This window comes from Argopecten irradians, chromosome 6, assembly GCF_041381155.1.
Source record: "Argopecten irradians isolate NY chromosome 6, Ai_NY, whole genome shotgun sequence".
In the NCBI taxonomy this organism is placed as follows: Eukaryota; Metazoa; Mollusca; class Bivalvia; order Pectinida; family Pectinidae; genus Argopecten; species Argopecten irradians.
In genome coordinates, this window is record NC_091139.1 from 30687240 (window position 1) to 30794864 (window position 107625).

Genomic DNA, 107625 nt, shown 5'->3' on the forward strand with positions numbered 1-107625 from the left:
GGATTATTTAACAGAAATGGACCATGAGAACGCAATCGAGTCTTCAATGAGTTGAAAATATATGTCACATTCGAGTATGGTCTAATCAACATTCAAGAATCACAAACCCAACGAAAATAAACACATCAACAAAACACTGACAAGACTCAAGATTGAATGTAATATTAAAATCTTTCCCATATTTATAAGTAGATAACGGCTTAACGTTACAATTCAATAACACAAGAAATGGATTCAAAGACAAAAAATGTATGTTAATCCATCTCAAATATAAATGGTTTCGAGTTGGAGAATGCATTATCAAATGTTTTACTTTCATCTTAAGTAACAACTGAATGACATAGGACAAAACCATTGATTTTCGGAAATTTTAGATGAAAAAGTCCAGATCAGCAAACAGTGAAATACAAGCTGTAAAATAGATGCGATATCAATGGCAGAGAGAATATCCCTCAGTTAATAATTATTTTTGAGCACTGTTAAAGCATTACTGTAAAACAACTTCCTTTCGCGACTATTAAATGCTTCGCCTCGCCCGATACAAGTTTATTTTAGACCCAATATTTTCCGTATTAGGTCACTAGCAATCTGTGTAACTAATAGTGTCAACTTTGACCTTTATGGAAACCCCCTCATACAGCAAAATACTCGACTCTCTATGCTGATTGTCATGGTAACTACGAAAATAATATATTGATTTTTGGAAAATGATTTGCGCTGACTAACAATGATGATAGGTGCTAATTAAATACTTGTACATCTATTGAAGGTGTGTAATTAATGTCGGCAGTAGTACACGTACGGATAAAACCTATATGATCACAGTCATTTATCTCCTGTTCCGGTTAGACACACGTATATCATGTTATCTTAAGGTTCCGCTATAGTCAAATATAGAGCAGAAGAAGATGAAAAGAAAATGTGTTTTTTTTATAATATACCCTGGTTTTCTAAATTATCCTCTGATATCACTAAAATATATTGCTCTAGTGTATTTAACCATCTATATCTAAACACTATCTGGTACTGAATTGCTTCATTCAAGTCAATTTTCAATGTACACTGTACCAAAATGTGTGGAATTTCGGCTAGAAATGCCGCACATTTAATAAAGCTTTAAATATGATACTTCAGACACCATATGACGTATATTGATCATATGCAGGCGCTCCAGATTTCCATTTTTTAAGTTTCATATAAAAAAGTTGTGTATTCCGATGTTTTTACTTTGGATCAACGTGTGGATGGGGGCGCCATATTTGATTTGGGCATTTTCAACAGGAGGCATATTTTGTGTTGTTCTGGGGAATGATCAAATATCATTATCTCACTAAGACTTACATTTTTCAACTACATAGTGCCAATATTAAACGTGTATTCCATGTTTCGTGAATGATTCGGTCTTGAAACACCTACAAACATCAATTTGGTACACTGTTATTTTGAAGAAAATCTCGATCGAGCTCCAGGGTGAAAACCGGAAGTGGTCGTAATTAATACGCAAATTCGATTTCTTTACTTATCAGCATTTGTTTATTCTATACTATATAATTTTGTATTGTGTGTAATTAAATATAAATATGTCGTGTCTAATTTTTTAATTTCGATCAGCAAAACAATTTATCTACATATATTCATCACGGGACTAATCACTGCGAGGACACTTCCGGTTGTGCGTTGTTTGAGCACCGATTCATGACGACGAATGTTATTTCTGGCCTAAACGAAAATCAAAAGCACATCTGTGGTAAGTTAATGTGTTACACGACATATGGTAAGGTATGTAATAATTTTGTGTACATCGATTTACTGTCGAAAGCAGCAGATCTGCACAATAGACGGTCTAATCCGGTATTTGACAGGAGGTAACAGAGGCCATGAAAATGTCCAGCCTCGCTTTTTTTCCTAATTTATTTTTCACATGCATGACCATTTTCCCTTGTAATATGGCCAATATGTTGTGTTTTTAAGTGGAATGAAATTTTATTTACAAAATATGTAATTATAGACCATATTTGAAGGACCCTGTTTGGTCCAATATCTATGGAACCCTAGGTGAAGCACATGGTATCGTTCCACGACAAATAGCTTTACAACATAATTACATACATCAAACATGGCTGTATCCAGAAAAAGAAGACAAAAAAGGTTTGGTCTGTCAACTGGTATCAATTTAAGGCAGCGTAAAGGTGTAAGACCCGGTCGTCCAAAATATGCTTTCTCTGTAAGTAAGCCTACAACAGTAAATCCCACTGAACATAAAGTGAAATTGAATAGAAAGAGAATACACCAAAGAATTGTTTATTCTGCCAAGAGACAGTTATTAGCAATCAATAATTATAGGAAAACATATACTGTGCGTGATATATCTGACAACAACAACATTAAACTCAAAGTTACCAAAGTAAATGACATATGTGGCAATGGATACAGGATTGTAAACCTCGACTGTCTCCAAAAACATGTAGCATCTATTACCCTTCATGCCTGCCAGTGTGAAAAGGCATTAGCATTGTCGTTAAAAGGTGAAGCTCCTATAAAACTAGTTTCCGAGGAAAGAACACTTGGGTTAGCTAGTGTTCTGTTAGCTGAATGCCAAGGATGTCAGAAACTATTCACATTTGAAACTAGCCCAAAACTTCCACATTCCAAGCGATATGATATAAACGTTCGGGCAGTTTGGGGAAGTGTTGTCACTGGGAATGGACCTGCCCATATGAATGAATTTTTGGGAACCCTTGACTCTCCAGGTTTATCGCAGGTATCATTCTCAGCGATAGAGGAAGAAATAGGGCAGTGGTGGAAAAATGTCCTGGAAACTGAATTGTTAAAGGCAGGTGCAGAGGAGCGAGAAATTGCGATTGACAATGGCAGTTACCATGGTGATGTTCCCAGCATTACAGTCATAACAGATGGTGGGTGGTCAAAGAGGACGCACAAACATTCGTACGATGCACTTGGTGGGGTTGCAATCATTATCGGACAAGAGACAAAAAAGCTTCTGCATATTGGTGTGCGCAATAAATATTGTTGTGTGTGTAATAGTGCCCAGCAAAAACAACAGCCAGCCAAACCCCACAACTGCTTCAAAAACTGGACTGAAAGTAGCCAGTCCATGGAAGCCGACATCATCGTCCAGGGCTTTTGTGAAGCGGAAACGAAGCATGGATTAAGGTATATGCGAGTGATAGGGGATGGGGACTCGTCAGTATTTGCCAGAATAAGAGAGGAAGTGCCACTGTGGGGAAGATATGTTGAAAAGATCGAATGTGCCAATCACGCATGTAAATGCGTCAGATCAAAATTGGAAAAACTTGTGGCAGAAAATCCAGCCTACAAAGGAAAGCACCATCTCAGCAAACCCCAAAGGATCCGTATAGTAAGTGCTTTAAGATGTGCTATCCGAATGAGGACTGCTCAAGCCAATTCAACAGGGGATCAACATCTAGCATCTCAACAGCTCAAACATGACATTATTCAGTCTGTTCACCATGTGTTTGGTCACCATGACAACTGTTCGGATTTTTGTCAGGCAAAGACAAGCACTGCACCTCTTGCTACACCATCGGAAAGCAATTCTCAAGATGTAACAGAAACGGTGGATGATGTCATCGACAATCAAGTACACATGTGGACATAAGGCTCCTCCATCGCTGCACAGAATGAGTCGCGCATGGGTACCACTGACTCTTACGACAAAGTAGAGAAGTTTATACTGCAAGATGTGTCACAAATACTTTCTACCCTGGCAGAAAAAAGTAGCAGACTGATCGGTAACACCACAACAAATTTAGCAGAAAGCTGGATGCATATCCGCTCCAAGTTTGATGGTGGGAAAGTTTTTAATCTCTGCAACAGGGGTTCGTGGCATGGCCGGTGTATTGGAGGAGCCCTTAGGATGAATCTTGGTCCTCAGTGGTCACCTACAGTGTGGAAAAAAGCAACTGCCACAGAACCAGGAAGGAATTTCATCCGTTTATACGAAACCAGAGAAAAACGACACATCAACACAACAGTGTATAAAGCTAAACCTGAAACGCGCACCAAACGCTGGAAGAGGAAAATGGCCAAAACCCAGCAGTCCACGACAAAGAAAGCCCGGTTGGCATATGGTCCAGAAGCCTTGGATGTGTCAGAGGATGTTTCCGCACCAGAACTGGACAAACTTAAAAAAGAATTTCTGCAGAGGAACATCGATATAACTTGCGGCAAAATGAAAGAGATCGAAACTGCAACATTGCGTCAATCACAGTCTGGCTTGTGGCATTCAGAAAGAAGAAAAAGGATAACAGCGTCAAATTTTGGACCCATTGTTCGGCGAAATCCATCATTAGCCGTCAAAACTTTGGTCAGGAAACACCTTTACAACACCTTCAAAGGTAATAGATACACCAAGCAAGGTTTACTGCTGGAACATAACACACTAGAAGCGTACAAGTTGAAAATGGCAGAAAGGAACATCAATGTAGAAGTAGAACCGGTTGGAATGGTCATAAGCAGGAAACACAAATACCTAGCAGGAAGGTCAGACGGAATTGTCCGTGTTCATGATGGAGAACTTGGCTTGGTAGAAGTGAAAAATGTGCTCTATAATAAACCCATGACATTGCAACAAGCTGCACAAACCAATAAAGGTTTCTGTTTGACAGTGAACGATGGAAAGTTAGCCTTGCGCAAGAATCATGACTATTTCTATCAGTGCCACGGCCTAATGAATGTCTGTGATTACCAATGGATAGACTTTGTGGTTCGGACAACCGACCCCTATCAGTTGCACATCCAAAGAATTAACCGGGATAGAGATTTATGGGAAAACAACATGCTTCCTAAGCTCAAAGCATTTTATGAAAAGGCTTTACTACCAGAACTCTCATTGCCAAGAGAGGGGAAAAGTCCTGGAATTAGAGAACCAGGTGTTTGGGTGAGTATTCAGTCACTGGTGACAGTAGCTTAGTCTGTAGAGCATGACATCCTAGTAAAGTAGCACTATAAAAGTTTTGAATACTTCTGAATACTGCTGCATATATGGTAAGTAAGGGTTACAAGCGATACCAGTGCTTCAGTCATAACAAGGGTTAATCGGTGCAATGTAACCTGATCTGTCCCACCAACATTTTAATATCAATAATATAACAAGGGTTAATCAATCATATATAGTAAATGGCCATAGACAAGGAAACTTGGTTATGCTAGGTTTACACTATGATCCCACGGTTGCTACATGTTTTATTCTGTCGTCAAAGTGTATACGCAATTTAGTATATTATACATATATCTGTATGTTGTGTTGATGTTTAAAAATTCCATCTTTATTCAAATGTCATGAATGTATTTGCAGTATGTAGATTCTACAAAGAGGAGCCGGCAGAACAAACAGAAGAAACCCACAACTTTAGGTACAGCCACATCAGCCATGACAACAAGCAGCCCGTCTTCAAGGTAATCACTGCTACTACCCATCAGTTTTACTAGATGCTCATCATTATATGTCAAAAGGGCAGTTGTAGGGCACCCAGTGTCAGGATAATGTGACTGAATGGGATGTCATGTTTGTCGACAGCATCATATTTCTTCAATTATATTTTTAGCCCACCATCAACAGATGGTGGGCTATTCAAATCGCTTTTTGTCCATGGTCCGTCGTCCGTCCTTCCGTCCGTCTGTCTGTCCTTGCGTCCGTTAACAATTCTTGTTACCGCTATTTCTCAGAAAGTAAATTCATCCCTAGAATTTAATATATTTATGAAATTAATTTATTTAGAATTTATTCTATATGTTGTATGTTATATATTTTCTATAATTATATTATATTCATATTCTCATTGTCCACAGGAAAGAGACCAAGAAAAAGAAGACAGCTACAAAAAGTACATTGCCTGCAGCTAAAGGGAGAAAAAGTGATTCTGGCCAAGTGGCAAGCACTTCATCGTTGAGGTATGATATAATATCAGTGTTAAGCCCAATGCAAAAACTAGATATGATGTATGTACCACATAAAAGTCATTAGTACATCAATCCATTTATCATATAAACATGGTGATTTCAAATATTAAAACTATTATTACTGATTGTTAATGCTCTGATTTCCTTGCCAAGAACTTGGTATTATATGGAAAGAGATAACAGGTGTGTTTATCAGTATAATGTGACTTAGTCGGATATAATGTCCCTGTTGTGGTGTTTCTGTGTTCACTTTGTCTACAGTGCACAGCTGACCAGTCAATAAATTATTTTTAATGTGTCGAGCAGACATTTAAACCCAATTCACTCATTCAAACATTTATCACATTTTGGCTTTTATACTGATAGACCACCCGGTTAGCTCAGTTGGTAGAGCATTCGCTAATCATGGTGGGAGGTTGGGGTTCGAATCCTGGTCGTGTCAGACCAAAGACATAATTTGGTAGTTGTAGCTTCCCCGCTTAACGCTCGGCATTAGGGGTTAGTGCAACGACTGGTCTGTCTGGAGTCAGGATAATGTGTCTGGGTGTTGTATGGTATTAGGCTGCGATATTGTACTTCATTGAATTGGCACTCAAAAGTCGCCACCAGACAATGCAGTCCATAAGCATACGTACACCCCACATGTATCATGCACCCATTATACTGTCTGCATATGACCTACGCTGTTGCGCAGACGTTAAACCCTTATCAACCAACCAACCATTTATACTGATAATATAAATTGTTCACAGGAAGAAGAAAGCTTCAAAGAAGACTTAGTTGCCTGTAGATAAAGGGAGCAACGGTAATGCTTGATGTGTGGCAAGCACTTCCACATTAAGGTACGGTATATATTATCAATGTTAACCCATATGCAAATACTAGATATGACAAATGTAATGTAAGATTTTGTTATGTGATTGAGCCTTTAATATCCGAACTGCCAGGTTAGCTCTGTTGTTTGAGTGTTGGCTTTCTGTGCAGAAGTAAAACATTAAAGGGACAAGGGAACAACTTGTGTGCTCAGTGTCAGTATGATGTTATCATTAGTAACTGAGTGAATACCAGGTGTTTCGGTGGGGCAGCACCTTAACTCTTTGCGTACCAGAAGCACTTGCAGGGTTAAACAACCCCAGGTGGAATTTTCAAAATATTGTTGCCTTGACAACAAACTCTATAGAAATACGTCAAATACTCAAAATATTGTGAAATGACAAAATATTGTGAAATGACAAATAGAAATTATCCATAGAAATTAGTTATATGTTTTAGAGATGGAATTAATTGGATAATTATTCTCACGTCTGCTTATAAACACTTATCAAAGGGGTAATTCCTTGTCAGATATATCCGACTTCAGGGATTTGAGGTATGTTTTTTTTGTCGGATATATCCGCCATTCTAGAGGGGGGGTTACGTTAAATAAAAGAAACTTAAAGTTTCATTACAAATTAAACTTAACTGTCTGTATATGACCTGTAATGTGTTGCACAGACGCTTACACCCATTTCAGTCACTCACTTTTCAGCTTATTATATTAGAGAATGATCATTTACCATAGGTGAATTGTTTACTCCATTTACCATAGGTGAATTGTTTACTCCGGGTGCTCTGGTTTCCAGCACCACTGAAATTGGAACTTTCCATAAATAATCATGTTTATGCATAATACCAGTAATTGAATTTCGTGACCTAAAATCCCAGCTGTGTACTGGCATTATCTATGACATTTCTTTTGTGGTTTCCACAGGTCCAGTTCTCGTGTCGCCAAAGTTTGTTTGGAGAAGTATCCGACACAAGTGGATAATTGATGCGGACACCGACCATTAGGAATATGGTAAGTATGATTACATAGTAAAATATTTGGAGGCTTTAGTATCCAGTCTAGGTATCAGCTAAACTAAAACACTGGTAGTTACTCTCCTTTCTAATTACTTGCTTCTTGCACTTGTTTCTCCGAAGACAAAAGTGTCCTTTGTAGACAGGTGTCCTTTATACAAAGATTACATTTTTAATGTTTGATTAAACACAATCAATCTATAATTATTCCTTTTAATGTATATAACCATCAATTTAACATTGAATGAATGAATGTACATACATGTATAATGAGTGTTTTAATCAATTTTCAAATGTATTTCCAATTAAATCAATAGATAACATAATATACATCATAATGGACAATATAAATCCTGTCATATTGGTAACTGCTGGATTGCAAGCAGAGCAGTTTGTGAATGGTAAATAACCTATAATGTGTGGAGCACACTCATTTCAATATTCATGTGTTGAAAAAGCCGAAGAGTTTGCAAAATTACTCATCCCATTATGTTATAAATGTTACAAAGATGTATTTTGTATTGTTTGTAGATAACGGTTGGATGAATGTGGAGGATACTTGTCACCAGTTCAGCTATTTTGTAAGGTGAATATTTGAAAACTGTTCAAAGGATCTCCCAGTGGACATCAATCTACTTTGTTAAAACATACTGTTACTATACTGTATGTATGGTGCAAATAACTATCAATTCGAAGCTTATACCTATGTACAAGCCATAAGAATACTTTTGAATGATGTGAAATGTGTTATCTGTAGATAAATCTACAAATTTTGACATTGTTGCACTTGTTTCATTTTTGAAATTTTTGGCTTGGACTGAGCCTCCATACTTTTGAGAAAGTAGTACCGTCGCAATGTAAGCCATCTTGAGTTTTTGTCATCTGACATGAATTATTTTTATGCTTTTACACAGTTGCTACTGCATTTTACCAAAAAAATGACCCCCCCGCCACCTTCATTTTTGTGTAATATTGAGTTTAGTGAGTGTTTTTGGTGAAAAAAGGACTTAGTGATTTTGATTGATTTCTTTCCCTACCTTGTCCTACCGAGGTTAATATTTGTTTTATATGTACATACACCCTAAAATAAATGTAGGAATCATTACCGTCATAAGATTATCTACAGTTTGATATACAACATGTCCAACCAATTGGATTATTTATCAAATAATCTTGTTTTGAACTTGGTGTTAATTTGACTATAGCGGAACCTTAAATAGATAAAGACTACATATATTTATAACTAATTACATAGCATATCGGCGAAATTCAAAATAAATGGGTAAAATAATATATCAAGAGGGGTTTGTATTTTGAGTTACATTTTGTATAACAAGCCAATATTACGTAACTGGTATACAAAAGAATAGCTATCAATATAAACAAAAAGTGTTCTCCAAGTGTTCTTGATACATATGTAGACCGGGTGTGAATTCTGGACTAGTCAGTAGTGTGGTGACACCTTATAACATTAACTATGTCGCCATTCTATTTTATAATAGCCATGGGCTAGAAGGGTCCAACATGCACCCCTAACCATCGAATCAATATTTTTCTGAACCCTTATGACCCACTGAGCACAAATAAAAATGTTAACATTGCATAAGTTGGGATAAACTTACGGTTATGACGTCATCAAGATGGCCGCCATCTCTAATTTCACTAAAAAGTGAAAAATAGTCATAACATTGACATTTTTTCCACCGAAGTAGACAAATGACAACAATAGAACAACAAGTACATATCTGGACCAAATAATCCAATAGATGTAGTGATTCGTACGCAGGAAATGAGGAAATACAATTTTAAGTTCAAAAATTGTAATTTTTTGGCAAATTTTTCATATATGGCTTGATACAGCGAAAATGTTTCGGAACGTAATTCAGTTAATTGACCTCTTATCAATCAGTGTAAACAACAACAACAAAATAAATAGAGATGCAAAAGAGAATTATTATTATACCATCATTTGGCTTAAAGAACATCACCGGGTGCGTATACTGGGAATATGATTGTTATATTTTCCAAACCTCTGTCTACAGTTTCTTGGTGTCTTAGGATATCATGAAAAACATGGCTATTGGAGATTTTCATCTTTACAAATTTGAATTTTGTGTTGGCTGACTATCTAAATGGGACTTCAAAATATCCTAATATAATCCATTTTCATGTTTGAAATTTTGTAGACTAGTATCGTCTCAAATGCATTATTAAAGCCCAACGCCAAATAATAGGGTATATAATTTAAACTTAGATAAGCCTGTGTATCAGTTAATACCATGACACTTTCCAAAACTTTTTGAGTCTTTTAGAATGAGCACATCTATTATTTATTTCCTTTGTTTAACGTAAGGAATTACCAGATGGTTACCACAGTTTCACATATTTCTTTCACTGGTTCTCAATGATAATCACTATCATTGTGCGTGCTTTCTCGCCAGAGTGTCGTATTCGATGTCAATAAACTCGTTAAACTGATGAGCTGATGTGACATTACATTACCGATTTACCACCTTGGTTTTAACTTGTCAACCTTCCATGGCCAGTGTAAACATAAGGAACATTGGGTTCCGGGATCTGGGAGCTCTTCCTGTTTTCAATCTAGTGATTCACATATCGTATATAATATTCCAGACTTACCCGGTATGATGGAAAAAACATCAGATCAACATTCTTCGAAGGATTGAGTTGGTTCTCCTTAATTCGTTTGAAACACAATTCCTCATTCTTATGAACCTTTAGCAACCATAAATGACACAGGTGAATTCTTTGAGGCCATAAATGAGGTCTGCAGTGAAGTTCCACTCTTCGCCAAGTCTGGAAAGCACTTTAGATAATTTTTTTCTTGAGAGTCTTCAATGGTGTCTCCACGCATACATCAGATATGACACAACCAGCACCTTCATGGGAATGGGAAAAGTCAGACCAACGAAGAATCTTCAGAAAACTCAATAGTTCGCTGCAAGTGCTTTCCAGGAGGCTTGGCGAAATATAAAACATTTAACATTCAAGACGTCATAAATGACTGACTTCGAGGATATCACCTGTGGCCATCTATGGTCGCACGAGGTCCCACAAGGTTGATTAATGGTGCTTCACAGGAATTGTGGAGCAATGAGCTATGGGATAATGATTATCATTAAAACCTGTGAAAGAAATATGTGATACTGTAGTAACCATCTGACATTTTGCTTATGCTGTATATAGGAAGTGCGCATTTTCAAAAACGCAAACATTTTAGAAACTGTTAATGATATTAACGGAAACACAGTCTTAGCTTAGATGCTGTGCTGTAGTAAGTATTTTTGGGACGCTGCTAGAAAACAAAATTTCAAACATGAAAATTGATTATGTTGAAGTCCCACCAAGATATATTCTGTCAACATTACTTTAATTTTTCTACATATAAATCGTCAATAGTCAATGTTCTATTTAAAGAGACAATTCAGTCTAATGGAAATTAGATTAGTTAGTTTTATAGTGATATACCAGAAAAGGCCACAAAAGTGAATGTATGTAAAATGTTCAAACTCGCTTGCTGTCCGCCATTACCAACGCTCTTTCTGTAGTGCGTTTACGCTTTAGGTGCATGTCCTTGTCTAAATATAATTTTACCAACTCCTCAGTAGTTATTTATTGCATTTGATTAACATACAGCGTACATGTTATATCTGCCTTATCGTATTTGATCAATGTATTTGGAATTCCAACGGTACCAATCAAAATACTTAATAACGATGTGTTATTTGTTTCATAAGGAATATAGAGCAATATATTTATATCATCTTTTGCTTCGTGGTTATGTAACAGAATTAGCATCATTGCATTGTCTCTTTAAGGAAAATATAATATACTAAGAAACTGTAGTGTCAGCGATTTAGAGTTCGAAAAATCCCAATCAGATGCCCAGTATACGCACCCGGCGATGTTTCGTTAGCCTAATGATGGTACATTGTATAACAATAATTCTCGTTTGCATCTCCATGTATTTGTGTTGTTATTGTTGTTTTTAGCTTTTGAAAATAGGTAAAAGAACTGAATACGAATAATAGCTTGATGATGGGAAACATTTTTTCCTGCGTCAAGCCAAATATGAAATATGAAAAATTTGCTTAGAAATTACCATTTTTGAGATTATAATCTTATTTTCTCATTTGTCTTGTTTCTCTGCGTACAAATAATCACATATATTGGATTATTTGGTCCTGATTTGTATTTGTATAACAGGCAGCTGTTACAGAATTAAATATTTATGCAAAAATTCAGGACTTAAAATAAATACAAGAAAGTACCAGGTTATTTGGATATGCAGTAAAATGTATAGTAGTGATACACGTATTCCGAGCTTGGACTTGCAGTGGGGAATTACTAAATTTACACTTCTCGGTATTGACATTCATGTTGATCTTCATAAAATACCACAATTGAACTTTGATAAAAAAAATCATGTAAACTCAAAAACCTAATTCAAACATGGAAAAGGGAAAATATCTCTTGTTGGTAGAGTGCGTATAATATCTCTCTTAATTTCTCAGTTAAATCATCTTTTTATTTCACTTTCAAATCCAGAGGAAAATTTTATAAAACAGCTTAACACAGTTCTTTTAAATTTTCTTTGGAATATTAACTATATACAGTTAAGCGAGATGTAGTTATCCAGAATTATATAGATGGAAATTTGAAAATGGTCCATCTTACAGCGTTAATAGATTCATTAAAAATAGGCTGGATAAGAAAAATATTTAAATCAAATGGTAAATGGCGTATGATTCTAAAAACTAATGTAAACTTCTTTCTTCGTTTGGCAAACTGTGGAAGTGAATATCTTGATAAAATTATATATGATGGTAAGAATGTTTTTTGGAAGGAGTTATTTACAGCATGGTTCAAATTACGATTAAAGGATAACCAATTAGAAGCGAAAAAACACTCTGTTCTTAAGACACCAATTGTACAATAAAAACATTACTGTTGGAAATAAAACGATTTTCTACCAATCATGGTTTAGAAAGGGAATTTCAATTATACAAGACCTGTTAAAAAGTGTTTCTCAATGTTCATTTCTTACATATGATGATTTTTGTAATTATCTCCAATATCATGGACTGATATCCAGCATCAAAAAGTATCTGAAGAATGTAAATTTACCAAATGGAAAACTATTTTATACAATTATTCCTTTAAGTCTTGAAATTATATTGAAAAAACATTTTTGGAGTCCAAGATTTTTATAGAGTGCTTGTCAAAAACAATTGTAATAACTGGTCAAGCTAAATGGGGAACCTCTTTTGACTATGATCAAGAAACACGGAAAGATATATACAATATACCCTTCATGTCTACCAATAAAACTAAACTTCAGTCGCTTCAGTTCTGAATTTCTCACTATATACTAACAACTAACACTTATCTTTGTAAAATTGGTCTCTCTAATAATCCTCACTGTTTGTTATGTGCTTTAGCAATGGAAACAATCACTCATCTATTTTTGGAATAGCTATGAAGTTCAGAATTTTTTAGCTAATTTTGAAAGTCTTAGATATTCTTTTTATTCCATTTGCAATTAATAAAGAAACTATGCTTTTTGGAAAATTTGATCATAACGGCATATATCAAAAAATAGTATCAAACATTATATTTACAAAACAAGATGTTTACATGGTTTGTTCAATGTGGCGGTTCTTTTAAATTATAAAGAATATTATTATGTTCAAAGATCTATAACTCATGGAAAAGGAAAAAAACCTTAATTTTTGTTTTTACTAAAGATTGGAAAAATGGTTAAAGCTGGTAGAACTTGCAAATAGGGCACTGTTGCATATATCCTGTATTAAAATAGTAAGATTATATATTTGTTTGTTGTCTTCCGTACAATGTACATGTGTCATGCTTGCATTTAATTGGGATGTTGAGTAGTAATTTTAATTCAATGTCACTATTAGAAATAAAATGTCTTTCTAACTTTCTTTCTTTCTTTCTTTTTCTCTCTCTTTCTTTAATGCTTTTATCATTGTTTTCATTGGTTAATGGACTATTTTTCATATAAGAGTATATCTGCATTTAATACTTATTCTCCGTAATCTCTCCTAATGTTAGTTCACCCCCATCATTCCTTCTTTCCTTCCCAATTCTTTGTTCATTGTTTTATTTTTTCTCTTCCACTCCCTCTCTTTAAAAAAACTCAAACAATGTTATTATACTGATGAATGAAAGAATGGCAGAGTGAAAGATATGCATGGAAGATAACGTTATATATATTCATATTTCACGATTATGTGATGAATTTAAACTTGATATATTGTTTGAAAAAAAATTAAAATTAAAAAAAAAATCATGAATTTTTATGAAGTTACATTATGCACAGAGATCTACTTGGATAGAAAAAGTTACAACGAATTAACATTATGTATATTTACAATTTGAGGGAAATGAAAGAAACAGTCATATGATCATTCCTATGAAATTAAATAATTCTTGAAATTATGCACAAAGACAAACACCTGGAGCGTTTTGAACGGTATTACTAAATCAATCATTTCAATGCAGAATAGTCTCGTTTTGAACGACATTACCAAATCAATCATTTCAATGAAAAAATAGTCTTTAGTTAATTAAATTATAAGGATTAGTTTAAGAAGATAATTTGTGTGATGGAGAAAGCACACAAAAATCTGAGTGTAACCTTAGCATAAACCGCTTCGTGGAGTACACTTAGAATGTTTTGATAGAACTCCATAACATAAAGAATGTATGCAAAATAATTTCAATAATTTGAAAGATTTGATAGAAACGACCACTTCAATAATTCCAGTGAAGTAATTATATTATGCACAAATACCAATAATTTGTTAGTTGTGAGAAACAGTCAGTTCAATATTTTTTGAATTTACAAAAGAAAGGACCACTTCAATAATTTCAAGAAAGTAATATTATGCAAAAAAAAGAAGACACATGATTTTAGAGTTGTAAAAGAAACAGCCAGTTAAATATTTTTTGAATTTACATTAAGCACCATTGCATAACTTCGATATGTACAAAATGATGTCAGACAACACACATTGAGTATTGATGATACAGACAGAACACAATGATATAGAGCAAATGGCTTTTATTTGTTTATTAATGTATTTATCTGGGTTTTTTGTGTTTGTTTTTGAGAATATAGCATTCAACATGATATAATGCTTCACCTCCGACGAATAGATATTTTCATCTATTAAAAACAGGAGCAGATGAATTATTATATTTCTTCAGTAACAAAAGTTACTTGCTTTACACTATTTCAGTACCATCATTGAAAAGTTTGAGCTTTTTATTTTACTTCAATATACAAATCTAAAATAATTAATTGCATACCGAAAATAAATCCATGACCCTATGCCTTATATTGAATAAGACAGTGATTGCGTAGACAACAAAAGCAAAGCAAATTATTTCATATGTGTTTTCTGTAAATTAGACATATATATATATGATTAAACATCAATGATTTTGCAAATAAATAATAAATATTATTTAGTCTCTGTCGGCTGTTGAGCATCTGTAACTATATTATATTTTGTAATTAAGGTGAATCCAAAACTACTGAACCCCTATAGATGAACTTTATACGTGGAGTGGGTTTTCTCAGGTACACAAATCAAAACACATCACCCCTCACAAGTGTTTAATTAAGTTACGAAGCAGCAATGTGTGGACTAGCAGTGATATCCGACGGAAGAAGGACAAAGAATGGAAGAAAAGAGATTTCCATCAATCGAATATTAAAGTATGTGGTGGAATACGCGGGGAGCTTGTCACGAGTCTATCGATCGCAGAGCGAACATAATCAGTTCTGTGTCATCCTAGATACACTGGGCATGAATAATGAATCGTTCGCCAGATTGACACAAACCCTTTCGACAGCATGCTAAATGTATTAAGTGTTGTCGCATCTGCGAACTATAAAATGTCTTAATTTTAAATATTCAATGGAAACTAATTCTTTTCATTCATGACTAGAATACCCTAGCGCCCTACTTCCTCAAAGCAGCATCCAAGCGCTGAGCAGACGACAAGCCTCGTTTTGATGTCGAGGATGATTTATGCATAAGTCTATGTGTTTAGATGTGGATGCTGAATTCAAGTGAATGGTGGTCGAGTCCGGGTCTATGTAGCTACATCTGTACCCTGTTTTTTGTGATATGGATTTAAAAATTAAGATTTCTCTGTCATTTTCCGTGATACCTCTGTGATGTATGCCTGGAATATAAAGCGAAGGGTGTAGTATGTTTGTAAATAACGTCACCATCCTAGCCGGTATTGCAAGCTCAATGGAACATTACTAATGTATAGGGAGAAACCGAATCTTATAGGATTTATTGGTAAGTAAATTTACACACATATGTATGCACTTCCAAATTTTTATAACGACGTTTATTCATACAGAATAAGGATATGATATTCATTTGTCTTGATGCATTTCTTCCTGTGTAAAGCGCCTTAAGGCTGCACGTATCTGTAGTGTGCATCACATTATTAGTTGGAAGGGTGATATATATTGGGAAAATGTTCATCTGTCATCGAGTATTCTTATCACGGCACCAACAGGAGCTATGAATGGCTAACATTTCACGTGTAAGAGTGGACATGTTATTGAATGCTGTACGTACGTGTGTGTGTGCGTGTGAGTGACGGACGAGATCATTATCGGTTATACATTACGGGGGAGTCGGGGGTATGGTGCAAGGAAAGTGTGTGTGCTCCAGAGTGTGTACTTCCTCTAATGTTACACAGGAAGTAAGATTTTCCATAAACATAAGGGGCCCTCTTGCCTGCAGGGTAAACTCAAATATAGAAATCTAATATGATAATAATCGCATATATACTGTATTGAGTCTCAAATATAACAAAGGTAATTAGACATTGATGAGCGAGCACATGAATACTGGTCGTGTACAGAAGCCGAAATAACGCGGCCAGTTCACGCATCCTCATCAAATGTAATCCTACAAATTATGTTAATCACAGCGATGCATTATCACCAGGCCATGCTTAACTACTGTTTCTGCTACTGTCTGGTGATAACCCCGGTATTCTCAGACATATTTACATTGGTGGGTATTTAGTGCGAGAGCTACGGCTACAAGGATGAAACTTCAACGATAACGCGTGTCACTGGCGTGTGTAACACCGATAATCACATAAACGGAGGTTTATTATAATTTTGCCTCGCTGTGTACTCGTGTAAGAGTGTGTGTATAGTCTGCACAGGTATAACATCCTTGGCTATCACAACCCCTCGGGCAAGGCGATTGTTTATAGGTCTGTGTAAATACTACGTCCAGATAATTCTCCAGATCTTACGGTCATGATCTCACGGAGGATAAGTACATTTATTGTATACTCCAGTAACACTCCAAGGCTTGCCCTCGTTAGATCGTTACAGACATATACCCTTGTAACATTCACAAGTATTGATTAGAACGTTCGAAGAGAAGGGTAATGAAACATCGCAAGTTGTGCTTTAGGCCCGATTATCTCATTACATGACACTGTTGATATGGGTCTGTGGACTAATTAAACGGCGGTCACAGCTCCCATTTTAGGTAGACGAACGAGGCACTGCGCGATTGATATCGATCTCGTGAATTGATTCTTACAATTGGTTTTAGGTGTCAATGAAAAAAAATCGCTGCGTGGTATTGTTGATAAAGGGATCAACGGAGTATTGCAGCAGATATAGAGGGTTTAGGGTTTATTGTGCTTAACATCCTATTCAAGGCCTACTGTAAACGTGATATAGACTATCGGAATACTACTCGGATCAAGTATCACAGTGGCTGAGTATGGCCTGTGGTATATTGATAAACCGATTAGCACCAGTAAAAGGATGTTTGCAATATTTGTCTGAGTGGGGGTGGGGGATGTAGTTTGGAAGCAAATTGTTTTATTATCTGAACAAACGTCTGCTGTGGCGTGACGGGAATGCCACAGGAACATTTAAATGTTTTGTCAACTGATTTTGGCGTCGACTTATTTTCGTATTTTCATTAAAAGCGATTCCGAGTTAAACATTTTATTTATTTATGTGTGATGCCACATACCTAACACATTTTTGTGAAAATTTATTTTCGCAAATTCAATCTGATCGCGAAATACATTTTAACTCATCCATGTGTGTAAGAGAAAGAACATCTTATAACGTCTTTATCAAACTCAAGCGAACTGTCAAATTTTCGGCCTTATTTTAATCTAGAACCCTAAGGCTTCTGAAAATGTCTGTAGACAATATGTCCAAGTACGTGTAGCTGTAACTAATATTCAGTTTCCTGTCGGGAATGTAACAGGAGAGGAGGTGAAATGATCAGAAGGGGAGAAAAGGATAAATGTTTCGATAGTGTTAATGTGCTATTGCACGTGTGCCAGTAGAATAGAAAAGCGATGAATAAATTTGCGAATACGAAATGTGATAGTTGTGTCAATAATGATCCTAGTTAAAGACTTTGATTAGTAAACAAATACAACGAAAAGTCAGTTTTTTCTACGTATGATGGGGTTATATTGATTAATTGACTGAACAGATTGACAAATCTAATCATTTAACGTATTATCACACTGGAGTTTTACCTAACATGGAAAGCGGATCCTTCCCTTGGTCGTAGGTGGGTGATTTTTTTCTCTTTGTACGTCGACTGTCCTCATCTTTAAACTGACACGACTTTAAATGACCCCTACAGTTAAGAGGATGTTAACTCTAGTTTAACACGTCAGAACTTGGAAGCTGTTCCAATTAACATGTTTTAAGTTATTTCTGTACAGTATGTGTATGGTAAAAATCTCCGTATCGGAAACAGATCAGTATTCTATATAGATATGGATCATTATATTTAGAAACGGCGTATTACCGTATATGGTCATTACTAACGTAGACTAGTATGTTGACATCAACTGTATTTTTGGTGTATGTTTGTTTCTCACAGTCTAAAAATAACTCGCGGAAAACATTCTATAGTTTGACCAGTGTCATATGCCGTTCAGCGTATGTGAAACAATCAAACATCGTTTTATAATAGCTGACACGACTAAGAAAAACTCGATTCTAAATTGAACCTCAAAACCACAATCTCAGATTAATTGTGTTGAATGAGAATGAACGTGAAATAAAACGTTCAAGAACGTTATGTTCAAACCTTTAATAATGAAAATTCAATACAGACGAACTAGACTAAAAATATCCATCAAAGGATTATACTATTTCAAAAAATGCTTCTTAAAAGATTGATTTGTTTATATAACTTCAATTCATTATTATTTTGAGTTACTTAACAATGTGCCTGTGGTGTGAATCCGGTATGTTCAGATCGAGCTGGGTTGCATAATGGTATGACGAAACTCACAATTATCATTTCTTAATGCAGGTAAATTTGAATCGAAAAATTACCGTGTTAAGAACGCTTAAAAACCATCAAAATACATTATAAAACTCATCTCAGCCATTCCAAATCGTAATATTTTTTCTCGGGGGATACCACCGAACTCCCATCCTCGATACTCCTGGGCTTCCGATCACTAGATCGTAAGTGATCGGAAGCCCTGGAGTATCGAGGATGCCGAACCCCCCCCCCCCCCCCCCCCCCAAAAAAAAAAAACCTGGTAGAACTGGAATATTGTATCAACTGCAGCCCGTCTGGCATTCTTGAACGTTTTCCATAAATTGAAGTTTGCAGTTGTCACCGTTGATCGCAGTAAACTTGCTGCCTTCCGCCATATATGTTGCCGACTATAATATTGACGTCACAATAGATTATCCCGACGTCATTGAATGAGAGAAACTCCTGTTGCGCTATATTTGGGTACGACTTGACGTCAAAAGTGATTATGACGTCACATTTCAAGGGAGTTTTCCTCGATCTATTTTTGACACAGGTTACTGGACTCGCGAGAGGTATCTGGACTGAGTCCAGTAACCTCGCGTGCTTTTTGCCGCCGATTTCGGGGTTGATATCGCAGTTGATGAATACTTCTGAGAAACGTATTGACCAATCAAAATACAGCAAAAGCACCAGTCATATAATAATAACCGATAAAAGCATGGACATGTGCACGTGGTGTTGTGAACCGAAACATTAAATTTATATTATAGAGGTAGGCACGAGGTGTTGTGTATCCAAACCATTTAGCGTTCTATAAACCGTTATAAGATACGTGGTATTGTGAACCAATACTGTCTAGCTGAATTCAATGTATATTAACCGGTAGAGAGATAGACATATGATATTGTGAACCCAAACATTACTATTTATATTAACCGAGGTTTTGGTGTTGTGAACCCACAAATTTTAGCTTTGTATTAACCGTTACATCGGTAGACGCGTGCTGCTTTTTGGCCATACATTTCATATAAGCAATAAACAAGTGTGTCTTTAGTTGTGATAATAGTGATCAAAACAAAACAAATCAAATTAAACATATTTTATAATAACTTATAAAATCCTTGCTAGCCTTAATACAAAATATGAACAATTTCTTAATCTTAGCTTACACTTTATCATAGGAAGTAAACCATCTTGAAACTGTTTCTATTTTAACGGAAACTGCATCTTCATACTTCCCGCTAGCCTAGGAAAAACCTTGCTTGAGACGTAAGGTGACTCTTCCAGACTGTAGATATCTACATACAGAAAATAGTGTATGGAACATTATCCATACTCAATGTTTTACGTTTTAATGTAAACAGAATAAATTGATTTCCATGGCATTTTCATGAATATTTGTGCTAATTAAATGATGCATACTTTGTTTGTTTTGTCTAGCTTTTGACGGATATCGTTTGAGATAATGCAGTGTGGTTTTGTAGAACGTATAACGAATTGGCGAGTTCATATTATCAATACCACTGCTTGCCATTTCTAACTGCGAATCTGTCCAACTAATCTTAAGAACTTCATATGGGTTTACAATATGCCTACAAATCAGGATTGAAGTATCTGACCATTCTAGATCTCTGGATCAGTTTGTGGTTTAGATTTTTCTCTTACGATATCATTTCTTTTTGTATTAAACATCACAGACGTGCATGTGACCTAATCGAATACGGCCGCATGGTACACGTGTCTTTGTGAAACAGTTTAAAATGCATCTGTCTTGTAGTATAAAGTTCGATGTGTCTTGGTAGGTCAGGAAAGAGAAACACTTTGATGCCCGTGACTTAATAGGTTAAAATACCTTGATACACGTGACCTTATAAGGTGATATAGAAATAGAAAAGTGTCTTATAGTTGTGAAATATAGCTTGGTTTAGTACTTGTCTTTGTAGACCGAACCAGCTTAATACACATACAAAGGGAGAAACATTCACGTGTCTTGGTCATGCATGTGTCTTAGTATGTCGAATTAGGTTAATGGCGTACGTATGTGTCATAATAGGACGACGATCCGGCGTCATGCATGTGTCTAAGAAGGGCGAAACAAACAGTTTAATACACGTGTCTTTGTAGGCAGAATCAGTTTGATCCACGTACACATTCCCTTTTAGGCCAAAAAAAGCCTTTATACAAGTATCTTAATTTGGCGAAACATTGTGGCACATGTGTCCTTGAAAGTCCTTGTTTATATGCATTATAATGGTGAAATGATGTAATGGTATTCCGAAACAGCTTGGTGCGTGCATTCGATGCATGTGGTTTAGTAGTGCCAATTCGCGTATCCTCGTGTCTTCAGAAGACTGGGACAGCTTGTGTTGCATGTATCTTCAGTAAAAACAGTTCGGTGGTGTACATGATAGTTGGTCGAAAAAGCTCGGTGGTGTACGTGATAGAAGGTCGAAACAGCTCGGTGTTGTATGTATCTGAGAATTCGAAACGAATCGGTGGTGCACGCTATAGTAGGTCGAAACAGCTCGGGGGTGGGGTCACAGCTCGGTGGTGTATGATAATCGGATGATAGTTATTCTCCTTTCACCTAGCTGGCCGGGGTTCGATTCCTGACTCGGACGTGAAAAGAATAGGGGTCACCTGCCCGACACGTAGCTTTTCTCCGGGCAATCCGATTTCCTCCCACACTAAGATCCTTAGCGCGCTTACATCCGGGCCATCGAGAGTGCTTTACATTAGTTGTATAACTTGTTTCGTAATCGATGTAAAATAAATAAAATTGACATATTTTTGATATATAGTCGGTCGAAACAGCTTGGTGTTGTATGTGTCTTAGGTCGAAACAGCTCGGTGGTGTACGTGATAATAGGTCGAAACAGCTCGGTGGTGTACGTGATAATAGGTCGAAACAGCTCGGTGTTGTAAGTGATAACAGGTCGAAACAGCTCGGTTTTGTATCTGTCGAGGTCGAAACAGTTCGGCGTTGTATGTGATAGTAGATCGAAACATCTCGGTAGTGTGTGTGATAGTAGGTCGAAACATCTCGGTAGTGTACGTGATAATGGGTCGAAACAGTTCGGTGTTGTATGTGTCTTAGGTCGAAACAATTCGGTGTTGTAAGAGATAGTAGGTGGAAACAGCTCAATAGTGTACCTGATAGTAGATCGAAACAGCTAGATGTTGTGTGTGTCTAGGTCGAAACAGCTCGGTTTTGTATCTGTCGAGGTCGAAACAGCTTGATAGTGTACTTGATACATCGAATCAGATCGATGGTGTACTTGTTAGTAGGTCGAAACAGCTCGATGGTGTATATGATGGTAGGTCGAACAGCTCGATTGTGTATGTGATAGTAGGTCGAAACAACTCAGTGTTGTATGTGACAGAACGTCGAAACAACTCAATGCACGTGTCTTACAAGGTATTGCAGTCTGATTTAGTGTCTTAGTAAGACGGAATAGTCTGGCAGAAGAGAACTTCAAAAGTTTTGTCATACATGTCTTTTAAATGATCTCGGAGATAATCAGACGATGAAATTAACACTGCTGGTGGAGTACTTTATAGATTCACTTTATTCACTCAACACGGGTAGTACTTAATGTTCTCGTCAAGGATTTGGTATATTTCGACCGGTGTGTGTGTGTGTGTGTGTGTTTGTGTGTGTGCGGCGAGAGAAAGAGAAGACGCTCGACGACAATCGACCGGACCAGTAATGGGTCAGCTACATTATTTGTTAGTTCTAATTAGCACCAGGTGGATACAAACGAGACCATCTCACGTTGTACGTACCTAAATGATCAATCCACGTACCATAAGATGGCCAATTAACGCCCCGGAACGTGACCGATACACAAAGGACAGACTCGCTCTAATTTACAGACATGGATTTACTGTACACTATAGGACCCTGGCCAGTTGCTGGCGGCCTCTAGGATACAAAATGTAGTAACAACTTCTATACATTTAGTTGTGATATTCACACTGGTTTTGATTTTGATTTTATAGTTGAAAATTTATACGACGTTTGACCCCAGAGAATCTGCAATAAACGAAGCCATTATTGAATCTAAAACTATGGATGAAGAGGTATATTACACGTAATACTTGTAAATACATTTTATCATAATTAATAAATGGTATATTTCTCTTATATAAATACAAGGCCAATTTCCCCTATGTAAAACGCATAGAATCAGCTAACAATTGGAACACGAAAGCAGATACACGTGACTTGTGGTTACGAAATATACTTTAAAACTCAAGACTTCATTTACCTTGAACAGGATTTTATAATGCTGCTTATCATGGCCAGATTCTCTCAAGTTATTGTGCTGAATGCGTGTCTTGTGTAATTGGAACAGTGCAGTGTTGCCATGGTGACCGAGTGGTTGAGGTCGTTTGTTCCATCACCGCCACTTTTACGTCGAGAGTCCAAGACCCAATTGGAATTATAATTATGATTAATATCATTTTTTTTTCTCGAAACTGTCGTTAAATTAATTTTTTTGTTATTCATCCGAGGTTCTTTTCTCCCTTAAAGTCACATTATGCGTAACTAGCAGCAAAATGTCAAGATAGAATCGACCCTGATATAATTAGTATTTGCAGATGTAGTTAATTAAAATTAAGCTATATCAAAGAATATTGATATTGAATTCTAAATAACTATTGTACAGCAGTTTTTGAAAGTCGATGCTTGTTAACATGCCTTCACTTTAAAATATTTACATTTTCACGGCAGTCCCACTATGTAACCTTACCAAGCGCAGTTGGCAGTCATATAAACTATAACTTAATGCGCTTATTATGACGTCGTTATCATTTTGACGTCTCAATATGTCGAACCAGCGATCACTGGAAACGGCTGTTCAAAGGGCTGTTCCTTATAGATGCAATATTCCTTGGGATTTCATAATAAAATTGTAACCAAATATAAATATAAGCGCGCTTCATGGAATTTGATGTGTAACTTCTATGGCCACCAGTTAAGCATTGAACGTCTTTCAGTTGGCATAGCCAAAATGAATGCTGGCTGGACAGAGGCAAATTCCATGAAGTTACTATCTACATATAATTTAGAGGAATTTCGAAAAAAAATCCTTTTGTAAATCATGCAGAGATAGGACTAAATGGGAGTCAAGATGGACAGTACTTAACGATTCGGATTTTTTTATAAAAATAAAAATAAATATTGAATATGAGCAAGTGGTACCACTTTTCGAACAAACCGAAGTTAGCCGATATCGTAACGTTGTTGCCTGTAACTACTCTTCCGAGTACGGGTCATGAAATTTCCGACTACCGTTCGGCAACGATCCATCGAAATTCTTCGAAATCAAGAAAAAGTCAGACAGATACGGATATTGTGCATTTAACCTCGAGCCTTTATTTCCTATAAAAAGTTTTATGTAAAGTACTCATTGAATCTTACGATTTATTGCCAACACCATAATCAGCCCAAACATATGGAGTTAATCTGTCATAATTACATGTACATTTGTATCTGCTATATTCCACTTTTGCTCCGAATAACATCATCATATATAGATAGTAACAATTGAATATAGCAGAGTTTCATCATATATAGATAGTAACAATTGAATATAGCAGAATTTCATCATATATAGATAGTAACAATTGAATATAGCAGAGTTTCATCATATATAGATAGTAACAATTGAATATAGCAGAATTTCATCATATATAGATAGTAACAATTGAATATAGCAGAATTTCATCATATATAGATAGTAACGGTGGAATATAGCGGAATAACATCATATGTAGATAGTATAAACGGTGGGATATAGCTGAATTACATCATATGTAGTCATAAACAATGGAATATAGCGGAATTACATCATATGTAGATAGTAACGGTGGAATATAGCCGAATTACATCATATGTAGTCAGTAATTATGGGATGTAGCAGAATTACACCATTTGTAGACAGTATTGGTGGAATACAGCAGAATTTACAGAATTTTCATCAACTCTGTTAAATACGATAAAGCAAATTTATCCCACCTATGTCTTTTTACCTTATATAACTGAAACCTAACATTGCTTTTTGCTAGCTCTTGCAAAAACGTTAGAGCTTTTTGTTCAACTCACAACTTGCTGTGATTTGGAGTAGCATTCTTGAAAATGACATATACTACTATATAACAGGCTCGCTTAGCTAATTGTTACTTCCACTATACAAGAAGACACAACATGAATATACCGCAGTCTCCCAAAACACGCACCTCACACAACATATACACGCACCACAATGCATACATGGGAGGCCGTCCTTACATGACCATAGCTGTTAATAGTAGGACGTTAATGAATCAAATAAACAATTTATATTTGCGAAACAAACCACCTGTCAGATATATTTGTATATACTATCGCCATCACGCACGTTGACGTTACGATCAACCATGACGTCATTTTAGAATCTCTGCGAGGAAGCCTAATGCAAAATGTATAATATGCAATACTACATGTATATGGATACAAAGTGGCTATTCATTACAACAACATGTCGCATTCTGTTCGAGCACACCCATGGGTTGCGAGTTCGAATCCCATGTAGGGCAGGTGCCAGGTACTGACCGCTGGTCGGTGGTTTTTCTTCGGGTACTCCGGCTTTCCTCCACCAATAAACCTGGCACGTCGTTACATAACCTTGGCTGTTAATAGGACGTTAAACTAATCAAAACCAATCTTTTCGTTCAATGTGTCGGAGGTGGGAGAGTTTTTTTTTATATAACTGTCTTTGATATTACTCTAAGTTAATCTTTATAAAGTCAAATGGATATTATGTATAATAAACTCGTTTTACCATTTAAAATGAAACGTTCATGTGCATTCTTCAGTAATATTTTAATTTTTCTGTTCATGCCCATTCTCAATCTATACCGTTTTATATGGTTTGGCTCCAAATTACAACCATAAATTAAGACATTCCTGTTAAGTTCAGCTGAAATCTTATTAGAACATTGTCTTATAATTTGTTATGTACAAACAATTTAAAACAAATATGTAAAATATTGTTTTACATACCAAGGTCCATCTATATGAAGTATTCTTCCTGAACTTGGTGAAATTGCATCTTTATTCTAAAAGAACTCTCTATTTATGTACTTAGTAATTATTATATGATTTAAGTCTAGGTCTTACTTTTATTTGTGATTATCTGTGATATTTGTTGTCAATATACTTAAGATACTGTATACAAGCTTGACCAAACGTGGCAAGAGTCTTCAAATAACTTCTAGAAGTGAAACCATGATTATCTCTATTTATAATCAAGTTAAAATAAAGATTTCAAACGAGTCTTTGACAAATACAATCGTTTAAAATACATTGTAATATAAGCTTTGAGACGAATATTTGACTTATCGTGTAATTAAGTTTAAATGAAAAAGACTTGAGTCTTTTATTCCTTTTGCAATTAAGTTTATATACATTATACATATTTTGAGGCAAGTCTTTGACTCATTTTGTAATCAAGTCCAGATAAAGGCTTCATCATTATCACGTATAGGGAGCCAGTTGGTACAAGTGCAGGGCTTTTCAAAAGGCTTTTGTAGGCTATACGCCACTAATGAACACTATACGACAAAAAAGATTGATTTTTCTCTCGGTTTTATTGGGCACAGTATAAATGTGTTTAGAGGACCCTTACTAATGATCTGGACGGGCGAGACTGATTCGTTCTATGTCTGTATGTCTTAGTGGTGATGATGGCTTCGTGGAACAGATCTACATCGACAAGGTATCAATGGAAGAGATTGCTGTCGAGTATTTTTAGAACCCCGCAAACCTTGTCATTGTGATGATGTCGATGACAATGGCGGGATGTTCTTGTTATACTTTAGAAGTAATTACAGTTATGTTAAAGTCATGTTAAGAAGAGTTAAGAAGAGTAAGTATGCAAACTAGTAGTGGCACCTACAGATTTTGAGTTGTTGCAGCTTGTAATAAACATAACATTAAGCGTTGCGTGTATTTATTGTAACAACACAGAAACCATTGATATTAAGCTTAAAAGTCACAACGCTTAATGTATTTTTGTATAATAAAGTAATAAGTTATTTCATGAGATAATCGCTCCCAGTTATAACAATATCTATAATACATAACTGTTCATTACATTGCTAGCTAATAGTATACCCCACTAGGAAAAGAATTGAAAAGAAATATATATGATTAGTTCACTAACTTCTTTTAAAGATGCTCTACCGCTGACAAGTGGTACTTTTTCACTATCAAAAACAGGAGCAGACGATTAAGTATTTATCTTCAGTTACAAAAGTTACTTACTTTACACCATTACCACCATTGAAAAGTTTGAGCTTCTTACTTTACTTCAAGTTGAAAATATAAAAAAAATATTTATTTGCATCCCGAAAAAAATTCGTGGCACGTATCAGAAGTACTGATTGCGCATGCACCAAAAGAAAAATAAATTATTTTATATTAATTTTCTGTTTTAATTAGAAATAAATATACACGATTAAACACCAACTTTTTTCAAGTAAATAGTACCTTTTATGCTCTGTCGGCGGTGGAGCATCTTTAACATTGATTTTAACACACAGATGACTTCTGTTGACACAATTGCTCCATGTAAAACAGACATACACACACCCCAGCCCTCTAGCAAGCTGTTTGCCCTAGATAACCGGGTTGCACGCTAGTTTAACAGTGAGTACAGTTATAGGATTTCGGTGGTTAGTTATCAGTTGCCTCAAGCTTATTTCGTGTTTATCAACGTGTTCGTGAGTCTAGCGATTAAGATGATCAGCTAAAGTAATGAAGCGTCGCATGTTGTAAACAAATCTAAGCCGCTCTGCTAGATCGATGTTCTTATAGTAACTTGTAAACTCTTACTTATATACATTTTAACTCGAAGATACATGTGCTTTCAGTTCGCAGAAGTCATTTTTCTTAGACAAAACTTCATCGATATTAGAATATTATGCTTGTTATCGTTTTTGTTTTTGTTCTACTTCTTTGTTAACATGCTATGGCTCAAGGACCATGAAACAGTCTTACTCTAAAGCAGTCTTAAGTTTGACTTAGCCAATCAATTATGACGTTACAAAAAGTTACGTCATTATATATTGAAGACTGTTTCATGATCCTTGGCATGATCTAATAAGGATGTGCAAGGTTAAGGAGGCGGAGGGAAACTAGAGTACCAGGAGGAAAAACCACCGATTTATGATCAGTACCTGGCAACTGCCACATGTAGAATTCGAAGTCGACACTAACATGGATAGCTAGTGGTAAGATACTTTAATCATCCAATAAACCCTCCACTTATGACTTATGAATCACATGGGGCAGATGACGGTTACTGACCGCTGGTCGATGGTTTTTCTCCGGGTACTACAGTTTTCCTCCAACAAACCTGGCACGTCTTTACGTGACCCTGACTGTTAAAAGGAAGTAAGTCAAAGTCAACAACACCACTGACCCCAATATAGTATTGGAATAGTTGGGTTAATTGAAGATGAACAAATATCTCGTCGACCAAGAGATAAGAAGCTATCGTCTGCTGTGTACGGCTACATTTAATATGAAGCCGAGAATTTATTGCAAACACTTAAGTGCTAATGATCGGTGTAGTATTGGAGTTGCACGTGATGGACATTCGGTGGTCAATTTAGTTCTGACCAGCTGGATATAATCAATCATGGAGCCTTCAGTAGGTCAGTGTATATATATATAACCCCGGGGACAAAGCGCTAAGTTATACTTCATTTAGTAGTATTGATATACGATGTGAAGCACTATCTGGTCCGACTGTTTGGTCAATATATCGCTGTATGAGATAGCTCTACTAGATGCCTTTTCAATACCACGTTCCCCGCCAAATGCAGTTAAATGCCAACATAGCTCGATTCATTATATAATTAGGTTTATAATATATTCATTAACATCTCATCACATACAAAATGCAATAATTAATCACGTTATTTCTAATATGCATTTATATTTGATATTTAAAAGGTTGTCCCGGGCTGATCACTCGTAATCATTTTTTTCTGCGAAAACAAAATTCGTTGGAAAAGCAGAAGAACTTTTGTCATACACTTAGCTTAAAACAAGACATTAAATTTTATACCTTTATTTATAAATATGATCATGGTGTTGACGGTTCAGAATAGAAAACAATGTTGTTACCATGTTACCTAATGATATTCAATATTGTTACCATGGTACCTAGTGATATACAATGTTGTTACTATGGTACCTAGCCATATACAATATTGTTACCATGGTACCTAATGATATACAATATTGTTACCATGCTACCTAGCCATATACAATATTGTTACCATATTACCTAACCATATACAATGTTGTTACCATGTTACCTAGCCATATACAATATTGTTACCATGGTACCTAATGATATACAATATTGTTACCATGGTACCTAGTGATATACAATATTGTTACCATGGTACCTAGTGATATACAATATTGTTACCACGGTACCTAGTCAAATACAATGTTGTTTCCATGGTACCTAAAGATATATAATGTTGTTACAGTGTTACCTAGTGATAAACAATGTTGTTACCATGTTACCTAATGATATTCAATATTGTTACCATGGTACCTAGTGATATACAATGTTGTTACTATGGTACCTAGCCATATACAATATTGTTACCATGGTACCTAATGATATACAATATTGTTACCATGCTACCTAGCCATATACAATATTGTTACCATATTACCTAACCATATACAATGTTGTTACCATGTTACCTAGCCATATACAATATTGTTACCATGGTACCTAATGATATACAATATTGTTACCATGGTACCTAGTGATATACAATATTGTTACCATGGTACCTAGTGATATACAATATTGTTACCACGGTACCTAGTCAAATACAATGTTGTTTCCATGGTACCTAAAGATATATAATGTTGTTACAGTGTTACCTAGTGATAAACAATGTTGTTACCATGGTACCTAGTGATATACAATGTTGTTACCATGGTACCTAGTCAAATACAATATTGTTACCATGGTACCTAGTCAAATACAATGTTGTTACCACAGTATATAATAACATACAATGTTTTTACCATGTTACCTAGTCATATACAATATCGAAACCATGGTACATAGTGATATACAATGTTGTTACCATGTAACTTAGTCATATACAATGTTGTTACCACTTTACCTAGTCACATACAATGTTGTTACCATGGTACCTAGTCACATACAATGTTTTTACCACGGTACCTATAGTCACATACAATAATGTTACCATGTTACCTAGTGATATATACTGTTGTTACCACGGTATGTAGTCGCATACAATGTTGGTACCATGCTATCTAGTCACATACAATGTTGTTTCCATTGTATCTAGTCACATACAAAGTTGTTACCATGGTATCTAGTCAGATTCAATGTTGTTACCAAGGTACATGATCACATACAATGTTGTTACATGTACTATGGAACCTTGTCACATACAATGTTGTAACCATGGTACCCAGTCAAATACAATGTTGTTACCATGGTATCTAGTCAAATACAATGTTTTTACCATGGTACCTAGTCACATACAATGTTGTTACCATGGTACCTAGTCACATACAATGTTGTTACCACGGTATATACCATAGTACTTAGTCACATACAATGTTGTTACCATGGTACCTAGTCACATACAATGTTGTTACCACGGTATATACCATAGTACTTAGTCACATACAATTTTGTTACCATGGTACCTAGTCACATACAATGTTGTTACCACGGTATATAGTCACATACAATGTTGTTATCACGGTATCTCGCTACATATAATGTTGTAACCATGTTACCTAGTCACATACAATGTTGTTACCATGGTATCTAGCCACATACAATGTTCTTACTATGTTACCTAGTTACATACAATGTGTGTATTACCTAGTCACATACAATGTTGTAATCATGGTACCTAATCACATACAATGATGTTACCATGATATCTAGGCACATACAATGTTGTTACCATGGTATCTAGTTACATACAATGTTGTTACCATGGTATCTAGCCACATACAATGTTGTTACCTTGTTACCTAGTCACATACAATGTGTGTATTACCTAGTCACATACAATGTTGTAATCACGGTACCTAATCACATACAATGATGTTACCATGGTACCTAGTCACATACAATGTTGTTACCATGGTACCTAGTCACATACAATGTTGTTACCACGGTATATGGTCACATACAATGTTGTTATCTCGGTATCTAGCCACATATAATGTTGTAACCATGTTACCTAGTCACATACAATGTTGTTACCATGGTATCTAGCTACATACAATGTTGTTACCATGTTACCTAGTCACATACAATGTAGTCACATACAATTTGTGTATTACCTAGTCACATACAATGGTGTAATCACGGTACCTAATCACATACAATGTTGTTACCATGATATCTAGTCAGATGCAATGTTGTCACCATGGGATCTAGTCTCATACAATGGTGTTACCATGGTATCTAGTTACATACAATGTTGTTACCATGGTGCCTAGTAACACTCAATGTTATTACCACGGTATCTAGTTACATACAATGTGTGTAGTACCTAGTCTCATCCAATGCTGTTATCACGGTACCTAGTCTCATACAATGTTGTTATCACGGTACCTAATCACATACAATGTTGTTATCACGGTACTTAATCACATACAATGTTGTAATCACGGTACCTAATCACATACCTTGATGTTATCACGGTACCTAATCACATACAATGTTGTTATCACGGTACCTAATCACATACAATGTTGTTATCACGGTACCTAATCACATACAATGTTGTTATCACGGTACCTAATCACATACAATGTTGTTATCACGGTACCTAATCACATACACTGTTGTTATCACGGTACCTAATCACATACAATGTTGTTATCACGGTACCTAATCACATAAAATGATGTTATCACGGTACCTAATCACATACAATGTTGTTATCACGGTACCTAATCACATACCTTGATGTTACAGTCATACTGTCAACAATTATGTTATACTGTACAAATGCAATATTGATTTGTATCAGGATACACAATGTACCTTGTCGTATACTGTAAACCAAGTTTCGATTTTACTTTCCCGAGTTTCGTGATCACAGTAATTTTGAGAGTTTTTATCTCCGGGGATGCCTATCAACCTTGTTGAATTTGTTTTGAAATAAAAATCGCGAAATTTAGTAGCCGTGAAAGAAAGATGCATTACAGTACTATAATATTCCCATGTTATCTAGTCCTGTTCAATGTTTTCACAGCGTACACAGTGGTATGCGACTCCTCTTTTGCATTCAGATATCTGTGTTAGACCCGTGTAAGGCGACAGACTCGATACGTCCTCAGAAGAATCAATAAGTTGGCTGAAAGCATGTTATCACATATGAGAATCGCGTTCTATCGATTAGCTGATTTAATTGGTGGGTACACACTAGCGGAAGTTTGAAGTTGGGGGCGGCATAGTATTAGTAGATACAATATCCAAGAATATTAATGAAACTTGAAAAATCTCGTCAGATTTATTGTTTCCGTCGGCCGATAGCGAGTTGTTAAGATACTCTCTATTTTATTGTTGATGTTCATGAAAGTTAAGTATTAGGTGACAAATAGTTATTAATGGTCTGCATGCAGGTCCAATAATGAGTGATATGGTGTCGTGGTAAGTATTCATCTGATGCGGGTTACCTTGTTTATTTATATAGGGATCTTCCAATGTTGTGGTTGTACACCATCTGCCGACCATAACCTTTGCGTCGTAGGTACCGTGGTAACAACATTGTATGGACGTTCTGTGTTTCACTATGGTGATTTACTATTGACCGGCAAGAAGAGGGCTAATATAGACATTGCCTGTTGCCCAATTCCTTTTGTATTAGATCATCTTACAATAGAATATTCTAAAAAAAAACCTAAAAAATAACAAACAAAAAACCGGCAATCATGTGCATCTTAGTGGTCTATTGGCGTGTTATGATAATATGATAACAGCGAAATGCTGATCTGTGTTTTCATGGGAATACCAAATTACTAACTTTATTCTCTTGTGTAATGACGATGTACTACCAAGTTTGAGTTTAAGCGAAAAGGGACGATTAGATGGCGGTGGCCAAGTGGTCAAGGTGTCCAAACATGAGTCAACGACATCATGGCTCTGGGTTTCGAACTGGAAACCCTACTATGATTGATTGATTGATTTATTGATTGGGGTTAACGGACATTCGTTTGCTTGGTAGTGATAGAAAAGATAACCCCAGCCTAAACCGACCTTGTGTATTTTGCTATCACCCAAATCGTTACCGATGTAGTGGTTACTTGCCGATCTGTTGCTGGGTTTTTTTTCTGCCTTCGATCACAAACAAGTCTATAACATTTGACGGCGTAATATTCGTGTTACAGTAACTGGTAAATCTAATATGCGGTGCTATACTGGTGTAATCTTATCGTTAACATGCTACGTTGTATCACAATGGCTAAGATCACCTTAGTCCTAATAAGCTTGCATTCTGTCCTCTCTTCTGTATAGGTCTTGAGCCGATCAGCCGTTCATTGGCTCAAGGTCTATGTAAAAAGACGGCGGAACGGTAGAAACAGGTGAAGACCACCTGTATAAAACCTACGTAGTGTTATCGGTAGAGCAGATCGTGTGTATGATCTTATTGTATTGATTATAATCTATACTGACGCGATCGAAATTAGAATTAGAATGTAATCAAGATTTTAAAACATCATCATCCTAATTTGTCACCTTTAGGTGTGATTTTGTGAGTCTATCTGGGTCAAGTTGTGATACTACATGTATATCAGAGCCCGGTTGTTCAAAACAATCGTTAAGTTAACGACATCGTTAGATTTTGACGACTCGCTAACAATTGTTTAACTGTGTCGTTAGCTTAACGATAGTTTTGAACAATCGGGCCCAGATTGGAAGTATAACATGATTTAGCTCTGTCGCTTAGTGTTTGTGATGGAATGGTAGTAATAACATAATTATATGTTACGTTACAATAACTAAATAAGTACATAGGTAGCTGTGAAATGCTTCCAAGACATCTTATGTGATACTACACACGAGTTTAAACAATTTTTTGCAGAGCACCGAACACTGTGGACATATATATCAATATTTTGGCGTTTATTCTGTATTATTAACAATCTTTTTCATTTACTGAGTGGTATATCAATATATGTACCCTCAATAAAAGTAACATTCTCCGAGGACAAGCATTTGTTTCTAATTTGTTTGTCGAATTTATGCATATAGAATGGTGTTGATAGTTGCCATATAGGTAGCATGGAAACTTTATAGATACTTAAATTGGAATATATTAACACCCCAACCCTCCCGAAAAATCTAGAAATCACATTACCTGACTGTATGTATAAGCAGTGTGTATTTATACTCCATGTTAAACATAGACACTATATTTTCAAGATTCAAAGTCATTTTCATGAATGCACATATTACAACGGCATTGTGCTTACTTGTTTTGATAAAATACCACGTACTCTACCCTTTTAATTTTGTGATAGTATCGTTCTTTTTTTGTTGGTATGATACATCATTGATTGTATGAACTATTTATATAGTACGTCGTATATATACCAGTTCTCAACCCTTTTGTTGTTATGGTACAGTTTTGTTTGTGTGAAAGTATTTCTATCTGTGTGAAATCTGTACGTTACTTACATTTGTATGAGTAAGGGCTCCTATAGTACTTTCAGTACTTTGATTCTGTTTTAGAGTAAATCTGGACTAGAGTATTTGAGTTGCATCTGACGAAGTTAATGAAGCAGGGAAAATGGACCAAAAACTGTAGTGAAAATGTCGGCTTATTAAACGTAAGTATATATCATGTACATTTTAACTGCAATCTGGCTGTGTTACTTTACCAAAGACAGCTGGCAGTCATCAGCGCATGAATGCCAACCTGTTATTTTAACGTCATTATCATTTTGAAGTCAAAGTACCACCCTTACGATCATGGGATATTCTGAATTAAAAGTATATTTATCAAATACATGTATAAGTAAGTGTGGTGTGTAAGTACGAAGGATAATGTGAAAAACCAATTTGATAACAAATTATATTGAATTTTCTTTTGTTCAATTAACATTCCCAATGTCATGTCTCGCAAACGAAGCGGCTCAATGTTTAAAACATATGTCAAATTGAACGCTCACATTGCGATATTATGCGTATTTAGTGGCACTTTCCTTTTGTGTTGATTGTCCCGAGCCTGCCAGTTTATTAAAGATGTATACTTTGGCACTCATCTGGTCTCTCTTGGGATATTTGTTTCAAGCTTTTGCCAGTTTTGTTGACTTGATAAGGTTGGCAGAATTCGTGCTAAAGTCAATGTCAGTTCTTGTAGTGTATTCTAGAAACATGACCAGGTCGTTGTTCAACAAAGGGTAAAGTAAGCTTTGATTAATATGGAATATCGTTTTATGAAGGAATTCATTAATCGAATAACATAAAATCATTTATTAGTGTTTATCGTTCTATGTTTAGCAGTCAAAAAGAAAACATTACTAAAGTCTACACAAAAATGGTGTTTTGTAATACATGTGTTGCTTTTTACTGGCATGCAATGAGTAAAAGACGAGTTTCTTAATATTCATTATTCTCTCTAAAGAATAATGTATATATTGTGTCAGAAAAGTGAATCATTTGAGATTTAATTACAACAGCTATAAAACACTGAAGAAAAGGTGACAGATAACACATTATTATTGAGAAAGGGAAAGGCCGTTACACATCTACGAGGGCTTTTAAAGTAATATGCAATTGTCTTTTTGACCCCCCCCCCAATTTACGCCGAGTGAAATGTTCTAAAAATACATATTTGAAAGAAAAAAGGGTCCTCCTGCACATTTTTGTTCTTCATTTCAAAAAAATGTTCTGGTGCGCGGCGCGTTTGCCAAAACGTTTTTTAACCTTTAATAATGAAAATTCAATACACACGAACTAGACAAAAAATGTCCATCAAGAGATTATACTATTTCAAAAAATGCTTCTTAAAAGATTAATTTGTTTAAATGTTTTAGCAAGAAAATCTATTTATTATCATTTTGAGTAACACAACAATATGCCAATGGTGTGAATCCGGGGTTGCATTATAGTATGACGAAACTTACAATTATCATTTCTAAATACAGGTAATTTTAAACGGAAAATTACCGTGTTAAGAACGCTGTAAAATCATCAAAATACATCGTAAAGCTCATCTCTGGCATTCTAAATCGTACATTTTTTTCTCGGGGAGACCCCGGCCTCCCAAACTCGCATTATTATTTGCGTATTCATTAATTTTCTGTTAGCGACGCCACTGTCTACAGATGTGTACAAGGATAATATTTATGTAAACATTATATGGAAAAAAGTACATCAAGTATCTCCTGTGGGTACGGGGCGCGTGAGGGTTGGGGGTGTTACGAAACATTTCGACCAGCAAGTGGAAAAAAAAACAAAAAAACAAAATAATCACGAAATATTCATATATAACGAAAGCTTTTGAGGCATGCAATTGGTACAGACTAAGCTTGCTTTTACTAAAAATGTGTTATTTCGTTGCAATTGATAAAAAATGGGGAAGAGTTCCGTTTTTATAAATTTCGTGACATCTTTGAGAGGTAGGGAGCGTAATTTTCCCTTTGACACTGGGCTTTAGTTTGCCAGTTTCTGAAAAACAGCTTGTGTTTATTATTGGATATAAATCTACCTGCATGCGGACGCAATATATGATAAACATAACTATGACCTATACCTCTAAATAAAGGATACCTGTCTGTAGATGATAAAGGACATTATTTGAGAAACTTGGCGGCAATAGTGAGGACCATCTATAGACGTGTATGTGGACTTTTCATTCGCCGAACGTTAGGTTGCCATGGTAACCAGGTCACTATAAACAGGTTTTGTAAAACAGCCAACAACTCAGTTATTGCAGCAAATGGATGTCTGTCAATTGACACATCAAGTGCTTCAATAATGATTATCATGGAAGCGGAATGGATGAAGATTTGATAGTTATGTTCTCATATAAGGTATAGCTGGTATTACTTAGTCATTGTCTTACAGGCCACATTGTAATTTAATCATCTCTCTCTGTGCGTGCTAGACGTGCAATGTCAAGAATACACTTTATTGATACTTCTATTTCTATTGTCGTTTTTAATTTGACGATGTGTGTATATATTAAGTTAAAAAATATATATGTGAACTCGGGGATAAATTTAGACTTCAATAATCGCCAAAAAACAAAAAGAAACTGCCATATGTAGCAAACCCCTATTTTCATTTCAGTAATACGTAACTATAACCGAAGTACGCTACATACACCCATGTTACATCATGGGAACTGGTTTAACGTTGAAAAACCTGATATTTAACATTGAACTTTATGTGATATATAACACTTCTAATACCAAGTTATATAACACTTCTAATACCAAGTTATATCTAACACTTCTAATACCAAGTTATATAAACACTTCTAATACCAAGTTATATAAAACACTTCCAATACGAATTATATAAATACCTATATATCAGAGATATATAACACTTCTAACACTTCAATACAAGTTATTAAAACACTTCTAATACCAAGTTATATAAAACTATTTATACCAAGTTATATAAAATTATACTATACATATAAAAACTACAAGTTATATAAAACACTTCTAATACAAGTTATATAAAACACTTCTATACCAAGTTATATAAAACACTTTAATCAATTAATAAAACCTAATACAATATATAAAACACTTCTAATACCAAGTTATATAAAACACTTCTAATACCAAGTATATAAAACACTTTAATACCAAGTTATATAAAACACTTTAATACCAAGTTATATAAAACACTTATATACCAAGTTATATAAAACATCTAATACCAAGTTATATAAACACTTCTATTACCAAGTTATATAAAACACTTATATTACCAAGTTATATAAAACACTTATATACCAAGTATATAAAACACTTCTAATACCAAGTTATATAATAACAATTCTTTAATACCAAGTTATATAAAAACTTTTATACAAGTATATAAAACACTTCTAATACCAAGTTATAAAAACACTTCTAATACTAAGTTATAAAACACTTCTAATACAAGTTATAAAATCTATACAAGTTATTAAAAATTCTATACAAGTTATATAAACACTTCTAATACCAAGTTATATAAAACACTTCTAATACCAAGTTATTATAAACACTTTAATACCAAGTTATATAAAACACTTCTAATACCAAGTTATATAAAACACTTCTAATACCAAGTTATATAAAACACTTCTAATACAAGTTATATAAAACACTTCTACTACCAAGTTATATAAAACACTTCTAATACCAAGTTATATAAAACACTTCTAATACCAAGTTATATAAAACACTTCTAATACCAAGTTATATAAAACACTTCTAATACCAAGTTATATAAAACACTTCTAATACCAAGTTATATAAAACACTTCTAATACCAAGTTATATAAAACACTTCTAATACCAAGTTATATAAACACTTCTAATACCAAGTTATATAAAACACTTCTAATACCAAGTTATAAAAACACTTCTAATACCAAGTTATATAAACACTTCTAATACCAAGTTATACAAAAACACTTCTACTACTAAGTTATATAAACACTTCTAATACCAAGTTATATAAAACACTTCTAATACCAAGTTATATAAAACACTTCTACTACCAAGTTATATAAACACTTCTAATACCAAGTTATACAAAAACACTTCTACTACTAAGTTATATAAACACTTCTAATACCAAGTTATATAAACACTTCTAATACCAAGTTATACAAAAACACTTCTACTACTAAGTTATATAAACACTTCTAATACCAAGTTATATAAACACTTCTATACCAAGTTATATAAACACACTTCTATACAAGTTATATAAACACTTCAAGTTTATAAAACACTATACTTCTATACCAAGTTATATAAAACACTTCTAATAACAAGTTATATAAAACACTTCTACTACTAAGTTATATAAAACACTTCTACTACCAAGTTATATAAAACACTTCTAATATCAAGTTATATAAAACACTTCTAATACCAAGTTATATAAAACACTTCTTATACCAAGTTATATAAAACACTTCTAATAACAAGTTATATAAAACACTTCTAATACCAAGTTATATAAAACACTTCTAATACCAAGTTATATAAACACTTCTAATACCAAGTTATATAAAACACTTCTAATACCAAGTTATATAAAACACTTCTAATACCAAGTTATATAAAACACTTCTAATACCAAGTTATATAAAACACTTCTAATACCAAGTTATATAAAACACTTCTAATACCAAGTTATATAAAACACTTCTACTACTAAGTTATATAAAACAGTTATATAAAACACTTCTACTACCAAGTTATATAAAACACTTCTAATACCAAGTTATATAAAACACTTCTAATACCAAGTTATATAAAACACTTCTAATACCAAGTTATATAAAACACTTCTACTACCAAGTTATATAAAACACTTCTAATACCAAAAGTACCAATGTTATATAAAACACTTCTAATAACAAGTTATATAAAACACTTCTAATACCAAGTTATATAAAACACTTCTTATACCAAGTTATATTAACACTTCTACTACTAAGTTATATAAAACACTTCTAATAGCAAGTTATATAAAACACTTCTAATATCAAGTTATATAAAACACTTCTAATACCAAGTTATATAAAACACTTCTAATACCAAGTTATATAAAACACTTCTAATACCAAGTTATATAAAACACTTCTAATACCAAGTTATATAAAACACTTCTACTACCAAGTTATATAAAACACTTCTAATAACAAGTTATATAAAACACTTCTAATACCAAGTTATATAAAACACTTCTAATACCAAGTTATATAAACACTTCTAATAACAAGTAAGGGCAACAGTACTATTAACGTAATGATGGCCATACATGGACCAGGTGCCAGACTTGGAACAATGTTTAATTATCACGGCAAGACAGTCATGTTTGTTGATTCCCTGAACTTCGACGGTATTGGATTCCTAAGTAAGTATTATATCATATATATATAATTTTAACCTGTAGTGCAGTACTCACACGCACCAAAGAAATTAATTTGACACCGCCATTAAGACTTGGTGTGGTGGCCACAGTACATTTATACAGCGTTCGTAGGGCTCTAATTGGATGTGCCCCCTCCTACTTTCAATACTAGTTCAATACGATTCTCTCGCTGAGGCTGGTAGCGTGGTAGGAGCTTCATCGATTTTTTAACGGCGCTCAAAGGTTTTCCATACATGTACTAAGAGTTGTTATATGTAGGCCATGAGAAATCGATCGATCAGCTGATCGATATTTGACCTCTCTCAGCCTAGCACAACTGCCAACTGACAGTCTTGCCTTTGTCTATATACAAATGGCGACACACACGTTTGAAGGAAAAGATTTTTGTTTGGATTGTCATGCGCAAGGTCACTCTTCTCAATTTGACCACGTGATGCGTCGGAAATCACATTATGGAGTTCGTCGGGTACATACATCTAGTTCAAACCATGCATTGCTAACCCATCTCCAGTTGAATGCTCGTCATCACAATGGTGTCTCTACGTATGGCGTAGATTTCGCTTATAACTCTGCTAGACTGGTTATATATGTTTGGTTATTAAGCAGCATTGATTATGTATGTAATTGATCAGAATTAATTATTGAGAGAGACTTGTAACAGATAACGTAGAACAGTAGTGGATTTCCAATATTGATATTAGTAATCGCAAGTTATGTAAGCTATGTAAGTGTATATCATTAGTGTTTTTGCTTTAAACTGACTGTTTTCACATTTGATTGAAACATATCATCATTAAGACATGGTAGGGCGCATTTGATGTATTGGTGATATATTTCCTCAAAAGCGACGTTCCCTTCATATCTGTTTCTTAGGTACTTCGGTATGGCGTTCTCTAATCTAATGTGACATTGGCATATCAAGTCAAAGCAAGGCTTGCCGAGTACTTACAACAACCATCCCATATATCCCTGTCCATGTTGCACACACATGTTTAACTAGTATTTATTTTCTATACTTGTACTTGGTGTAAATGTGTTTGAAGTATTTGTATCGCTCAATAATCAAAGAAACTTTGTTATTCGTCAAAACTGACGTTTCGTCCTGGGAATGTACTCACAAGTTACGTCATATGAATAGATGGCGTTACGAAAGTCTAACGTGTTTGAACTCTCCTCCATTGTCCCCCTGTGTTTTATATAGCAACCACGGACTCATTGTAAAGTGTGGTAGAAAGAGTTATCTACAGTTGGTATTCTCAGTCATTGTTTAAATGGCATGGTAACGTATTTTGTTGATGATGCTCTTGCTTTAGGACCTGGACACTTATCCATGTCTGATAACACGGCCCGTTTACGCCTTTTCCCCATATATATGACTTTTAATTTTACTTGCATTCTAGAAAATCAGTTAACACAAAAATGTTTCGAATCAGACAGTCACGATACACCAAGCCTAGCTATCAACACTACTTCATTGTGAAGCCTCTATCGTGCCTATAGCGCGTGTCAAACACATGAATACAGTCTCGCGCAGTAATACAACAGTTTATGACATGTTACGGTATCATATACAACGTCTTAACGTACCAACTTTTAATATTGAGTTTGCTGTTCGATGGGTTTTCGTTATTACTTACTCAAAGATTATTATTTTTCTGGTATCGTTTTATTTGGCTTCAAACTCTACAGGTTCATTTCAATGGCATAATATTGTCATTTGAAACAAACTTTTAATTGACTGTCAAAACACGATAATTGCATTGAAATGAATTTGGTTTATTCCCAAACATAGATGTCTTCATGATTTTACTTGCCATGTACCGTGTTGAGCAATACCTCTTTTTCAGAGCAGTTATGATATTTCATCCAATATAATGACACCTCTACAGGTACAAATCCATTCTATCCAAGGCACTAAATGATGTTTTTGCGATCCAAACATAACAACTTACTTTTTAGCCATGTCAAAGGAGGTTTAAATACACAAACAATTTTATCTCTATCTTATACTGAATTTCCTCGCATGACTAAACTCCACCATGCTCTGGATCGCAATCTTGTTGAGGATGATTCCGTCTTATTCTATATTTTTGTTTGTTAGAGTTATCTACCCTGTTGGCCAGGTATGCAGGTATTGATCTTAGTATTGATGTGTTTCCGAGCGTAAATCATACTTTAAGCGAAAAAGACTTGAGCTTATCTCACAAAATAATGACGTCACAATGGATACCAACCCACAAGGAAGGTCACTCTGTAATATGCGAAGACGGAAAAGTATCCACACACACGGATATGTACAATACGTATGGTCCACTAGGCTAATACAATTAGATCAATAGTCGTGTCAGCATTCAGATTAACACAGTCGAGGTTACAGCTATCCATATATATCTACAATATACAAAGCGCTGTGTAGACTGAGATTTCTCTAAAATCCTTTCCGTGGTTTGGGGGTCTTCGAATATTTTGTTGTAGAGGAGAGTATTAATTTACGTTAACTTTAAGGCACTGATATAGCATAAGTACATGTAAACAATATTATTAAAAAAAACGCTGTAATGTTATCTTATCAAGACCGTAATGACATTGATATTGTTATACCGCAGACCGTTATTATGGAATCAGTATGATTGTCTGTCCGTCTGTATGTCCATGGAACAGATACACGGACAACTACTGGATCATTATCAATGAAATGGTTACTAGTATTGAGACTGTTGTTTAGGACTTGGTAGTAGTATTCTTTAAGACAAGTAATCACTGTAAAGGTAGTAGTATTTTTGTCAATCGCCGTTTACCAGTTCTGTCACTCTCAATGGCTTTAGCTTTTGCTACTTGTTATTTTCAAACATTTTAGTAGTTGATGTGAACTTTACATATATTTCAGTTTGTTTAGACTTAGGTTCACGTTTTATAATACATTCGGGCTTTGTTCAAACGATAATATAATGAATTACTCTATATTGTTACAGGGTAAATGGGTGTCTCGCATATATGTAATGGAATGACTTCCTTCTAATACGTTTTAATGGTATGATATTTGTGAATCAGTATTCAGGTGAAGTGTATGGAAATGAAAAGAGTGATGCTGTGATTCTTTTGAAGGGGGCATGCTGTGATTGCTCTGAAAGGGAAATGCTTTCTGGATTCAACCAATAGATATGTATAGTTTACAATTGCTTTGCAATGGAAAAGCATCTATTCATCACTGTTCGTGTTGAGCAACGCTACCAAAGGGTAGCCAGAGGCACATACTGTCCATAACCTACCTGGTCAATGACACTCTTAACAGTCTTGTGACGAGGTAACAGTGAAACCTTTGTGTAGATAGTAGCACTGACCGATGTCCAGCTGGTGTGCTCAGATAAACGCCTGTATCAAGCCAATCTACTTATTACGTACAAATCACTAGGCCACTGCTAACGATGTCCATTGATTATTCAGCACACCTTATACAACAATAGTATTTATATAGGATTCATTATTCATATCAATATTTTCTTTTTAATATCTGACATAAGCATTAATAAAAGGACATACCATTTAGATATATCATGTCGTCTCGTTTGTTTACGTGGCATTTAGGTGTAGGTAAGAAAATGTCATTTTGGAATCTTTTAAATAAATGTACATATATCCATCTATTTTCAAGGGGATGATATTTTTTGCGATATCTCGCATATTGCTATGATCGCGAAGATTTGATCCGCAAATTTTTGAGAAAAAAAGGTTCACTTATATTTACCATGGAGGTCAGATTGCAAAATTAAAAAAATGCTGAAAGGAGAAATGTTAATTTGGGCCCTCTGGTGGCCATGATTGATAGACATTATTTTCTGTTTACAGTTATTATTCCAATCTGTTATATTTTCGACATATATCAACGCATGATAAAAATGAAAAAAGAGCCCAAATTGACACTTCTCTTTTTATGGTTTCTTTATTATTAAAATGCGTGTAAATTTGGACCTTTGCAAATAACCCACTGTATGGTATGTCACTAATGACGCGGTATGAAAGTCTCGATAACTTACAGCTGGCGATATTAAGAATGTGGGGAATTATTTTAGTCAGTTCTGTTTTAGTCCCAAAGGATCAGATAGTTAGCTCTTTCGATCTGTCGACGTGTATAAACAGCTATTGTAGTAGCCTTGTGTCAAAACGTCCTTGATGATTAATAGTATGATCCTTTTGGTTCGTAGTTATGCCTATTGCAATTTCAATCCAATCTGGGGTCAGCATTGATTTTAAAAATCAAAGAGTGTTATCGCAATTTTCCAGAAAGTATTAAAATTATATGACTGGAATTGTTTATGTATTTTTCTCTAGGGCTGTAAGTGGGTCAATTGCATTTTTTGATATTTTGACGTTTTGTCACGATGTGTCGTTTAACTTGAATAACAGATTCTGCAGTAAAAACGAACTTTCTCTTTTTTTAACTGGACAGAAATTATTCTATACAGTGGGTGCCAAGATCCCCTCGGATTTCCAATTTACGTATGTGATTAGACGATTACACTAAGTGATTTTTATTGAAGTATATTTGGAATTATCAGTTTTTCAAATCAATTGTTGTCGCGATGCTATTTACGGTATCTCCAGTTTTAAGCTATCCTAAATAAGTGGATATATCTTATTTACTTTGAGTTGCTGCATGATCGTCTTGTAAACCAGAGAAAATTGTAATATAAATAGAGACATGTTTATGAAGGTTTAACGTTTATGTGAAAGTCAATTAACCCCATTAAATATATATGTTGCCTAACTGGAACTGGTTATTTCTCTATGTGTCACAAAGGTGCGTCCCTATCATCGACTTGCAAGAAAAATATATCTTCTTAGCATATAAGTTTTTGTGTAGTTAACATCTTGACATGTTTTGTCTTTGATGAACAATCGTTCTTGTTAGAAACTATGTGTGTAGGTTTTGACCCTAATTAATCGATTGTCAGGCAGTATTTAGACACATCTCGTGTTTGCACACTCACATGTTTCCATTCAATGTCGGAGCAAACATCGTATTGTACACAATGTAAAATGCAAAGTCACGTGTGATGTGATTGGCAGCTTGCGATTCGTCAATTGATTTTAAAGTAAAACATGAAGATCAGTTAGACTGACCTAGTGATAATTTAAAACACATTATGTTGCTCATCAAACTGATGTTGTTATGAATACAAAAAATGAACTAAGTAGCAGATCAGAATTCATGATTTATTTACATCTTTGTCAAGTCGTCGGAACTTTAGAAGTTAACAATCAAAATTTTGATCTTTTTTAAAATATTCTTATCGCGGTAGAATTAAAACATGTGCCAATTTAAGATATGTATGTTTTCTTCATCCCATGGGGAATAAAGGCAAAATATCTCTGTTCTATGTGGCCAAATAAATAAAATTTACGTAAATATTGCTGTTGATTTCTGCTGCAACAATGTCGTAACATGGGTGTGTTTTAGAATGGAAAGGTTACACAGCTGTTGGTCTTATTACTAAGCATTAATAGTTCATTACTAGAAATGTTATTTTCACTTGTTATCATGTTAATGCTATTCACGCATTTACGGTTAAATTACTGTTAAATACATGACAGTGTTGGCAGATTTTTTGTATTTTGTAATTACATGCAAGACCTTAGGGTGCAATATATTTTATTATACAAATTATATCATTTATAACATTTCATGTTTCCACTATATTTTGTTGATTCGTTGATTGTGTAACTTGCTTGTCATTTAATGGCGGTTTCCCGTATATGTGTTGTGTTAGGTCAGTGAAGTGGGATTTTATGGAAAATATCGTCTAGAAAGGCAACATGTCATGATTTTACATATAATGGACACACAGGCGATCATAATACATCCATGTTAATGCTTAATTGACAAGGTTTATAATCGGCATGGTTGTGTTTGAATGGTTAATTTACAAGGTTTATAATTGACATTGATGTGCCATTGCCACTACAAATGTATCATGTTACGAAATACTCGCTGTATATAGACTTTTAAAGAACTGTGAGAAACATAAGTGTAAGTGAATTGCATTACCTAATTGTGTATAACAAAGTTTTTGAATTTGTCAGGTTCACATTAAAGATGCTCCACCGCTGACGAATGGTAATTGTTCTCTATCACAAACCAGCGCAGACGAATTGGTAATTTTTTTCAGTTACAAAAGTTACTTACTTAACACCATTACCACCATTGAAAAGTTTGATCTTCTCATTTTACTTCAATATAAAAATATGAGAAATTATTAATTGCATCCCAAAAAAAAATATGTGGCACTATGTCCTATATTGAATGAAGTTCTAATTGGGCAGTCATAAAAATAAATAATCGTATATTATTTTTTTGTATTAATTAGACATATATATATATATATATATATATATACACGATTAAACACCAATTGCTGTTAATCGGTGGTGGAGCATCTTAAGAAATATTGCTTTTCATGACTATACATTTTGGAAAGTCATTTTGGTTTTGCTTGGTTGAAATAAAGTCATGGAATCTTGTTGTCGTCTAGTAAGCGAGCGATACAGACCCGGATGTATAAATTAGGATCCGGTGCCCGGTGATCCGGATACGGACATTAATGTTATTACAATAAGATGTTTATTCACTTTAAATTATAACATATTTAGTGTATGTTAATGTGAAAACGTAAATTTCTTGTAAGAGAGTCATGCCGTTTGAGGTTTGTTTTGAATCACCAAGACTCATTTTCGGATCTTATTATTACGCCTAAACATTTATCTTGATCCATATTCATATTTTTTATAGCTTCATAGTAGAGAAGAGTTTTGCTTTAGTTAGTTTTTTCGAGTATGATCTACTAGGTTCACTGAAAAGAAATTATAGGTTAGGATAGGCTTATATTACCCAATTATGTACATTTGTATATGTGTAGATATAATTATATACAATGTATTTACTTCTAGCAAGATTCATCTTTAATATTCTCTATATATCTAGCTAGGGACATGCTAGCTAATTCTGTACTTGAATTAGCAAAGCTCGCTCAGAGAGATCTGTTTAGTTTTACCGAAAGTTTTGTTTATGTATCTAAAGGAGTTCATGCTTTATATTTTTTACGTTTAGCTAAACTAGAGTTAGAGAACTTTGCATTCTTTAGCTCGGGTCATATTTTGAGAACTGTTTAAATCAAGCTAAACACTAATTGGATAATTTACTAGATCTAGCTAATCGATGTAAGATCGATGTAAGATCTAGCTTGAATTAAATACTGGTGTCGTTAGAGTTAGCCAGTAGTGGGAACTTAAGGAGTAATTGATAATTGATATATATAACAACGAGAGCAAAATGATCAGTAACATATTAAGTTCATTGTCAATACCATTGAATATGTAAGCATGATGATTGCTTCGTGTAATTTCTAACAGTTAAGTATGTGAAGTTAGGAAAAAATAAATATTTTTGGTTGTTTGTGTTACGCGAGGGTATGGCGTAAACACATAGGTCATAGTGAAATTGCACACAGTATTGCTATACATACAGTATATTATCTAATGTTTCAATGTGAAGGTTGCATTAAAACTTTAAAAAATACATGACGAAGACGAACTCGTCATTTACATGAGGTATTAATAAAATGAGGGTTAAGACTTCGTTCCACCTCACAACTTACAAACGGATATTACGTACATAGCGATCTGATGACTTCAGAGAACGCCTAAACAATACACTTACGTCAGCGCGTGGGTTATCGAATTAAAACACAATACGCATACACGTTAAACATTGGACTCGAAGCGACACGCACTGCAATTCTGATCGATATTTTTCCTTAACATTCCAAAACGTACTCGAAAATTAACCATTGAAAAAAACATGTAGTGCCGAAAAGATCGTTTTTATTAATACAATGTACAACGCGACCAGCGTTTGTATTATTGCTATCCGTTTTACTATTGATGTGTAGGACTGAGTAGGACTTGTTCTACAATGATATCTAGTGGTGACCTTTTGAACCATTTCATTCATAACCATCCATTCATAAATTCCTTATTCACTGAATATATTACTTTGGACCAATCAGTAGTCATGGGAAGACTGCCTTCTGACTGGTAGAATACACAGAGTGTGTATAGAATACACAGAGTGTTATATAATACACTGCCCATCTAGGTCATCAACTGTACCTTATGCCAGTACTCCCCAACTATTGCCTTCTGGTGACTCCTCTGTCCAACTTACATAATCTTTGTTAATGATAATTCAAATTGGACTTACTATCTAAGGCTTATATGCCTAAGAGTTATGAAGTAAACTAATCAGATGTTCTTTCTGTGTACCTAAAAACAGATCTGAGGTAAAGGCAAAATAACGTATAAGGCTGCCCTCATGTGTGCGTGGTTTTACCAAAATATGTATAAGTGCAACATAAGAAAACGAGTATTGGATAAAAACTCATTTTAATGAAGACTTTTGTTTTCTTTGTAATTTTCATGTAGGAACTTTAATCAAGAAAAATGTCAAACAAAACATATGTAGATTTTGTTATAAGTTGAATGTTCTTGAAATAATTGATATTACAGTCTTTATAATATTGTTTATATATTTTGATAGTTCATTTGATATCATTCTATTTTTCTGTTTCTGTTGCGTTGGATTTGCAGTACTTTGAGTACTTTGATGTGCATGTTATTTTCTCCTACTTAAATGTATAGATGGGCGAAGTGTACGGTAATCCATTCAATGAATGTGTAATATTAACAATTTCCTATGGAAGAGTATGCGAGCTTGACAAAATTGTTAAGGTACTTGACATTCTGCTATACTAGACTCCAACATGTTAATCTATACGTAACAGTCACTGAGCTGTAGCCGTAAATCTACACTTTAAGCCTAGCAGAAACGGCCTTAAGTATGAATCGGCATGGCATGTATATTTATTGTTGAGAATTACTTTTAAATTGAAACATTCAAATTAGTTTCGTTTGATGTAATTAAATCAACAAAGCAGAATGGATTTGCAATTGTGTCATACTGTAATTTATTGTTAATTTAGACGCTTGCATTGAAGACAGTTACATTGTAGTCTCATACGAATGAAGTGAATTATTATATGAAACATAGACTCGTTAATATATAGAATTTTATGACTGAATATATGATTTGTTTAAAAATAGGATCTCTTTTATTGTTTACACCATGGTTTCTTAAAATGTAGGATGTCATTTCAAAGTGTTTTCTCAATGGCATTTGTCATATCTTAGTGTACTTGATAGATAGAATTGATGACACAATCTTTTGTATTTTTTTTATATAACTGCAATATAAGTGTCCTACTCGTAGATGGAAATCCCAAATATCAAACGATAGCTGAGTGAAGCTCTTGTATAACATTCGATGCATTTCCGTTAACATAGAAATTGTGTGAACAAATACATACCATTATACTATATACCGGAATAGACGAGGATCCGGATTAGACAATGGCTGATTTTGACACGTCATACTGTAATAACTCACATTTGATATTAATTGATACGTTATACATGGACATTTCATTTTCCTAGTTAAATATAACTGTGTAATAGTAATATGAACATATTCTATTTCCTTCTTTCAGATGACTTCGGTAATGCGAAGGCAGTCTTCTACGTCAAACGAAAACGACGTGAGGATGCGCAATAGCAGGGCCGGTGCGCATGCTCAGTCCGCTGATTCGCCACCATCTTCACCAGTGCCAGCCGGAGACCGAGGAAGCCGGGCGTGCTGCTTTTGTTGGTGCTGTTGTTGTACTTGCTCCTGGTGAATGCATGACACATTTAGCGTTCCTTCTATAATAGTACCTGTATTTAGTCTGGAGCTGAACTAACCTAACCACCCCTTCAGACATTTTTGAACTCTTCTAACTTCAAGGCTGGAAAAGTTCATTATGGAAACAAAGGGATTTTTGTGTAAAAATAAGTTTATTAAAAGAAAGTACTTTATTTTTGTTAAGATTAATTTTGAAATTTTGTAATAGGATCAAGCGTATCTATTCTTTTGCAATCAAAATTATTCGAATAGTTCCAGACTAAGTAATGTCCGTCCTATTCTTTTGTCAAATGAATATATAATAAGTTACTTATTGAAACAAATGGCATTATTGATATATACGTATCTGTAAAATATAGATATACAAAAGAAACATGTTGCGTCCGGTATACATTTTATAGCACGGTATTCCAGTTATAACCAATACTATTATATATTTCCGTTCTACACATCACTCAACCAATACGTCGATATAAGTCCCATATCAGATCGATCGATCAGAATCCCAGTTGGTACACCGGAGTATAGCCACAACATATACAAAACACAGAATACAACAAATACAGAATTCATTTTCACTTTACACTTAAACTCCTGGCGTGAGGCGAACAATAAAAATAGGTTAAAACAGGAAAACAGTTGACGGCAAATGGAAAAAAAATACGAAGACCAAGTTGCTTTTTGCGGTCATCTTTTAATGCTCATAAGATAACTATCTGAATCAAACAAAAAACAATTATTATAAATACAATTACTACAAGATAAAATACTCTTTAGTCAATTAATTTTGCGAAGATTATATTTTGCGATTTGTTTGCGAAAGCTTGACTTATGAAATAATACGAAATGCTCATTTTGAATGTATTTTGAATTCAAATATCGAAATTTTGATAAATTGAAATTTAATTCTCATCACAAACTGAACAAAAATCATCATAAAATGTTTAGGTCTACGAAAATAACTGAGAAACTAAGCAATATGGTAAACCACAAAAATGTAAATGCTGGCTATTTTGCTGTGAAAGAAGATTTAGATTGCAGAATTATACACTACTATACGTGATATCACTTCACACTATCTTTTCAATTATGTATTATCATTAGGCTTGCATTGCCTATACAGTAGCAACCATGATTCCATTCTTCTATAGCATATATCGATAAATAGCCCCGTCTTAGCAGGATTATAAAACAATCATGGCATGATAACGTTATACATGCAAACTCACGTACATATATTTTATACATCGTTTCCTTAGCAACGTCGGACAGTATCAGTATCATTTGCATTCCACATTACTATTAATATTCTACTTTGTATCTGTGATAATCAAACTGTTACTCACCTTTCTCAGCTAAATACTCCCCTTGAACATGTATAGGGTGCGGACCTAAATGTCAAAGCTATTTGACCTAATCCTGCCCCTGCTTGATACAAGGACGATGTTTTTTTTACCATAGGTCGTACGTCAATACAAGTAATTGTATTTTATTCCTGACATTTCCTATTGGCTTCCCATAGAACAAGTGAAGGTGACAGTATATTCCCCTGAGAAATGACTAGACCTGGACTGTATTACCATACGGAAGAAATGTCAACATTAAATACATGTCACACTTGTCATTTGGGATGCATGTTGACTGGTTGATAAGGTCTATTAGAAACGTTTTACAACCGTGTTTCATAAACATTTCCCTGTTCGAGGTGATTCTCATTTGCAGTTTCAGAATCTATTCTGAAAGCTTAAAAAATAAATTCGGGTTACGAGCACAGAGACATCCTGTGTACTGTTTACTGAAATGATTCAAGTCTATATTTTCTAATTTGTTCTGTAAGCACAAAAGTAAAACATATCTTGATAACTTTATTTGATTCCAACTATCTTGGTATTGTAATTTAAGTAGATTTCAACCCTCTTTGTACTTCAGTCGTATTAACACCAGTCGATTTCAACCATCTTGTTAGTGTAAGTCGACTAAATGTAAGTCGACTTTAGTCGACATCTTGGTAACTGCAGTCGATTTCAAACATATTTGTAACTTATGTCGATTTCAACCATCTTGGACACTTCAGTCCTTTTCAACCACCTTGGTCTCGGTAACTTCCATCCAATTCGACTTAGGTTTGGGTGGTCAATAGGGAACGATTTCTGAACACTTGGTCGAATGCTGAAAACGATCTGCATAGTATAAAGTTCACTTGTAAAGATTGATTTTGACCAATGATAATGTACATGCGTACACAAGTTTACACAAAAGTCCATTTGTAAAGAGTTGATTTAGACCATTGATAATGCACATGCGTACAAGGTAAATAGACCGTTGATCCTTACTTAATCTGTTCATCCAAATTCTCCACTTGGGGTCAAGGTTATGTCAACCTCTACCGGTGATATACAGAATAAACACCCGGTGCACTGTGAAATAAATACCTAGAATATTTTCCGTGATTATAGATTTCGTAGTTATCAAAATATTCTTTACACTAAAAACTTTCTCACCAATGTATATTATACTGTACTATATGTATTTCTATGCACTTTCAATTCAATTCATAGATTAGTATACCTTTTGTTTCTACCTCCTCAGTTTTCCTTTAGAGAAGAAACAGCTAAATACACAGTGGATTGCATTCATTTCTTATTTCTTCGTTCAAACAAACATATTACATTTCATTGTGTTTTGCGTTATCCATGAATAAGTTACTCTAGGACCTAGGTCAGGTTTATGTGAATTTTTTATTGCGTACTTTTGATCATCCAAAAGTAAAATTGATGGTTATAATATACATTATATCATTGTTTTAGTTACTTCCGATAGACCTAAATCGTAATGAAAATACGAGTGTGTTTTGTTATAACCTAGGCGGGTATTGTAAAGTGGCATAATAATTGTAATTTGCGATAACACTTGATCATTCTTAAATGGAAAAATGATGAACACGCCAAAAGTCTTCAATGGGATACAGCCATTATCATTTCTATTTAGAGTAGCGCCAAGTCAGACGTTAAAGACTTGTGAGAGTAATGCTAACCCTTTCGACTATTAAAAAGCGAAGTGTCTTCCACTGTTTGGGATGGCTCATAGATATCAAATTTTATTTATTAAACCCAATATGTAAAACAAATCCTGATAATGAGTTGTGAATAATCACAAAGATATATCGCAGAACTCATTTTATATCGCGCAAGCCTTCAACATGATGATCATCTGCAAACCACTCTCGCCAATATCGTCAATAGATGCTATTTATGGGATAAGAGAATAAACACTCAATAACTGATATCTACGGCTGATAACTCTACTTAGTAAAATATAATTCAATACCGGAGGCGCATTATTGTGATACAAACTTCATAATATTATTTGAAAGGTGTCACTGTAATATTAAAGCGTCACAATTGACGTTCTGGCTGTCCCACACAGCAAACGAAAATGATCAAAGTCATATTATACTACTGACTTACGGATTATCTATCAAATGGTTGAAAACTCTGAATAACAGGGGGATTATGCAATAAAAGGCGTTATGAAACAGATATTTCATCCAATATTACGATCAGACATCATATGCTTACTATAAAAAACAGCGTTGGATTTAGAATGTCAATTATATAGGTTCATTTGATATGCTGAATATGTTGTAAAGGGAGAGTAGTTTGTCTATAACCTTTATTGTGGCGTGAAATGACAAACGCGTGGTAGTAATAGCTAGAGGATCTAATGGTGTATAAGTATACCTAAATGGCGTGTTCGTCAGATTTCTATGCTTCAATGATCCATTCTACCTGATCGTAGAAACGAAACTCTCTTATGTATGAGCTGAACGGACTTCATATAGATATATGCAACAGAGTAATTCGATGTGCTTTATATATGTAAAGCTATCTTTTTTTTTCCTATAGGAATTGGTATAATTTCATTATCAATAACTGATATACTATAGTCACGCCATAACATAGATTACTGGTACCAAAGTGCTTTATCATAACGTATTAACACTGTATCCGAATATGCAATTGTGATTTCTAGCAAAACATTCACGTGGAACTGTTGTGATTACAACCGTCGACATTGTCGAACGAGGATATAAATGATTATCGCAGAGTCTTATTCATTTATGCTTCGAAATTTAGAGAGCTTTTCTTTATAACTAAAGAATTGAACAGAAATTTAGAGATTATTAAAAAACAACAACAAAAAAACAACAACATTATCTTTTACGCACTATACTAACTGAAGAAAGTAACTAATTCGAAGCTATGCATAAATTGTATGTTTATTTATGCATATATATTCAATGTTAATTGAGTGATTGTAAATACAAGCGTCAATAACTGAAGAAGGATGCAGTAATTTGGAGATTAAAAAATGGCATTTACGTAACTGGAGAAGGCAACTAATTTTAAGTTATGATTAAATTGTAAGTTTAATTATGTATATATGACAGTGTTAACTGAGTTTATATAAAGACTCCTTGGTACCTTGCAATGCTGTGGTATGGTGTGGCTTTATTTTGCGCCCCACTGACAATAATGTACTATCTCAGGCTTTACAATTACAGTTTAGCTGTTAAGGGCACAAACGGGTCACAGTCCGGAGCTGGGGACAAGAAACTAACGGGAGTAGCTGTCCAGGAAGAACCGTAAGTATAAAATTACGTATTAACCGGTAATTTTGGATTCACAAATACTTGGTCTGACAGTAAAATTCTAAATTTCGCTGATGAAAGCCGGTAATTTATGTGAGTACAAATAACCGCAAGTTTGACATATAACGAGAAAAATAAAAATTTTAGCTATTCAAAAATCACGAACACATTATATCATTTATTGCCGTTTCGCTGATAAAATTTCATGACTTGTTAATCACGACAATGTCACCGCAAAAAGTGCTAGTTACACAGTATGTAAATACTAATAGATTTTGTAAACTTTCAAACCATTACTTTGCGATAAAAAATGTTGTAAGAACAAAAGTTCAATAAAGTAAACGGAAATCACACATTTTACAATTTGAATAGTTGATTTTGTGATTTGGGACCCTCATGGACTCGTCATATTATGCTAACGTAACACTGGGATGTGAAAATGAGAGTACACAAAAAGAAATAGAATTTTAGTATATCAAAGGGAAAGCCATATTATCGCCTATTAGAAATACCAAGAGTCAGGCTACAGATGAGTTTGGTACATGTAAGATATTAGAACCCTCCCCCCCTCTCTCTTGGGAATACGCAACTATATGTCGGCAGATATTAATCGAATACAGGAATCTAACTATCCGCAAAACATGATAACTCCCGGAATGTTACGAGCCTCGTATCTGGTTGTGGATTACCTTAGCATTGTTTGGAGGGCATTAAACCCTCACCTTATCACTAACGCAAGTCTATGCAAAATCATACATTATAAGCTAACTTTGTTACGGCTACCAGGCTGATAATCCACTTCTATACCCGATGTAGCAAGTAATGGTCAACAAGACGTTGCGTAAATCCATATTGCGTATGGATATAGTCAAGAAGCTCTACGTTTGCCCATACATGGCTATTTAGGCCAAGATTGAATAACATCTGAATTATCAAACTTTAGGTGTTTTAAATTGGATAAAAATGAATAAAAATAAACTGTATGTAATACTAGTGTAGCTAATTACTAAAATATGTTATTTTACATTGATTTTAATCTCTTATCAATGTAGGTCTGAATGTTTCGTGGGGTATTGTTGCAAAATTTAATGTCACACTTTGTAATTATACTTTATTCTTGATTATAACATTAGTATAATTAACATTTAAACATTTAAATGAGTTTTCGCAAACTGTGAAATTAGCACTTATGAGTTAACTTTAAAGAGACAATTCACTTAGGCTAATTCTTTTACATAACCAAGAAGCAAAATATAGCATAAATGTGTTGTTCTACATTTCTTATGAAACATATAACGTAAAACATAGACAAATTCCACGACATTGTTAAGTATTTTAATTAATATCGTTGAAATATCAAATCGTTGATCAATACGATTAAGCAGGTACAATATGGACGCTGTACCCATACCCGAGCCAAAGTCACTCACGTTAAACAAATGAACTACATAACCACTGAGAAGGTGATTAAATGATTTATAGGTAAGACAATGCACCTAATAAGGTAAACACACTAATGTCAGAGCGATTTGAGCAGTTCTAGACAAAAGTTGCATTACTGTACGAGCACGGGACAGGGTTCGGCATACAAGAAGTTTGACCACAGTGTGTAATGGCGGACAGCGAGCGAGTTTGAACATTTCACACACATGTCGCCACCGTGGACTTTTCAGGCATATCACAGTAAAACCGACTGATATAATTTCCATTTGAACTGTTATTTTTCCGATATATGTAAAAATTTAATGTTCTCTTAGACTGAATTGTCCCTTTAACGTAATTATGTCCGACATTTAACTAGCATCATTTGGCTGTAATAACTTATAACTTATATAATAAATTTAATGTTATTTGAACCACATAACTAACATATGTTTTATACATCAATATCGTCAACTCATATATATCTATATATATATACGTAAAACCGTTCAGTAAATGTTAATAATACGAATTGTCATGTTACTGATTTTAGTGCAATCTCATTTAGGTTCAAAACAGATTTTGAACTATAAAGTGGAATGATGACTTCCCGCGTGCGCGCGGCGCAATAGGTGCTATATTTAAGGCAAATAAGAAAGCCATTTAGCATAATGATTATTTAAGGAATAGATGTTTATTGTGTTGAGGTTATGAGGGTATAATGATAATGGAGCACGTGTAAATAATGTAACCCCGGATAGGCCGGGTTACATAAAATTTACACGGGCTCAATTATCATAATACCCTCATAACCTCAACAAAATAAACATCCATTCCTTATATTTACAGTTTTTCAAGTAAATAATAATTATTTTTCCCGCGGCAGTTGTATAGTTTTTATTAAAATACCCATATTTTTTTTTCTCTTACGTCAACGTCAACGAATTCGATTGAACAGCTGATTGGAATTGCGTCGTTCATATGTTCCCGCCAAAAGTGGGGTCATGACCGCACGTTGCTACGCCAGCGACCATTCACGTACCAATAGAACCGCCGCGCGTGTTGTGCTAACATTATACACTGACAATGATAATACTAGAAAGCATGGTTATTGAGACCATGTCAGTGCAAACTGTAAATATATCAAGATAAGAGTATCTTTAAAATATGTAATTTACAGTATACGGTAAATTCCCATTTGAATACGTAAAGGATATCAATATTGCCAGATTCTATTTCAAAAGTTGAAAAACACAAAACACCTGCTCTTTTTATGATGCTTACCACCACCCAGTGTGGCTTTGCAACTGCGATCATATTAAATAAAACCGACCTTCGTTAGTGTTAGAAATTGGTGTCATGTGAAGTCACGTATAGGACTATTTTCATCATGTAAATGGTAAGTGTAAACCAGATGGATCACGCCTGACACTTTAGTTTGTCGGAGACCTTAAGAACATTTATATATTAAATATTTTTTACGGAAATGTCAAGGTAAAAGTGATGAACGATTAATCTTTATCATCCTCTGTATTCCAGTGGTTACTATCAATGTCGTTATATTTCCACTCCTGGAATATGTCATAGAAATACTTAATGTTTTGTGTGTAACTACAGATGAGACTGGTAGTGTGGTCCTGTGATGTACAACGACGGGATTGAATATCGGTACACTTGGTTGAATGTGTTGCTTTGAAGTTAGGCGACGCTGTTTCTGTAATCATTGCAGTTTTTGTAGATCAGTAATTTAGACCATTTTGTTTTTTCATGAATTGCCTTGGGTCATTATAAGGCATATTTCAGGGATGAATATTTCGACAGTGATAGTAAACACTGAAGTATTAAGAGTAAATCTGAATAGATTTTAAATACAATTGAAACATGAAATATAATATAGCGTTAAAGGTAGGTTTCGCCCAATGAAATATAAAGACTACGAAATTGAAATTTATCCTATACATAGATATAATCTTCAGATCATTTTCAATGCATACAGCGAACAATATGGGTGGTCTGTTTCCTAGCTTGACCAGGAAAATACTCCTCTAAAAATAGAGCGAAGTCAAGCTTTACATAGAACATGACGTATTTTTTCCAAAACGAGGCCGCAGCAACAAACGGTAGCGTGCAACAACATGTCAGATAGAAGTGACAGTCTTGCCACGGCATGTTTAGTTAAAAAAATAACAATAACAAATCGAAGTGCGAGGGACTGTTTATACATATCATATAATCTAAAACACTTCATGTTACTTACATACGCTCGCTAACTTTGTACACCAAATAATTTAACTCACCACGTGCAATGCCGTTACACGAGTCCCAACAGATCCCGGCAAGTTCCGTTTGAGATGTGGCTTCTGTTTCTTCTATTGCTACATGCCATCTCTGATTTTAATTCCCTATAGATATCCTAGGGTGCTAACGAATCCATTATTATTTCCTCCACTTTGTTGCCGATTCAGATTCAGATTTTTCATCGCACACACTTTCGTTCAGACATTTTGTTTACTTTTAGTGCGTGACAATGCGCATGCGCCAAACTTCGACAACACAATCCAGCGCAGCTTCATTTGCATATTATTTTGTCTGACGGACACCGTAATAAATCAAGGATTTCCTTCAATTTTGTATTCAAGACACATTTGTTCAATCTCAAACACATAAAGAAATTAAATTGAGATATTTTAATATGTTTTTTCATCTTTTCTTCCGCTTATCGCATTTCACAAAAAAATATTTATTTGGTTGGGCGAAACCTACCTTTAACTATACAAATAGCAAAGTGACATCAGAACAGGTCAATCCCCACTGCGTAGACTATCACTTGCAGTAAATGGCTAATGACCCCAAATACCACTAAATACCAATTTAATTGAAATCATACTATCCGTAGTTTTTTACCCATTTCGGAGTGAAGTACATTGTAATAGCAACAATCTTTGATTTCCTGGTGAAATAAAACCATTATTGCACAACTGTATGCTATCAACTATTACCATGTACGTTGTGCAGTTTCAAATGTTTATTTAGTTTTCGAGGAAATCTCCGGAAAGCTAATGTAGACGGATGGACGTACAGACGCGGTGTTTAATATAGGGCGCCTGCATCTCCGATGTGGGGTCTTAATAAGTTGCGAATTTTCTTGAGGGATTTAAAAAAAAAGCCATTACGCCATTTTTTCAACCAATGAGAGATGACGTTTCAAACAGCGGCATCCTGAGAATTGAATAAGATTGAATTATAATCGTTTCTATGTTTTCTATTCACCAGGCCATCTGTAGAAGAAATAGCGGCTTGGTCAGAATCGTTTGATCGTCTTATGCGTAGTAATAGTAAGTATATCTAGACCCATTAAACCTGTTCATTTCAGTCAGCCAAAACAAACCCGACATTAGTTCATCATAGTCCTTCTTAGTTTAGATTATATTTACCAAGTTCAAAGCTAAAAATAACACTCAAACAACTGCAACGAAAACAACAACAGAAATCGAAACATAAGGCAGATTACTAAAACAATGAACAAAACGAAACTGTACGGCGACAATATACTGTTTTACAAGTGTCTCATGATATCTGGGCTTTTTTTTAGTTTACAGAAAGTTTGGAGATAACTGATTTAGCCAGACAATAATATCAAATATCATTTAGTTTTCTAAGATATTGTGTTATATCGATAACGAGTTTCAGATAACCGTCACAATAACTAGAATTTCAGGAATGTCAGGAACGTTTTTATGCTGGATATTTAGTAAAATTGGCTTTATATTCTTTGGCTAGATATGCAGGATCTACGTTATTGATACGTTTGATGCATTTACCTACTTAATCATGAGATAGTAAATAAAACCAATGACAAATTTTAATATCTTTAAGTGCGTTTTCGATTATCTCATTTGAAATACAATGTCCTCGAATTCTTTGAATAGTCATGATTCTGCGAAATTAAGCAAAAAAATGATAATAAGTAAATATGAAATCTAATTTTTTAGTAGCTTTCATTAATGCAAACAAATAATTATGTATTATTTATAATTCTGCTTATCGAATGTGATTTGGCTGAAATAAATATAAGAAGCAAATTAGATTCATCAGAATGCAACTGCAGTTTTAAGAATTATTTTGCAGGCGGACGAACATTTTTTAGGGAATTTCTACGATCAGAATACAGCGAGGAAAACATGTTATTCTGGTTAGCGTGCGAGGAACTAAAGAAGGAGGATAATCCAGAGGTGGTGGAAGAGAAAGCAAGACTAATTAATGAAGATTATATATCAATTCTCTCTCCTAAGGAGGTACGTATATAGGCAGCCTGTTAAAGTGCTTAGATTTGGCGATGTCTAAATATTTATGGGGTCCACAATTTGCACTTCACTGAGTTTTCGAGTTTTAGTATACAGTATATACACTCATTACGTTGGGGTTTTGAATTCATGAAATACAATCACTTAACGATATGGACAGATAAGGAGATCAAATAAAATAATACATATACATTATCATAGATTTACCCACTTTGCTTCACGAATTAATTATATTCTACATGTTATTTGTTACTTTTTAAAAGGTTCAGAATATGTAAATGACGTTCTCTTTTAATTATTCGTTATTTGTAACTGATAAAACATGAATTCTTTATGCTTATAGGTCAGCTTAGATTCCAGAGTTCGGGAAGTTATAAACCGGAATATGGTGGACCCAACTCCACACACCTTTGACGAGGCACAGTTACAAATCTATACTTTAATGCATCGAGACTCCTATCCACGATTTTTAAACTCACAATTATATAAACGACTTTTACAACAAACATCTTGAACCTAAGCTTTTTCTAATTGTTCAATATGTAGGATTAATATATTGGTTTATTTAATATGCCCTGGCCTTATGTAATGGCAGGGCGTGATTTCCAGTGACGGACTTGACAACGCACGTGTGATATTTGAGATTGCGTAACCATGAGCTGGTCAGCAGCTTTCAAAATCAGCAGGGTGATGAAATTACGCTTCGGATATCATCTTTGAATTGTTTCCAGAATCGCCGCAGCTGATTTGCTCCGGTTAAGTGGGACCTATTGTGTCATTACGAAGAATTCCGAATACAACCAAATGCCGGCGCCGAGAATAGGTGTAGGCATGCCTAACAATGTTTCTTCAAACGGAAATAAGAATGACGGATCACCGGAAGAACGGTTTTTTTAAACAAAAACATTGTTTTAATTTAAATGAATGTGTGAGACTAAATGTTATTGTATGTTTTAAATCTAAAAAAAGTCTTTTTGAATGTGATTTTATTAGCTCAAATGTGATATCTGCGGAGAAAACGTTAGTTTAGATACTCAATCATTATGCAGATAATCACTTTAATAGAACATCATTTTTTTTTGTATTCTGCATAATCAATGGAATCATGCTTCTTGATGTCACATGTTGGGGACCAATAAAATGCAGCCCAAGAACTCGATCGACTAAGACTTAGCGTAGCGTGTATCGAACAGCGCATCATATAGCATCATACAGTTGTGTATTACGAACAAAAAAGGACATTGCCAGAACATAGTAAAGCCACCAGGAACACGATAGCTACCGGTGGTATAATGTGTCGCCCAATACCGACATCAATGAATTCTAACACGAACCATATATTGTTAACGAATAAGGATTCGGTTACGATCAACATATTTGATCGTGCACTTCGTATAGTTTCATTGTGCACTGACTGGTTTAGACATTTGCCGTTGATAGTGAAAAATATCATATAATTATGACCATATTTTGATGTGAATGATTCGTGTCAAAATTAGATAGATCTTTACTTGTGACATATGTTGTAAAATGCAGTCGCTAAACGAGAGAAAAACATATTTCCACGTTTCATTATTTTTCAGTGAAATGTATAGTATACAAAACCAATAGTTGTAGTTATGTTTCTTACACGATTCGTTGTGTATTCGTTTTGACATTGGTGTCGTTAGCGAACTGTCAGTAAAACTAGCCATGCTTCACATTTTGGGTCCAGCAAAACTTTTGCATTTTATTTATATATAAATCATCTTCGTATGGGACGAGTTGATAATTTCAGAGGGAAAATTAATTGCCAGTGATTCTGTAGTGACACTAGATGTAGGTTGTTATGATAGCAATAACCATTCAACCTGTAATGTTTTCCGTATTGTTAATACACTTACTGTCCGAGGCCTGTGTAATTTTTACACTAACTTTAGAACACCTACGAACTGTAAAGGTCATTAGAAGTAGTTAATTTTAGACTCAGATTGGAATCATGTTAGGTTTCTCTCATTTTAGAGTAACTTGATACTATATTGTACGATGTTTCAGTAGAAATCTAAACGATGGACTAGATACAGAATGTACAAGATGCAAGGGGAATAACTCTAATTTTAAAAAACGATACATAAGTACTACACATCAGGTACAACACTGTAATGATAATTTCAGTGAGTTTTCATTGCATTCAATAAACTTTTATAAACTTTTAAAGTTGAAGCAAATGAAATGAATATCATTATAATGTAAGCATTTATTTTGGCATTACATATACGACTCTAATAGTAATGATTTCAGAAATAATATTTAATGGTATTTTTTTAAATTGCATTTAATATTTCTGAAAGCATCACTAGAATACGAATTGATACCAATTAATGTTAACGATTTGTGTTCATTCTTACGCTTTTAACACAAAATTATGATTGAATAAAATCATATATAAAAAAACAAGATTATCAATTATTTGGAATATCTTTACGTCAATCGTCTGTACCTAACCTGATTAAATATTAATATTGATGTTATTGAATTCATTAAAATCATTTAGGACATTTGTGGAACGTAGTCAGCTTCTCAGATGACCTGTGAAATTACAAAAACTAGTTAAAGAAATACATACAATTAATTGTATATTGCTCTTCTAAACCATTTATACCTAAGGTACTAATTTATTAGAACTGAAGATAAACTATATTATCTTATCTTAATAAATATGTTGTGTCAGATTCTTTTTGTGAGCTGTAAAATTCTCCAATCGAAAACAAATTTCTTCCTTGAATAATGTGTAATAGTTCGTTCAGTTGTATCTTTATATTTCGATTGACGACTATGGACTAAAGAGTAAATATGAAAAAAAACCATTTCTAGACAGACACTGGTATTGAGATGTGAAATGTTTCACTGGGCCTCGTTTATTGTCTTATCAAATCGGATCAAGCAACAGAAGAATATAAGGTCAATGAATTTCCTTATCTCATTACATAATCAACCGAGTTGGTGACCAACGAATAATTAAACATGAAACGTCCCTTTATGTTATCAGAGGAAGTATGTAGTAACAGTTTCTACTGAAAGTTATCAAATTGGGTATAAGTGACCAATATTTTATACTTAGTGTGGAATGTATATTTATGTTTTGTTTAGTAAATAATGTTAAGTTTTTTATAAGATACATTTGTTGTCAGTCATGTCGTATTTATTTCTATTTTCTTTTTTGTTGATAACATTTTGGTGTTAACTTAAGCTTTTTGTCGATTTAAGGATAAAGGTGATTCCAGATATAGTCTTACACATGATATCGTATTGACTCTTCGTTTAGAAATACGTGAAAACTCCTAAAGTGTCCATATGTTAGTATTACTCATTGTCCATAATCTTCAAATAAATATTTATTGTTCTATACAGTCTAAAATATAAGGGGATATAAACTACGCATGTCAACCTGTCCATTCGGTTGGTATGATATTATTGTGAGAAGAAAAAAAAACTTAAAGCCATTTTGTCGATGTTATTAAATAGAACAAAAAACAGTCTTTTCAGCTTGATGTTTCAGTAGACAGTTTAGATTCTCCACAAACGTTATGTCATCACCTCATGAACGCTGTATGTTTCGATGTTATACCACATGAACGTTATCCATGTCTTTGTTTCACCATATGAAAAATTGTCCAGATATCAACGTATGTAACTTTTTTCACTTCATTATATTACACATGTTTCCATTTGTATGTGTCATAGTATTCCAGGTGTTTAAAGTTTAACTACAAAAACGGCACATTTAGTTGATGATATATGGAGGGAACGTTCCCAGCGTTTTAAAATGTACCGTATAGCTGGTAACTGTTTAAGGTAAACATGTACCGTATAGCCGGTTACTGTTTATGGTAAAATGTACCGTATAGCCGGTTACTGTTTATGGTTAAATGTACCGTATAGCCGGTTACTGTTTATGGTAAAATGTACCGTATAGCCGGTTACTGTTTATGGTTAAATGTACCGTATAGCCGGTTACTGTTTATGGTAAAATGTACCGTATAGCAGGTTACTGTTTATGGTAAACATGTACCGTATAACAGGTTACTGTTTATGGTAAAATGTACCGTATAACAGGTTACTGTTTATGGTAAAATGTACTGTATAACTGGTTATTGTTGATGGTAAACATATACCGTATAGCTGGTTACTGTTAATGGTAAAATGTACCGTATAGCCGGTTAATGTTTATGGTTAAATATACCGTATAGCCGGTTACTGTATATGGTTAAATGTACCGTATAACTGGTTACTGTTTATGGTAAAAATGTACCGTATAGCAGGTTACTGTTTATGGTAAAATGTACCGTATAGCAGGTTACTGTTTATGGTAAAATGTACCGTATAGCCGGTTACTGTTTATGGTAAAAATGTACCGTATAGCTGGTTACTGTTAATGGTAAAAATGTACCGTATAGTAGGTTACTGTTTATAGTAAACATGTACATGTACCGTATAGCCGGTTACTGTTTATGTTAAACATGTACCGTATAACAGGTTACTGTTTATGGTAAAATGTACCGTATAGCCGGTTACTGTTTATGGTAAAATGTACCGTATAGCCGGTTACTGTTTATGGTAAACGTACCGACCGTAGCCGGTTACTGTTTATGGTAAAACTACCGTTATAGCCTGTAACAGTTTATGGTAAAATGTACCGTATAGCCGGATACTGTTTATGGTAAAATGTACCGTATAGCAGATTACTGTTAAGGGAAAATTATTCGCGATTTTGACATTCGGTTTTAACATGTTGTTATTTTACTTTAAGGCTATAAAACAATTCATAAATTTCTAAATATTTCCCGACCTTAGCAATGTCCAGCGAAATCGCAATACAATATTGGATCTGCGACAATAACCGACTATACGGTATATAATAATGATTACGTCATTGTATCACCGTAAATGAAACAGAAGCAACACTCACAAATTATATAAGTTTTATCAGCTAACAACTACTGTTGGAACAATAAAAACTAGAGTTAGTAAATACCGATGATATGCAGAATGACTAATTCTGACGTCATCAAAGTCACCAAGGGAGGGGAGGCGGGTCATATGTACGGGTGACATCATCATAGCCTATTATGGCACTTGTATGCCTCGTTGACAAGGGAAATTATTTAGACAGTTTAAACATTTGTTTGCGATTTTAAGTCTTTATGAAAGAAGGTAATACTCAAATTACTGTTGTGTTCGTAGTAATGTGCAATACGTCATCCAATTATGCGTTCTGTATCTTTCATAAATGTTTATGAATATACTTTCAGAGATATATATAAAAGAGTACAATTATTAGAAAGTACCAATGTTTAAACAAAATCACAATGCAGATCAGTATTTTGTTTAATTTACAGTTCTGCTGAAAAAAATATTAAAACAAATATTAATATGATGCTACAAAATCATCATTTTCACGTACAATACTTTTTTCAGAAATGTGATTTTAAATGAGAACGATTTCTGAACAATAAAAATGTCACACTACCAACCAAATGTGAATCTTGAGAATTACGAGAAACGTTGGAATCACGTGAATTTAAATTCACGTATTTCGTAAAATTCATGTACAGTAGAATCATGTGCGATGGCATTTACATGAATCAAAGAAAGTACCTGGTAACATACATGTATTTTCTAGTGATTTGGTGGAATTAGACATACAATTACGCATTTTGAAACATAATTAGATAGAGATACACTAGTAATAACATTCGTGAAATAGTAAGAAAACCGCGAATTCAGTTTCCTCGTTTCCTTAATTATTTATTGTGGCGGCAGTTGTTTTGGTAGACTTGATATCTTGAGCTTGTGGTTGCTACCTCAGGGTTTGAGACACAATATGCTTTAACTAAAAATCCCCCATGTTGTATTTTTATATTTTATTTTGAATCAACATCAAATTATTTTCCCAAGTAGAGACAGGAGAGTTTGTATGTTTTATTACACACGTTTTTTAATAGGGCAACAATGTTATCCACTAAACTATAATTTGTGAACCAAGCCGTATTTTCTCAATAAAAGTATTACTCCCAGAATTTAAAACTCATACTTGCTAGCCCGAAAGGTCGAAGAAGGTCATGTTCTACTTCAAAGTATAAGGAATACGAACTTAATGGACATGTAGATTGGAGCCCACTCGGATATCTACACCATCGAAATATCTTCTCTTTATTAAACTAAAACGCACAAGCTTCAGATTCCCTATGAGAATCGTTTGTACTTATATATAATTGAAAATGCATTGTACTCTCTTAATATGAACCTATTTTGGAACAACTTACCATTCTGGTTCATTATTTCTAACCGGATTTCACTATTAAGCATAATAACTTGTTATTTTTTTAATGGTATTTTTTTCGAGAGCAATGAATCAACGCCTAGCATAAATTTAGCATAAGGCTTAATCGAATTACATATTTATGCTTAATGAAACGTTAAGCATTTATCTTGATTAATTTTAAGCATATAAATTTGTCTTACAAAGTGCGTTTCAAGTTTCCTTCTGTGTCATTTTAACCGTGTAAGTAAGGACATATCCTTTGGGATAGTGTTTTTTTCTTCTCTGCCACTAACGTCTTAACACTACAATATTGGCTAAAAATAACACGCACATATGAGATCATACACGACGATAGAGACAATCTAAAGGCGGTTATATTAGTGGTATGTTTATTGAGTTTTATTGAGATCTGCTTACTGCTACAAATTTATTTAAATATTGTTATTAGGGGAAAAGGGCGCACTTTCTAAAGTAAAACGTCACATTTACTAGGATCTGCTTCAAATCAAACGCTGCTACTGATTTCTTTAGCTGTAAATATTGAAGAAGAAACACATTTTCCTAAGCAATTTTACTGTTTTACAATTACTGTAGAATTTATTTTATTTTCATATCTCTCTTTTTTTCTTTTTCTTTTTCGCGCATTATCGGGAAACACATTGTCATCGACGCTTATAAAGAAAACTGCTACGATCAAATTTAGGGAGATTGGTTGAATCAAAGTGTAGCATGCTTTATTACTGTAAACTATTGTTGATATGAAAATTAACGTTTACTATTCCTTAATGTGACTTTCATCTTTTGAATGTTATTAATGTCTGCCATGCATAATTACGTGTCATTCAGAGGACGCGAATAATATGATAGATGTACGGTGTGATTTGAATTGCTGACATGCTGGTCAACAATTTTGGCGAATAATACTGTAAATGGAAACATAATATCCATTGCTGGATATTCCAATTACAATGTAGTCTTAAAGTTGACGAGTTTGCTAATAAATGTTAAATGTAGGCTATGTTTGTCTTTCATAGTAACTAGACTACATCAATGAGGCAAATATTTTGAACGGGCGTATTGTTGAAACTTTTACTATTGTTCTTTTTTCGATACCATTTGAAATGTTATGTGTTTAGCTAGGCAGAGTATGTGGGTGATTTTAAATGGTTTGGTACAGAAATCATTTAAGTACTTTTAATGACAGTTTGGAACTCCCCATCCTAAATGAGAAATTTTGTAATTAAGACTTTTGAGTTTTGACGGATAAGCGTGTGATGAAATATATCACGTTTTGATCTGTTGTAAATACTGGCAAAAGTATCGATATCATAAACAATCGGTATATTATATTAACCCTCACAAAAAAGTCAAAATAATCTATACAAAATTCAAAGTAAATTGGATAAAACTGACCTGCAATCCAAGGAATTTTATGTACTCAGCTTTCTTCGTTAAACGTCGTATGATTCCGTATATTTCCGGACAATTTCGGAGAGCATTAGGTCGGGGAGTTCCGGTAGTTTCGTTATTTCAATCTACTTTCTATGTGATACCTGTATACGTAGTGTATATCTCCATCTTCTGAAATTTCCCATGAATATGTGTGTAAGCTTGACTTGTAGTTTTGTGAAAATTACCCAATTCAGAACATTCTTTTATAATATGTTTGTTTGATAACTTTGAGAGTACCTTGGCACGATTCAGGAGAACTTCATGGCATTAAATATCTATTATATTGTTTTATTGTGTCTATTGTCTTGTTCAAACTTTTCTTTCATTTACATATACAACATATTCAAACTTTTCTTTCATTTACATATACAACATATTGAATTGTTTCTTTATTTTGATTTATTGCTTACACATAACCTCTGCCTATCCCCTTAAAGTCTTGCAATTTCTGCAAAAAGAGTTAATCAAACTATGTATAAGTGCATAAACCTAAATACTCATTTGGACCAGTGCGGGTATCTATCGTTGCGGGCAATGAGCAAAGGTTATCACGTTATCTGTTTATGAGAGTTTCTTACTAACGCTTTTCGAAAACGCGACTTTCTTGCGTACAGTAATGGAGTTATAGATAACCTAGCTATTCAAATGACAGATTCGTAATAAATATGAATAATATTGCTCATAGTACATGTAAATAATGACAATAAATTTGCGTGAGTCCTAAATACATTAAATAACTTAATCATCATAGACACCTACATTTACAAACACCTAGTCATAGTGAAATATACATTCTTACAAACACCTAGTCATAGTGAAACATACATTCACCAACAGTATACCTAGTCATACTGAAACATACATTCACCAACAGTATACCTAGTCATACTGAAACATACATTCACCAAATACCTAGTCATACTGAAACATACATTCACCAACAGTATACCTAGTCATACTGAAACATACATTCACCAACAGTATACCTAGTCATACTGAAACATACATTCACCAACAGTATACCTAGTCATACTGAAACATACATTCACCAACAGTATACCTAGTCATACTGAAAAATACATTCACCAACAGTATACCTAGTATACTGAAACATACATTCACCTAAACATACATTACTGAAACATACATTCACCAACAGTATACCTGTCATACTGAAACATACATTCAACAACAGTATACCTAGTCATACTGAAACATACATTCAACAACAGTATATACCTAATACATTACTGAAACATACATACATACATCACCAACAGTATACCTAAGTCATACTGAAAAATACATTCACCAACAGTATACCTAGTCATACTGAAACATACATTCACCAACAGTATACCTAGTCATACTGAAAATACATTCACCAACAGTATACCTAGTCATACTGAAAATACATTACCAACAGTATACTAGTCATACTGAAAACATACATTCACCAACAGTATACCTAGTCATAGTGAAAATACACATTCACCAACAGTATACTAGTCATAGTGTAAAATACATTGTCATATGAAACATACATTCACCAACAGTATACCTAGTCATAGTGTAAAATACATTCACCAACAGTATACCTAGTCATAGTGAAACATACATTCACCAACAGTATACTTAGTCATAGTGAAAAATACATTCACCAACAGTATACCTAGTCATAGTGAAAAAATACATTCACCAACAGTATACCTAGTCATAGTGTAAAATACATTCACCAACAGTATACCTAGTCATACTGAAAAATACATTCACCAACAGTATACCTAGTCATAGTGAAACATACATTCACCAACAGTATACCTAGTCATAGTGTAAAATACATTCACCAACAGTATACCTAGTCATACTGAAAAATACATTCACCAACAGTATACCTAGTCATACTGAAACATACATTCACCAACAGTATATACCTAGTCATACTGAAACATACATTCACCAACAGTATACCTAGTCATAGTGAAAAATACATTCACCAACAGTATACCTAGTCATAGTGAAAAATACATTCACCAACAGTATACCTAGTCATAGTGTAACATACATTCACCAACAGTATACCTAGTCATACTAAAACATACATTCACCAACAGTATACCTAGTCATACTGAAACATACATTCACCAACAGTATACCTAGTCATACTGAAACATACATTCACCAACAGTATACCTAGTCATAGTGAAAAATACATTCACCAACAGTATACCTAGTCATAGTGTAAAAAATACATTCACCAACAGTATACCTAGTCATACTGAAACATACATTCACCAACAGTATACCTAGTCATACTGAAACATACATGTACATTCACCAACAGTATACCTAGTCATAGTGAAAAATACATTCACCAACAGTATACCTAGTCATAGTGTAAAATACATTCACCAACAGTATACTAGTCATAGTGAAAAATACATTCACCAACAGTATACCTAGTCATAGTGAAAATACATTCACCAACAGTATACCTAGTCATAGTGAAAAATACATTCACCAACAGTATACCTAGTCATAGTGAAAAATACATTCACCAACAGTATACCTAGTCATAGTGAAAAATACATTCACCAACAGTATACCTAGTGTACATTAAGTACCTAGTCATAAAAATACATTCACCAACAGTATACCTAGTCATAGTGAAAAATACATTCACCAACAGTATACCTAGTCCTAGAAATACATTACCACACTGTCATAAAATACATTCACCAACAGTATACCTAGTCATATGAAAAATACATTCACCAACAGTATACCTAGTCATACTGAAACATACATTCACCAACAATATATACCTATTACCAACATACCATCAATGAAAAATACATTCACCAACAGTATACCTAGTCATACTGAAAAATACATTCACCAACAGTATACCTAGTCATACTGAAACATACATTCACCAACAGTATACCTAGTCATATGAATACATACAATTCACCAAAATATACATACCAACATATACTAGTCATGAAAAATACATTCACCAACAGTATACTAGTCATACTGAAACATACATTCACCAACAGATATACCTAGTCATAGTGAAACATACATTCACCAACAGTATACCTAGTCATACTGAAACATACATTCACCAACAGTATACCTAGTCATACTGAAACATACATTCACCAACAGTATACCTAGTCATAGTGAAAAATACATTCACCAACAGTATACCTAGTCATAACTGAAACATACATTCACCAACAGTATACCTAGTCATAGTGAAAAATACATTCACCAACAGTATACCTAGTCATACTGAAACATACATTCACCAACAGTATACCTAGTCATACTGAAACATACATTCACCAACAGTATACCTAGTCATAGTGTAAAATACATTCACCAACAGTATACCTAGTCATAGTGTAAAATACATTCACCAACAGTATACCTAGTCATAGTGTAAAATACATTCACCAACAGTATACCTAGTCATACTGAAACATACATTCACCAACAGTATACTTAGTCATAGTGAAAAATACATTCACCAACAGTATACCTAGTCATAGTGTAAAATACATTCACCAACAGTATACCTAGTCATAGTGAAAAATACATTCACCAACAGTATACCTAGTCATAGTGAAAAATACATTCACCAACATTATACCTAGTCATAGTGTAACATACATTCACCAAATTATACCTAGTCATATGAACATACATTCACCAACAGTATACCTAGTCATACTGAAACATACATTCACCAACATTATATAACTAGTCATAGTGAAACATACATTCACCAACAATATAACTAGTCATAGTGAAACATACATTCACCAACAGTATACCTAGTCATACTGAAACATACATTCACCAACAGTATACCTAGTCATACTGAAAAATACAATTCACCAAATATACCTAGTCATACTGAAACATACATTCACCAACAGTATACCTAGTCATAGTGAAAAATACATTCACCAACAGTATACCTAGTCATAGTGTAAAATACATTCACCAACAGTATACCTAGTCATAGTGTAAAATACATTCACCAACAGTATACCTAGTCATAGTGAAAAATACATTCACCAACAGTATACCTAGTCATACTTGAAAAATACATTCACCAACAGTATACCTAGTCATACTGAAACATACATTCACCAATAAGTATACCTAGTCATAGTGGAAACATACATTCACCAACAGTATACCTAGTCATACTGAAACATACATTCACCAACAGTATACCTAGTCATAGTGAAAAATACATTCACCAACAGTATACCTAGTCATAGTGAAAAATACATTCACCAACAGTATACCTAGTCATAGTGAAAAATACATTCACCAACAGTATACCTAGTCATACTGAAACATACATTCACCAACAGTATACCTAGTCATACTGAAACATACATTCACCAACAGTATACCTAGTCATACTGAAACATACATTCACCAACAGTATACCTAGTCATACTGAAACATACATTCACCAACAGTATACCTAGTCATACTGAAACATACATTCACCAACAGTATACCTAGTCATACTGAAACATACATTCACCAACAGTATACCTAGTCATAGTGAAAAATACATTCACCAACAGTATACCTAGTCATAGTGAAACATACATTCACCAACAGTATACCTAGTCATAGTGAAACATACATTCACCAACAGTATACCTAGTCATACTGAAAAATACATTCACCAACAGTATACCTAGTCATAGTGAAAAATACATTCACCAACAGTATACCTAGTCATAGTGAAAAATACATTCACCAACAGTATACCTAGTCATAGTGTAAAATACATTCACCAACAGTATACCTAGTCATAGTGAAACATACATTCACCAACAGTATACCTAGTCATAGTGAAAACATACATTCACCAACAAGTATACCTAGTCATAGTGAAAAATACATTCACCAACAGTATACCTAGTCATACTGAAAACATACATTCACCAACAGTATACTAGTCATACTGAAACATACATTCACCAACAGTATACCTAGTCATAGTGAAAAAATACATTCACCAACAGTATACCTAGTCATAGTGTAAAATACATTCACCAACAGTATACCTAGTCATACTGAAACATACATTCACCAACAGTATACTTAGTCATAGTGAAACATACATTCACCAACAGTATACCTAGTCATACTGAAAAATACATTCACCAACAGTATACCTAGTCATAGTGAAAAATACATTCACCAACAGTATACCTAGTCATACTGAAACATACATTCACCAACAGTATACCTAGTCATAGTGAAAAATACATTCACCAACAGTATACCTAGTCATACTGAAAAATACATTCACCAACAGTATACCTAGTCATACTGAAACATACATTCACCAACAGTATACCTAGTCATAGTGAAAAATACATTCACCAACAGTATACCTAGTCATAGTGAAAAATACATTCACCAACAGTATACCTAGTCATACTGAAAAATACATTCACCAACAGTATACATAGTGAAAAATACATTCACCAACAGTATACCTAGTCATACTGAAAAATACATTCACCAACAGTATACCTAGTCATACTGAAACATACATTCACCAACAGTATACCTAGTCATACTGAAACATACATTCACCAACAGTATACCTAGTCATACTGAAACATACATTCACCAACATAGTATACCTAGTCATAGTGAAAAATACATTCACCAACAGTATATACCTAGTCATAGTGAAAATACATTCACATTCACCAACAGTATACCTAGTCATAGTGAAAATACATTCACCAACAGTATACCTAGTCATACTGAAACATACATTCACCAACAGTATACCTTAGTCATACTGAAAACATACATTCACCAACAGTATAAACCTAGTCATACTGAAACATACATTCACCAACAGTATACCTAGTCATACTGAAACATACATTCACCAACAGTATACCTAGTCATACTAACATATACATTTGAAACATACATTCACCAACAGTATACCTAGTCATACTGAAACATACATTCACCAACAGTATACCTAGTCATACTGAAACATACATTCACCAACAGTATACCTAGTCATACTGAAACATACATTCACCAACAGTATACCTAGTCATACTGAAACATACATTCACCAACAGTATACCTAGTCATAATGAAACATACATTCACCAATATAACCTAGTCATACTGAAACATACATTCACCAACAGTAATACCTAGTCATACTGAAACATACATTCACCAAACAGTATACCTAGTCATACTGAAACATACATTCACCAACATCCAATATAACCTAGTCATACTGAAACATACATTCACCAACAGTATACTTAGTCATACTGAAACATACATTCACCCAATAATATAACTAGTCATACTGAAACATACATTCACCAACAATATACCTAGTCATAGTGAAAAAATACATTCACCAACAGTATACCTAGTCATTCTGAAAAATACATTCACCAACAGTATACCTAGTCATACTGAAACATACATTCACCAACAGTATACCTAGTCATACTGAAACATACATGTACATTCACCAACAGTATACCTAGTCATACTGAAACATACATTCACCAACAGTATACCTAGTCATACTGAAACATACATTCACCAACAGTATACCTAGTCATACTGAAACATACATTCACCAACAGTATACCTAGTCATAGTGAAAAATACATTCACCAACAGTATACCTAGTCATACTGAAACATACATTCACCAATAATATAACTAGTCATACTGAAACATTACATTCACATATACAGTCATTGAAAAACTTCCCAATATATACCTAGTCATACTGAAACATACATTCACCAAACAGTATACCTTAGTCATACTGAAACATACATTCACCAACAGTATAACTAGTCATACTGAAACATATACATTCACCAATAATATAACTAGTCATATGGAAACATACATTCACCAACAGTATACCTAATCTAGTCATACTGAAACTTACATTCACCAACAGTATACCTAGTCATACTGAAACATACATCTCACAAATAAACCTAGTCATACTGAAACATACATTCACCAAGATATACCTAGTCATACTGAAAACATACATTCACCAAAAATCTAGTCATACTGAAACATACATTCATCACCAATATATAACTAGTCATAGGAAACATACATTCACAACAGTATACCTAGTCATACTGAAACATACATTCACCAACAGTATACCTAGTCATACTGGAAACATACATTCACCAACAGTATACCTAGTCATAGGAAACATACATTCACAACAGTATACTAGTCATACTAAACATACATTCATACATATAACTAGTCATACTGAAACATACATTCACCACATATACCTAGTCATATTACACACATATACCTATCATATGGAAACATACATTCACCACAGTATACCTAGTCATACTGAAACATACATTCACCAACAGTATACATAGTCATACTGAAACATACATTCACCAAAAGTCATAGTCATACTCAAACATACATTCACCAACAGTATACCTAGTCATACTGAAACATACATTCACCAACAGTATACCTAGTCATACTGAAAAACATACATTCACCAACAGTATACCTAGTCATACTGAAACATACATTCACCAACAGTATACCTAGTCATACTGAAACATACATTCACCAACAGTATACCTAGTCATACTGAAACATACATTCACCAACAGTATACCTAGTCATACTGAAACATACATTCACCAACAGTATACCTAGTCATACTGAAACATACATTCACCAACAGTATACCTAGTCATACTGAAAAATACATTCACCAACAGTATACCTAGTCATACTGAAATATACATTCACCAATAATATATCTAGACATACTGAAACACAAATTCACCTATAATATAACTAGTCATACTGAAACATACTTTCACCAATAATATAACTAGTCATACGAAACATACATTCACAAACAGTATACCTAGTAATACTGAAACACACATTTACACAAAACTACAACTGTGTACATGATCAACAATATATTATTATTTGTTCTACTCTATTTCCCACAGGTGTTACGCTTGTCGATGCCCCAGATAACTAAAGTAAACGTCTTTAATACCGTCCACACTAAACTGACTAGATATATCGTATTACATATATACGGTACTGTATATTGCGGAAAGAAAATCGTTTTTTCTAAGCCAATTTCTAACATTACCTGATCTTGGTTTAAATACACATTAAATATATGTCACATTCGAGTATGGTCTAATCAACATTCAAGAATCACAAACCCAATGAAAATAAACACATCAACAAAACACTGACAAGACTCAAGATTGCATGTAATATTAAAATTGTTTCCATGTTTATAAGTAGATAACGGCTTAACGTTACAATACAATAACAAGACATGGATTAAAAAAAATGTATGTTAATCCATCTCAAATATAAATGGTTTCGAGTTTGAGAATGCATTATCAAATGTTTTGCTTTCATGTTAAGTAACAACTGAATGACATAGGACAAAACCATTGATTTTCGGAAATTTTAGATGAAAAAGTCCAGATCAGCAAACAATGAAATGCAAGCTGTAAAACAGATGCGATATCAATGGCAGAGAGAATATCCCCCAGTTAATAATTATGTTGAGCACTGTTAAAGCATTACTGTCAAACAACTTCCTTTCGCGGCTATTAAATTTCGCGATTTTCATTTCAAATAAGTCCGCGAAGATTAAAATTCGTGGATGAAAAATTAATACAGGAATTGCTATCATTAAATGAGTCGTGGATGGTAATATGCGGAGATAATCTTTACTTGGATAGTGAAATTCGCGAAAGTTTACAGTATCATCATTACGCTGTTGTTACAACCCATAACAAACATTTTTCGACCGAAATAGGAGACAGAGAACACATTATCGGAAAGTAGACTACTATATATCAATAATGTATGTCCAATAGTGTAATTAACTTGACAATGAGAGCATAGCAAGACTATTCACTAGGTTTGTGTGAAACAAATATCCTGTAGTGAGCAGCATTCCATTATCGGCCTTGGTTGCTGTATTTGACCTAGTATTCTATTTCTGTTTAGTAAGTAGGTCGAAATTACATGATGCCGTTAAGTGATGCTTTGATTTTACTATTTTATGACTGCTATTGGTTTCCTCAGAAAAAAAACATTCCATGATTTTTTTAACATTCATGCAGAGACTTTTTCTGTTTCTGTGAAAAATGGACGGCAAATCTTGCCACATCTAGAGACATGATTATGAATATAACCATATGATCATTGGATATTTTTGGAAAATTACTGGGGTTGCTCTTCTTTCCACCACCATGTCTCAAAATAAGGTTTAATCTTAATACCTGTCAGTATAGTTTCTTCTGTGTATGCTGTCTAATTGTTGAATTGTCAGATATAAGTGTAGTTTCTGACAATGATATTTCACTTTCAGTTTGTTAGATAAACGTTTTAGTAGTCTTCACTTTTTTGGCCCCTCTCACAGCCCCTGATGGTAGATACTGTAATTTTCACAATTGTGCTTACCCTCATGCTTCTCTGCAAAATCGTATTTTATATACCATAATTGAAGTATTTTGGAGAAGAAGTCGGGAAATGTTTATGGTCACATGACTGACAACGGACGATGCTTGACGACGGATATCCTCAATACTCGATCGAAGGAATCCGATCAATTACGATCGCTACACCCTTGGATTATCTCATGGTAACAATGGAGGCAACAGAACAAAACAGGTTATTAAGTTATTTTATGTACATCAAAAGAGACGTATAACGGTACACTATGTTTGACTGTATGACTTTGAAGTAGGGCGTCGCTCTCTCTCTCTTTGGCCTTCAAAGATATTTTTGCAGGCATGTGATTGGTTCTGATTTGCTCCCCTGAGCTTCCTTCAGTTTTACCATGAGATCGTGCAAAAGTGTAGAGATCGTATGTGATCGGAACCCCTGGAGTATCGAGGATGGACGACGGACAAAAGACGATTAGAAAAAAGGTCACTTAAGTTTTTGTCTCAGGTGATCTAAAATGACGCCATGAGAGGGATATTGAAGCTAACTCATGTTTAACGAAAAACGAAAAAAGAAACCCCCAAAAAATCCTATTTGGGTTTTTTTTTTAATTCAAGAAATATTACTATTTCTACTTTGTTTTTAGATAATGTTCACGTGAGGATTGAAATAACAAGGAGCATTTCAATTTGACATAACAAAGGGGAATAACTCCAGATGCCTTATTCAGACTTCTGTGAAGCATAGTTCAAGGAAAATACAAATTTAATTCATGTATAATTATTATACTTGCACTAAAATCCCATGTGAGGTCAAGAAGAATGACAGATTTATATACAGAAAATTATATAAAAAATCAAGCTTGGTTGGCTGCTTAGTTGGTTGAAAATCAAACGAATCAGAATTATTTTTATAGAAAGTACCATTTTGGAAAAGACATTATATTAAGAGTTGCCTCTCCTCGATCATGAAACGTTGGAACGATTTTTAAGTGTTACTTTTTGGGTAATACTTTTTAACATTTTGTCGTTGTCGTAAGATAAATTGCCTTGACAATTATATTTCTGCTTCCCAACCATGTTTGTCTTTATAAAACCGTTCCCCTTGAACAACGCGAAATAGTCCTAAATATACGGAAGCGTATTAGGTGATTAGGCTCAAACAAGAAAATATTTATTCAGGATAACGAAAATATTTTATCTGGCGGCGCCATATAATTATCTGGCAATCGCCAAATAAAATATTTTCGTTATCCTAAAAAAATATTTTCCTGTGTAAATATACCAGAAAAGGACTTCGCACAAATTTAAGTTTAGAGGCGTTTTTGTTAAGATAGAAGAAAACAATTATCTAAGGGATCAAAAATACATAAAAACCCTAATAACAACAAGTACAACTATAAAGATAGACTTTTTTCTAAATCATTTGTACTAGTAACCATTATAAGATAACTTATTGTAATTTGAACGCATTGTAAAACAAAACTAAGATTACAACAAGGACGTTAACGGCATATTAGAAAGATTTCATATTCTGAGTAATCTAATTATAAGGAGTGGAGTGACTCAAAACGTAGTGAGAACAAGGTTATATTACTCTAATATTTTCGGTAATTTATTTGCTTTAGCGAAAAGAATATCACTGAGGTATAATTGTTTTAATACTGAATCGCAAGTCGTATTTTATTTCAAATCAAAAATTTTTCGTCTCTTTTTGAATGAAATGAGATTTTTATAAGAGTTTTCACACATGTTTACTGGAATGGATTTACATTTTCGATCCACCAAATTCAATCCATTGAACGGCTTTGCAAATCACATGGAGCCTCAATATCGGTACGACAATAGTATTTCATAAAAGAAAATGACATAAAAAACATCACCATTAATATGAATCCAAACGCAATCCGATACCATCAGATCTAATGTTTTGTTTTCGAGATTGATGGCCCGCAAACATATAGATTTTGACATCCCGGAAGACTGCCTGCCTTTGTTCTATCGCCATCACACCCAGCAGTCGTAGTGTTTTCTTCGGGTGTGTTAATTAACTGAAATAAGACAACTCTTTGAATTTTATAATTGGTTAATGCAAAAAATAAGACAGGACGTCGAGAGTCAAGCTGAGTCAATCAATAGGGCATGGGGGACATTTCATATCAATTTGCATTAAAATATTATTCTCTATGTGTGATTCAAATAATACTGTATACACCAAAAATAATGTAATTCATATTAAATAAGTGCTCGGGTTAAGTAGGAAATAGTAATATGAAATATTAAATAGGTCGTAGCTTTTAGTATCGTATTTATAAAATGTCACAGCTGGCTTTTCCTCCCAACACTTTCATTACAAATGTCCATCAAAAACAAAATGTGCGCTTTTGTGACCGATCTTCATTAACAAAAACTCAACATCTTTTCTCGAACACTTTGTCTTCTACTATTTTCTATTTAATTCATGCAGTTTTAGTGACTATTCCTAATTCTATTGTAGTTAAGTTGCTTAGATTTAAAACGAATGACAGACACTGTACTGGAAGGAAGTCGATGGCTTTCTCATAGTACTACGGCTTTTTATGCAAGGAAACATCAAGCTGATGCAAAATAAAAATTAAAAAAATGATATGTCTCCGTTTATTATTCACAAAAACGGCGATTTTGATGTTTTGATTTTTCAACTAACATTATTGCCGTTTTACCAGAGTTTGTTTTATCACTTAAAGGGTAATGAACCTGAAAAAAACCTGTTTTAGATGTTTGTTGAATTTTTGTTCACAATGATTAATTATAAAAAACTACAAAAAAGCGAAGGGAATTCCTACCCCAAAAATGATAAAACTAAACCGTCATATTCTATTTTTAGAACACAAAACGAAAGCTGGTCGAAAAAGAAGTTATAATGAAAAGCAAACTTGCTGACACGACAAGGACTATTAGTTTTCAATATTTTAGATGATTTTTGAATTTACGATGGTTCACATATTCACATATGAATTAGAAGTCATGTTTGTAATACGTAATAGTGTTATTTGTGTTTAGCGTAAGTATAGTTTGAAGGTTAAAAAAAGTCAAACGAGACTTTTCATTCGACGGGGCACCGCTAAGAAAAGTTCTTGACTTCATTGCACCTATGTACATCACACAAGTATAAAGTGAGAAATTGCTCCCGTTTCTTGCATTTCAGCGATCCATTTATTTTTACCTTCTTTCCTAATCAAGATCTTTACCAACTCTTATCTTAATCAGTTGTCTATCAGAATTCGTTTGTGTGCGCTTCATCCACGTTTTCGACCCACCATTTTGTTGATGTTCATTTAATTTGTGCAATGCATTGTGGGAGGTCACTTAAGTTGAACATTTATATTTCTATCACGCTCAGTTTACAATATGGAAGATGGAATTTCCATTATAATTATTTTATTTGACATATTTGCACATTAACCGATATATTTTACTGAGTAAGGTATCTGCCCCCTCTTAAACGTATATTTTACTCAAATTTACATGGTTTATTTAGGTCCATGTCCCTTTAACGTTCTTTTGACATGGATATAAGGATGCACGTTATGTATTTTGCAGCATGTGTAAATCGGAGAGTTCGGCGGAAATAATTTTAATCCGGTAGAGGAGAAAATATTGTTCTCGTCCGATCATAGAAACGGACCTTGACCAAGCCGACTGATACAGAACTATAGCTATAAAACAGTTTTTTTCTATACTACATATGACTAAGTTTCACTTGTATCAACTGACATTAACTATTCGTTACAATATATGTTTCAAATAAGCAACAACAATGAAATGCTAAATTGCTGAAATCAATAAATGTCTGTTACGTAACAGTAACATCTTCCTTGATTTTGGTGAACATATATTACAGCATGTAATCAAACAAAAACATATGATGGATAATGATCCCGTAAAGTGTGATTTCAGTGCAATACATTAAATTGAATACACACTGAATAATAAGTACTATTGAGACTAAAAAGATACATATTCCTAATGCAGTCATGCTTTAGGTTTTCCTAACAAAATGTAACATTTCAAACCCGAGTTACAATTTCTTTCGTTATTACAAAAGGCGGCTAAATTTGGATTTTTTCCTCTTCTCCCTTGACCGACTTTTCACCCTAACATTTCCCTCGACACAAACTCAATTTTGGCTTTGAACGTTGAACATTCGCCTCTGTGAAGATGCCCAGAGAATGGCTATGGGTTCTGTCCTTTGGCCAAGAACACCATAGACTATATCAATGTCCTGTACGACGCTCAGTATAGTTGGACGACTGGTGGGATTTTATGTTAGTTGTCTGTGACGATATGCTTCTATGAGATAGCACTATAAATGGGGCAAAAATCCAACGTTTACAGTGAAACAACATAAATATATCACAGCCTCCCACAATGATATCCACATATACAGTATATTGCATTAAAGTATGTCGTTCCTAAATGACCTTTGCTGTTAATAAGGTGTTAAGTCCAACCTACAATCTATCAGCATCTAAGGCTATTGAAGGAGGATTTCATTGTGCTGTCGCCAGTTCGTTTGTGTTTGGTATAGTGGGTTAAGCACTCATCCCACTCCGTTTTTAGCTGAAGGTAAAGCTGTTGCAGACACTATCTGTTTAGAAACAATGATAGTCTGGACTACAGAATTAAATTCATAGCATTTCTCGTTAATGGAAGCTCAACTCTAGGCCAAATGTGAATACTGTTAAAGAAGAATTTCTTCTAATTTCAAGAATAGAGAAAATAGGTTCCAAATTCAACTCTCCCGTTACAATTTAAAGTGAGTATGCTGAGTACCACATTTGTAGCTGACAGCATAGAGCAGTTAACCTTGAGTACCCCACGACGTCTGAGCGCAAGACAGGAGCAGAAAATGTTACAGTCGCCAATATCAATGTCCTTTTATGTAACATACTGTACAGGATCAGAAAATGTTACAGTCGCCAATATCAATGTCCTTTTATGTAACATACTGTACAGGAGCAGAAAATGTTACAGTCGCCAATATCAATGTCCTTTTATGTAACATAATGTACATGCCAACAGCGAGGTGATGTTGACGGAGGTATCAGGGAAAGGGATTCTGTAAGAAAGAAGAGCAGTCGTGCATGTAATGTTTCATGTTTGCGATGCATCCGTCAGCAACGGTCATCAGATGCATGTATTGACGTTCGGAAATATCCAAACTACTAAAAAAATAAAGAAAAATAGATGTAGCAGGGTTCTATTTTGCAATCTTACTTGTTATTTATAATTAATTTGGCATACTTTTAAATTGAAATCATTACATCCTTTATTTTATAATCATCGTTAAGACCCCATCCTTCGTGTTGTTTTAGTATTTGGGACAGCTGTACGCTAGTTAAAGCCAGTTGGCGGTTCTTCTACAACATCTTCAAAATTCTTCAAACCTGTCGACACACCCTTTAAATACTGAGCACTAAGTAGGAGCAGAGACTGGCACTTTTATAGACTGTGGTGAAGCACCTCAGATGTCACAAATATGTCCTTCCTGTTGACTCTTCTACAAGTCATTTACATGGCAAGGAAGTACGTATGGTTTCCGCTGTAGTAGCCAGTCAAGCTATGTCCTGACTGACCCTTCATTAATCCTTTATAAGGCAAATAACTACGTGTGGTTTCCGCCGTAACAGGCAGTCCAGTTACCACCAATCATAGGTTAACTCGTGTCTACGTAAGGCTGCTTATTATTATAATATTACAGCAAGTGTAGGCGGCATGCACATACCACCTTTTCCGAATATTTCCAAAGCATGCACATACCACCTTTTCCGAATATTTCCAAAAATTGCCGTAAAATAACATCGCAATGTTGCGATTGGTGTCACCTGGTGAGATTGAGGGTGTATGATGTAACGGCATAACAAATGCTTCTTGATGATCAATCTGACTTGGCTTATTATTTGTTTGGTGTTATATTAGCAGTTAAGAGTCATTTAGAGACGTATCATGGTTTGGAAGTGAAGAGAAATCATCGACCTGCCATCATTTACTTGCAAGAGTAAGTTAAGAAAAAGAAAAAAAGATAAGTTTCTAAATAGTTGTCTTAGGAGGGTTCGTAGACTACTGATCAGAGAATCCCAAAATGCTTAAATCAGGCAGACATCTTGGTCTATATCTTCTATCTTGTATCAATGTTTTAATGAAAGATAACTACCTATCGTCAACGGTATCAGCATGTTCAACAATTAATTGGCACGTGATGCGTCGGTGTGTTGCGAGTATGTGAAGTATGTTGTGTGTGTTTTAGTAGACTGCTGTTTATTCGGGTTGTGTATTTTTATAGTGCTATATCAATGAAGCATGCCACCGAAAACACCAAACATCACACCCCATCCGGTCACATTAAACTGACAACGGGCGAACAGTCGTCCACCTCCCACATTTCTGAGCGCTAAGCAGGAGCAGAAACTACCACAATCATAGACTTTTGTGTGTCTCGGCCAGGGGACAGAACCCAGAAACTTCCTCACAGCGGCGATCGCTCAACCAATGGCAAAAGTTGAAATGGTGTCAAGGGAAACGTTTTGAAGATTAAAGTAAGTTAGAAAGAAAGGCGAGTTACGATCATGCGATAGGCGCAGCAGCTACAATTCTACGCCCTACCTACAGGACCACCGCGTTTTCGGCAGAAAAATAAACTGCGATCATCAGAAATGATCTATGCTTTAAAGCTGCAATTGTGCATATAATTATGACAAACAAGTAAATACCATTAAAATTTGATATTTTTAGCCACTTCAAAATGCATATCATCACTGTTTTTAATAATTCAAAACTTTTTTTTCGGGATTATACTTTCAATTTATCTCTATTTAAAATGATTTTCCAATATTATAAGTTTGAGTCAAATGTTGGATACAACCGCATATTATGTATTGGTATTTGGTATATAAATACCATGAACAAAAGCTAGAATTGCATAAGTACCTCTTTAATAGCTTTTGTATTGTTGATAACTCAGACATCACGACCAACGTTAAGTGTTAACACTTATATACTCGTTTATTTTTGTTGTAATGCCTACACCACTGAAATGTTTGTAAATGTTTACCTCATTTTTAATTTGTCCCATCATTTAAATATATAGGGCATATTCAGATCACCCTATAACTTTCTCCTGGTACTTTTCTATATGCAGACGTTATAGTATAAACGTCAGAATATTAACTATTACGTAAGTATCGTGAAATTGCCTTCCTAACTTCTCACTTAAAACCCCCTTACTTTTGGCTCTCTTGGTTCTATCCCCTCGTCATAAACATCCCAAGTCTATACAAATTGTAGTTTCGGCATCTGCTTAGCACTCAGAAGTTTGGGACAATTTACAATTGTTGCCGGTATATTGTAATCAGATGTGGTGTGCTATTTAATTTGACGGCATTTTTCGATGAGATACATTTGGATTACCACTACACCGTACCTATGTGTTGCTACTAAGCCAAGTGTATGCTATTTTCCAATATTAACATGGCAGTTAGGCTCTGGCGTTCTTATACCATAATCTGAGTTCAAGACATCACGGAAACACTGCGTTTAAGTCAGATTGAGTATTCTCTGAAAATAATGTTAAAATATTCTGAAAATTGATCAATATGAAAATATATTATAATTAAATTTTTTAAAGTGGATTGGAGTGTTTTATTTAACTTTGTGTTTCTGATCTATCGATAGAACGATTTCATCTACTGCTATTGTTTAGTCGGTTGTCAATGACAACACACCGGAAGAGTGGTATCCAGTATTGCCCGTCCAATTAAAGGCTTTTCCATTGACTGATATATTTCTCTATGCAGACATTAAGTTTCATTTTCGTGCTTTATTTTTTATCCATTTTCTTTTTAAAACGATAATTACTTCTTTAAATGTAAATATAAACATAGGTTGTCATATTTTTGACATGCATTTGTGTGTAATATACTTTGGGTTGTTCTAGCCTATCAATCATGGTGCGCGTACCGATGAATATGACAACCGATGCTTAAATAACAAAGATAATAACAATTATATTAAGACACAACACAAATATACCACTTTCTCCCGAAACATATCTCCATTGACACAAGTAGCACATTGCATACAGAGGAGGCAGACCTGAAATGATGTTTAACTGTTAATAGAACACCGAGCCTTATTAACCATCAACTCGCCATTATCGTAAAATAATACACGGACATACTTGGTGAATTTGTCATGTATGACCACTTCCTACGCCTATGATAAGCTTTGGCGCTGCAAGAATAAGATAACAGACAAAAATGGCAAACAACATATTAGAAAGGATATATAACGACATATGATCTGCCCTTTATTTCATCTGTTGATTGTTATTGCAACATTATGAATCAAACATTGACCGTTACAGTAAATTGTTCTCCTTCTTCTCATTATCAGAAAGACCGACAAGTGCCTATCGTCAATCGCTTAAAACAGCTGACCTATGTAAATTAGATATATTCCTTTACGAGCTCATAATTCAGATAAAAAGATTATGAAGGAGTGGAAGTGTCATCTTCGTTTTTATGGTCAAAAGGTTAGGTCACATCGACTGTAACAAAGTTAGTGTCCGTGATTTGTGTACAAAGTTTAAATACGGTTTTTTCTTCTTCTTTGTACAGACCTAGCTTAGATATTTTGAAAAAGATAAAAACAGAATGAAATTTAATGTTATTTGTTATTTGTATTACAACAACACCGTCGCCACTTGAGTGAGATATACATTCTAAAATTTTCTCCTAGTTTTCTTTCTATATGTATTAAGAACTTCCTATAAATGGAGGAGGATATTCGGGTTCCTTATGAAAGGATAATGAACTACCTGTTGTTTTATACAATTTATTAACAGTTATGTCTATTTAGTGATGTGGTGGAATAAATGCGTAGTACCAGAGAAAATCGACCTATTACCAGGCACTGGTGCAGTAATGTAATAATCCCTATTATCATGGAATCCTTATCTAGTGGTTTTGGATCTGTGGCACAATATCGGATTTATCCAGCCAGGGGTCAACTGACGGTTTTTGCTTCATGTGATAGACTACAATGTGCAAGAAATTGGTCCGATTGATCGTGTTAAACGACCATGGGAACTTTAGATCGAGATTAAGTATTAATTGTTATGGTCATTGATACAGCTTCGTCCACATAATAAACACATTAAAATTCGTCGTGATAATTGTAGTATCCCGGCCGTTAGATGTACTGGATTTAACCACAGAAATATTCAGTTTCACAAACGTGACAACGCCATCTTTGATCAACGAATTTAATGACAAAACCCATAGTGAGAGTTATCTCCCTTGGATCAGTACACGTACACTACAATAATGAACAAACAAGATACGTACTTTATGAAATTAATGTGCTTGCAAATGTTGTTACTTGTGTTCATAATTACCTTCGCCTGTAAATTATCATTCATAACCGTATGTGTTTCCGAAGCTGTTTAATAGCATCAAATCATCACATTATTTTTATAATTCAAGTTATACATATGGTAGATATTTGCACATTCTTTATGGACCAATTCTATGCCCTTTTAGCCTTTAATTATATTAAAACTTATAGTGTCTGAAACTACAATTATACATCAATTATGGACATTTGTTGAGGTGGAAAGCGACGGATATTTTTCATGAATTTGCTTGTTTCATTCTATCAGGGTGTTATAAAATCAGAGGATCGAAGCAATTTAGGAATATCGACTCGGTTGTGACACTAGCTGTACTGTATTATCTCCATCCAAACCTGTAAAAGTTTCAGGTGACCATAGTTGTTTTTGGTACATAAAACTCAATGAATGATATAAACGTGTTTAAAATATATACAATTTATGCATTTACTTTCTATGTGTAGGAACTCGAAATAAGCTTCATCTTCACTAAACAAAAGACGCTTCGTTTCCGTTAACAGGATCATGTTATCATACAATGTTATCATCTAAGAAAAAATGTATTTAGAAAAATCAGATATGCATGTTTGTATTATGTTACACATACGCTTATGTCAAGACTTATCACTCCCTTAATGTATTATTACCACAGTGTTGTAACTATTTCTTAAACTCAGCCACAATTAACCCAGATTTTCCATGTCTCTGACGTGGTTGTAAAAGGCGACTAAATTAAGGATATTATCCTTTCTTGTTTTCATAACCTACTTCATCCTTATTAACGCCTTCCTTGACACTGCCTCACTTTTGGCCTATAGTTGAACACTCGCCCCTATGAGAAATGCCTAAGGGTGAGGAAGGCTCTGGATTCTGTCTCCTAGCCGAGACACACCAAAGTCTATAATAGTGGTAGTTTCTGTTCCTGCTTAGCGCTCAACAAACAGGGAGTGGGACGACTGATGCACCCGTTGTCAGTATAATGTGACCGGGTGGGGTGTGTTGCTTAGTGTCTTCGGCGGCATACTTCAGTGATACAGCACTTTAAAAGGGCAACACTTCCACTATACAAGAGGACACCACACGAACATACCGCAGTCTCCCAAAACACGCACTTCAACTTCACACGCGCTACACACTATATACATGGGAGGCCGTCCTTACATGACCCTGGCTGTTAATAGGACGTTAAAATAATCAAACAAACAAACACACAAAAGAAAAGCACCAAAGTCTATAACAATGATAGCTCCTGCTTCTGCCTAGCGTTCAGCATAAAAGGAGTGGGACGACTGATTCGCCCGTTTTCAGTATAATGTTACCGGGTGGATGAGCTTGTTTGGTGTTTCCGGCGGAATGCGTCTGTGAGATAACTCTTTTACATGGTAATACAACACAAATATACATTCTCCCAAAAAAATACACACATCTACTCACTGTAACACATTGCATATATGAAAGGCCGTCGTTAAATGGCCCTGGCTGTTAATTAAATGAACGTTAATCTAATAATGCAATCTAAATCCGACTAACCGCTTCTCACCGCTACTCGTCCACAAATGACACAAATATTCCATGACACTGAAGAAATAAATTTGTCAGAAAACTAATACAATGAATAAAGACTTATATATTTTAGCATGTGATTGATAAACCTCATTTCGTTAGCGATTAATACGTATTCACAGGTTGATTAAGGTATAGTTTTAAAATTAGAATCTATCTCTAGGTTGTAAGGTCAATGGATAAGTTTAAGGCTGGTATAGTTAAGCTACTGTTCGTAGGTATATGATTTGTCTCAGGATACTCATCATCTAAGCATTGCACACGAGAAACAAAACCATAAACGACTCGCATAGAAGAAGAAAAACATGTCTGATTTGCTTGTCTTTGGTTATAGATGTTTACATGGTTAGTTTATTTATGTTGTATTAACAGTAGGGTTGTTTAAGGACAGCCTTCCCTGTATACAACTGAAGGCAAAACGTAAAGCGATATCAAGTGAGACGTTAAGAAGACGAATATCAGTTAAGAAGAAGAGTAAATATTATATCCCAAATTTAATCGCCCTTTATGATCATGCAATGGGGACTGCAGACACAACTCTAATGCCCTACCTTAACAAAGAAGTACAAAAGTTATGGCTTTTTCATTTCGTCAATTTATTATTATTATTTGTTATCTTCACTATGTCTGTATACAAAGGAATTGTTTATGCCTCTGTCGTGTTAGTCTAAAGGTCCATGTATAAGGACATTTTCATCATCCTAATGTTAAAGTTACCATGAGGCATGTATGCGCAATAGCAATTTTCGATTATTAATAGTGTGATAAGCATCGCTTTATTTCCCCTTAAGGGCAAACGGAATTGAAATATAAATAAACAGATGCAGGCTTCAGCGCGCAGTATGCAGTTTAATACATCCACTGCGTATTCATCAACTTTCCTCAATGGCGGAAGCAGCAAAACATCTCTTGTAATCTTGAATTTTGTTGAGGAGAGAAGTTAACAACGTTTTTATATTGCTGGATTGTGTGTCATTTGATTTATCACAACAGTTAGTATTTCGTTTTATTTTAGCATTTTGTGTCTGGTCGACCCCCATTACCTGATATTTAGGCTCTTATATCACAGGTTCATTAAGGAATGTCGAGCATCTGGGGATATGGCTTAGCGTTAGCAAAATGTTAAGATCACACTGTTTACCTTTAAGACTACTGTAATATGTATTGCTGGATACTTAACCTAATCGACACAACCCTGTGAAGTCAAGCTATCCACTTTTTATGTCATTGTACCCGACTTTTGTGTATAAAAAAGAGGTGCACGTGAACAAACATAGCTTACGTATCAGGTTTGACATTTTATGACCTCTTTATTGAAATCATTGCGTCTTTTACATTCATCGTTAGGACCATATCATCGTGGTGTGTTTGTTGTTTGGGAAGGTAGTTAAATTCAGTGAGTCTTCTACAAAATATCCAATATTTCTTAAACCAGTCGTCGCACTCTCGTAATAATGAGCAGAAACTGTCATTTTTATAGACCATCGGCAGGCACCTCAGATGCTACAAATATGTCCTTCCTATTGACTCTTCTACAGGACCCTTATATGGCTAATAAGCATGTGTGGTTTCCGCCGTAACAGACAGCCCAGATTATTCCAATTTTAGTTAACCCGTGTCTAAGTAAAATTGCTTGTTTAGGATGTTCTACCTACAGCTGGTGAAGGCGGTATTCACGTATCATCTTGATGGTTGTGATTGAAGAAAATCATATAAAGGGTATGATGTAGCGGTATGACAAATGCACCTTGATGATCGATTTGGCTTGGCTAATTATTTGTTTGGTGTTATAATAGCAGTTTTAGAATAGTCATTCAAAGACGTATCAGGTTTTGGAGTCGAAGATAAATCATTGACCCGACATCATTTACTTGCAAAAGTAAGTTAGGGAGAAAAAGAAAGATAACATCATAAATTTAGTTGTCTCAGAAAGGTTTCAAATTCACATTTGATTGAATAATTAACGAGACTGTGGTATATTCGTGTTGCGTCTTTTTGTATAGTGGAATTTTTACCCTAATACGTAGATTGCTAATCAGGGAATACCGGGATAGTTAAATCAGGCAGTCATCTTGGTCTATATCTTTAAAGGTAATAATAATAGACTTTATTTTAATTTGATAACATGTTGAGCTAAGCAGCTCGTCTTACAAATATCAGGTAGTGTATAGTCAAGATAAATATCTGTATTCATCAATGAAATATGTAGTACACATAAACAGGTTAAAATCCTTTGCTGCTTTCTTAAAGATAAATGAGAGGTGATATTTCTTATGTGGTCTGGTAAAAGGTTCCAAACATTAGCTCCTTTATATTTAAAAGAACGTTTAAATGTACTTGTACAGTGATTTGGTGAATAAAAAATAGTTGAATTTGAAAATCTAGTATGTTTGCTGTGGATATCAGATATACGAATAAAAGAATTCAAATTTTGCAGAGCTAGATCGTTAAGAAATTTGTATATAAAAAACAGATTGAGTGTATAAAATCCTTTTGCTAAATGGCAGCTATTTAAGAATTTGAAACATTTCTGACGAAGATGTAAAAACAATCACAAATTAAAATGATTCTGGCAGCTCTATCCTGAAGGCGCTCCATATTAGTAACATTCTTCTTTGTACTGTTACCCCAGACTGTGGCGCAGTAATCCATATGGGGATTTATAAAACAGTTAAAAAAAATGATACAAGAGGTCCGACTTAAAAATGGTATTAATTTTTTCATTTTAAAAAATTGACAGGATAGTTTTTGCATACATTAGAGAACTGGTAATCTAAAGTTATACAATCATCCACTGAAACTTCTAAGAGTTTTTCATGCGTTACATTAAAAGTATCATTATTTTTATCGTGAGATAACATTGTTTAGATGTACATGTATATAAGTCTCCTATCAACGACACACGATTCTATAATTTGCCCACACTCGTTAAGTAATAATTGTCGTTGGTATTAGCATGTTCAACAACTAATTTGGACTGACCTTTATGCACCTGGTGTTTCTGTATGATCATTAGCTTTGAGTCTCAGCTACGATGTTTTTGTCGTTTGGGTAAGCATGATACATGTACACTTCTGAAGGCTTTTAGAACCGCGTTTTAAATTGTTTGTTTGTTTGATTAAATTAGTATCCTATTACTGCCAGTATATCATGTAAGGACGGTGTGTTGTGTATATGAGGTGCGTGGTATGTGTTTTGGGAGACTGCGGTGTATTCGTGTTGTGTTTTCTTGTATAGTGGACATTTTGCCCTTTTTATAGTGATAAGCAGGAGCAGAAACTATCACTTTTATAAACTATGGCGTATCTCGGCCAGGGGAACCCAGAATCTTCATCACAGGGGCGAGTGCTCAACCAAAGGCCAACATTTATGTGGTGTCAAGGTAGACGTAAGGTAGACTAAAGTAAAGTAGGAAGAAAGAAAAGACAAGATACTAAATTTAGTCGCCGTTTGCGATTATGCAATATACGCATCAGGTACAATTCTAACGCCCTACCTGCAGGACAACTGCGTTTGAAAAAATAAAATGATTTATGCTTTAAAACTGCAATTGTGCATATGATTATGACAAACAAATAAATGCAATTAAAATTAGATATTTTTGGCCACCTCAAAGTTTACTTTATCGCGATTTCGTAATAATTAAAAAATGTTCGGGATCATTAATCTCTATTTAAAATAACTTTCCTATATAAAAGGCATATTATATATTGGTATTTTGTATATAAATACTTCGATCAACAGCTAGAAATGCATAAGAACCTCTTTCACAGCTTTCGTTATTGTTGATAACTCAGATATCACGACCTACATTAAGTGTTAACATATTGTTCTTATACAGCCTTCCAAAACGAGCACCTCGCACTTCATACACGCTACACTCCGCATACATGGGAGGCCGACCTTACATGACCTTGGCTGTTAATAGGACGTTAATTAATTAAATGACCTTTTGTTGAGCACTCGCCGTTGTGAGGAAAGCTCTAGGTTCTGTTCCCTTGCCGAGATACAGCAATGTCAATAAAAGTTGTAGTTTCTGCTCCTGCTCAGCGCTCAGCATAAAGGGATAGGGTCGTCTTGTTCGCCCGTTGTCAGTTTAATGTGACCTGGTGGGGTGTGTTGCTTGGTATCTTCGGTGGCATGCTTCAGTGATGTAGCACTATAAAAAGGGCAAAAGTTCCAATATACAAAAAGACACAACACGAATATACCGCAGTCTCCCAAAACACACCTACACCTCGCCCACATACACACAACACACAACATACATGGCAGGCCATCCTCACATGACCGTAGCTATTAATAGAACGATAATTAATCAATCAAAAAACAAATAATCAAATAAACAAACAAGCCCCGGTTCAAGTGAAATTCTCATGTGAAATTCGCGTGAAGATACATTGTATGTTGCCTGTGGATTTTTATTTTATAATAACGTCTGTCCTTTTACCATTGAATTTTAATCATCGATGACGTATCCGTAACCAAGGATGACTAATCCATGACGTATAACGGTTAATACGGGATCATTCTAAGCGTTTTACTCTCGCGCGTGCCGTCAAAAAGCATAAGAAGTTCATACGGCATGCTATCCGTTGGTCTGTTTATGTAAGAAAATATTAGCACCATTAACAGTTATTTCACATTACACAAACATGAATAAACACCGAGTTTGATTATTTGTTTGTGTCATTCATATATATACCCGAAGCAATCAGGGAAACCAACTATAAAACATAAGTTGTTAATGCGAAGGTGTGTTTTTGCGTCATTCACAGAAAAGTGCCAAGTTATTTAACAACTATCAGCAGAAACATCTATCAAAAGCTTTCTTGTGAATATATTTATGATATATTTACAGTAAAAAGTGATACTCAAGCAGGTTTCGTGTGTAATTCATAATGACAAATACGCTAAGTTTGAAAAAAAAACGGTTGAAGAACAGCAAACAATGTTTGAACTATTAGATTTTATTAGAAAAAACATATTCTTTATTAGTTAGAAAAAACATATTCTTTAAAAGTGGTAGTTTTTTCTCCTGCTTAGCGATCAGCATTCAGGAAGTTTGACGAATGGTTCGCTCGTTGCCAGTATATAATAGACCGGGTGGTGTGTGTTGCTTGGTGTTTGCGGCTATATGCTTCAATGATATATATCATAAAAAGGACTAGTGTTCCAATAAATATGAAGACACAACACAAATATACCACAGTCTCCCAAAACACGTACTTCATATACGCTGTTAATAGGACGTTAGTTTAACCAACCAAAAGGTTTGAAAAGGTAGTAATTTCTGTGGCATTGATCTAGTTCGATTATGTCGTAGTCTTTCTTTCAAACTACCTGACAGGGTGCAAACCAAAATAAATTTGGCCATACTTTAAACATAATGATGAATAAACATCTAAGCGGTTTTTTGTCTTTTCTGTCCGGTTTAGCTACATTTGAAAAGTTCATTTTAGCTTGTAACTAGCATTTTGATGGGCTTGAAGATTTATATTACAGTGTAGTAACCAATAACGAAAAAAGAGATGTTCCATCGCCGCCAGAGCATAAATGATACTCATCATTTGAACCATAATTGGTGTTCAATCTTGTATATGTATGTCTAATTAACACACACACACACAAAATATATTAATTAATTTTGCTTTTGCTTTTGGTGCATGCGCAATAAGTTCTTCATTCCATATAGGATGTAGTGCAACAGAATTTTTTGGGATGCATTTCATCATTTTTTTTATATATATTTTTAACTTGAAATAAATGTATTAGAAGCTCAAACTTTTCAATGGTGGTAAAGGTAAAAAGTAGGTAACTTTTGTAACTGATGACAAATACTAAATCGTCTGCTCCTGTTTTTGATAGTGAAAAAATACCATTTGTCAGCGGTAGAGCATCTTTTACAGTATCAATATCAATTTTAGTATTTGACCATATATAAACCCACTTGAAGGACAGAAAGATTGACTGACTAAGTAAAGACATGTAGAACTCGGCTGTCTAGAAAATTCGAAATCCGGACGGATTGGACTGAGAACGCTAGCGTGTGTAATAACGAGGGCTCACTTTAAAAACAAAATATTGATCTATGGTATTAATGAACACTCATCTTTGATTTTTTTAGTTGTTTCTATAATAGACATAACGCCTCTGTGATGATGCACGCTTTGGTTTCTTATTATAATTGTCTTCAATTTGTTGTGTTTATTTATCAGACGAAAGTGTACCTGTAAATAATAATTATATTCGTCCTTTTCCAATCTGGGGTTCAACGTATCATAATGATATATTTACATTTTCAGTGCAAACCCATTATGAAACCTTACCAAAAGCAATTGGCAGTTATATATACAATGAACTTTAAGCGCTTATTATTACGTCATTATCATTGTGACGTCACAGATGTTGTGCAAGCGATCACAGAAGACGGCTGTTCAAATGGCTGTTACATCCATGGTGATAACGAATGATTATTTCATTATAGATGCAAAATTCCTTGGGATTTTATCATAAAATTTTAACCATATGTAAATATAAGCATTGCTGCTAGCGCTTAATTGAATTTGCCTCTGTCCAGTTTGCATTCATATTGGCTATGAATTCCAACTGAAAGTCGTTCAATGCTTTAATATAATCTGTTATCTTACTGACAGTGTGATACATTTTTATATCGTTTTTGGACTTGGACGTCATGACAGCAAATCAGCTATGATCAACATTGATCAACAACACATACCTGCCTAGTGTTATTATGTATGATACATACCTAAATACACATATATTATAATAAAAAATAAAATTACTAGGATACCATGGTGAGATGGATTATGATATTTTGGTTACCATTGACAAATACGTGCAATAGTCATGAAAAGAAAGCTGACCAACCTCTTATATATCCGCATAAGTCCTGGGATGACCTACACTGTAACAGAACCAATGAAATGCCTATCATTGTCTTCAAGACCTTAGGTATGCGGTTGATGAGGTAAAAGGGGCCAGTTACTGTTATCTGTTGTAGAATTAGTTTGAAGATTTGTTTGGTATTATGGAGATACATGTATACACACTTGGTGTCCTATCTTTTAATCAATCTCATTGGCTGTCAATCTAACAGGGCTTTCTGATTGGTCAATTTTTGTCATACTTCAATGAGAAAAAATAGCGTGACAACCCGATGTTTTAATGACATGACCATAGAGATATTGATGTTATGTATTGATTCAGTAAAACAATGTCTTGGTAATATAATGTAACTGTGCATTAAAACTATTTTATGTTATCAAGAAGTCATAACAGTATAAGTATAACCGTTGACTTAAAAAAATATCGGGTTATGAAAAAACAAATTATAAACTTTCGTCAGAAGATACACACAGTTTGTAAACATTGTTTTTCATATCCCGATGAAATTGGAAAAAACCTAGTGACGTATATATATGCTTATATAACATAACATATCTACTGGAAGAAATCCATACCGGTCTTTACATGTATAAGTTTACTTATTTCAGTGAAATTACCCACTTGTTCTTAGGGATTGTTTATAATATCGCTATTCCGTTGCATCAGTCAATGAAATTTTACGTTATAAAAACGTTTTACGTCATGTCATGATAATTCATTTATTCAAAACGAATTTCCGTAAGTAAGGTTTTAGACCCCGTATCAACTAGTGATATTTTGTATACTTATATATCACTTCTTAGGTATACACTAACAATATTTGATAAAATCAATTCATCAGTTCTAACCTTAAGTATTACTTGAATGTTGCTTGTAAAGTTTAGAAGGAAAATGTGCAAAAACAATTGTACATTTCAGGTTTGTAAGTCCACCGGGTTTGGTTCATATTTTTGTCACCAAATTTGCCATGCCATTATGTTTACTAGTGTCTATAGCATGTGTGCCCTGCAGGTAGGGCGTTAGAATTGTACCTGCTGCCTCTATTGTATGATCGTAAAAGGCAACTATATTCAAAATCTTATTTTTCTTTCTTCCTAATGTCTCCCTTGACACCATCTTACTTTCGGCCTTTGGTTGAGCGCCCGCCCCTGTGAGGAAGGCTTAGGGTTCTATTCCCTGATCAATACATACCACAGTTTATTAAAGTGGTAATTTCCGCTCCTGCTTGGCGCTCAGCCTAACGGGAGTGGGACGACTAGTTCGCCCGTTGTCAGAATAATGTGACCGGGTGGGGTGTATTGCTTTGTGTTTTCGGCGACATGTTCCAGTGATATAGCACTATAAAAACGACAATACTCCCATTGTACAGTGCACAACACGAACATACCGCATTTTCCCAAAACACGCACGTCGCACTGTATACTTGCTATACACCGCATACATGGAAGGCCGTTCTTACATGACACTAGCTTTAATAGGACGTTAATTAATCAAACAAACAATATATAGCACGTTCTACATTACTTTGACTTTACAGTCATTTCATAGTAAGGTTAGGCTCGATGCATAGACACTTTTATCAACTCAGGTATGTTCAAATACACGTACGAAGTGATATATAGGTTTACAAATTTCACTAGTTTAGACAAGAGTCTAAAATTGCTGATGTACTCCAATGGTGTCTAACAGAAAAGTGTTCTTCAAGTTTTAAATTTCACTAGATTAGAAGATAAAGATTAGTAAAAGATTTGGCAGAATGCGTAGTAGTCGTTCAGTTTTAATTATAGATATATTTTCAGGCCATTTCCATTGCATGATATAACCAGTCATTGTAATTTAACGCTAATAAAATGAATTAATCAGTTATATGACTTATCATTTATGAGTTGGTATCAAAACGGAATGTGGTCACAACACACATCACTGACAATATCTGCTCTTCACGTTGATATGTATTCGAAATATGAACCAACCTATAATAAGTCATCTCAGATAGATTTGAAAATAAAATACACATAAATGTAATAAGCTACACTGTTTATTATATGCAGTTGTCAGCCACATATCGCTTTCTTGTGTAATTTATTAGATTGAAATCAATTTTATTTCTAATCCTTCGTAATGAGTATTGTAATATATTATAAATTAAACATGACATTTTGAACACATTTTTGTGTCTGTTAAAGCTATTGCCGTTGTATCGCTCACTTAGCGCAAACCAAATGGGATCGAGGATGACATATCTACTTTGAGCCAGAACGCACCCCAGATTAAAGATGATTATAAATGTAAGTTTTTTTTATTTAACCAAAAAATTTAAGAGTGAGATCATACTTTTATTGATTTATATCGTTTGTACTTTAAAGATGCTCCACCGCTGACAAATGGTATTTTTTCACAATAAAAAACAGGAGCAGACGATTTAGTATTTTTCTTCAGTTACAAAAGTTACTTACTTTCAGAAACATATATACATAGAGATTGGCAACTTCGCCATTTTCACGATCGGCAGATGTACCTCTGTATGTCCCTATGGGCTTTTAGATAAACTCTTAAATAGTTAAATAAAGCAGAATAACTTTGATATGTTATAAAAGTTCAGTAAATTTCAGATGGTTTGAGTAAGATTTTGGAAAGAAAAATAATATTTTAACTTATATATTAAGAAAACAAATTGCACTTCCGGTTTTGAATGCCTGATTTTCGAAAAATCAGGTAAAATTGCTCATTTTAATACTTTCAAAAATCATATTAAATAACATCAATTGGGAAACTGATCACATAAAACCATGATATAATATTTAAACTTTGTGTTGATGCAAAAATATCATGTTTAAAGGAATACACTAAAAAGAAGTTAGCCAAGGGAAAATACCTACAAACTGGAGGTCCCTCTGCCTGTCAACATAGACAAAGAAGGAGTTTCCAATCTCTATGTATGTATGTTTCTGTTACTTTACACCATTACCACCATTGAAAAGTTTGAGCTTCTAATTGTACTTCAAGTTGAAAATATGAAAAATAATTAATTGCATCCCGAAAATATTCTGTATTCCTATATGGAATGAAGTACTGATTGCGCATGCACCAAAGGCGAAAAAAATTTATTTTACATTTTTTTTTTTGTGTTAATTAGGCATATATATACACGATTAAACACCAATTATTATTCAAATAATTAATATCATTTATGCTCTGTCGGCGTTGGAGCATCTTTAATTGGAAGCATATTCCAATTAAGTTACCATTTGACCTTTCATTAATTGTTTCGTGTAATCCGATATCAAATAGAATGATTTGATAAGTCAAGCCCTTATTAGGTTACCTGAACGCACCCTCGATATTTCCATTGTTAGGATAATTTCAAAAATGACTGAATGCATTAATGGAGATATTGATGAAACTACTCGTTGGTATGTTGCTGTGTTTCGAACCATTGTGCTATCAAGCGTGTTATGAGGTACGCGATGTCTATTTCATCTAATATCTGTGGGTTGAAATGTTCAATTTATGTTTTGGTGCACGTCAATTTCTATTGTCAACTATTCGACTAATCTGTTGGGTCAATGAAACCAAAGAGATTAATTATTCAGTGGCCACATCCAGATAATAGCGCATTCCGTATAGAAATTGACTTATTGATTATTATTCGTCACGGTGATTATTTTTACTAACGAATGAATAATGTAAATGCTACCACAGTGTTGCTTATCCATCTTTTAAGAATAAGCAGATGTTTTTTTTCATATACCATCAAGTTAAATTTGTATAAATTAACATTGATAGTACCATCCTCTTTTTTCCTTTCTACTCCTCCCAGATCTACCCCTCAAGCTCCCCTTCCACACCCCACACCCCCACTTTTTTTTTCTCTCTCTCTCTTTCTCTCTTTTCTCTATTATTCACCCAAAGAAATGTAATTAAAGGAGTAAGAAATGATACTTTATAAATTATATATAATTACCTCTCACTACTGGAAGAGGAAAGCAATAGGTTAGGTGAGGCACCCTCGTCAGCCAATATATACATTGTCTGGAATCTAACTGTAGTTGAGAGGTAGAATTGTGTGTCCATGTGTTTATCATATTAATATTCTACACAAATGAACTGTACAAACAAACATACCGGTATTCATGTGCTTCTTAAAACAGGGTTCAAGTAGTCAAGAAAAGGCAATTTAAGACAGGACATTTCATATTTATACAAACCTTTTTGAATGATAGTTTGTTCCATTATAGTCCAAAAATTAACATTTGTAAATGTTTACCATCATTTGTTTACCAGGAACTCTATCTCAGACCATCTGAAACTTAACAGCTTAAAATGCCTCAATTAAAAATAGGCCTGAGATTACAAATGCAGTTTCATGAAGTTTCAAGTTTTCTTGCTTTTACTTATTTTTTCTTCTGCTTGAACCCTGCAATTTTATAACGTGCCCTTTGAATTTAAATAAGTATGAAAGTTGTGAGTTGAATGGATCCCCTCCTGTGTGAGGGCAACTTAATGTATCATTTCCCTCTTATAAGTAATAAAAATCTCTTTTTGTTCTAAAAAAAAGAATAATGTTAATGATGTTTAAATATAATCGTTACTCAAATAAAAACGTGATTTTTTAGACTAACCTTTATGAGTAAAACTGTTATATAAACATACTTATATGCAAATTTATTTGAATAGCGAAATTGACGAAATTGAATCGCACACTAGAGAAAGTTGGTTTACAGTCGCTGGCATTCACCGTGACAAGAAATCGCCACGTAAACGTTTCAAGCGTCAAATGAGTGTTAATCTCTAAATTATGAAAATGATTGCCGTGAAAATGTCGCAAGGTAAAAAATACCGCGATTAAAAGTTTCAGAGGTTAATGTGTCTCTATACAGTCAGATTGTTGCCTAGGTTTTCTCCCAGGTACTCCGAAATTCCTCTCATCAATCACACATGTCCCTAAAAATATCTTAATACATACATAAAGTATCTGAAAAAAGTATCTGAAAGGTTTATAAATATTTTCGAAATACATAGTATTATATTTGTAGTGTTTCCTTTATTTTTTTAATAAATGGCTATATTGTAAGTCGTTTACCAGGTGTGCATAAGTTATGTTACGGATATTCATCTATGACTCTATTGCAATAATTGATAATGTCTTCTCAAATCACTAACAAATCTGAAAACACAATTTTTAGTAATGGTCTTTCTTAAGGTTACACGAATGGGTGGTCTTGCAACAATACAATGGAGTCGAAGGATATGACGTCACGGTAACCAAGCGACTTCTTATGACAATCATGTCTTGTTTAAAACAAGGTTTTATTTCTAAACCATAAACTCTAGACTCATAATCTAACCAATCTGGTTGGTGAATGAACGATAGTCATTTCCATTGTAACTAGTGGTGGCACCACTAACGTTGCAACAACACAATGCAATCACGGCACGAAAGCTACGCTGAACTCGTACCTTAATTGACCGGCTTGCGGTTGGTGTTTTCAAACATGGATACTTAACTCGCAACCTAGTCATCAGTTCATGTTTTGTAATCACTAAACTCGCAACCTGTCAAATTTATGAATAAAAACTTCACGTACTTGATAGTAGGTGATGACATTGCTAACCTGCTAATTGATGCTTTCGAATTTCAACTCGCTGAAAGAGTCTATGGCTAGAATACCAAGGTATTTCAACCCTATTAGATAGAAAATTCTAGATCACACCCAAGGTAAGTAGTACTACGAGGATACTGATAATCATTATAATAGTCAATAGTCTTGTAATCATGAACCTATACCATATGTATGTAGTAAACTAAGCACAAAAAATGCCCTCTCCAGACAGTCGTATTCCTGGACACAAGGCTCTTGATGACGTAAGTAATCACTTAATTGAGATAGAGTACATAAATACTACCGGTAGTAGGAGAAGTAAATAGCCCAAAACGCAACAAAAACAAATTATCTCACAATAAAAAGATGTTCCTGAAACTAGATAATTAACGCTACGGCGGCGAGCCTCTGTTCTGCCAGGCCTGTTCTTTGTTTTTTGTTTCTTTTTCATTTGGAATCTTCCTGTTGATATGGTTATAAAACTTGTAAGTTCCGGCCTATCATCCGAAAAATGTTTTATTTTAGGAGCCCAGATCATCATCTGGATTCATTGCTATAACCGAATATTGATTCTTCATGTAGCTATATTTTACCTGATTGACTCTTTATGTTTTGTTAAAAGACCAGCATTACTGTGATATGGGATAGCCAAACTAATAAGATCGTTCAGTTATCGAGTGGATTGATACTACAAATAATATTGTCAAGTAAACTTGAGGAGAATAGTCACCCAATCGCCTGTGGTACCACATATCTACCTACATTCAGGTTCTGAAAACATATTGTTGTTTTTCTTTTTAAATTACGTAATGCTTAAAGTTGTATTTCTTGTAAATTCCACCATTACAAACTCACATAAACATAGAATGTGTGAATATGGATGCTTATGCATGATGGTTCAGATCAAAGTACTATTGCCGTAGCGGTAAATGTCGCATGAAATATCACACGTTTTGTAAGAACCGCCATAGCTAAAGCCATGTTTCAAACTTTCAGGTAATATCGGAAAACCGAGTTTCATCACGTGACCGGCATCGGCGATACCCGTATACATGTAGTGAACCTCCCGAGCCGTATCACGTGGTCAATATCGGCAATACCCGTACAGATCTGAATAGATCGAAAAAGTTCATACTTCAAGCTATTTTAAACGTGAACACGTTAAAATTAATATTTAATTGTTTGATAAATGCGAATACGAACTTTACAAAAGTCGGTAAATATCGAAAGTTTAAAACTTAGAAAGGCGGAGTAAATTATGTAGAACACTAAATACTTTTTCTATGCCAAAAATACAACAAGCCACAAACCATACAACTTTAAACCTGCAATAATAAATATGTAAATCAAACGAGAAAAGGAATTTACCCAATCCATGCAGATGAATTTACATCGTTATCCGATTCCGATAATTAATTTAATGGCATTTTGTATCTATAGCATCAAAGGAAATCGTATCATATGCTACTCCTAGTTAGTTCAACATTTAATCTAGTACTGATTATTCCCTTACGTCATGCTTCATATCCACAATAGCAGACATTTGGGTCATTTATATTTTGCATTCGGTGAGATTTTCATACAATACATTCATTGACTTCAAAATCAATTATATATCACCGGAAATATATATCATGTGTTGCTATTTGATATATCTTATCATTGGAATTTCAGACTCTCAATCAAACTGATAATCCGCTTACCTATAATTTCAAGTTTCATGCCCATTACCGATATGGTGCAGTGTTAATGGATTGACGCACGTAGGTTTTACACTCATTCTTAAAGCCTGATCTAACTCGATTTCATAATTATCAACTACTACAGTAGACGACATTGCACTATGATTAGGCAAAATATTATATCTCGTAATCTTTTGTGACGTCGTAATTGTTTAAATATTATGCATTAATTGCTATATATGGAGATCAATAATGGTACTGACTGACCGCGAACTACACAGATTAGGTCTCAGACGCTGTGAAAACCGCGGTGGCTGAGTGGTTAGGATATACATGTACTTAAAACGTCCTGAATGAAATTGGTTTCGGGTAAGAAGTAGTAAAATTGTCCCGTAATATTACCTCATGTCCTCCACCTCTGCCTCGCGAGTTCGAATTCAAACAGGTACTTGTCGCTGGTCGGTGACCCCCCTACCCGTAATATATACAATGACATTTAATGAATGTGGCTGTTAAACTAATCAATTTAAACCAAACCAATGAAACTATGTAAAGCAGTAGATAAACAGAGGAATGTTGTTGTGGTTTTAACTTAGATTATCTTTTCTGTGATTGAAAGGAGAAATAATTACGTTATTTGTAGCGCGCTCGTTTTGCCTTTATACGACTTTAATATTCAGCCGTAATGTTACTCTGCATGTCTCAGCGATATTAGAATTATTCTCATTCTGTATGAGCACTAAAAATCACTCCCCTTTTCTATCTATAAAACGCCATTCATATTTCAATAAATAACAATGTTTTTTTAGACTTTCGTACCAAACTGATGTTTGAGGTTTTCCTGTCTCGTTACTATTTAAAAGAAGTCAATAAAGATGACACAATTTCTACTATTTTCTGCGAGGATACTATAAATGTGTGATATGATGTTATTTGAGAATGATAAATCGCCAACACATATTTATCCTGCTGACAATACCTGGACAAGGCTCTAACGTTATTTTTGCCATTCCACACGCGAACCATCAAAGGTATTAATTCCATCGTTATTACAATGGACAGACATAGATGTAACCCAATACTACCAACTACGTACTCCAAATATATATCATAACTAAGAATGCCGACACGCATTGTGTGTCAATAACTCCCACTGAAATTACATATTTTATACAAGTTATCCGCCGTCACGTACAGGAAACCAAAAATAAATTGTTCCGTATGTTAAGATATGATTTCAGGATGTTAATTGATTATTTTCGTTTTTTGTTTGAGTTCGCTTCACCCACGTTTTTGACCCACCATTTTGTTTACATTTACTTTGTGCAGTGCATTATGGGAGGTCACTAGTTATATAAAGTTCAATGCTACTATTTTTCATTTCACTCTGCATATTTTCTCGATTGGGTCACTCCAAAATACAGAAATATGAAATTTCCTTTCTGATTATTTTTTGACATATTTGTACTATACATTATAGTTATACCCGTATCTAGTGCGTCGTAAATATGAATTTTACCAAAACTTTTAAGATTTATTTAGGTTTATGTCCCTTTACCATTACGTATGCGAATCTGAATTATTTGTTACACGTTATTATCTTTTCTTTTAGAGATGGAACAAAGGTTTATCATAAGCATTTATGAAGGAACTCGATTTGAAAGGAAGAATATATAAAGACTTTGATTTCAATATCAATGCCCAATCTTCCGGAACGCTCCGTGCCAATTCATTCCTTTCTATCATTCGGGTTAAAGTATTTAAGGATTTTGGCTTATTCTGGAAATGAGTGCTACTTTTTTCTGGAGCAAATACTGACAAACTACTATCGATATTATAAATAATATAAAGCCAGCAGAATTAGCTTTCACGTATTAGTTTACTATAATGAATGTTTTCTTCTCTTCAAATAAAGCAAGTAATGTTAGTCGTACTTTTACCCTATAAGTTTTCATCACCACTACGTAGTAATATAATATAATTACGGTACTATGCATAAACAGCATGTATTTTACATACATTCAACATTTCTTTATGATCGTAAGAAACAAACACTGAAAACTGCGTTTATCTTTGAGACGTAGCGATATCTTAAACTAAAAACAATACGAGTTTTTAAATTGTTAATGTATTAGCGCAGTAATAGACTTGTTCTTGTGCTGCTTTGTCAAAGAAATAAATACGATATAATACGCGTTTAACATGTCATGAATATAGTTTTCCAGTATCCATTGGCACGTTAAACGTATTCGAATAATGTAAAATTCCTTTTTCCATGCATCATCCACCCTAAAAATGTTACATGTTAAATTCACATTCTGTCTTTTTTACTTAATTTGCTGGCGTTATTGATATAAATAGACATTCATATTTAATCAAGTATCATTTGATATACCTTTACTCAATAGTTATCGTGACAAATGGTATAATGAATGGAGGATGTCTTATTTAATTTTATAAACGGCATTATATATCGTTGAGATGGATAAATAATGAAAATAAATTTCTATTAGTCATATTCTCCTGAATAACGACATTTAGGAAAAATGGAAAAAACCGATCCCAAATTAATTTGCCTATCAAACATCGTACAATGGAACTGCAGATCCTTAAATATCTTAGCTTTAGCATATGTTTCACTGTGTTATGTTGCAATAACTTCTGTGTATAAAATAAGTTGTATTACATCTATATACCATATAGAGCAATCCTACCAAAAAAGCTTAAATACACCCGCGATATTTCCTATGAACAACGGTCATTTGCCTCCTATTATCACCTATAAATTCAAAACAGTTAAAGTACATGCCGTATTGTGAAGGACATCTGTGCAAAATACGATGTCATGTGCATTTAATTAGTTTACAAGTATACCTGTATTTAGCGGCCATTTAGGAGACCGATGGTAATTGGCTTTAGCATTCATATAAGTTCAATCCGACCAAACCAAAGCCGGGTGTGAGAGTTTTTTGTTTTTTTGCTTAGTGATGATAAAAAATGAATCATAATAAAAACCAACTATGTCACAAACAAATACATACACACTCCTCTTTTTGTCCGTGGTATTATTTCCCCATGATGTTTCAAGTTTTTGAGTTATTTCTCAAAAAATGTTGCCGAACTTGTTTATCGAAGTCTCCGTAACGACACTTGCGGACAATGAAAATAAAAGTGATTATCAGTTGGCGGATTCACGGACAAAATGTTAGTTAAACAGTCGAAAAATGTCATTAAAAGAAGCAGACATTCTCGGTTATAATCAACAGTGACAAATCAGAAAGTGATGTCAGTAAATATAGCAATAGTGAAAAGGACTTTGACAGGGAAGGAGGTGTTGACCCATTTTGGTACACGTGACTGCAGAAATGGTCTCTGTATTTGAATGATATTTTGTCCCGATTTTTCTTCGACCATGTAGACGGTATAATTAGGCTATGGTGTTGTTTTCACAATATAAATAAAAAAAATATTTATTTTTATTGCTTCACTTCAGAATTGAGTAATATTATATTTGTGAAATACCAAAGTTTGTGGCAGAATTATTTCAGGAATTGGAGCTTGAAATGCTTATCTTATACCTGTAGAAATTACCTTAGCTAATTGATTTCAAAGGAAAAACAATGGAGAGTTACTAAAACACAGAAAAAATTACATGACATTTTATATTATCAGGATTGCTATGTCAACACCAACTACAATCCTAATTACCTGTAAAATATAAAAAAGATATATAAAAATATTTATATTTAGAAATAATTTACCTGTATATTGCATGTACAATTATGCTAATTATATGCCAATTAGCATATATTACCAGTCCAGTTATCTTCATAGGTTACATATTTTTTTATATTATTGCTGTAAGGATAATAAACACAGAAATTAATCAACATATTTCAAGTTTATTTCATTTATATTTAGCATTGAAAGAGTGTTAATTTGCACTAAATTAGTTAAAGGTTATTAAAATTTACCTGTGAACTAGTTAGGTTTTTCTTACCTTTTCCAAGCGGTGTTACGGACATACCGTAGTTTGTTATCAGCAATGTACAGAAGATTGTTCCCTTATTATCTTAAATTACTATTCATATCTAAAGTGTAAAGGCAGGTGGCCGTTTAAAGCAGGTACATCAAAAAATATGACTATGTCTAGAAACATAATAATTAAGTTCTCAATAAAGCAAAAAATAAGCTTGAAATGCGCTAGATTATTATCATACAATGCCGTGCGAAGTTGTGGATTAGTTACCAGTGATGACAGCGTTCGGTGTTTTTTCTCTGGGTACTCCGGTCTTTCACTAGATTGGCCTGATAGTCCTTATTTGACCCTTGCTGTGAAAAGGACGTTAAACTAATCAAACCAACCAAGCGTATTGAATGTATAGCAAATATATACATCTAGTATGAACAAGGAAATGTCTGTCTTTGCTAGTTCGCTGTTATTGTCTATGGCCTTCCGCGATAGGTGTTTCTTTCCCTATTTACTTCATGATGAGGGATAATAACATGAAGCTGGTCTAAACGTTATTATCCTCAAAACGGCGCTAAGCCAACATAAATGGAAACGTGTAATTCATATCACATGGAACTGCTGTAAGGGTGGATTGGGAATTCTT

At 34.2% G+C, this 107625-nt stretch overlaps 2 protein-coding genes and 1 long non-coding RNA gene across 7 annotated transcripts; all 3 read left to right on the forward strand.

Moving 5' to 3' along the window:
* The first annotated feature begins 1663 nt into the window (after positions 1-1663).
* LOC138326370 (uncharacterized) lies at positions 1664-5932 on the forward strand. Its single transcript, XR_011208899.1, has 3 exons — positions 1664-1747; positions 5339-5439; positions 5833-5932. It is a non-coding gene; the product is annotated as an uncharacterized lncRNA (long non-coding RNA).
* LOC138326116 (uncharacterized) lies at positions 2117-4954 on the forward strand. Its single transcript, XM_069272248.1, is given in 1 exon segment — positions 2117-4954. A coding segment is annotated over 1 exon segment (2838 nt).
* Positions 5933-15816: 9884 nt separating the features above from the next.
* On the forward strand, positions 15817-65117 carry LOC138325611 (regulator of G-protein signaling 17-like). 5 transcript variants are annotated; one of them, XR_011208808.1, is made up of 8 exons: positions 15817-16145; positions 34961-35058; positions 49948-50129; positions 54688-54783; positions 59485-59546; positions 60340-60506; positions 60859-64884; positions 65031-65116. XR_011208808.1 is itself a non-coding variant. In XM_069271391.1 (7 exons), the coding sequence occupies exons 2-7, from the start codon at positions 35005-35007 to the stop codon at positions 61027-61029; spliced, it is 732 nt and encodes a 243-aa protein (XP_069127492.1). In that variant the 5' UTR covers positions 15817-16145; positions 34961-35004; the 3' UTR covers positions 61030-65117. The 5 variants fall into 5 exon arrangements, 4 of the variants coding, with proteins under 4 accessions (XP_069127492.1, XP_069127493.1, XP_069127494.1 ...); XM_069271391.1 differs by having other exon boundaries at positions 60859-65117; XM_069271392.1 differs by having other exon boundaries at positions 15819-16145; positions 54703-54783; positions 60859-65117.
* The last annotated feature ends 42508 nt before the right edge of the window (positions 65118-107625 follow it).

What these genes read in the sequence shown, in the direction of transcription:
- LOC138325611 (XM_069271391.1), top strand. Translation starts at nt 35,005, where the DNA reads ATGAAGCAGGGAAAATGGACCAAAAACTGTAGTGAAAATGTCGGCTTA. An exon ending in GTAGCTGTCCAGGAAGAACC is followed by an intron (nt 54,784 to 59,484) that starts GTAAGTATAAAA and finishes TCTATTCACCAG; the next exon opens with GCCATCTGTAGAAGAAATAG. An exon ending in CAATTCTCTCTCCTAAGGAG is followed by an intron (nt 60,507 to 60,858) that starts GTACGTATATAG and finishes TTATGCTTATAG; the next exon opens with GTCAGCTTAGATTCCAGAGT.